Source organism: Mustelus asterias, chromosome 7 (assembly GCF_964213995.1).
Source record: "Mustelus asterias chromosome 7, sMusAst1.hap1.1, whole genome shotgun sequence".
Classification (NCBI taxonomy): domain Eukaryota; kingdom Metazoa; phylum Chordata; class Chondrichthyes; order Carcharhiniformes; family Triakidae; genus Mustelus; species Mustelus asterias.
In genome coordinates this window covers 73,894,147-74,038,325 of record NC_135807.1, presented here as the reverse complement: position 1 = coordinate 74,038,325, position 144,179 = coordinate 73,894,147, and the positions used below count along the sequence as shown (strand labels likewise).

The window sequence follows — 144,179 nt, the reverse complement described above, 5'->3', positions numbered from 1 at the left end:
TTTGAACGTTCACTCTATCTATCCCCTTCATCATTTTATAAACCTCTATTAAGTCTCCCCTCAGCCTCCTCCGCTCCAGAGAGAACAGCCCTAGCTCCCTCAACCTTTCCTCATAAGACCTACCCTCCAAACCAGGCAGCATCCTGGTAAATCTCCTCTGCACTCTTTCCAGCGCTTCCACATCCTTCCTATAGTGAGGTGACCAGAACTGCACACAATACTCCAAATGTGGTCTCATCAAGGTCCTGTACAGTTGCAGCATAACCCCACGGCTCTTAAACTCCAACCCCCTGTTAATAAAAGCTAACACACTATAGGCCTTCTTCACAGCTCTATCCACTTGAGTGGCAACCTTTAGAGATCTGTGGATATGAACCCCAAGATCTCTCTGTTCCTCCACAGTCTTCAGAACCCTACCTTTGACCCTGTAATCCACATTTAAATTAGTCCTACCAAAATGAATCACCTCACATTTATCAAGGTTAAACTCCATTTGCCATTTTTCAGCCCAGCTTTGCATCCTATCTATGTCTCTTTGCAGCCTACAACAGCCCTCCACCTCATCCACTACTCCACCAATCTTGGTGTCATCAGCAAATTTACTGATCCACCCTTCAGCCCCCTCCTCTAAGTCATTAATAAAAATCACAAAGAGCAGAGGACCAAGCACTGATCCCTGTGGCACTCCGCTAGCAACCTGCCTCCAATCCGAAAATTTTCCATCCACCACCACCCTATGTCTTCGATCAGACAGCCAGTTACCTATCCAATCGGCCAACTTTCCCTCTATCCCACACCTCCTCACTTTCATCATAAGCCGACCATGGGGGACCTTATCAAACGCCTTACTAAAATCCATGTATATGACATCAACTGCCCTACCTTCATCAACACACTTAGTTACCTCCTCAAAAAATTCTATCAAATTTGTGAGGCACGACTTGCCCTTCACGAATCCATGCTGACTATCCCGGATTAATCCGCATCTTTCTAAATGGTCGTAAATCCCATCTCTAAGGACCTTTTCCATCAATTTACCAACCACCGAAGTAAGACTAACCGGTCTATAATTACCAGGGTCATTTCTATTCCCTTTCTTAAACAGAGGAACAACATTCGCCATTCTCCAGTCCTCTGGCACCATCCCCGTGGACAGCGAGGACCCAAAGATCAAAGCCAAAGGCTCTGCAATCTCATCCCTTTGCCTCCCAAAGAATCCTAGGATACATTTCATCAGGCCCAGGGGACTTATTGACCTTCAGTTTATTCAAAACTGCCAGGACATCCTCCCTCCGAACATCTATTTCCTCCAGCCTATTAGCCTGTAACACCTTCTCTTCCTCAAAAACATGGCCCCTCTCCTTGGTGAACACTGAAGAAAAGTATTCATTCATCACCTCGCCTATCTCTACTGACTCCATACACAAGTTCCCACTACTGTCCTTGACCGGCCCTAACCTCACCCTGGTCATTCTTTTATTCCTCACATAAGAGTAAAAAGCTTTGGGGTTTTCCTTGATCCGACCCGCCAAGGACTTCTCGTGTCCCCTCCTAGCTCTCCTAAGCCCCTTTTTCAGCTCATTCCTTGCTAACTTGTAACCCTCAATCGAGCCATCTGAACCTTGTTTCCTCATCCCTACATAAGCTTCCCTCTTCCTTTTCACAAGACATTCCACCTCTTTCGTGAACCATGGTTCCCTCACTCGGCCATTTCCTCCCTGCCTGACAGGGACATACCTATCAAGGACACCCAGTATTTGTTCCTTGAAAAAGTTCCACTTTTCATTAGTGCCTTTCCCTGACAGTTTCTGTTCCCATCTTATGCCCCCTAATTCTTGCCTAATCGCATCATAATTACCTCTCCCCCAATTGTAAACCTTGCCCTGCCGTACGGCCCTATCCCTCTCCATTGCAATAACGAAAGACACCGAATTGTGGTCACTATCTCCAAAGTGCTCTCCCACAACCAAATCTAACACTTGGCCCGGTTCATTTCCCAGTACCAAATCCAATGTGGCCTCACCTCTTGTCGGCCTAGCCACATATTGTGTCAGGAAACCCTCCTGTACACACTGCACAAAAACTGCCCCATCCGAACTATTTGACCTACAAAGGTTCCAATCAATATTTGGAAAGTGTTCTTTGAAGTTTGAGTTTTGGAACAATGTCGGACGAAAGTAGGAGAATCTCTTCCTTGAATTTATCCATTGATTTGTATGTAGCTGTTTTCATTATTTCATTATTATCATTTATATTGGTTAAAGATACGCCAAAATATAGCCAAGCCCAGTGGTTGTTCATTTTCAAACATAACTACTTGGGGAGGCACAGTGGCACAGTGATTAGCATTGCTGCCTCACAGCACCATGGACCTGGATTCAATTCCCGGCTTGGGTCACTGTCTGTGCGAAGTCTGCACGTTCTCCCTGTATCTACATGGGTTTCCTCCGGGTGCTCCGGTTTCCTCCCACAGTCCGAAAGTCGTGCTGGTTAGGTGCATTCGCCATACTAAATTCTCCCTCAGTGTACCCGAACAGGCTTCGGAGTGTGGCGACTAGGGGATTTTCACAGTAACTTCATTGCAATGTTAATGTAAGCCTACTTGTGACACTAATAAATAAATTTGTATTTCTCTTCAGTTTTTTTTGTTTAAAGATAATGCATGGTATTAACTTCTCGTTTATAGATTTTTCAAAGTTATTTAATGAAGCTATGTTGCTTATTTGCCGCACTTATGTTTTTAATATTGTCACCACTCACAGGGTGAGTTGATGAAGGAAGCTATCTCCTTTTTGCAGTAGTGCCCCATTATGGATTAATAGAACAGTTGTTTTTATCACCATTGACAAGCGGCTTTCAGTATCACTGAAGCCTCCCTCAGACTCTTCACTCCTAATTATTTTGTTGGTGCTGATTTTTCTTCAGGAAGGAAAATTTCTCTGCACTCAACTTCAGTATAAGTCAAACTAGCCTAAAGAAATTAGTCATTACCAAGTATTCTGTCACACTGATAACACAGGTTTGATTTCACTTCTCAGAACACTGCCCTGCATTGCATCCAATGACATTTACATTCATCATGAATTCCACCGAGCCCTTTAATAACCTAATTAATTGTGACATGAGTTATGTGTTCATAGATGCAGCATGATGCTGATGAGCCCGAAACCACTAAAATTAATTTCTGTTGTCATCCTTTCCACATGAAAGTTCCATATCCTGTTAACCTAACTAGGATATCAGCCCAGCATCACTCTTCCTTACTGAATAGTGACCAGGTGGCATGGCGGCTCAGTGGTTAGCACTGCTGCCTCACAGCACCAGGGACCTGGGTTCAATTCCCGGCTTGGGTAACTGTCTGTGTGGAGTTTGCACATTCTCCCCGTGTCTGCGTGGGTTTCCTCTGGGTGCTCTGGTTTCCTTCCACAGTCCAAAAGATGTGCTGGTTAGGGGCATTGGCCATGCTAAATTCTCCTTCAGTGTACCCCAACGTGTGGCGACTACAGGATTTTCACAGTAACTTCATTGCAGTGTTAACGTAAGCCTACTTGTGACACTAATTAAACTAAACATTTTTTAATCTTTGCAGCACTGTGTGATTGGCCTGTTGTATGTATGTCGAATTACAAGCTGCTTTCTTTGTATCGTGTAATTGATCTTTTATACATTGGGACTAGCTAATGAATTTTTTCTACATTTAAGAATTGAATCAACACAGGCGAACGAATAATATTAATCACTATTAGAGTCTGGCAAATAGGTTATGCAGCTGGCAAATTAATTCTGCAAAATTCTGTCTCATTCATTCAGAAAACTAAAGACCATTTTGAAATTCAATACCAAATCTGTTAGTTGTTCAATGGGACAGAACTTGAGTATTGCTGAAAAAAGAGGCATGCCGTCGAAATTTTTCATCTTGTACTCATCAGGACGGATTCGCAAGAATACCAAATGGAATCGGAACAATAATTTATCTTGCACGAGAAGAGTGTGCAGATTGGTTGGTAATTGGCTCTGATTGGCGGAGGCATTTGCAGACAGCAGGAGCATGTCCTACAATTGCACTTTTTTTCAATTAAACAAAAGCTTGGGCGACAGCCTTTCCCTGGTTCATTCCCCATGGCAAAGCCTTGACTCGTCAGAGTTGACCCGCCTGGTTTGATTTTAACCAAAACCTTGGCAGTGGACTGTTCCCTAGTGCATTCTCCATGACAATGCCTCTAGCAATCAGAGCCTACATGCTAACTAATCAGCACTCTCTCTTCATGCAGTGTACATTGTTGTTCCCTTTACAATTGGTATTTTTGTGAATATGTTCTGAAGAGTGCAAGACAAAAAGCTTCATCGGCATGTCCCTTTTTCAGTAATACAAACTCTGAGTCTTCTAGGGGCAAAATGATAGATCACTCAGTCTATCTGGGAGTCATTTGCATAGAAAATACATGAGCCTGTGGAAAGAAGGACAGAAGAATATGGCATCACTTTCTTGAAGGATTGGAATCCTCCTCAAACTGGACTTCTATTAAATAAAGCTTCCCTATTGCTTCTTGTGATGGGGTAAAATCGGATCTCAAACTATGACGAGACAGAGTACAGGAATGAGATAGAGAATCTGGTGAACTGGTGTGGCAACAATAATCTCTCCCTCAATGTCAACAAAACGAAGGAGATTGTCATCAACTTCAGGAAGCGTAAAGGAGAATATGCCCCTGTCTACATCAATGGGGATGAAGTAGAAAGGATCGAGAGCTTCAAGTTTTTAGGTGTCCAGATCACCAACAACCTGCCCTGGTCCCCCCATGCCGACACTATAGTTAAGCCCACCAATGCCTCTACTTTCTCAGAAGACTAAGGAAATTTGGCATGTCCGCCAACAACTCTCACCAATTTTTACAGATGCACCATAGAAAGCATTCTTTCTGGTTGTATCACAGCTTGGTATGACTCCTGCTCTGCCCAATACCGCAAGGAACTACAAAAGGTCGTAGCCCAATCCATCACACAAACCAGCCTCCCATCCATTGACTCTGTCTACAGTTCCCGCTGCCTCGGCAAAGCAGCCAGCATAATTAAGGACCCCATGCACCCCGACAGTCTCTCTTCCACCTTCTTCCTTCGAGAAAAAGATACAAAAGTCTGAGGTCATGTACCAACTGATTCAAGAACAGCTTCTTCCCTGCTGCTGTCAGACTTTTGAATGGACTTACCTTGCATTAAGTTGATCTTTCTCTACACCCTAGCTACATTTTCCACTCTCTCGTTTCCTTCTCTATAAATGGTATGTTTTGTCTGTATAGAAATACATGTGACAATAATAAATCAAATCAAATCAAATCAAATCTTGTCAGATACCTTCTCAAACACTGTCTCACCCACCTTTCATCCACTCTGTGCTGCTCCCCTTCCATTATAATTGCACATCAGAGAATGTCCTTCGGGAATCCCAAAGGTGGCACTCAGAACCTCATATTGTGAGTGGGGGGCAAATATTTCCTGGTGATTTCAGCACCCTCAGGCTTTTAGCAGCAAGTCCTGTTCAAATTAGTGGAAGGCAAAGCAAAATGATGTCTTAAAATCTCTTCAGTAACTTCAGCAATGTTGAAAGTTTCTCCAGGCTTTTGAATCCAAAGTAAAATACTTCCAACTATACCAGCCGATGCTGGCAACAAGCATATCGCAATATCCAAAGGGAGAGCAGGTCCTGGGATTTCAGAACTCCAGTGCTATTGATGTTCATTTTAATATATTCTAATGATATCATCATAGCTTTGGTGAGGGTAGGCATGGAAAGTCTCAGAGCAGGTTGAGAACTGTCACATAGCCATAACAGAATAGAAACAAATTCTGCTCAAGAATCCTCCCACAAAATTCCTGTTTATTCCAGAAACCATCCACAAACACAGAGTCTCCTGCTGCTTGTTAAATTGCTAAATTCAGGGACTGCATCTGCAGGATATACTGAAAACCTGTGCCTATGCAACTTCATATTGTTTACAAAATGTATGGCATAGGTGACTTGTAAAGTACTTTATGATCTGTAAAGATCAAATGAAAATAAAATGAATTTTGGAATTGGATAGAAATGCTCATTCAGAATTGAAGGAACCAGGTAAATCACGAGGTAAACCGCTATTCACTGCCCTAACCGTTTGAAGTAACATTACTGATCTGAATGGAATATAATTATTCCATTAATACACATTAATACACATTAATAAGAAGGACGGCCTGTAATTTAATAGGTGTTTTTGTCTGACACTTTAGATAGAGTACTATTCTAATCCTGACTGTAATTAAAGCATTTAACTTGAATCACAATTTACTTAGACTTTGATACATTTGGTTAACTTTGCTCTGTCACACTTAATCACATGCTATTAACCACAAATGTCATGATACCTCAGTAAACAATTCCTGTAGAAAATCATTCGAGAGAATTGGATAAAATAATGTGATAATATATCTGTTTTTTCAGAATCTTATCAACTTACCAACCATAGCATCTTTCCTACTTAGAAAAGATAATCTGAGAATGTATGAGCAGAATATACTAAAGAAGCAAAGAAGACAATGTCGGTGAGGCACTTTGTATATATATTGTTAACCCATACCCTTTACGAACATACAAACTAGGAGCAGAATTAGGACATTCGGCCCCTCAAACCTGCTTCACCACTCAATAAGAACATGGCTGATTTGCTGGAATTTCAAGTTCTACCATAAGATCATAAGACCATAAGACATAGGAGCAGAATTAGGCCACTCGGCCCATCGAGTCTGCTCCACCATTCAATCATGACTGGTATTTTTCTCATCCCCATTCTCCTGCCTTTTCCCCATAACCCCTGATCCCCTAATTAATCAAGGACATATCTACCTCTGTCTTAAAGACACTTAATGACCTGGCCTCCACAGCCTTTGCGGCAAAGAGGGAAAGAAGGACAAAAGAATATGTATTTTAAACTACCCCCAGTAACCTTTGATTCCCCTGCCTAACAAGAAACTATCTACTTCTGCCTTGAAAAAATTCAGTCACCCAGCCTCCACTGCCTGCTGAGGCAGAGAGTTCTAAAGTTGTATAACATCCTGAAAGAAAGAAAATCCTCCTCATCTCTGTCCTAAAAGGGCAACCCCTAATTTTAAAACAGTGCCCCCTAGTTCTGGACTCACCCACAAGAGGAAACATCCTTTCCACGTCCACTTTGTGAAGACCATTCAGGATCTTACATACTTCAATCAAGTCATCCCTTACTCTTCTAAACAAGCCCACTCTGCATAACCTTTCCTCAGGAGACAACCCGTTCATTCCAGGCATCAATCTATGCAAAGTGTGAGAAAAGAAAGTTAGCGAAAAGATTTAGAGAATATGCTATGGATTTACAATCGGGAATTAAAAATTAGGAAGATTTTGACATTCAAAAGAAAAGAATGCAGGGTTAAGAAAATTAGAATCATTAATTAAGCTTTATTTATGAATATTGAACATTACATTGGATTTGGATGTACTTGTCTGTTACTTTGATAAACACACTGACTTTGAGGATGACCATTTATCTAAATCTTAGGTTAATTTTCCTGTTGACATGTATCTGCCATCTGTAGTGACAGCAAAAAGACAGAGGTTTCCACACTTATTTGTTTTCTGTGTAGAAATGAGGGAACTTCCTCCCTAACGGAACTGTGGGTGTATTTACTCCACGTGGACTGCAGCGGTTCAAGAAGGCAGCTCACCACCACCTTCTCAACGGCAATTAGGGAAGGGTTTAAATGTTGCCCTAGTCAGTGAATCCCACATCCCTTGAATGAATAAAAGTCAGTCAGCTTAGTCAGAGCAGCTGAGTTTAGGTGGTTTAATTGGAGGAATTGCGTCAGAGCCCCTATAATTCAGTTGAGAAGGTACGGGTCTTTATTCCTGGAGAATTGCACATCAGCGCAGAGTGAAAAGAGAATGACAGAACATTTATGAAGGAGGCAGCTACGCAAAAAACTGGAAAGTGCCTCAAAGTTGGAAATAAGTTAAGCAGAATAAAAGGAAAGTGAAAAAGTAAATCAATGATCACTGAGGAAAATCAGAAGAGATTCTGTGGCTATAGAAGAATTGGGTTGCAATAACTGGCAACAAGGGACTGATGTTTATTAACAGACACTGAGCAACTTACATGCTATGTGTCTGCCCATGCTCCGGGAGAACTCCCACACTCTCTACATGTAACCCCTTTTGTACTTGCACCATCCAAACATCCATGTGACCACCCAGTCTACATCTTCCCCGATTAAGTTGGTGCAACCAATAGTATTGAGGTGTAACAATGTAGGAGAACAGTCACAAAATATAAACTATTTACAATATATATAATTAAACAAGGCTAACAACACATAACCATTTACAATGTGCAAAATACTGATTGAGGTACTGCAGCTGGCATGTTGCTCATGTGGCTCTTTCCCCCTCACTCCACCTTTTAAAACAAAGTCCATTCATAGACTAGTTCGTCACATAGTTCTTGAACCTTGTATGTGAATGTGGGATTGTACCAGTTGGCTGTGCTTGAGATACCCTTGGGTTGGTGTCTTTGGTATGAATGGCATCAGGTGTCCTTGTGGTGCACCCCGAGGCTGCAGAGTTTGCTGAATTGCTCTCTGGAGGGGCCTCCTATCTCCTTTAGTGTGGGGTGCCTGGATTACAGGCTGCATGCATGGGGTTTGGTGGTGGTTGATAGTGCTGGTTCAAATACCTTCAGTAGGTGACACCAGTTTTGTATATATTGAGCACAGTCTGAGGTACCCACATAGCTGTTTGGCTCCTTTGAGGATTTAATCTTCTGTTCTGAGATTGATGGCATCACAGGGCAAGCTCTGGACCATGAACACCTATGTTTCCCGCCTTAACTCTTTGCTGCTTCTGTCTGATGGCTCATTCAGCAAAATGATGCTGATGGCAGATTCCAAGGTTAAACCTTTCGTGAAGAAGCTGCTTGTGGACAGCATCACTATGGATCCCACACAGAACACAATCTCTCACCCACTCGTCTGTGAACGTGCCAAACATGCATTTCTCTGATAGAACTTTTTAAAGTCGCAGTGACTGAATAGACTCATCAAACTTTCGGTTGGCTGTATTGAACGCGAGTCCATCCAGCATGATTTTTTTTTTCAGGCGTGCATATGCGCTCAAATCTTTTCAGCAATATTTCAGGATCCTCCTTCTCTTCCTCCGCTTGTAAAACAAAGGACTCGAATTTCTCAACCAACTTAGGGCCGGCTGAATGTAAGAGAGTGAACGCCTGTACCTTCTTTGATTTGTCTGATAGGCTGGCACTGCAGTAGATACACCGCTCTTTTTCAAATTTTGTCAGGTTGTCTGTGACATTTTCATCAAACATAGGCAGGTCGATGTGGCATAGTGCCTGTACCACTCTGCAAATTCCTGAAGCTATATAGAAGTATTAGGTTGCAGTAACTGGCAACTAGAGATGTTTATTAACAGGATCTGAGCAGTTATTACATTCCATGTATCTGCCTGCACTCTGGGAGAACTCCTGCGCTCTCAACATGTGATCGCTTTTGTATATGCGTCATCCCAATGTCCACGAGACCACCGGTCTACGATGGTATCTTCACGAAGTAGAAATGGTTGAGAGCTTCACATTTTTAGGTGTCCAGATCACCAACAACCTGTCCTGGTCCCCCCATGCCGACGCTATAGCTAAGAAAGCGCATCAACGCCTCTACTTTCTCAGATGACTAAGGAAATTTGGCACGTCCGCTACAACTCTCACCAACTTTTGCAGATGCACAATAGAAAGCATTCTTTCTGGTTGTATCACATCTTGGTATGGCTCCTGCTCTGTCCAAGACTGCAAGAAACTACAAAGGGTCATGACTGAAGCCCAGTACATCACTCAAACCAGCCTCCCATCCATTGATACTGTCTACATTTCCCGCTGCCTTGGAAAAGCAGCCAGCATAATTAAGGACACCACACACCCCAGACATACTCTCTTCCACCTTCATCAATTGGGAAAAAGATACAAAAGTCTGAGGACATGTATCAACCGACTCAAGAACAGCTTCTTCCCTGCTGCCATCAGACTTTTGAATGGACCTACCTCACATTAAGTTGATCTTTCTCTACACCCTAGCTATGACTGTGGCACTATATTCTGCACTCTCTCCTTTCCTTCTCTATGAACTAGAGGGAGCATTATAGAACTTGGGGAGAGACATTGTGAGGCTCTAGAGAAAATTATCATAGGGAGTGACAAGGTATTGGAGGTATTGGTGGGCTTAAAAGTGGACAAGTCTCCAGGTCTGGATGAATTGTGTCCCAGGCTGTTGTGGGAGGCAAGGGAGGAAATTGCAGGGGCTCTGACCCAAATATTTAATTGCTCCCTGGCCACTGGGGAGGTGCCAGAGGCCTGGAGAACAGCTAATGTGGTCCCACTATTTTAGAAAGGTTGTAGAGACATACCAGGGAACTATAGACCAGTGAGTCTCATGTCTGTGGTTGGGAAACTACTGGAGAAGCTTCTGAAAGAGAGAATCTCTCTCCATTTGGAGAGGCAAGGTTTGATCAGGGATAGTCAGCATGGTTTTGTCAGAGGGAGGTCATGCCTAACAAATTTGATTGAATTTTTTGAACGTGTAACCAAGTGTGTGGATGAGGATAGTGCATTTGATGTAATTTACATGGATTTCACCAAAGCCTTTGACAAAGTCCCACATGGGAGACTTATTAAGAAGGCTAATGCACATGGGATGACAAGGTGGCTTAGTGGTAGGAGACAGAGGTTGGTGACAGACAGCTGCTTTAGTGACTGGAGGCCAATGACCAGTGGCATATCACAGGGATCCGTGCTGGGCCCCCTGTTGTTCATCATTTATATAAATGACATAGATGACAATGTGGGGGGTAGGATCAGTAAGTTTGCCGTTGACATAAAGATTGGCTGGGTGGTTAACAGTGAGGTTGAGTGTCTTGGGTTACAGGAAGATATAAACGAGATGGTGAAATGGGCGGATAAGTGGCAGATGGAATCTAACCCTGAAAAGTGTGAAGTGATGCACTTTGGAAGGAGTAATTTAACAAGGAAGTATACTATGAAAGGTCTGACACTGGGAAGTTCCAAAGAACAAAGGGACCTTGGCATGTTTGTCCATAGATCTCTAAAGACGGAAAGGCAGGTAAATAAGTTGGTGAAAAAGGCATATGACACACTCGCCTTTATCAATCGGGGTATAGATTACAAAAGCAGAGAGGTCATGATGGAGTTGTATAGAACTTTGGTGAGACCACACCTGGAGTTCTGTGTGCAGTTCTGGTCACCACATTATAGGAAGGACGTGAATGCACTGTAGGGTGGGTGCAGAGGACATTTACCAGGTTGCTGCCTGGGATGGAACATTTAAGTTATGAAGCGAGGATGGATAGGCTTGGGTTGTTTTCGTTGGAGCAGAGAAGACTGAGGAGTGACCTTATTGAGGTGTTCAAGATTATGAGGGGCATGGACAGGGTGGATAGGGAGCAGCTGTTTCCCTTAGTTGAAGGGTCAGTCACGAGGGGACACAAGTTAAAAGTGAGGGGTGGGAGATTTTGGGGGGATTTAAGGAAAAACTTTTTTATTCAGAGGGTGGTGATGGTCTAGAATGTACTGCCTGGGAGGGTGGTGGAGGCGGAATGCCTCACATCCTTTACAAAGTACCTGGATGAGTACTTGGCACGCCATAACATTCAAGACTATGGGCCAAGTGTTGGCAAATGGGATTAAGGGGCAGGTCAGGGCATTTCATGCGTCGGTGCAGACTTGATGGGCAAAAGGGCCTCTCTTGCATTGTAGTAATCTGTGATTTTGTGGTTCTGTGATTCTGAATGGTATGCTTTGTCCGTATAGTGTGCAAGAAACAATACTTTTCACTGTATACTAATACATGTGAAAATAATAAATTAAATCAAATCAAATCACTTGATAGCAAATACTAAAAAAGAATGTAACAATGAAAGGCATCTCTCCAGTGTTCATTTTGGGTTTGTATGCCTCATTGCTGCCAGGGACCTGGGTTCGAATCCCAGCTTGGGTCACTGTCTGTGTGGAGTTTGCACGTTCTCCCCATATCTGCGTGGGTTTCCTCCGGGTGCTCTGGTTTCCTCCCACAGTCTGAAAGATGTGCTGGCTAAGTGCATTGGCCATGCTAAATTGCCCCTCGGTGTTGGGGGACCAGCAGGGTAAATAGGGGGATAGGCCCGTGGTGGGACTATTGTCTGTGCAGGCTGGATGGGCTGAATGGCCTCCTTCTGCACTGTAGGGATTCTATGATTTTGGCTGCATGCTGAGCTTCAATCCACCCACACAGCATTGATGTTCTTTATTGAAACCCTCTTCCATGAAGCAACCAGCTTCAGGTGTGAATGTTCTAGCAGCCTCCTTGATAGTCTTCCAAGATACACTCTGCACAAACTCACCCACAGCTCCGTCTTTGTATCCAATATTGTATCAGTTTTTATCACCTCTGTTGTCACTTTTCAGAGACCATCCTCCCCACATTACTGCACAGATTTCAAAATTCTGAGGGGTAATTTTAATCAAAACAATCTGGTAGGAACTGACAATATCACGCCACCACCACTCCACCCCCTCCCCCCCGCCCCCCCCCCCCCCCCCCCCCCCACCCCAATTAACACACCAAACAATGTTACTATGCATGGTTTTAATGCAAAGTAAAAACTGGTTGGGGTATGAAGCCTGCCAATCAGGCAGGTAAGGTTAAAATTACCCTTTCAACTTCATCTACGTATATGCTCAGCTCCCTTTGCAACTTCTGATGAAGAGTCACCAACCTGAAATTTTATTTCTGCTTCTCTCGACAGAAGCGGCCTGACATTCTTAAAAGTGTATGCATTCATGGGATGTGGGCGTCACTGACTGGGCCAGAATGTCACTGACTGGGTCAGTATGTCACTGACTGGGTCATTATGTCACTGGTTGGGCCAGAATGTCACTGGCTGGGTCAGTATGTCACTGGCTGGGCCAATAGGTCACTGGTTGGGCTCGTATGTTGCTGACTGGGCCAGCATTTATTGTCCATCTCTGAGAGCATTTAAGAGCTGAGCACATTGCTGTAGATCTGGAGTCATGTGTAGGCCAGACCAGGTAAAGACGGCAGATTTCCTTCCCTAAAGGACATGAGTGAACTAGATGGGTTTTTACAACAATGGGTTCATGGTCATCATTAGGCTTTTAATTCCAGATTTGTTTTACTAAATTCAAATTTCATCATCTACCATGGTGGGATTTGAACCCAGGTTCAGAGTATTTTCCATTTTTACTTCAGATTTTCAACACTTGCAACATTTTGCCTTAGTATCATTTAAATGGATGTGACCATGGCAGATTTCGCTTTCTGGCCTTTCTGGCCACTTCTGCAATATTTCTTCACCTGGGACTGTCAAACAGTCAGAAAGCTGGCTGGGCCAAACTATCCCTGTATCTGTGGAGATCTTACAGCCTGCAGCCAGACCACCTGAGGTTCATGCTCGATGAAGTTACAGTAAACTAAGATGCATTTGGAGTGCATGTGCATAAATGCCTGGAATTTGGTAAATAATGTTGAAGGCACAATTATCCAAATAGGATTAAGATACTGGGATAACAGGAGATCTGACTCAAACAACTAGGGGAATGGGCATTTATTGTCAGAATCTTATCAGCCATTTGGAGACGAGTTTGGAGACGGGAGGGCAGGGAATTTTTGAAGTGTGTGCATTGGGTCTTCTACCCAATGGGTTCCTTCCTCTGAGTCACCATGCGGGAGGTGGATCAGACTATCTGTGTGGTCACTGTGCAGGTTAAGTGGATTGGCCATGCTAAATTGCCCCTTAGTGTTCCAAGATGTGTAGGTTAGGGGGATAAGCGGGGTAAATATGTGGGGTTACTGGGATAGGGCAGGGGGATGGGCCTGGGTAAGATGCTCTGTTGGAGAGTTGGTGCAGACTCAATGGGCCGAATGGCCTCTTTCTGCCTAGTAGGGATTCTATAATCTCTCTGCCTGGCAACAGTGGGTAGTTAATTAATGGCAATTAAGGGTATACCTAGGCAAAACTTGGCAATGATGCCAAGATCTTACCAGCCTGTAGGCACCTGAAGGTAGCCTCCAGGTGGCCTCCTTTAATTCCTGTACATCCCCCGAGCCTCAGATGCTAGATAGCCTCTGGTGCAGCTCTGTAGGCCAACATTTTGAGACATTATCCCTCTACACAGATGGTGTGACAGCTGTAGTCACGTGTATTTTTAACATTTTCAGAGCATGAGGCAGCTGTTTGAAGTTGTTGTTTGAAGTTGCACAGGAACCTGTCAGATTGTGTGTAACATTGCTTATGGTAGGGTCTGCCATTTGCTTTGACCATTGATATCATAAGAGCAGTATCCAAAGCAGTGGATCTGGAAAAAATAAATGTTCAGTTGCACCGCATACATAGAATCATAGAATCCCTACAGTGCAGAAGGAGGCCATTCGGTCCATCAAGTCTACACCGACCATAATCCCACGCAGGCCCTATCCCCCCCAGACTCACGTATTTACCCTGCTATTCCCCCCACTGTGCCACCGTGAAAAAGCTTTTTCTCATATCAATCCAGTCAGTCCCATTCCCCGCCTCTGATGAGGTAAACAACTGCCTCCAACTTTTGTATCTTGTTTTGTTTTATTTTCTTCCAAAATCAGGTTGCTGGATTGTGAGGCCATGTTCCACATTGTCAGAGCTAATACAATTATTTTTTAATCATTACTCTGGATTAAATAAGGGAGTCCCTACTCTATGAAAGAGATGCTGCTTGCAATCCTCTATTTCACATCAGGAGCATTTTTTAATGCTCTGCCTAAGTATCATGACACGTGCAGTCTCGGACATAATTTAAAGAGGATTAAGGAAAATTCTAATATATATATATATATTTGTGTTGTAACTGGACTTTGAAAATGGATAGTTGGCTTGCCATGTCATTGGATAAATGGTAATAGGTGACCTAATAGAGGTGTATAAGATGTTGAGGGGTATTGATAGAGTGGATTCTCAGAGGCTTTTACTCAGGGCTGAAATAGTTGCCACAAGAGGTCACAGGTATAGGGTGCTGGGGAGTAGGTACAGAGGAGATGTTAGGGGTAAGCTTTTCACTCAGAGGTTGGTGGGTGCATGGAATCGGCTGCCGGTAGTGGTGGTGGAGGCGGATTCGATAGGGTCTTTTAAGAGACTTTTGGATAAGTTCATGGAAGTTAGTAAGATAGAGGGTTATAGGTAAGCCTGGTAGGTAGGGACATGTTCGGCGCAACTTGTGGGCCGAAGGGCCTGTTTGTGCTGTAGCTTTTCTATGTTCTATGTTCTATCCCCAGTCAGAATTAAGTAAAGTTTTCTGTAATTCATGTTTTAATAGGCTTGAATTAAATAATCAAACTATTGCATAATGAAATTCTAGCTATTCTAAAGATTAATGATTCAAAACTCCACATACTTTGAAATAACATTCCTATTGGCACTGCTATTTTTCACTTAAAAAGCAGAGTTTTCTTGATGTTTGGGGCTCAAATGATTAATACATAGAAAAACAACATAATAGTGCATTTAGAAATTAAATAGCCAACACATTTCCTCGAACTCCTGACCTCAAAATGTGGCACTACACCACTGGGTGGATTGGAATCAAAGGGCGCGAAGTTACCAGCCATTCACACCACGCTGCTGCTGTAGTGAAGTCAGAGAATTTGGCACCCAGCCAAATCTCTGTTCACTGTTGCGCGATGGGAAAATCCCACCGGCATGAATAGCCATAACATTCCGGCAAAACAGTAATTTTTTTTTATTCATTTGTGGGACATGGGCGTCGCAGGCTGGCCAGCATTTATTGCCCATCCCTAGTTGCCCGAGGGCAGTTGAGAGTCAACCACACTGCTGTGGCTCTGGAGTCACATGTAGGCCAGATTGGGTAAGGACGGCAGATTTCCTTCCCTAAAGGACATTAGTGAACCAGATGGGTTTTTCCTACAATCGACAATGGTTTCATGGTCATCAGTAGATTTTAATTCCAGATATTTTTATTCAATTCAAATTCAAATTCCACCATCTACCATGGCGGGATTTGAACCCGGGTCTCCAGAACATTCGTTGAGTTTCTGGATTAATAGTCGAGCGATAATACCACTAGGCCTCCCCCTGAACAATGGGAAGTGTTCAAAAAGGAGATAGTTCAGGTAAAGACTAGTGTTATGGGTACAAGGGGACTAATTTAAACAGAACTGATTTTCCTCTCACCACTTGTGCATAAACAGAAAGGTGCATTGATTTGTTTCCCTCTTTATCAGCTGTGGCGTATTTCCCAACCCCTCCGATTTGGTGTGATCCAATTTTCTATTAATAACTTCACAGCAAGCTGGAGATAGGATGAACTCAAAGAGTTGCTTTATTGCACACATTCAAACCATGAAAGGAGGGTCGCAACATCACACCCACACTCCAGACAATAATAGACCTGTGAACAACATTGAAGTTCACAAGATTAAAGGGACAGTGACTGTGTGGATAACAATTTTGCTAGGGAGCAGAAAGCAGAGTGATGGTGAAAAGTTGTTTTTTCACACTGGAGGGAGGTATGCAGTATTAGGACCATGTTTTATATATAGCTGCCATGAACATGGATGTGCACAAGACATAATTTCAAAGTCTGTTGATGACATGAAACTCAGAAATATCTCAAACAGTGAAGAGGCTAGTAACAGACTTCAAATAGACAGAGACAGTGGTGAAATGGGAAGACACAAAGCAGATGACATTTAACACAGAGAAGTGTGAAGTGACTCATTGTGATCGGAAGAATGTGGAGAGGCATTATAAACTAAATGGTAATACTTTAAAGGGAACACAGACTTGTGGATATATGTAGACAAATCTTCAAATATGGCAGGACACTGAGAAGGCTATTAAAACCTCTTAAAGGATCCTTGGTTTTAGTAATAAAACATTAGAGTGCAAAAGCAAAGAAGGTTATGCTAAACCTCTATAAAACATTAGTTCAGTCCCACTTCTGGTCAGCACACTTAAAAGAGGATGCTCAGGCCTTAGAGGGAATACAGAACAGACTTATTAGAATGGTAATAGGAATATAGGACTTCAGTTACAAAGACTAGAGGAATGAGGGTTGTTCCATGTAAAGCAGAGACAGTTAAGGGAAAATTTGATGGAGTAATTCAAAATTACTCAAGAATTCAAAACCATGAGAGTTTTGATACGGTAAATAAGGCGAAACAGTTTCCTGTGAAAGAAAGATTGGTATCTAGAGAATAATGATTTAAGGCAATTGACAAAAACAAAACAGACACGACAGCAAGGTACTATTATCTGGAATGAATCACCTGAGAGGGTAATGGAAGCAGATTCAATAACACTTTTTAGATAAGAATTATACAATGATTTAAAGTGGAATAATTTTCAGAATAATGTGTAAAGGGTAGAGATATTGTCAAGTTTGACAAATCAAAGATACAAGAAAGGAACAATGGACTGAATGGCTCCCCTTCTGTATTGTACCATTCTTTGATTCTGAGGATGGAATTTCCCCAGGTCTGGGGCATGAGGAAATTTGGACAGGTGTTCATCAGGTTACAATTGCGTCTCTATGTGTTTTTCCTGGAGATGGACTTGCAGGTTTAATGGCAACATACTGGACAGTGGCAGGAAACAAATTACGGGAGGTAATGGCCCACTTAATGACAATTTTCCACGCTGCAAGAGAGTTTCCTGATTTCGTACAGGCCCACACTGTCAGGAGACTGACAATAGAATGGAGCTTCATGGTGGGAAGTCAAAACTTCGCATCAACTGAGGGTTTAAATTCATTTGCCAACAGCAATTCACAAAAGGCATCAATTTCCAAGCAGCAGGCTTGCTCTTGCAGCCACTTCATGGAGACTGATGTCTCCTCTGATGTTTATCCTGTTTCAATGACAGCTGCCTCCATCTGTCTGAAGGTGCCTCCACTGCTGCTGCTGCTGCTGCTGATGGCCAGGCTTTGTCCGCACTGTGAGAGTGGCTGGTGGCTATCGACCTTAATTCAATGAGATTGGTCCTTTTTTAGCCATCTGCAGGAAGGATAATATCCATCGGTGATTGCAAAGAGTTACAGCATTCTGAGCAATCCTCCGACCCTGAAACCCATTTTAATTCAAAGGGTCAAAAATCAGAAAGTTTATTTGCAATGCCAGCCTGCCCCATCACACACAAAGCACTGAAACTCCAGGTCTGGAAGATGCAGCATCAATACATTCAGCAGAACTGTTTGTTTCAATATTGCACCCTATGGAATATCTAAGGGCACAATGTTTATATTGGTATTCTCGCTTCAGGAACTGTCAAATGAAATCACCTGATAAAACATGCAGAAAAACACAGAGACAATGCTGTTCAGATGGCCAATAGGGAAAAACAGTTGAGGGCCCATTTTTGCTGTGCAGACTACCCCTTTTTCAAGCACTATTTAGGTACTAAATCCAGAAAAATCACCCACCACTTGCCTCCACTTCACGGTGACAAAGCTTCAGCCACTTGACTTTCAAACTCCAGAATTTTTGCTATAAACCTTTCACATTTCTACATCTCTCCACAACACGTTTAAGGCTCATTCCTTTGACCAACTCATTAGTTACAACCACCTTGTTCTTCCCTCATTGCTCGAATTCCTCTTGTGAAATGCCTTGGGTTCTTTTAATTTGTGTTTTTGTGACGTTCTGGCACACTATCAGCCTAACTCTATTTTAAATTAAAAAGACTGTCAGCAATTTACACCATGGTCCTCAGGAAGGAAAAGGAACAGTCCACCCACATCCAGTATTCCCAAATAGGTAATTTAACTGATGATACCTTTGAAATCAAGGTGAAAATAGTTATCAACAGCGGACCAGTTATTAAGAAACTGGAGTCCATGATGCCCCAGCTGGAGATTGAATACACAAGAGAACACTGAAAGCAAAACTAATTGTGAATAAAAATGAATAAAAAATGACAAAGTGTGGAAAGGCAAAGCAAGTTCTTCAAATCTGCAAAAAGGTAATTTGACCCAACAGTTCTTGAAAAAAGATGTGCTGCGCTGGGAAATGGGTACTAATCTTTCGGGGGAACCCTTAACCAGAACTGAAAACAACACCAGCACTGATGTACTGATGTAGAATCTTTAACGTTATTAAAACATCCCAAAATGCCTCAATGGAGCAATATGAAGCAAGAGTTGACACTGAGGTCACATACAGAGTTATCAGGACAGATGAACAGGAGCTTGATCAAAATGGTAGATTTTAAGAAGCATCTTGAAAGAGTGAAATGAATTAGAGGCAGAGATGTTAAGGGGAGGGAAACCAGGTGTAATTTGACCAGAGCCAGTGCAGGTCAGAGAGCACAGGGAGATGATGAATGGGACTTGGTACGAGTTAGGATACAGATAGCAAAGTTTTGGAAGATCTTAATTTTATGGAGAAGAGAATGTCAGAGGCCAGTCAAGAATGTCATAGAATCATCATGTCTAGAGATAACAAATGAGGTTTTCAGGAGCAGGTAAGCTGAGGCAGGGGCAGGGTCAGGCAATAATACAAAGGTGGTAATAGGTCATCTTAACAATTGTTGGAATTTTACCTCAGGATAAAACAGTCTAGTTCACCCTCAGAGAGTTTCTAGGGTAAAGAATAGAATCGATAACTAGGCAACAGAGTAGTCATGGGAACTGAAGACAGTGGGCCGAACTTTACGTGGGACATTACATGGCCCTCTGCTAGGGCCAAGAGTGAGAGGCAACCATGCTACAGCAAGCATTGGGGTTTTGGGGCAGCAACTGGCTGGTAGTAGCCAATTAAGAGGCTGCTGCCAGTGTCATTGTCCAATTGAAGATGGTGGGCCACACCCCGAAAAGCTGCTGTCCCAATCAGTGGACTGGCATCTCGACAGCCTTGCTAGCAGTTGCCATTTTTTGGTGAGATTCCACCCTTAGTTACTGCCAAACAAACTCCCTCGCACTGTGTGGAGTCCAATCCTCAATTTTGAATTGTTGACGGAATTCTAAATCAAATCTTTTTTTAAAAACTTTTCCTTTTACCCCTTGCTCTCTCTTAATACATTCTTTGACCCCTTTATTTTATTTCTGATACCTAATTAGCATTGAACTTGCTATTCCAAATTACACTTCCTGGGTCAGACATTCCACTGCTCAGTAACAATTCTTCAACCTGATTTGTTCGGAGATACTCAGTTGTTCGGGTTGTTCACATGGATGTCCTGGGGACAGTGCTGTACTGTTTGGATGTTAGGCTGGCAGTAACTCACCATGCAATAGAATGGGCAAGTGCAAAGCAATCATTCTTCCAGCATTCACAGCAACACATGACCCAAAGCTGATGTAAAGCTTCCATTTCTTTCAGGAAGAAACTTGATGCCGACTGAAAATGAATCTTGCCCTGCCACAGAACACCAGTGGAATATGTAGACATCAACACAGCATTAATGAAGCAGCCCTGTCACTTGATCTGACGTTCACCAGCCACCGGCCCCGATATCGATACTGCACATAACTTGGAAGCTGATTTGGAGTTGGGTTCGACACACGGTAAGTCATCTGGATATGAGCGAGCTGCAAGGGGTAAAGGACGATTCATTTTCTAACTCAGCAAAGGGCAAGATCACGGGGCTACAGGGGGTCTGAAGTTGGAGCCTAAAATCAGCTGCATACAAGACAGTGCTTGATGGGCATGTACACTAGTTGCATTGGCTGGCCTGCCAGACAGACTCCTGTCACCGTGAAGGAGTACGGATGAGATCAGCTCCAACTTGGCAGAGAAGGCACTACGGAACTTGCTCTCTCTGCACCCTCAGCTTCATCTCCCTGTTGCCACTGCTGCCCCCTACCTGTAGCAGCCTCCATGTGGACATGTCAACTAAGCCTCTGCCACCCCATTCTCCTGAAGAGTCAGCAACAGTCTCTAGGCAATTCAGGAACTTACCAAATCTCCACGGACAATCCAAACCACTTTACAATAGGAAGTGTTTCAAAGAGTTACCTTACCTGCAAGTCTCTTTGAAATGCCAATACAGGCCTCATCTTGCAGCTTCATGCTTGTTGTTTGCAGATTAAACAACAAAGTGGCTGCCTGCACATTTGTTGGCCAAATTTGGAACCCTGGCATTGCACCAGTTGGTTGGTCTGTGTAATATCAAGGTGGCTTCCATCCAAGCTCTTCTGATACACTCAGACGATGCCCCTGCAAGTGCCTTTCTCATTCAACACAGGCCATGCAGGAAACAGCCCGCAGTGAGGGTCAGGCAGGTAGAGTGGTGCATGGTATCTGACGCACCGTTACAAGCAGTGCTATTGCGAGGCAATTTCCCACTTGATATTTACTGTTCATCTCTCCATCAGCCCATTCAAGAGTATATCCTTCAGAAAAAATAGCATCAGTTTGTAGTCAAATTAATCAGCCGTGCTCTGTGTAAACCATGCGAGACATAATTAAGGTATCTGTTCATTTAATATGTTATTTATAATAGTGTACAATGTTTGCTTTGTGGAGCTAGAATATCAAGTTCTCAAATTACTTTCTCAGTGTCTGTACATATTAGTTAACAGTATTATAATTCCAGTTCTGCATTAAAACATTCAAAACTGTCCCCTGATAGCATTACTAAATCACTGATATGTTAACAAGCTTTACTTTGCTTGGCAGTTTGTCCTTCAGGAGATAACTTTCCCTCTTTGATTATTGCTCTCTTAAATGCATTAACACAAAAGTATTACGTCACTGCATTTCCCAGACTTTAAGATTCAGCTCAAAGGGAGAAGTAGAATTTGCATAATTTAAAGAAGAACAAATTGAAATATTCTTAAAAAGACCCAAAGCAAAGAAAAGCGCAACTTAAAAGATTTTAATTTAAGTGTGTTCAGCAGATTGACAATAGCAATGATGTATTTTCAAATGAACTGATGGTGAACAGTCACTGAAGCAGCTCATGTGTCCCTCTGCACAATAAACAAAGGGAATATATTCGAAAGTCCCCAGTACTAAATGCTTAAACTATTTTTGATGTGAATTTCAATCAGGTGCACATTTTAACCTGTGCCACCAAGGTAAAGATATCAGGATTAAATTAATTCTTGAAAATGCAGATGAAACAGTGTAAAGAATCATCGAATCATAGAATCCCTACAGAGCAGAAGGAGGCCATTCGGCCCTTTGAGTCTGCACTGACTCTCCGATGGAACATGCTACCCAGGCCCACCTTATCCCCGAAACCCCAATCATTTACCCCTAATCTACACACCTTGGGACAGTAAGGGGGCAATTTAGCATGGCCAATCCACCGACCCTGCACATTAATCTGAAAGAAACAGATAAACTTCTCTGTGATCCAAAATGGCAAAACGCATTATATTTCCAAAAAATAAATATATTGTAGAAATGAATCTCTGCTGACAAGAAAAACAAATACAAAATTCTGAAGAAGTGTTGTATTCAATTTGAAACATCTATTTCTCTCTCCACAGATGCTGCCAGACTTGCTGAGCCTTTTCCAGCATTTTCTGTTTTTATTTCAAATTTCCAGCATTTTGCTTTTTTTATTCATTCGTGGGACATTGGCATCGCTGGCTGACCAGCATTTATTGCCCATCCCTAGTTGGTCCTTGTTTAGAGGGCTGTTGCGAGTCAGCCACATTGCTGTGGTTCTGGAGTCACATGTAGGCCAGGCCAGGTAAGGACAGCAGATTTCCTTCCATAAATGACATCAGTGAACCAGATGGGGTTTTTCCAACAATCGACAGTGGTTTCATGGTCATCAGTAGAGTCTTAATTCCAGATTTTCTTTTATTGAATTCAGATTCCACCACCTGCTGTGGCAGGATTTGAACCCAAATGCCCAGAACATTAGCTGAGTTTCTGGCTTAAAAGTCTAGTGATAATACTATTAAGCCGTCGCCTTCCCCTTATTATGTGCAAAGTTTATTTTGCCACACCTCATTTACTTATCAATAAATATTAAGTTGTTGTATTCAACAGTGCAAGAAAAACATTGAAAATATTGGAAGTCTGTAACAACAACTGGAAGTACAGGTGATGCAGTATCTGCAGAGTATAAAGATAGTGTAAATATTTTAGTGTACAGTTATTCATTCTTTCCAGATACCAAGCAATCAGCTATATATATCTTTCATCATTTTCTATCATATTTAATAACTAAAATTAAATAACGTTACTAAAATGTCTTTAAAAAATAATCCCAGAAGAAGATTGACATCTATTAATTCAACTATATTTTAACTTGCTGCCCAAACTAACTCTGTCAAAGAAAGAGCAGCTTTTAAATATTGCAAGGTTCCAATAAATTGCACAAATTCTGTGACTCATTATAATTTAATTCTCGAACAGCTTCTTCGGTATAAGTCCCAATGTGCACAGCGAGTATTCTAAAAGTTAATTACCCCTTTCGAATGTATTTAGATCTAAATCATTTAAATTGTGTTATTAAAATGTATAAATATCAGGTAATTTTTAAACCTGCCAAACAAAATTACATTACTTACCCCATCGTTGCAATCATAATAAGGAACCTTTAGGAACTGTCTCTTAACTTTCTATGTGAAACTCAGACAATGTTGTAACAATAGTAGTGACTGTACCTATTGCTGTTAAGAATCCATTAAAAAGCATAAATTCTTATAATAATTTTTCCATTACTTTATGTATAATGCATTATGAACTATTTATATGGTCCCTTTGCATTTGCTTTATTTGTTTGTTTTATTTAGTACAATCTTGTGGCAGTCCAGAGATAATCAATGCGTCCAAACCTCTTGCCTTTATAAACCTTTGAGCAATTAGCAGCTTTTGAAACATTACAAGTATTTTGAAATGAGAGAAAAGCAATGGAATTGTCATCCATGAAAAAGAAAACAAAAGCCAGGCAACACAGTACCAAAGAGTAAATCAGTGAAAATTTACTTTTAAAGGCATGGAAGGAAAAAAGGAGCCTCTACTAAAGTTTAAAATAAAATTGGAGGTCCAATTTTCTGAGAAATCTTCACTGTTTATTTCTGAGTTCCCTCTCAAATCTTTCCATCATTATGATGGTGAACTTTGGGAAAAATAGCAGGAAAGGACAGACCAAGGGCAAAATTTAATGTCCCCTCTATCTCACCTTTGGAGGGAGGGGCGCATTTAATTGGACGGGTGGTTATGGAGTGGAAACCCCAACACCTCCCTGCCTCCACATGACTATGTCTGGGTGGGAAAACTTGTGGATGGCTTTCCCACCCAGATGCTAACTGAGACCCTTAAGTAGGTAGTTAAGGACCTCATCCCACCACTACTGGTGGTCAAACGGTGGTAGGTAGTGGAGTTGCCACACAGAGCCTGAAAAGCCTCTTGGCAGCAAGCTCCTCTCTGCGATCCCATCCCGCCCTCACTCACTCGTGGCTCAGATGCTAGGCCTCTGGTGGGTGCATTACCAGAAGTGACCACCACTCCTGGTGGCGCTGGTGGGCAATCGAGACTTGTCAGCCTCTGGTTGATTGGTAGCTCTGGTTAAATTCTGAAAAGGTCTGATGATATGACCCAATGGAGGTGGTGTGGTTCCCGCTGGTTCTCCAGCTGGTGGGCAGGACCCCTGTCACCAACATTAAATTCTGCCTCAAATGGGCACAGGTATTTCTGAGAGCATGTCTTTGTGTCCGTGCATGGATGTATGTGCATGTGCAAACATGTTCATGTGCATATTTGAATGTGAGTTAAGGAGAAAAGGTGATGGAAAGAAAAATAGCCAAACACCTTGCTGCACATGGCCTTTCTCTCACCATCTCCATCCTGCTCTCTCTCACTCTATCAATGTTACTGATGACCATGTCACTTTGTGGTCTTGGAGTTTGCAATGTTCCTTGAGCTGCTCATGTTCACTGCAGCTTTCCACTTCCCGTGCTGTAAGCACTGGAAGATCACCTTGTACAAATACTAAAGTGAGGAAGAGACTGCTAAAGAAAGGTATTACAGGCTCAAACCATGTGTGGTCATTCACATGCCAGAAATTGAGTGATCCAGAAAAATGATAAACCACTTTGAAATCTTGTCCTAAGATAAATACAAATTACTGTGCATGCTGGAAACTTAAACAAAAACGGAAAATGCTGTAAAATCTCAGCAGGTCTGACAGCATCTGTAGAGAGAGAATAGAGCCAACATTTCAAGTCAGGATGACCCTTCATCAGAACTTATCCTGCCAGTTTATCCAGCAAGAAAAGAAAGACTTACATTTTTATGGTACTTTTCAAATCATCTGACATCTCAAAGCACTTTGTAGTTTATGAAGTTGTTTCAATATGTTATAAATACTGTCTCAGTACTGCACTGGAGTGTCAGCCTAGATTTTTGTGCTCAAGCCATGGAGTGGGATTTGAACCTGGAACCTTTAGAAGAAGTGAGACTGTCACCAACTGAATCACAACTGACATGGTAAAGCCGTGTGGGCCTGGGCTTTATGTACCCTGTTGAAAATGTACAAGTGAAGAAACAGCATGCATGACCAAGGGGGACAATCATTGTAAAAGCAATGGAAGCAAAAGCGATGAACATATGAGTATAAGCAGAAGGAGGTGCGGTGTAGTAACCTCTGATTGGAGGACAGGTTTGGGAAGTGTAGAAGGAAAGAATTGCTGGTGTTGTGGCTAAAGTTTGGTGTTTGAGGGTTGTTTATAGAGTAAGAGAGATTTGCAGATGATTGGCAGTCCCGATGAGGTTGTTAAGTTACTTCCTGCATTTCAGCAAGATCTTTGGAAATATGCTGCTAGCATTGACCCCCTCAATCACCTTCCTCCATTCAAGCTGAATAATACAACAGGGATATCTATCCCTCATCAGAGGGAAAGAGGCTGCCTTCACATTCTCCCTTTTTCCACAAGAACATCCATGGCTATATCAGAAATTCTGTTGTCCCCCACATGCTACCTGCTGTCTCAGTGGTGCACCCTCAATTGATCACCTTTGAAAAGGAAACCTCCTTACCCAGTGTTGTAGGTTACCTTTAAATGATGGCGGAATCATTGAATTTGTAACCGCCAGATGTGACAATACCAAAGACCTGTATAACTGCAGCAAAACATCCCTACTTCTCTATTTCATCCTTTTAATAAACAATAATATTCGTGCATTAGTCACTGAAATTAAGCATGCAACTACAGCAGGCAGTAAAGAAGGCAAATGGTATGTTGGCCTTCATAGTAAGAGGATTTGAGTATAGGGATAGGGATGTTTTGTTGCAATTGTATGGGGCATTGGTGAGGCCTCACCTGGAGTATTGTGTTCAGTTTTGGTGTTCTTATCTGAGGAAGGATGTCCTTGCTATAGAGGGAGTACAGCGAAGGTTTACCAGGCTGATTCCTGGGATAGCAGGTCTGTCATATGAGAAAAGTCAGTTAGGATTATATTAATTGGAGTTTAGAAGAGGGGCTCTCATAGAAACTTACAAAATTCTAACAGGGTTAGACAGGGTATATTCAGAAAGAAAGTTCCCACTGGTGGGGGAGCCCAGACCTAGGGGTCATAGTTTGAGGATAAGGAGTAAACCTTTTAGAACTGAGGTGAGGAGAAATTTCTTCACCCAGAGGGTGGTGAATGTGTGGACTTCACTACCACAGAATGTAGTTGAGGCCAAAACATTGTCTGATTTCAAGAAGAAATTAGATATAGCTCTTGGGGCTAAAGGAATCAAGGGATATGGGAGGAAGGGGGGATCTGGATTTTGAATTTGATGATCAGCCATGATCAAGATGGCGGAGCAAGCTCAAAGGGCCAAATAGCCTACTCCTGCTTCTAGTTTCTATGGGGGCGATTCTCCCAAAAGTGCTGAATTGGAGAGAAAAACTGGTCGATCATAACTGTTTTTTCAGTGCCGCTTCAGACCTGAACCTCCCCACTCTGTGCAATGCAGAGGTCCCAATCATGAATATCATTAAAAGCTTGGGGGGCGGGCCTATTCACGCCAGAGTTTGACAGTTCTGGAACTCTGCGCATGTGCAGCGGCCCCAATCTGTCAGTCTCCCCGTTTGCTGGCCAGTTCGATCGCTGGCCAGCCCGGGACCCCCACAGTGCTGCCCCTTCAACCACCCTACAGCCTGATCGCAGCCCCCACGACAATTCCCGGGCCAGCCCCGACCCCCTCCTCCGTCCCGGAGTGCACTGATGTCCAGCCCACCACCCCCAGCAGTGGCGATCCCCCCATCCCCTCACCCTGGCAGACCCCCCCCCCCACTGACCCCTCCCGGGGTCAGACCCCCCCAGAAGCAGGCCCCCCAGGCAGACCACCCCCCTCCCCAGGCCACCTCGATTGCTGGCTTCCCTCCAGCCCAGACCAATCCCCATGCAGAGTGGTAGCGGGACCCCCCACCCCCACCAATGACCACTAGGCCCCACCCACAATAGGCGCCACCCCTTGGCACTGCCTGATGCCTTGGGCATGGGCAATTTGCCCCTTGGGCAGTGCCGGGGCACAGGCTGGCACTGCCAGGGTGCCCATGCCCAGGGGGCACCATCCCCCCCACCGTCCGACCCCCTGGGGGCCCTGATTGCTCTCCCTTCACTCTGGCGGGGTCTCCTACTAGTTCCCCGAATGTGGGGAGCTGCTCTAAACCCCGCTGGAGTGAAGTACTCCTGGCGGGATAGGAGATGCTATCGGGCCCGGCACATGCAAAATAGATTTAAAATACATTAAAAGAAGATTTAAATCACTTACCTCTCTTGCCGCTGGTTTCCAGCGCGGTCCCAACTGCACCTATTCCTTGGCTCAGGGAGGCGCGCATGTGTCGGGAACGCATGTGTGAATCCTGCAAAATGGCCGACACGCGATTCTCCGGACCAGACCCGCCAGAAAATGTGTGGGTCATGTCGTAATTGGAGAATCGATCCCTATGTTTCTACTTCATTTGCCTTCCTGATCACTTGCTCTACCTGCATAGTAGCTTTCTGTGATTATATGTGCCAAGATACCCAGGTCCCTCTGTATCTCAGAGTTCTGCAATCACTCTCCATTCAAATAATTGCTGTTTTTCTATTTTCAAAGTGAATAAGTTCACATTTTCCCACATTATACTCCGTCTGCCAGATTTTTGCCCACTCACTTAACCTATCTATATCCCTTTGCAGGTTCCTTATGTCCACTTCACAATTTACATTCCTACCTATTTTCGTGTCTTCAACAAACGTGGCAAATATACATGTGGCCCCTTCATCCAAATCATTGATGTAGATTGTAAATTCATGAGACCACCTCACTGATTCCTGTGGCACTGCCCTCCACACATCGTGCCAATCTAAAAATTTATTTATTATTTCTTGGGATGTGACCGTCACTGACAAGGCCAGAATTTTTTGCCCATCCCTAATTGCCCTTGAACTGAATGATTTGCTCAGCCATTTGAGAGGACATTAAGAGTCTGGAGTCTCATGTAGTCCAGATCAGGTAAGGATGGTAGATTTCCTTCCCTAAAGGACCTTAGTAAACCAAATGGGTCTTTATGACAATTGATGATAGTCTCACAGTCACCATTACTGAGGCTAGCTTTTTCAATGTTCTAGACTGATTAATTGAAGTTAAATTCCACCAGCAGCCATGGTGGGATTTGAACATATGTTCCCACAGTATTAGCTTGGACCTCTGGATTACCAGTCTAATGACTCCACCATCTCCCCATATGTAAAAGTTTAAAGTTAAAGTTTATTTATTAGTCACAAGTAAGGCTTACATTAACACTGCAATGAAGTTACTGTGAAATTCCCCATGTCGCCACTCTCCGGCGCCTGTTTGGGTCAATGCACCTAACCAGCACGTCTTTCAGACTGTGGGAGGAAACCAGAGCACCCAGAGGAAACCCATGCAGACATGGGGAGAACGTGCAAACTCCACACAGACAGTGACCCAAGCCGGGAATCGAACTCGGGTCCCTGGCGCTGTGAGGCAGCAGTGCTAACCATTGCCACCATGCCACCCATAGATGTGACCTATTTATGCCTATTCTCTGTTTGCTGTTAGCTAATCAACCCTGTATCAACATTAATATGTTACCCCCTACACCATGAGTTCTTATTTTCTGTGGAAACTTTTGATGTGGCACCTTGCCAAATGCCTTCTGGAAAATAAGTGCACCACATCCACAGGTTCCCTTTTATCCACATTGCTTGTTACTTTCTCAAAGAACTCTAGTAACTTTGTCCAACACAATTTCCATTGCACAAAACAATGTTGATCTGCCTGATAGCATTGAGATTTTCTAAGTGCCCTGCTATGACCTCCTTAATAATAGATTCCAGCATTTCCCTATGAAAAATGCTAAGCCAACTGGTCTGTAATTTCCTCAATGGTATCTCCCCACCCCCTTTCTTAAATAGAGGAGTTAATTTGCTATTTTCTGATCTGATGGGACCTTACTAGAATTTAAGGAATTTTGGAAAATTAAAACTGATGTATCTACTATCTCAACTGCTAGACTCTAGGGTGAAGTCCATTAGGACCTGAGGACTTGTCAGCTTTTAGTTCTAATATTTTCTCAGTACCTTTCCCAGGTGATTGTTTTAAGATTCCCCTCTTCCTTTCACCTCTTGTTATTTATATCTTCACCTGTGGAGACAGGCAGAAAATACTTGTTCAATTCACCCGCCATTTCCTTATTTCCCATTGTTAACACCCCAGACTCACTCTCGAGAGGACCAACACTCACTTTACTCCTTCCCGTTTTAAATACCTGGAGAAACTATCTGTTTATATTTCGAATGATCTTTCTCTCCTGCTTGAATTTCTCCCTCCTTATTATTCTTTTAGTCATTCTTTGCTGCTTCTTATATTCTGTCCAACCTTCTGACCGGCCACTAATCTTCACTTATAGTTACATTAAAATTTAGCTCTAATCAAACCAAAGGCTTCAAACCAGTCATGTCAAAATGTGTAATTACCACTCAAATTTCAGGCTGATTATTACTGTTATTTAGCCCAGAGACAAATATATCTCACTATTATTAGTATACCAATTGTGAAGTTATTGCTGGGAGATATCTCTCCCGCACATTTAGGTCACACCTAGTTTCAAATGGAATGGAAACATCATTGTTTCTTTCAGACAAACCTAAAGGTCAGCTGGCTTGCTGCTGACAGAGTGCCAAGTGTAGAGACACGTCTTCAGATACATTAATAACAAACTTGTGTACATTTTGGCTATTTCCTTCCTTAAATCAGTTTTAACACTTCGGGTCTGTCACATTTACATTTAGGAAAGATTTTACTAAATTAATCACGTTATGTTGAATACATGGAACTACATTGATTTTGTAGCCAACACTAAGGCAGTCATGAAACAGTGAAAGTCTAATCAGGCTATTTTATGCTTCAGGATCTATTTTAATAATTTGAAGCTTTTTGATCAACAATATATGATGGATTATGCTTAATCATAGAATCCCTACATAGCATCCCAGTGCAGAAGGAGGCCATTTGGCCCATCGAGTTTGCATTGACCACAGTCGCACCCAGGCCCTATTCTCGTAACCCCACATATTTTCCCTGCTAATTCTCCTGACACTCGAGTCAATTTAGCCTGGCCAATCAACCCAACCCGCACATCTTTGGACTGTGGGAGGAAACCCATGCAGACACGGGGAGAATGTGCAAACTCCACACAGACAGTGACCCGAGGCCGGAATTGAACTGTGAACTGTCCCTGGTGCTGTGAGGCAGCAGTGCTAACCACTGTGCCACCGTGCCGCCCCTGTGCCACTGTGAGGGAGAGCATCATTATGTCACCGTGTAGGATAGCATCAATGAATGCTACCATTGTTTTGCAGAGAAAACATAGCAAATTATACCCACATGCTTTTGAGATATGGGCCGCAATTTTCCCAAAAAGTGACAATGGCGAGAAATCCGGAGCGATCCGTGCCGATCTGTCTGGCGCTCTCTGGACTGCAATCGTCCCATACGTAGTGCACTGAATGAACCCCCACATGAAACACGCCATTATAGAGTCCCCGGGGGTGTGACTCATCCAAACTGGCTCACAGCTGTGCACTGTTTACAAGGGGGAGCTGCATTTAAACACTCCCCTGCCTCAAACCCAGTCACACCAGGAGGATGGCAGCACGGAGAGCGGTGCCATGCTTCATGGAGGTAGAACTCAGAAGGCTTTTGGACGCAGTGGAGGTGAGTCGGGCCATCACGTAGCCCCGGACGGGCAGACAACACAGGAGCAGGGAGTCACTTGCAGCCTGGGATGTGGTGACTGCGACAGTCAGTGCCCACGGCATGAAACTGAAGACTGGTACCTAATGCTGCAAGAAAATGAACAACCACATTTGAGCTGCAAGGGCGAGTGTGTGTCTGTCTTGGTCCAGGCATCAGTTCCCTCTCCTACACCTGGAATGTCCACAGCACCCATTTCCTGACAATCTGGGGCCTTCCAGCACCTGACACCCCCAGCATGGCCCTCAGACCCCTCCGGCACCTCCGGCCGCACACCCGACGTGCCGAGGCACGGTGCTACCATACGCCACTTGTTCCCGCCCCCTTCCATCTCCGACCCGCCAGCCATCAGGCTTTCAATCATCCCCCTTTTCTCTCCGCAGGAGAAGATGGCCCATAACAGAAGAGAGTGGGAGAAGTCAGGCGGGGGAGTTGTGTCTCCTAACCCTGTATGAGGCACACATGATGGAGCTCTCAGGGGAGGCACCCCGAGCTGGGAGTGACTGTGAGGCAGTGAGGATCCACAAAACCTCCATCCATAGGACCTTTCCCAAGTATGTTCCAAGCTGCCCTGATACTTGTCCCTCCCTTTCACTGAACCTTGTCTTGAAGGAGTGATACCTGATGAGGCTGGGTCCTCAGGAGTCAGCGACCCCTGCCCCCAGCCAGCACCTCGGTGGAAAGCTCCGTGGAGAGCTCCAACCAGGTGTCACCCGCACCACCCACCAGCGCAGGGACACACACCTCGGTGGGTGGCATTAGCAGGCAGGCTTCGGGGTCACTTTTTGGTGAGCACCACACAGCTGCTGATGCACATCTGGTGGAGACAGGAAGGTCCAAGGGATCGGGTAGACGGAAGTCTGCTGGGTCCAAGGAAACAGCTGGCCCCCAGCCAGATGCAGAGCCACTAGAAAAAGTTCTCCCAGAGCTGCTGGAGATGCAGAGGCAGAGCCGGGGATTGCATGAGGGGATGTCAGCGACATTCTGGCAACTGCAAAGCCGCTTGGAGGAGTCCCACAGCCTTCAAGCACAGGAGATGGTGCCGGCATTGCGTGGCACCCAGGCCAACACTGCAAGGGTGGAGACTGCAGTGGAAAGCCTGGGGCAGGAAATGGTAGCTATTGGTAACAGGGTCCAAGGCATGGCCCAGTTGCTGAGGACCATGACTGAGGGCCCTGGGAGCAGGCTCGAGACAAAGCGGGCAATTGCAGAGGGGCTCCAAAGCTTGGTCCAGATTCAGAGAGCTATTGCTGAGGGCTCACACACCGTGGTGCAGACAATGATGGGCCTCCAGGACTGGCAAGGCCAGGTGATGCATAAGCTACTGGAACTCACTCCAGCTGCACCTCCATCCCATGGAGTGTCCCTTCATGGCCACCGGGGGCAGGTATCCTCCTCCCCCACAAGGTGCCAGGTCTGTGAGGATGTGGCTCAGATGCCGCACTGTCTCCTGCTCATGCAGAGTCTCTGCAAGCACACAGTGTCTGGCAGCTCATTGTAGGATAGAAAAGCCTTGTATAGCCGAGATCTCCATCTCCACCATCTTCTGACCCCCGCCTTGAGGTGATGGATGGCCAGGTCCTGACCTGACAAGTGGCCGCTGTTGTTCTGGTGCAGCCCCAGACTGGGTTGGTCTTGCAGCAGGTGGCAACTTCAGTCAGATGCCACAGCAGTAATAACGATTATTGCCAGCTCTGCTGGCTCAATACCAATATTCATGCTTCTGCTGTGGGTGACAGTCCTTAAGGTTATCCATCACGGGCCTCTAATCCCTCCCAACACCTCGTGTCCCCATGAGTCTGGCTGTTGACAACCCGACATCATTCCTGGTGTCATGCGCTGCTGACCATTACCATATTATTGCCTCAGCAGCCACGGGTACTGCCCATGCCCCTGCATAGCCACTAATGGCATCCCACATGGCTGTACCCTCCCTTCACATGATGCAGCATGATGTCTTCTGCACCCCCTGAATGACATGTGATGGGTGCCCATTGTAGGGAGCACTGTAGTGTTCATGCAGTGTGCAGAGCTGTGTTAACACCTGCCAAGTTCCCCTGACTGGGTCAACAGCTGCCAGACCTGGTGCTTGTAACTATTAGCGGAACCTGGGATGGAATATCCACAATAAACCGCAGAGCCTTTCCAGCAGATGTGGCAAGGGCGGCATTAGTGGGATTTGAACATGACCTCATATGGAACCGCTCGGGCACGGAGAATGAGCGCCACACAAGCCCCAATGCAGAAGCGACCCCAGACCTGAGGACCCCTGGCCCAGCCCGAGCCTCCGCAAGCCCCTGCAACCTTGATGGCCCCCCGCCCCACCCCCCACCATAGCAGCGGCTGACCCGCCTGCTTGCACCCTGGAGGTTGGTGCTAAGCGGTACTCACCCCCTTGCGCACCCTCACATATGTTGCACCTGAAACACACTTCAAGGGACCAGTAGTGATTTGTGTCCATGTGACATCCTGCCGGAGTGGTGGGAACATTCCAGGAGGGGGGATGATTGTGTGCTGAACTCACTATTGATATTGAGCTTCAGTCAATCTCATGCTAATCAGGTGCGATCCAGTTTGTGCCATTAGAAAGGGACCAGGACGATTGAAAATCAGTTGGCGCCCGGCATGAAGCCCGTTTTTAAGCCGGCATGCAATTTTCCGGGATCAGTGCGATCTGTACCAGGTGCGGTGAGGCCGGTAAACCACCTCCAAGAAATTTTAAAGTCAGTTTTCAAGGCAAGTGCACATTGCTGCTCCACAGCGAGTGCAGTAAAAGTTGAACCATTGTAGTTATTACTGGGATGTGCTCCGATGACTGTCTTCTCCTAACATTGTGCAAATTGTAATGATTAATGCTCCTCACATTTCAAACATTTGCATGCTATTCAGAATCACTCTCTTTGAGGGAGATGATGGCCATTCTTTCAAGGATATATTTTCAAAATGTAATTTCATGTTTAAAGACATAAAAATTCTTTCAATGTCCATTGAACAATTTAAAGTATATGGTTTAAGTGGCCGAGAAGTACTTATGATAGACTGGGTGTGACTCATCTAACTGACTCCCATTAGAAAGCCTTTTAAATTGCACACCTTTCACATCACGACATCACCAACCCCACACACCTTTCCATTTTCTCAAGTTCCACAGTACTGTGATTAGCATTCCTAGAAAACAATTTATGTTCCATCTGCAGTTGCACGATTAGATTGCTGCTTTTGTGGTACTGTAGACACCATGGTGCCCTTTATCAACCCATTAAATTTACAGCTATTCTCCAGAAACATTTCTCCTGATTTATCTATTAAATGTACACTCACCTGTATCACTGCTGTCACATCTGTTGTTTTCTTAAATCAGATTGTTTAACTGTTTTAAAAGCAGAAAATGTTGGCAGCATCTGTGGAGGGAAACAGAAGTTACCTGTTGGATCAAAACGATCCTTCTACAGAACTGAAGAAAGGTAGAAATGTACAGAATTAAATAGTTGGAAAGTAGGTGGGTCAGAATAGAAGACCAGCGATAGGTCGGGGAAAAGGAGATATTGACAAATTTGTCATGGACATAAGACAAAGGGGAGCGTTAATGGTGCCATGAAGGAATGAAGAGTGTTAATAGCGGCAAAAGGCGAGCAGCAGAATGTGTTAATGGGAGCAACTGAACAGCCAGGGACAAGTGGCCAAGTGGTGGGGTGGGTAGGTGGGGTTGTGTTGGGGCAGGCCAGGGAGCTGAGAAACAACTGACAACCATCTAGAGGGGGAAGGAGTTAAGATCATAGGGCAGCACAGTGGCACAGTGGTTAGCACAGCTGCCTCGCAGCGCCAGAGACCCGGGTTCAATTCCGGCCTCAGGGTCACTGTCTGCGTGGAGTTTGCACTTTCTCCCCGTGTCTGCGTGGGTTTCCTCCGGGTGCCCAGTTTCCTCTCACACTCCAAAGATGTGCAGTTTAGATTGATTGGCCATGCTAAATTGCCCCTTAATGCAAGGGGGACTAGCTGGGGTAAACGTGTGGGGTTGCAAGTATAAGGTTTGAGTGGGATTGTGGTCAGTACAGACTCGATAGGCCAAAAGGCCTCCTTCTGTACTGTAGGGATTCTATGGAGGAGGAAGTTTACTGTCTAATGTAGTTGAACTCGGTGTTGAGTTCAGAAGGCTGTAACTTGTCTAACTGGAAGATGAGGTGTTGTTCTTCCAGTTTGCATTGGGCTTCACTGTATGATTGCAGCTGACCATAGAAGCCCTACAGTGCAGAAGGAGGCCATTCGGCTCATTGAGCCTGCACCAACTCTCCAAAAGAGCTTCTTACCCAGGCCCTCTCTCTGCCCTATCCCCATAACCCACACATTTACCGTGGCTAATCCACAAAACCTGCACATCTTTGAACTTTGGGAGGAAACCGCAGCACCGGAAGAAACCCAGGCAGACATGGGGAGAACATGCAAACTCCACCCAAGACAGTCACCCAAGGCTGGAATCAAACCTGGTCTCTGGTGCTGTGAGGCAGCAGTGTTAACCACTAGGACACTGTGCCACCCAGACTTCATGAGTAAGTGCGTAGAGGACTGTGTACCAAAGTAGTAGATCCATGTATTTCCCAATCTGAAACCATGGATGAACAGGGACATCCACTGCTTACTGAAGTCCAGGCATTCAAGTCGAGTGACCTTGACCTATACAAGAAATCCAGATATGATCTAAAGAGAACCGTCAAAGATGCCAATAGACAGTACTGGGCCAAGCTAGAGTCGCAGGCTAGCCACACGGACCCCCACTAATTATGGCAACATCAACACAACATAACAGGCTACAAAATGAAAATGAGTAGAAATGCTGGCAACAATGCACCCCTCCCCACTGAGCTCAATGCAGTCAATGCTCGTTTTGAGCAAGAGGTCAGCGAGAGGACGTCATCCGCCCCAGAAGTCTCGGATGAACCTGTATCTGCGGTCACCATCGCAGACGTCAGATCAGCCTTCTTGAAAGTTAACCCACAGAAAGAGACTGGCCTGGATGGAGCACTCAGACCTTGTGCGGACCAGCTGGTGGGGGTTTTCACAGATATCGTTAACCTCTTCTTACACCGATCAGAGTTCCCTACCTGCTTTAAGAAGATGACCGTCATCTCTGTACCAAAGAAAACCCAGGCAGAGTGCCTTAATGACTACCATTGGTGGCTCTGATATCCATCATTATGAAGTGCTTCAAAAGGTTAGTCACAGCACACATCAACTCCAGTCTTCCAGTTTGCCTGGATCCACTACAATGGGTCCATAACAGGTCCACAGCAAATGCTATCTCCCTGGCCCTGCACTCAACCCTGGAACACCTGGATAACAAGGACACTTATGTCAGACTCCTATTTATTGACTACAGCTCAGCCTTCAACACTATTTTTCCCACGAAACTCATCTCCAAACTCCGTGGCCTGGGCCTTGACTCCTCCCTCTGCAATTGGATCCTAGACTTCCTAATCCACAGACCACAATCAATAAGGATAGATAACAACACCTCCTCCACATTTATCTTCAATACTGGTGCTCCACAAGGATGTGTCCTCAGCCCCTTACTATACTCCCTATACACCAATGACTCCTGGACAATTTCTCCTCCAACTCCGTTTTCAAGTTTGCCGATGACATCACCGTAGTGGGTCTGATCTCAAACAATGACAAGATGGACTACAGGAAATAGACAAAGAATTTGGTGAACTGGTGTGATGACAATAATCTCTCCCTCAATGTCAGAAAATGAAGGAGGTAGTCATCGACTTCAGGAAGCATAAGGGAGTTTGTGCCCCTGTCTACATCAATGATGATGAATTGGAAATGGTTGAGAACTTCAAGTTTCTAGATATCCAGATCACCAACAACCTGTCCTGGTCCCTCCATGCTGATACTATAGTTAAGAAAGCCCACCACGCTTTTACTTTCTCAGGAGGTTAAGGAAATTCGGCATGTCTGCAACGACTCTCACCAATTTTTACAAATGCACCATAAAAAGCATCCTTTCCGGATGTATCACAGCTTGATATGGCTCCTGCTCCGACCAAGACCGCAAGAAACTACAAAGGGTTGTGAACGTTGCTCAGTTCATCACGCAAACCAGCCTCCCATCCATTGACTCTGTCTACACTTCCCGCTGCCTTGGGGAAAAGTCTGAAGTCACGTACCAACCAACTCAAGAACAGCTTCTTCCATGCTGCCATCAGACTTTTGAATGGACCTACCTTATATTAAGTTGATCTTTCTTTACACCCTAACTATGACTGTAACACTACATTCTGCACCCTCTCCTTTCCTTCTCTATGAACGGTATGTTTTATCTGTATAACGTGCAAGAAACAATATTTTTCACTGTATACTAATACATGTGACATTAATAAATCAAATCAAATCAAGGCTTGGGACAGACATGTGGGCATGAGAGCAAGTTTAACTGTTTTGGTGGCTTTTTCATTTTTCTTCATCATTGATCTTTTGAATGATTAGTATTCTACATGACAATATTGATTATGATTGAAAATGACTGTTATTGACCATACTGACCTAAATGATTTAATTTCATGCCCTTCCTTTCACCTTCTGCACTGAATAAATTCTAAAACTCTTTCTTAATGCTGACATAAAGTTTATCAATAATGACCCTCACGATAGAACTTACAATTTATGTTAAGTAAGCACATGGCATCAGGCCTCCACATGAGGCAGCGTGGTCTTGCTAAGCAAAGTTCAACCTACTATTTCGGAGGCTCTTCATTAATAATATAACTGAATAATTGAAAGAAATTTCCTTGCAGAATATTACTGAGCTTTATGAGTTTTATTTCAGTTACTGATTGTTCCCCAAAGCAACTATTATACATGAGAGGCATTACAATGTTTCTCAAGAGGGAAAATAAGGTGTTTCCGTGACAAAACTTAATTTCTTTTGTGTACAGACTGCTATCCCAATTGATATCAGTATAATTTAAACAGAATATTCTATAATTAAGAAATAAATCAAGGTTTTTCTTTCTCTTTTGCACTGGAAATCAGTTTGTGTATTTGCTGAATTGCAGGTAGAGAATGTTAAGACTAATATCGTATTGTTAGGGTAAGAATTGGCAAATATCTTGAGGCTTTGGGTTCAACTTTGTGCTCCTAAATATCAAATAGTCACAAAGTCAAATGCAATCTCTACCTGAGGCTGTTGCGCGACAACTCAACATTTATGATAGTATAATGTAAAGATGATAGAATACATTTCACTGTTATGTATTTCTAAACTATGGGGGTAAACCTTTTTCATGATAATTTATTGCTTACTAATATGAGAAATACACCTGGTAACACAACAGCATTCAAAATTACTTCAAATATACACTAAAAATTAGCCTGAAAGGTAACAGAGGGGAGCCAGAGAAATACAATATTAGTCGTCAGAGATATTCATAGAGTATGCGGTGGAATTGGAGGCGGGCAGGAATGGAGAATCTGGCAGGAGCCAAAAAGTTGGAAACCCATTGGCATAAAAACACACTGCAATTCTCCCAATGGTGGGTTAATGACAGATTGGTCTTCCCACTGGTAGGTATTTTGAACACCATTTGCATTCATTTGCATTTCATGAATGTCATTAGAACAGCTGTCCTCCGGCATCTCGTCAGGCCTTCCCATCTTGCATCACACCAGCAGGAAAACACATCAGTGTCAAGCCTGATTGCTAAAGAGTGGCGTGTACAAGATGTTGGCAGGAGACTTTGAGGTGAGCGCAACACTGCCATGGGCTGCACTGCTCCTCACTGCCAGGGACAGACTGGCTTTTGCCTTCCATCTCCATGCGGAGCTTGTTTTCATGGACAACATTGTGCTGCTGGACCCTCCTCTGCCACCAAGTTGGATCAGTACTGACCCTGGGGATGGGGAGTACTGGAGTCCAGTCCCCTGAAGCCACACACTAGTGTCTATCTGGACAGCACTGTGCTGCGGGACTCATGCAGCCACCGCAGCAAATGTCTGAAGTTCGGCTGCGGCGGAATGTGAGGTGAGGCAGGGGGAGCGAGGTGGGGATGCTGATCTGACAAAGACAATGAGGCAACAATGTGCAAGGAGAGCTGTGAAAGGAAGGGGGGAAGGGCAATAGCTTACAATGTCAGGCAGAGGGGCAAGGAGATGGGTGAAGAAGACGAACAATGGATGACAAAGGGAAGACTGAGAGGAGGGGAGCTGGACACCAACAAGGCTGCATGAAAAGCTCACAAACAAGGGAGGTCAAAGGGATACCACATCGTTTACCGGAACAGGATGGATGAAGATTCCAGATGGAGTGGATCGATGTCCAAGGGGAGCATGGGCACCTTGTAAGTGCTGGTAGCACAGTGGTTAGCACTGCTGCCTCACAGCATCAGGGACCAGGGTTTGATTCTCGGCTTGGGTCACTGTCTGTGTGGAGTCTGCATGTTCTCCCCGTGTCTGCGTGGGTTTCCTCCGGCGTTCCGGTTTCCTCCCACAGTGCAAAAGATGTGCTGGTTAGTTGCATTAGCCAAGATAAATTCCCCCACAGAGGGGGAGTGTGGCGACGAGGGGATTTTCACAGTAACTTCGTTACAGTGTTAATGTAAGCCTTCTTGTGACATGAATAAATAAACTTAAACTTAAGTGATGGACTTGGGGGGGGGGGGAGGGTACTTGAATCAAGGAAGACGCTTCATCTTGAGGCTGCCAGCCTTTTCCCTCTGGGTTGCTGACATCCTGCACAGTCTTGTGTTGACAGAAGAGAGTGATCTGAGTGTGCTGCACTGGCATTTAAACATGCTGCCAGGAACATCAAAACTGTCAGCTGAGGGTGGGCAGACGAATCAACTGCTAACCCACCGGAGAGGTGGAGGGGAACTCGCCTGTGCATAATTAATGAGCTACTAAGTGCAGAATCTGGTGCTGGATCCTTCCACTCTGGCCGGTGGGAAAGATGCTGCTGGAACCACTCATCCCTGCACTTGGTCTCAAAATGGGAAAATTCCTAGCATTGTATTCCCCATAGTTTAGGTGGCTAAGAGATGACTTGATCAAAGTTTAAGGAGAATGGATAGGGATAGAATTGAAAAGCAGAGAAGTTATTCTAAACTTGTGTAGAATTTTAGTTAGAAAGCGCTTGGAGTGCTATGAACATTTCTGTCCTCCATGTTACAAAAAGGATACAAAGGCATGATGCACAAAGATTAACTACAATGATACCAGAATTAAAAAGCTGTACCCTATCAGGAAAGGTTGAACCAGCTGGGTTCTTTTCTCCAGAAGACTGAGTGGTGACCTGATGAAAGTGTTTCATCTTTTAAAAGGGAGTTTGTCAGTGAAATGCAGACAGATGAATCCACTTGCTGGTGAAACTAGAACTTGGAGCCATTAAGATAAAATAGTCACAAGTGAATCCAGTCTGGAATTTGGCAGAAGCTTATTTACCTCCAGAAATTGTTCTTAGTGTCTCCGCAGTGGGGATTATGAAAATTAGGCAGAGTTTTTACTCACTGCTACTATCCAAAGGAGTGTAGATGTTAGATGAAGGCATTGTTAGGCTGGTCTGTGATGTCCCTGTACTGATTGTCAATAACCATTTGGACATGAAACCACAGCCTGCCCATTACTATTTGGATTTAGTATTGTGCAATGTGAAAGGGTTGATTAATAATTTGTCTACCCCACTAAGGGGGCAATATCCTCTGAAAAAGTGGGAGGAGAAAATAGTTAAAGAACAATAGTTTTCAAGTTTATTTATTAATGTCACAAGTAGGTTTACATTAACACTGCAATGAAGTTACTGTGAAAATCCCCAATGTGAAACTTACTATAACTAGGAGCAGCTGAGATGAACGGCACGGATACATTTAATGAGAAGTTAGATAAGGACATGAGGGAGAAAGGCTTAGAGTATTTTGATGGCGTTAAGTGAAGAATAGTGGGACAGCATGTGGACTGTAAACACTGTCAAGCCAACTGGCCTGTTTCTGTGCTGTTGACACTTTTTAATTATGATCAAATCATAAGGAAGGACTTGCACTTTTCGCAACCACTGAATGTCTCAATGTGCTTTACAGTCAATTACATACTTTTAAAAAAGTGTAATCACTGTTGTAATATAGGAAACTCCACAGCCAAATTGAACATAAAAAACTCCTACTAAGAGCAATGTGATATTGACCTGATAGTATATTTTTTAATGATGTTAATTGAGGGATAAGTATTGGTTAGGACACCAGAGATGACTCCCTTGCTCTTCTGCCGAATTACATCTACCCAAGCAGGCAGACGGGGCTTTAATTTTAATATCTCGTCTGAAATACTGAACCTCTGACAGTGCAGCATTCCGTCGTTACTGCTTGGAGTGTCTGTAGATTCTTGTGTTCAAGTCACTGGGGCAAAATTTTATGCCGGTGGGATTTTGCAGTCACACCAAAGATGATGGGGTTGTAAAATTCTGCCTTATAGAGTGGGAATTGAATCTCTCTGAGGCCTGAGTGTTACCAACTGAGCCACAGGTGACATTTAAGGGACATTCTCAACACTGGAATTTACTAGTGATGCAGATTATAAACATAACTTACACTGAGGCCCACAGATACATTTGGAATGGGCTGGGGGAGACAATCAGGATAGAAACAAGGTTAAGTCAATAGTTGTCTGCAATAATTTGTGGAGCCAAGTGGAGAATTCCTGCTCTTCTCAATTCCACATGTAGCTGCTCTCCTATAAATTTAAGGTTCTGGGTTTTTATTTAAACCTCCAGGGACTCATGGTTAACACCTAGAAATATTGGTTAGAGTTTGTGCAGTGTAAGCTCTTACTCGAATTTGACCATTCTGCTCTGAGATGGTCTCAGGAATGTTACAATGAGAATTACGTTCATTTCAGACAGCTGTCAAAGGATGCCAAAATATAAAGTTGCCAGCTAATTTAGCAGTGGTCAAAATGTCTACGCAGATTAGGTGCAAGCTTTGTCCTGTTAAATTGATTGTTGGTTATCATATTTTGGTGCATAAAATTGACGTGATAAAGTTAAATTTAGTCCCGTGTCACTCTTTTTCAGAGAGGTGCAAGAAAATATTTTGTACAGGGCCATCGCCCTCAAGGCCCATCTCAAATTAGCCACAGAAGCTCTAATCGTATTTGATTTCAACAGAGAGCAATTCGAGCATCCATGCTAAATATACTGCTGCTGCGGATGGAGTTCAAAAAGCCACAATACTCATTAAATTTATCCAGTGAGCAGCTGATCTAAACCATAGAAACCACCAAGGTCATTGGTCTGATCCACAGCTGCATTTGCTGATCTGAACTGAGGTGGAAGTTGGAATGCTGAAATTGTTCTTAGTGTCTCCGCAGTGGGGATTATGAAAATTAGGCAGAGTTTTTACTCACTGCTACTATCAAAAGGAGTGTAGATGTTAGATGAAGGCATTGTTAGGCTGGTCTGTGATGTCCCTGTACTGATTGTCAATAACCATTTGGACATGAAACCACAGCCTGCCCATTACTATTTGGATTTAGTATTGTGCAATGTGAAAGGGTTGATTAATAATTTGTCTACCCCACTAAGGGGGCAATATCCTCTGAAAAGGTGGGAGGAGAAAATAGTTAAGGAACAATAGTTTTCAAGTTTATTTATTAATGTCACAAGTAGGTTTACATTAACACTGCAATGAAGTTACTGTGAAAATCCCCTAGTTGCCACACTCTGGCGCCAGTTCGGGTACTCTGAGGGAGAATTTAACATGGCCAATGCACCTAAGCAGCACGTCTTCCGGACTGTGGGAGGAAACTGGAGTGCCCGGAAGAAACCCACGCAGACACGGGGAAAACATGCAGACTCCAAACAGACAGTGACCCAAGCCAGGAATTGAACCAGGGTCTCTAGTGCTGTGAGGCAGCAGTACTAACTACTGTGCCACCGTGCCACCCTAATAACCAAAGATTGCGTCTATGTTAGTCTGTGAACTAGTGCAAATTGGTTCCAAACTAAACTAAAGTAATGCTTTGAACTGGAAATAAAGTAGCATTAAGATAGCAGAAATGCAGAGATGTTAAATAAGGAGTATCATTACACCTGTAATACTGTATCCTCAATCATTTTTAAAAGCACATGATAAAGCAATATGAACGTTCTGTTTCTTATGGATGTGTAGATTATTGTCTTGTGCTTGCCTACATGTACTTTCATAAATAAATTTGGCCACATTTGACCAAAACAGGTCAGTTTCCTTCTTTATATAATTAACATCTTTGCTACAACTATAAATAAGATCTCCATTTTTATCAATTCAGTTAAAATGCCCACAATCACTGCTAAAAGAGCTGAAATGTACGTAAAACAATCTATAGAAAGAAAGTCATGATGACAGTCTGAAATAGCCACTGGGCTGGATTTTTAGTAGCTGTCACTTTGATTTGCCAACCACTTCCTTAATCTGTGTAGAAAGTGGCTCTGAGGTCAGTGCCAAAATCAAACATTTTACAAAAATACATTTTTTAATGTTTTTTGCAGGAAACTCATGAAGTAAATATTCTATGACTCATAATACAATTGTAGGGAAAATGTTTTCAATGAAAAATGTTTAACCCCATTCAGAGGTGTAAACATATATCTATCTATATATATACCAATCTTTATATAATGCATGTCCTGTGTGCATCTGTCCTGTATATCTCGGGTGTCACCTTACAGCATCTCCACTTGTAACACCTTTTTATAGATAAATGCTTGAACCCTACTTACACCTGATTGAATTAAATATTATATTCATAAAACAGAAATGAACACAAAAAGAACCATATACATTAGCAGGACTGAAACCACCAAAAGACAAGTTCATGTAATGTGTACAAGATAGTTTTCGAGACCAGTATGTCAAGGAACTAATGAGAGAACATGTGTTATTTTGGATTTAGCATTGTGTAATGAGAAAGGGTTAATTAAGAACTTGTGTAAATGAGTCTCTGGGGAAGAGTGACTTTAATATGATAACATTTTATATTGTGTTTGAAAGTAATTTTGTGAAGCCTGAGACTTCTGCCTTAAATCTAAATGAAGGAAACTACGTGGCTATGAGGGGTGAGTTGGCTAAAGGTAAATTGGGAAATTACATTAAAAGATATGACAGTAAACAAGCAATGGTTAACATTTAAAGATTTAATACATAATTCGCAACAATTAGACATTCTTTAAAGAATAAGACATCCACTGTGGCTAACAAGAGGAGTTAAAGATAAAACGAGATCAAAGGAAATGACTTATAATGTTGTCAAAAAGCTGAATAAACTTGATGATTGGAGGATTTTAGAATTCAGCATAAGAGGACCAAGAAATTGATGAGGAAAGAGAGTGAGAGTTATCTGGCAAGAGACATGAAAACAGACAGTAATGATTTCTACATTTAGTAAATAGGAAGAAATTACTGAAAGTAAATGTGGGTCCATAAGCGGCAGAGATAAATGATGTTATAATGGAGCATAACAAAATAGCAGAGACATTATTGTATCTATCTTCACGGTGAAAGACATACAAACATTTTGTAACTTAAAGAAATCAATATAAATAAATACTGCAGGAAGTAATATGACTAGGTGACAACAGAACCCCTTGATCTGATGGTCTGGGTCCTACGATTTTAAAAGAGGTAATAAAAAGAGAAAATGCTGGAAATGCCCAGCTGGTCTGGCAGCATCTATGGTGAGGGAATCAGAGTTAACAGAATCACACAATTGTTACAGTGCAGAAGGATGCCAATAGGCCCATTGTATCTGCATCGGCTCTCAAAATGAGCATTATGATTTAGAGCCATTCCCTGCCTTCTCCCCGCACCCTTGCACATTGTTTCTGTTTAATGAATCATATAATGTCCTCTTGAACGCCTCAACTGAATCTGCCACCACCACACTTCCAGGCAGTGTATTCCAGACCACTTGCTGTGTGAATTTCTTTTCTCTCACATCACATTTGTTTTTTTCACAAATTACTTTAAATCTGTGCCCTGTCATTCTTCATCATTTTACGAGTGGGAAAAATTTCTCCTTATCTATGCCCCCATCCCCCATGCCAGATTAATGCCCCTATATCCACCCCCATTGCCTCTGCCTGCTCCGGGTGGGAAACTGATCAAGGTGGGCCAGGGAAATGGGAGACACCTTGACGCCTGGTGAAAATCCCCTTTTGGCCCCAACACCCTATTCAGTGGGCCATCGGGATTCCCACTCATGGCGAACGGGGCCAGTGATTTTCCCCCCCTCCGACCACCCCATTTTATCAACAGTTCAGAGAGCAGCTCTTTGCATAATAAAGAGTTGAAGAAATCAATAAAAATCCGATGTGACTTGCTTGAACTTCTCTGGCACATATAAAGAACTTCTGTAATTATTATTATGTGATTATTTATCATAAGAGATTCTGGAAAGTAGAGAAATCCTCAAGTTCTAGAGCATTTACAATTTGTTTTAAAGGGCATTGCACAAACACGTTGGGTAGAATTTTCCACCAGTGGGATTTTCCGCTCCCGCTGAAGTCAATGGACTTTTGAATGGCTGGCTGCATTTTCCAGCCCCAACCTCTTCGTGACAGAGCCATAAAATTCAGCCCATTAATACTTTCCACTGTTCTTCAGTGTTTGTGTTGCAGGACTGGAATATTCCAAAAGCACCAAGTGCTGCTTCTGTTTCTATCAGTGAATGCAAAGTGGTAGGACTCAGTTTCTTAGGCATTATTCCACATGACGAGCTCCTTATCCCAGAAATTGGGGGGGGGGGGGGTAAACATTCTCACAGAAAGGGAGAGCAGACGACAGGTGAGCCTATACAGACTGCTCTCATGCACCTCCCAGTGGTCACACTGGGAATTAATAGATTTTGGCAGCATACAGAGCAGTCCACTTCCCTCCTCATATAAGGAATGGAAAACTGAGAGTGACAAAACTTAGAAATTAAATCTGTTCTTATTTGTGTTTGCAGAATTTATAAGTTCAAACAACTTTATATTATACAGTTTTGGAACTCAAGATAAATTTATAATTTAAGTTATTACAAAACAAAGCAGCAAACTGGAAAGACAAGAAAACACAAAAGAAAATTGTGTTTGTTCATTTCTATTGTTCGCTGCCATTCTGCCAATTTCAGCAGTTAGGAAACACCACTCAGGAGAGCTTACAACTGTTGAAAATTCATGGCCTGGACATATTTCATTGAATCATAGAATCCCTACTCTGCAGTAGAGGCCATTTGGCCCATTGAGTCTGTACCAACTCTCTGACAGAGCATTTTACCCAGGCCCTCTTCCCCGTCCTATCCCCGTAACCCCACACATTTACCAAGGCTAATCCACTGAACCTAAACATCTTGGGACACTACGGGACAATTTTGCATGGTTAATTCACCTCATATATTGGATTAGTTACTATTTTTGTCTAGTTAAAGTTATTGACCAGAATCCCCCGATCTCGCATGCCCTGCGACCGCTGCCAGTGAGAACGGAGAACTTGGCGCTTAACCAAACCTCCATTCACAGCAGATAATCCCAGCCGTGGACGAAATCAGAAAATTCAGACCATTATTTCTTTACTGGCGTATGGCAATAGTCATTTTTTCATACGGCACGTATCTCCAAAACCGTGTGCGGGGTTGGGTGGAGTTTTGCGGGGGGGGGGGGGGGGGGGGGGGGTGCGGGTGTTGGTGGTTTGTGATTACTGATTAGCAGTATGCAGCCATCTGTGTCAATTGAGATCACAGCATGGTACTTGTACATGACAGAGGCTTTAACTCCGTCAGCATCCCAGGACGTTGCTGCGCGAGTTTCACAGGCAGTGTCTTAGGATGAACCATCTTCAGTGGCTTCATCTCTTTCCGTGCATCATAATGTCAGAAATGGGGAAGTTGGTTGGTAACTGCACGTGTTCAGTTCCATTCACAATTCCTCAGATAATGAGGCAGTCCATGTCCACACGCAGCAAGACCTGGGCAACATCCAGGCTTGGAGTGTCCGGTAACATTAGTGCCACACAAGAGTCAGCTGAAGGCTATCTCCAACAAGAGACAATCTAAATATCCCCCCTTCACAGCTAATGCCATTACCATTGTTGAATCTCCCATCATCAAAATTCTGGGGATGGTCATTGACTCGCAGCCAGACCAGGGTGAGGGAAAGTGAGATTGACTGCCCTTGACATCAAGGCAGCATTTGACCGAGTTTGGCATTCCCAACAAGATTGAAGTCAATGGGAAACAGGGAGAAATCTCTCCACTGGTTGGAGTCACACCTAGCACAAAGGAAGGTTCTTGTGATTGATCATCTTAGCCCCTGGACATCACTGCAGAAGTTCCTTAGGTTGGTGATCCAAGCATCTTCAGCTGCTTCATCAATGACATTCCTTCCATCATAAAGTCAGAACAAGGGATGATTTCACAATGTCCAGCACCATTCGCAACTCCTCAGATACTGAAGCAGTCCATATCAATATTCAGTAAGACCTGGACAATGTCCAGGCTTGGGTTGATAAACAGCAAGCAGCATTTGTGCCACACAAGTGCCAGGCAATGACCACCTGCAACAAGAGAGAATCCAAACATCTCCTCTTGACATTCAATGGCACTACATAGAAACATAGAAAGAAACATAGAAAAACTACAGCACAAAACAGGCCCTTCGGCCCCACAAGTTGTGCCGAACATATCCCTACCTTTTTAGGCCTACCTATAACCCTCCATCCTATTAAGTCCCATGTACTCATCCAGGAGTCTCTTAAAAGACTCTATTGAGTTTGCCTCCACCACCACTGACGGCAGTCGATTCCACTCGCCCACCACCCTCTGTCTGAAAAACTTCCCCCTAACATTTCCCTTGTACCTACCCCCCAGCACCTTAAACCTGTGTCCTCTCGTAGCAGCCATTTCCACCCTGGGAAAAAGCCTCTGAGAGTCCACCCGATCTATGCCTCTCAGCATCTTGTATACCTCTATTAGGTCTCCTCTCATCCTACTTCTCTCCAAGGAGAAAAGACCGAGCTCTCTCAGCCTATCCTCATAAGGCATGCCACTCAATCCAGGCAACATCCTTGTAAATCTCCTCTGCACCCTTTCAATCTTTTCCACATCCTTCCTGTAATGAGGCGACCAGAACTGAGCACAGTACTCCAAGCGGGGTCTGACGAGGGTCTTATATAGCTGCATCATTATCCCCGGACTCCTAAACTCAATCCCTCGATTGATAAAGGCCAGCACACCATACGCCTTCTTAACCACCTTCTCCACCTGCGGGGCCGATTTTAGAGTCCTATGGACCCGGACCCCAAGGTCCTTCTGATCCTCTACAGTACTAAGAGTCTTTCCCTTTATATTGTACTCCTTCATCCCATTTGACCTGCCAAAATGGACCACTACGCATTTATCTGGGTTGAAGTCCATCTGCCACTTCTCCGCCCAGTCTTGCATCCTATCTATGTCCCTCTGTAACTACTGACATCCCTCCAGACTATCCACAACCCCACCAACCTTTGTGTCATCGGCAAACTTACCAACCCATCCCTCCACTTCGTCATCCAGGTCATTTATGAAAATGACAAACAGCAAGGGTCCCAGAACAGATCCCTGGGGCATACCACTGGTGACCGACCTCCATTTAGAAAAAGACCCATCTATACCCACTCTCTGCCTCCTTTGGGCAAGCCAGTTCTGGATCCACAGGGCAGCAGCCCCTTCGATCCCATGCCCTCTCACTTTTTCGAGAAGCCTTGCATGGGGGACCTTACCGAACGCCTTGCTAAAATCCATATAAACCACATCTACCGCTTTCCCTTCGTCAATGTGTTTAGTCACATTTTCGAAGAACTCCACCAGGCTCGTAAGGCACGATCTGCCTTTGACAAAGCCATGCTGAGTAGTCTTGAGCATACTAAACCTCTCCAAATGCTCATAAATCCTGTCCCTCAGGATCTTCTCCATCAGCTTTCCAACCACTGAGGTTAGACTCACCGGTCGGTAATTTCCTGGGCTATCCCTATTCCCCTTCTTGAAAATAGGAACCACACCCGCAATCCTCCGGCACCTCCCCCGTGTCCATCGACGACGCAAAGATCATCGCCATTGCTGAATCCTCCATTATCAACATCCTGGGGGTTAGCATTGACCAGAAACCGAACTGGACGGGCCATATAAATACTATGGCTACAAGACTAGGTCAGAGGCTAGGAATCTTGAAGCAAGTGGCTCACCTCCTGACTGTCCAAATCTTGTCCACTATCTACAAGGCACAAGTCAGGAGTGTGATAGAATACTCCCCACTTGCCTGGATGACTGTATTTCCAACAACACTCAAGAAACTTGACACCATCTCGGATAAAGCAGCCTATTTGATCAGCACCTCATTCACAACCTTCAACATTCACTCCCTCCATCACCAACACAGTGGCAGCAATGTGTACCACCTACAAAATGGTCCTATTAACCCGCGTAACCACATTTAGTGGCTTGTGTATCTTTGGGTCGGCTGATGAGGGGGATTAAAATAGTAAAACTCAGATTCTGACCCAAACTGCTCCAACCAAACCACTTCCAGCTTTAACCCAGGCAGCACACTGGGTGAGCAACCCATGTGCTCCAAGAAGGCGGGTTGGTTCTGAAAATGCAATAATGAGGTTGAGAGCTTCATTATTAACTCGCTTTCATAGAACATAGAGAACATAGAACATTACAGCGCAGAACAGGCCCTTCGGCCCACGATGTTGCACCGACCAGTTAAAAAAAAAAAAAAAAACTGTGACCCTCCAACCTAAACCAATTTCTTTTCGTCCATGAACCTATCTACGGATCTCTTAAACGCCCCCAAACTAGGCGCATTTACTACTGATGCTGGCAGGGCATTCCAATCCCTCACCACCCTCTGGGTAAAGAACCTACCCCTGACATCGGTTCTATAACTACCCCCCCTCAATTTAAAGCCATGCCCCCTCGTGCTGGATTTCTCCATCAGAGGAAAAAGGCTATCACTATCCACCCTATCTAAACCTCTAATCATCTTATATGTTTCAATAAGATCCCCTCTTAGCCGCCGCCTTTCCAGCGAAAACAATCCCAAATCCCTCAGCCTCTCCTCATAGGATCTCCCCTCCATACCAGGCAACATCCTGGTAAACCTCCTCTGCACCCTCTCCAAAGCCTCCACATCCTTCCTGTAATGTGGGGACCAGAACTGCACACAGTACTCCAAGTGCGGCCGCACCAGAGTTGTGTACAGTTGCAACATAACGCTACGACTCCTAAATTCAATCCCCCTACCAATAAACGCCAAGACACCATATGCCTTCTTAACAACCTTATCTACTTGATTCCCAACTTTCAGGGATCTATGCACACATACACCTAGATCCCTCTGCTCCTCCACACTATTCAAAGTCCTCCCGTTAGCCCTATACTCAACACATCTGTTATTCCTACCAAAGTGAATTACCTCACACTTCTCCGCATTAAACTCCATCCGCCACCTCTCGGCCCAACTTTGCAACCTGTCTAAGTCTTCCTGCAAACTACGACACCCTTCCTCACTGTCTACCACACCACCGACTTTGGTGTCATCAGCAAATTTGCTAATCCACCCAACTATACCCTCATCCAGATCATTAATAAATATTACAAACAGCAGTGGCCCCAAAACAGATCCCTGAGGTACACCACTTGTAACCGCACTCCATGATGAATATTTACTATCAACCACCACCCTCTGTTTCCTATCCGCTAGCCAATTCCTGATCCAATTTCCTAGATCACCCCCAATCCCATACATCTGCATTTTCTGCAGAAGCCTACCATGGTGAACCTTATCAAACGCCTTACTAAAATCCATATATACCACGTCCACTGCCTTGCCCCCATCCACCTCCTTGGTCACTTTCTCAAAAAACTCAATAAGGTTAGTAAGGCACGACCTACCTGCCACAAAACCATGCTGACTATCACCTATCAATTCATTACTCTCCAAATAACTATAAATCCTATCCCTTATAATTTTTTCCAACATCTTGCCGACAACAGAAGTGAGACTCACCGGTCTATAATTCCCGGGGAAGTCTCTGTTCCCCTTCTTAAACAATGGGACAACATTCGCTAACCTCCAATCTTCTGGTACTATACAATTTTATCTATAGACAGCTAGGTTTCCTAATGTTTGGGAAACCTGACAGCTACATCCAGGCAACAGCTTGGCTGATCCAGCAAGACCTATTCCTGGATGTAGACTGTTTGGCAGGGGAAACTTCCCCTCCAAACACATACACCCTGCCCATGATCACGCACCTCTCCTCCCCCCCACCCACCCCAGTCTATGACCTTCAGTAAGAGGCCTCTGATCGCACTCATTCCTCAAGATTTCTGATTTCCACGCAAGCCTCCAACTTCCCCTCTTCCACTGAGAACTTTGTCCAATGCGCCCCCCGCTCCTCACCACCCTGACAACGGCCTCTGACTTCCCAGCTCAGACGTCGCTTGTTGTCGCTAGGCCTCTTATTCCTTGCCCCAAGATCTCTAATCCTTTACCACGACTCCAACCTCCTTCTCAGATCACCAGGCCTCACGCTCCCAGCACCCCATGCACAAGGCAACCATTCCCCTTCCCTCAACCTTCACCCATCAAAGCCACCAACTTCTCCATTAGACCCTGCGGTCAGGAATGCACTGCCAACCCCTCTCATTGACCCTCCCCCCCCCACCCCCAGCATTTCTCTACACCATTGATTATCTTTGCCTCCTCCAATCAACTACCACCCTGATCAAATGAACAACAGAGGTCCCAGCATTGATCTCTGAAACACCCCAGTCTAAGAAGCTGCCCTTAAGAAAAATCATTTAGCTATTTTTCTATGACTGGCTGTGTATCTGCAGGGGGTGCTCCCTCTGAAAGGTTGTCCCTGCTGAAAGCACCAGATTGTGAAATCATCCCTTTAATGGCTGTGACATGGTCAACCTGCTTCACATTTCCTTCACTATTCAGTTTTCACTTACGAAAAACATTGGTGAAATTGTAAAACATCCCATTAAATACTTTTGTGCATCATTTAAATGCCCCCTGAGATGTGAATTAGTCTCTGTATGGGATTATTACTTCCACTTGCTGTGACTTAGTTAAACATTTTATGCAGTTATGCGGCTTGTTATGGTGAAGATGGTGAAAGGGGTAAAAAGTCTAATTATACAGAATTACGTCAAACCTACAGCACAGAAAAGTCCATTTGGCCCAACCTCAACAATTCACACTGTAAACGAGCCTTTGTCCAGCCCATTTAATCTAATCCTATCAACAAGATGATTAACCTGGCTGAATAACTGAAGCTAGATCAGCTAACATTCTGTACAACATTTGTGTCATTGGTTACCCAACATGGAAAAGTGATCTAATTGTCCAGTCAGCGATAATGTCGGTCTTTCGTTCAGTAAGAGATGTAGAATATGCAATTTATTGGCGCTTGTTTTGTGAATGGATCCTTCATGGGGACGTAGGAAAATGACAGACAGGAAAAGATCTATTGATCCATGTAGCCTTCTTCACAATTCACTTGACAGGAGTCCAATTATTTTGATTCAGAGAATAGGAGAGAATCCAAAGGGTTTAGACAGAACGTGACATGGGTTTTCAGCAGAAATATTTATCTATTTTGAAAATAATCTTATGTTAATATCGAATGTAGGTAGCAGAAAGACAATAAAGACTTACTTCTCCTCCAATGGGGGCAACAACACTGGTAATTCTTCAGGTGTGAGCCAAGACAGTGACTGTCAGAGTAAGATACAAGATGGAGTGGGGCAAGATACATAAACCACATTCTACCTTGCCCCTGTGTTCCCTACATCCCAGCACAGAATACTGAAGTGCAATCAGGAGGTGGAATTCCGATACTGACTCTGTTTCTTGCACAGGGTTGAAACCAACTGCTATTCCTGTTACTATCACCTAACTCAGCACAGGCTGGGCTGGCTATTATGCTTAGGAGCACAGGAATAGGCCAATAGGCCTCTTATACGCCTGAATGGGGAGAAAATCTCTAAGTAAATAACATCTGCGATTTGCGGCCAGAATGGGAGGCTGGTGAACTGAGGAAGTGCGTCACTTTACATTGCTTCTCTTGCCAAGATTCTCCATGTCCCAGTCCAGAAAGGAGGAGGGGATGGCAGCCCAATCTTAGCCCAGAATGTTGTCCACATGGTGTGGACATTGCACACATCGGCCTGGGGGGTGGTGGGGAGCGGGGTGGGTATTGTCATTCATTCTCATCGGCTGCAGATGGCATATTCAATCTGGGGAGGCAACTTCAGCCCATAGATGGGGAAAAGGGAATGTGGGGGCGCTGGAAGCACTCATGGCTGAAGTGAAGGGTGTGCGAGGTTTTCTAAGTCACACTGTGCCAGAGGCCTCAAGATACAGATGGGAAGGGTGCACAGGCAAATCCGTGATTACAGTGGGGTTGAGAATTAGAATGGAAGGATTGAACAGTCATGGAGTGAGGGAAACCTCAACATCCTGCTCCACCAGGCCACTGGGAGGGATTTGCACACTTGCACAGGGAGGGAGCAGGCAGGTCTCTCACTGAGGTCTCAGCATCATCATCCACAATATGAAGTGATTGATCAGCAATCAATGTGAATGAGGATGAGGGCCTCTTGAACCATCGATGCATTGCACTGGAGGATGGAGTAAATGGCCAACTAGCAGATGAGGAGAGATAGGACATGATGGGCTATTGCGTTGGATGATCAGCCATGATCGTAATGAATGATGGAACAGGCTCGAAGGGCCAAATGGCCTCCTCCTGCTCATATCTTCTATGTACTATGTTTCTATGTTTCTATGATTAGGACACCTGGCATGTGTGTGTGGCCTGTGGTGAATGGAACCATGGATGGGATGAAGACATGGGTTTGAGAGGATATAAGTCTGATGGAGATATGAAGGTGTGTGAAAGTGAGTTGTGATGTCCCTTGAACTGTCTGTGTGTGAGATCAATGTGAATGTGTGATGGGCTTCAACTTTACCCGAGAATGTCTTAGGCAGGACTTTATCAAATCCCTTCTGGAAGTCTATATAAATAACATCAACAGGCATTCCCCTGTCCACTACTTTAGTCACTGCTTAAAAAATTCAATCAGGTTTGTCAGGTATGACCAATCCTTTACAAAGCCATGCTGACTCCCTCTGGCTCTCTCTGACAGCTAAAAGTTTCAAGGTGTTCAGTCCTTAATCATAGACTCCTGTTGATTCTCTCTGTATGACTCAGTTCCATATTGATCAGTGCATTTACAAAAGGGACAGCGAAAACATCTATTCTATTCATTTCCTTACATCATTTAAGAAGCCATACCAGCTTCCCAGGGGATTGATACATCACATAAATGCACAGTTAAATTCATGAATCATGTAGTAGTTCTTCATTGTGCATGATGCTCCTAAATGAATTTTAAAGATGTGTTAAAATTCAAAGGGATCAGTCACACACATTGGATTAAGAATGAATCCTATAAACTTAATACTGAAATAGCACTTCAACTGGAGGATATGTTCCTTCAAATTTCCTGTTCAAAGTCAGTAAGGGGAAAAGCTAGCCTGTAATTGATGTGACTAATGGATAAATAAATGGAATTGTTTAGAGCCCAGGCAGCTGAAGACATGGGGCCCTAAGTGCCGATTCTAAGTGCCGGGTGGACTTGAAACTGGGAATGTTTCAGATCCGTTCTCAGGTGCCCCCAAACGCACTCTGCCTGAAAAGATAGCAACGATTCTGAATCGCACTGCACAAGTCTGTGGGAGTGGGTTAACGCGACTGAAATCCTGCAGCTCTGATCGGCGCCTCCAACTGCGCATGTGCAGAAAAAAAATGATAGAATACCTGCCACATCGCTCCCGGGCCAGATAATGCCTCCCCCTGGCCCCCACAGACATTGCCCCACCCCCCCAACATTACTGACTGCCCTATCCCCGCCACCCAGACCGAGCACGGGCCCCTCTCCCCTTCCCCCCCATCGATCTCAGGCAGAGAGATCCACTCTCCCCCCTCCACCCTACAGATATCAGGCAAGGTGATCCCCCTCACCCCCACCCAGGACCCTCCCGCACAAGGCCCCCATCTCCTCCGGACTCCGATGGCTGTGTGACACCTCCCTCTCTCTCCTCTGTCCCCAGTCATTGAGTCACTGATCCACCATTCCCCCACTCCCCATCAGCACACCCGCAAGTGCTCACTTGCCTTCCCCTCGATGCTAACAAGCAAACTGCATGGAACTTACTGGAATGTTCTGCCAAACTGCCCCTAATGAGGGGCAGCTCCATTAAAAACTCAAGAATGGACAGGCAGGCATTCCTGCACAAAATGTGCGCACAACCAGTGCCCTGATTTACTGAGGGTGATCTGGGCAGGCTACTGGGTGCAGCAGAGGCAAGGCAGAGCACCCTTTTCCTCCCAGGAGGATGCAGACCCAGGGGTTCTTATGACAATGCGGCCTGGGAGGTAGTAGCCGCCTCGGTCAATGCCAGGGCACTGGCCCCCCGAACCGGGAAGCAGTGCCGGAAAAAGGTCAATAACCTCATCCGGGCAGCAAAGGTGAATGTTGAACCCCATCTTCCATCTTCCCCCAAATCTCCCCCAGATCCTCCCATCCCCAGCACCCTGCATGTTTCCAGCACCTGACCCCCAAGCAGCTCCTTCCTATCACCCCCCCAAGAGCCCCATTGCGCTTGCCCTCTAAGGGTCACCACCTGATACTCTGCAGGAGTCACGCCACCATTTCTTTCATGGCTCCTTCTGTCTCCACAGGGGAAGACCAACCATAACACCCGTGAGAGGACGAAGACAGGGGATGGTGAGCCAGACCTCCGGGTCCTCACCCCCTTTGAGGAGTGGGCGCTGGAGCTGTCAAGGGGAGGGGAGATGCGGGCTGTCAGCGACAGCATGGCCGGGCTGCCGTCAAGACGTGAGCACCTGTCATTCCTCCACTCACTTTGAGGCAACTTCTCGGGGACGCAAGTTTCGGGTGTGAGGGGCAAGGTTTAAAGGAGATGTATGAGGCATGTTTATTTCACAAAGAGCATCGTGGGTACCTGGAACTCGCTGCGGGGAAGGTCGCGGAGGCAGATACGATAGTGACCTTTAAGGGTCGTCTTTACAGCTACTTGAATGGGATGGGAATAGAGTCATATGGTTCCCAGAAGGATAGGGGGTTACAAATCAGGTGGTCACTACAGGTTTGGAGGGCCGAAGGGCCTATTCCTGTGATGTAATTTTCTTTGTGCTTTATTCCATGTTCAATGGAGAAATGTGAATCGTGTGTTTTGCATCCCGGATTCCTCTCCCTCCCTTGCACTTCACCTTGTGTCCTGTGTTGCAGGGACAGAACCGAATGCTCCGTGGCCTTCTGGACTCCAGGCCCTGCTGCAGCTTCCACCCATCCTGTTCAGGACAGCTCGGACGAGTCCTCGGAGGAAATGGCTGAAGGGATCTCCGAGGGTGGCACCGTTTTTGTGTCAGCTTCCACCTCACCACTCACCATCCCACATACTGACACGTCGGTGGGTCCAGTTAGTGGTGAGGCTTCTGGGTCACTCTCTGGTGAGCACGACACATCTGATAATGTACATTGAGTGGAGGAGGGAATGTCTGAGGCCTCTGGCACCCGGGGGCCTGCCGGAGGCGAGGACTCAGCTGGCCTCAGGCCACATGCTGGGCCTCTGAGATCACTTCTCCCTCAGCTGCTGGAGATGCAGCAACAGAGCCAAGGAATGCAGGAGGGGCTGATGGCCACACTGGACCATCTGCAAGGCTGTTGGGAGGAGTCCCAAAGCTTTCAGGCAGACCAGCCTGTCTTGAGTGCTTTACAGGCCAACACTGCAAGGATGGCATCTGCAGGGGAAAGCCTGGGGCAGGGGATCCTCACCATGAGTGGCAGGCTCCAAGCGATGGCCGAGTCACAGCAGGCCACAGCTAAGGGACTGCACAGGCTTCTTCGAGATTCTGCGGCCTATGGCCGAGAGGCACGAGAGCTTGCAGGAGACCCAGCGGGACAGCGCTGAGACACAGTGGGCTATGGCTGCAGCCCTTGTGAATGTGGCCCAGTCGCAGAGGGTCATGGCTGAGGGGCTGCAGAGCGTGGCCCAGTCTCAGAGGGCACTTGCTGCAGCCATTGACAGATGACCCCTGACTCAGGTGGCCATCGCAGAGGGCTCGACCACCATGGGTAGTACGTAGGTGGTCCTCCGGGACTGGCAGTGCTTCTGGAGCTCACTCCAGAAGCACCGCCATCCCATGGAGTGACCCAGGGGCCCTCAGGAATCCCAAGGGAGGAGGAGGGGCTCGAGCCCATGCTGGGGCCTTCCAGCCAGGAGACTGTGGCTGTGGCTATACCTTCTGACTCCCCCCTTCCTGACACCGGGGCATCTCAGGGGCAGCGGAATGAAGAGGGTGTCATGGAAACATCCCAGACACCTGGAAGCAGGCCCGGGCCCTCAAGGTCCAGGGCCTTCAGAAGACGACCACCACATGCGTCATGGGACATGGTAGGCAGCTGGCCCCCTCCACCTCCGATGTACATTCTGGGGAGTCACTGAGATGTAGTGGTAGGCCACGTAAGGTTAGGAAGTTGTAGTTGCACTGAGATGGCACGGGTGAAGGGCTGCACTAGTTAGAAAGATATTTAAGCACCTTAACGTTTTCTGTTCACAAATGTTAGAGCCTATTAAAAGCCTTTATTGCAATTATTAAATGTTTTTTCACCATCCACCTGTGACTAATCTGTCACAAATCGGAATCCTCTTCCATTGATGATCGCCGGAGGGATGCTTCATGTTGATGTCAGTTGGAGAGGCCCCTCAATGCTGTGTCACTGAGAAAAGGAAGTAATTGGTTCCCCAGAATCCACAAGCGATTCCTTCCCGTCCCCCACCCCACCCGCCCCAGGGCCCTGTATGGGGGTTTCAGATCCCTTACCCGCTACACAGACGTGGGCCCAGGTGCCAGCGTGCATGCGGAGCTCAAGTAGGAGTCAGACAAGTTTGCACCAGAGCATCATCATAATGATGCTTAGTGAGTCATCATCACCCTCTTGCCTGCCAAAAAACCCACTAACCCAGAGTACCCAGGCCCACCACATTGGCGTGACAATGTCGCAGGATATAGAAGGAATTTTCGGGGGGGTGGGGTTGGAACCGACAGACACAAGGCCCTAGTGACTGAACCACCTGGTGATCAGGGCCTCCCTTGCCACCCTCACCTGCCTGATTTGAGCTGCGAGCCCTCCAGCGCCTGGGTGGTGTTCCTCAGCATGCTCCTCTTCTTCTTCCTCCTCCTCTTGCTGGTTATCCTCCCCAGCGACACCCGGCTGGTCAGCCTCCACGTCCTCCTCGCCCTCCTCCTCCTCCAATATGTCACCTCTCTGCAGAGCCAGGTTGTCCAAGGCACAGCACACAACCACTATGCGGGAAGAGATCACAGGGCTGTGTTGGAGGCCCCGCCAGATCGGTCCAGGCACCGGAATCGCATTTTGAGAAGCCCAATGCACCTCTCCATTATCGCGTGGGTGGCTACACGGGCCTCATTATAGCGGGTCTCCACCTCAGCCACAGGCCTCCACACAGGCGTCATCAGCCATGTCCGAAGTGGGTAACCGATATCACCCACGAGCCACCACCGCAGCCTGGGCTCCTCCTCAAATGCCTCTAGGATTTCCAAGCTCCTGGCATTGAAGCTGTCATGCACACTCCCTAGTGTCTTGCGCAGACATGCATAATGTTCATATTATGGTCACACACTAGTTGAACATTCAGGGAGTGGAACCCCTTTCTGTTGATGAATCTCCATGGATTCTGTAGGGGGCCCTTGAGGACGACATGAGTGCAGTCAATGGCCCCCAGTACGTTAGGCATCCCTGCAATGGCTGCGAACCCTGCAGCCCGGGCTTCCTGATGGGCCTGGTCCAGGTTAAATTTTACAAGAGGAATTACAGGCTGGATCAAATTTGGACAGATAAATTGCAGTAAAGTTGGATCCTGACTGCAATAGTCAAAATGAGGAATTTATAAAAACATGACACTTCAGTTTGTTTTGATGTGATGTCATTTTGGAAAGAAGCTGATTTTGTGCTGGTTTTCTGATGAAATCGGAATGTAGAATAATACTCAGAGACATAAAAATCCATATTATTGAACTTTTCTGTAAAGTGCACTTTCCATCATAACAAATAGATGGAAACAATGGGCATGATTCTGCTGTTGGAATAATGAGGAGACTGATGGGGATTCTGCAATGTAACTATTAATGGTACAGCAGCTTCAGGTAAGGAGCAGATAGCTTGTTCAATGCCATTTCCAAAAGCTACTGCCTGAGTTGTGAAGCTCCCACCGTTAGCTTTGTATCTAACCTGCTGGCACCACTGATGTTGAGAAGCCTCAAAACAGCAAGCTGCACAGGGATGTCCATTTGGTGCCTACCCTGTGGCTCCCTAACCAAATGCTAAAAGAGGCCAGAACTTGCTTTTCAAAGCAGGTGCAGTCCTATTCTATCAGTCAATCAATTCGAAGTACTCTATTCAGGGGTACAGCTTTGAGCCTTTCTGTCATTTCTGCAGACATTGGCGCAATTTCTATCTAATTCTAATTCACACACAATTCGAGCACATGCAACCCGTTGAGAGAGCTACCTGAGAATGACTGAGGAGACTGAGTCTAAGATGAGAGGCTGTGAAGAAACTGTCATTTGCTGAAGTGAGATCTGTCTGAATTGATTATCGAAATGACAGTGAATGGCAGTGAAAGTAGTCATCTTCTCAGAATCATTTTGACAAGCGTTTGTTTGCTATGAACAAATCTATTGTGAAGAAAACATATGCCTTCTTTTACTGGGATAAAGTTTTCATTTTGAATGGACCAACGCGATGAGCATAAAATGGAAAACTTTTCTAATGAAATAGAAGCAGGTTGGCAGCCGTCTGCTATTGGAGTAGTTACAAGGTCAGCATGCAAAGTGGCTGCCTACTCCTAAATCAGTAATATCCAGCACTCTTCCAGCTATATGGTCCTGTGTGCTTTCTGCTACATCTACAATTATTTGTCCAAATGTATTCTAGAAACTAGAAATGTGGGGTTGAAGAAGGTACAGGTCAGGGTGGTAGCATTGGAAATCAGTGCCATTCCCAATACAGCGTTAAGCTGCCGACTACACACATTCCCATGGACGCTATCCAATTAATGAATGTAAGATGTGTAGGTCGTCAAATCTGGGGCAGGAGGTGGGAATGGAGGTCAGCATCAACTGATGTCACAACATGTGCTGGTATCATGTCTCCAGGGCAGACAAACCTTCATTTATTGCTGTCGAAGCAAAGGACTCTTTCCTGTTCCTGCTGCCTTGTGTTGTGCTGCCCCTGATGCTTTCAGGCACTCTGTTACTGCTGCTTTCCACAATTGTGCTGCGGCTGATGGTCTTCCACTCCCTGAGGACCAATAGTACTCAAGGAACTCAATAGAAGACAACACACATGCGGTAGAGGGAAGACCCTGGTGACCCCACAGTTCAGCAATCACTCTCCGCTGGTTCTTCTCTAGGTGGGAAGGGCAAGATGAGGAGTCCTCTTCCTCCGGGATGGGAGGAGGTAACCAGCTTACCTGACAAGCAAACCTGGATGGAGATTGCAGAGCAAGTCAACTATTGTGGATCACCCCCTGAACCTGGATCTAGTGTCACAGGCATGGCAATTCCCTTAGTCAGTCTGCCATTCCTCTTTACTCTTTGCAGTGTGTAAGAGGATTGGTTTAGTGCTGAGGGAGTGACTATCCAGTCACTGGGAATGGGATCATGCAGCAACATGTTTACTGAGAGGCATGGCTGCATCTTTAAGCTGCTATTCCCTTGCAAAGTTCAAACTGTGATTAAGCCCCATCAGAATTTCACACAGTGAATGATGAAGTTAGCTTTTTCTCCTCTTACACTCCGGGTCTACTAATTATCATTTACTTTGCATACCTTCTTTCAGCGAGCCACGAAGTGCATACACAATTGTTACAACCGGGTGAACTGGCTCCTCTTTATTCAGCCTCCTTGGTTGGTCACAATAAAGTCTTTTGAAATCTATTTTTCCTATAGATGCCTTTTCCAACCCAAATGCAGCCAATCAAACCAGGTTTTCTTCATTTTGCACTTTTCTTTAATAAGTTTATTCATTTCTAAACCTGAGAAAAAAATAATAAAAGATGCAGCAATACACACACAGATCTTAGAAGTAAGAAAAGTTAGAGTTCAAATAAAAGTTGGAAGGATATATGATTAAATCATTTGTTTTTTCTTGAGGCACAGATTGTTGAACATTGTGGTCATTGAGGTTAACTGGTTTCCATTAAAATCCTGGAGTTGAATTGAAGTTCAGATAACTGCACTTTGTTGGAGACAATCTTAGCTTCAGAGAAAGAGAGAGAGACTCCTGACTGCTCTTTCAGCAGTTTCTCCAGATGACATGGATAACTAATCCGTGTTTGGCTTGACAAAACCAGTTCTTAACTTCCTGTCTGTATATTCCACAAAAAGAATTAAATGAACATGTCTTTCAGTCATTGTTGTAGAACAAGTAATCACATGTTTGATCCTTCATCTCAGAAACCTTTGGCACATTTTAAGATAGGAGAAACCAACAGGAGGTGGAGTTATTTTATCCCCCACAGGGGTTTTGAATGTCTGTTGGATGTATCTGGCTAGTGAGCAGGTCCCATTGTCTTGACAGAATTACAGTGAATTAAAATTCAGCACTTTGCACTTTAATGCTTTCCTTTCAAGAGTTCCTTTTTGAAGTGGACCTTGACACCCACTCCCCCCTCACCCCATGTATGAAGTTCGATGCAACATGTCAGGGCAGTATCATAGAATCATAGAAACCCTACAGTGCAGAAGGAGGCCATTCGGCCCATCGAGTCTGCACCGACCACAATCCCACCCAGGCCCTACCCCCACATATTTTACCCGCTAATCCCGCTAACCTACGCATCTCAGGACTCCAAGGGGCAATTTTTAACCTGGCCAATCAACCTAACCCGCACATTTTTGGACTGTGGGAGGAAACCGGAGCACCCGGAGGAAACCCATGCAGACACGAGGAGAATGTGCAACCTCCACACAGACAGTGACCCGAGCTGGGAATCGAACCCGGGACCCTGGAGCTGTGAAGCAGCAGTGCTAACCACTGTGCTACCGTGCCGCAGTTCTGAATGTAATCCATATAGGAACTTTCCAGATAGGTGGCCAAGTTAAAACATCACAAATAGTGACTGACGATAGCCATCTTTTGTCTGTTTCTTTTCTTGTTTTTAAAAAATATGTCCGCTTTAAACAGGTCAGTGTCGGTGGAATTTTACGAGATTGATTCTAAGTGTCCAGTTGAGTGAAAATTGGAGAGTTCCTGATCCATTTTTCCGATGAGTTTTCACGCCCAATCTTATGCACTGAGTCATTGAAAATATGGGCTAGACCGTTTCTAACTGCAGCAGGCAGTGGGCTGAGCTTAATTCACTAGCCAGCCTGTAGAGGGAGCTATTGCGCATGTGTAGACCTCTGACGCTGCAGATGCGCAATTTTAGCAGCCGGGGTCTGACAGGCTGAAAGAGAAATGTCAGGCCCATGCTGCTGGAACCAGCCCCAACAAACCTCCCCCGCCCTGCAATCACCAGGCCCACGGCCGATCGCGAGCCCCATAAGCCCCCCAGAACAATTGCGCTGCCATCCTCCTCCCCCTTGATCCAATCCCATTGCAGAGCGGCAGCGGACTCCCTCCCCATACCCAGTCCTAATCCATTGCAGAGTGGCAGAGTGGCAGCAACCCCCTTCTTCCCTCTGATCTGATCCTATTGCAGAGTGGCAGCAGCCTCGCCTCCCACCAGATCGGATTGCATTGCAGAGTGGCAGCAGGGTCCCCCTCACCCCATCAGGCTTCCCTTTCAGGCCCCACCCCTATAGGCCATACCCCTTCAGGCCCCATCCCATTTATGCCCTTTCCCTTCAAGCCCCCCCCTCCTTCAGGCCTCGCCACCATAGGCCCTGCTCCCTTCAGGCCCTGTCCCCATAGGCCCCACACAGTGGGCATTGACCAGGTGCCAGGCTGGCAGTGCCAAGGTGCCAGGGTGGCACTGCCAGGCTTGCACTATCCAAAGGGCACCCCTCTCTTGTCCTTGGCCTCCCTAGGAGGCCTGAATGGCCCCTGGTTCCAGCGGCGAGGCCAACACGACTGTTCTCTCTGGCGAGGAAAACACCTGCTCCCATGGGGAGCAGGTGTTTTCCTCGCCGGAGAGAACCTCACCCAGCAAGGCCATAAAGGCAAGTGAGCCTGGATGATTGAGTGCCAGGCTCACTAAACACATGTAAATGAAGATTAGAATGAATTTACATAATGTATTCAGCCTCTCACCCATTTCCAGTGCCCTCGCCGGAAATCCAGCTCTCATAAAATTGTGAGAGATGAGAAATTGGGCGTGATCCTGATTTCTTGGCTGTTGCACAATTTTACCAGCTCGCTGTGCCCATCGATGGGCAGGGAGAACTGGTAAAATTCCGCCCTATGTTTCTGGTTAGCTGGTGAAGTGCTGGGAAGATCTTACTCAGACACAATTGCCTGTTGTGATACAAGTCCCAAACTGCATCTAACTCTCTTAGCAAACACCCAGATAAACTGAAGCATGTATGTGAATGCAGAGATTGTTGGAGATAAAGTTGGTGAGCTACAAGTCTTGTGGGAATGGGATGCTTTGGCGATCTGGAGACTTGGCTCAAAAAAGGCCAGAACTGGGTACGAAATATTTGTAGATGCAAAGTGTTCAGGGATGATAGGGAAGGAAAGAAAGGAGAAGGGTGGCAGCACTGATTAACGATAATAATATGATGCTGGACAGTGAGGATGTCCAGAGGGATCAAGAACAGACTTTGGTTAGAGTTAAGAACTATTAGATTAGAGTTAAGAAATATTTGATGTACCATTACACTTATGATATTATTCTATAGGCCAGCAGCTAATGTGAAAGGTACAGTTGAACCAATTTTCAAGGAAATTACAGAAAGGTACAAAAACTACAGGATAGTTATAATGGGGGACTTTATCTTAATATAGATTGGAATAGTAACAGCATAAATGGTAGAATGGGGGGGGGGGGGGGGGGGGTAGAGTTTCTTTAGTGTGTTCAGCAGAGCTTTTTATATCAGTATGTAATCTGAACAAAAATAATGCCAGCCATAGGACAAGCTGAATTGCACTGGCCGGCAGGGACATGATGGGCGAATGGCCTACTTTTGTTCTGTAACCATTATACGACTCTAGTTTTGTGTACCGCTGACACTGTTACAGCTTCTGTTGAACTCTGTTGTATCTGGCTTGTCTGATGGGATTGTGTTATTATGACAGTGGGACCCCCTCCGTGCCCTTTGCAGTTGTAACATTATCGGCCTCAATGCTGAAGAAAGTGAAATATTAGTCTTTTCCAGATAGCATTACAAGGTGTATCAGATATATACAACACGGAAGATTCGGCAACAACCTGCCAATCATTACTGGGAAATATGTGAAATGTTCTGTATAAATTATTCATTGGAAACCGAAAATCATACATAGGAAAAAGTTATTGAAAAATAACGCACAACTATCTCACGTGCTATGCACCCGGGTGTTTCAAAGTTACGGAAACAGAATTTTAAGACCAATTTTCGTCTCCACAATTAAGCTCTTTTTTTTGTATGTAGCTGGCTTGAATCCTCCACAGTGAATGTTTGGGTAGATTCACTTTCTGAACTGCAATGTGAACCTGACTCACGCCCGATCAAAAAGGATCGTGCTGGAACTTGCTCGGAGCTAACGGGGAAATTCCACCATTTGAAATAGAGGGTAATATTTGACATTATTGTCGAGCCAGGCTCAAGTAAACATCCTCCAACATCTTTCCAAAACGTCTCGGCTAAAACAAGCTCAAGCTGGCATGGGAAAACCACTTGGTGCCAGTGGTTTCCTCGTCTTTAATCAATACAGCAGCAATGGTATTGTACAAAACATGACACCAAATCCCTTAGCGATGGACAAAACCCTCAGCTCACCCCCGTCTCGAGAGAGGTAATTGTCTCATTACAATTTTTTTTTTAAACAAGACGACATATTTGGAACCGAGTGGCTTCATGTTCAATCGAACTGAGGGAAACAATAACCCGCCGCTTCTATTCACAGGGCGAGGTGGCTGATCGACATTGTTCAGCACTGCGGACAGCTCCTACACTTCATTCCAATTCCACTCCGCTCCCAAACAACTTCCAACTTCTCACCCATCCCATACTAACACTGGCCCAGTAATGCGTCGGTGCAGTTATAAACAGACTAAAAACTCCAGTCCTAACTCTGTCCTCATTCCCAATTCCGTAACAAACTCTAATCTCCAATTTCAATAACTCATGGTCCCAACCACATGCTTTAAGTTAAACCCCAAACGCTTTTAAACAGAGGAGATTCTCTATAACACACTTCACGTTAGCCTTAATCCCTGCTCACTGAAATTATAACCATGAAGTTTCAGCTTGTCTTCCAGTGCTGCTGTCACTCTGAGATATTTCTTTGGAGACAAAATAAAAGGCTCAGGAAGAAGCTCACTCCGCCAGCCTGGTGAGTGTGACCGGGACAGCTGTTTAGAAGGAAGCAGCGTTCAGCTTCACACACACCGGCTGCTCTGGAGCGGACTAACTTGCCGCTGTGAGTGTGAGCACGTTGTGTGTGTGTATGTTTGTGTGCTGGGGGTGCTGTCTGTGGCTTCCTCCCCCTCACTCATTCATGAATGCGCCCACACCATGCTCCAATGTTCTGCGTCACTAACCAGGCTGCCGACGTGATACCCAAAGCTCGGAAGGAAGTATAAAAAGGGCAAGAGCCAGTCTGTACCCCAAATAACTTCCTCCCACTTTGCAATCTCATCTGGAGGGAACAAGGCTGCAGGACTGACTCGAACCGCCAGTTGTCGTTCAAGTATGTGTTTTTTATCCACTCCCCCTTTCCCTTCCGTAGCGGCTAACGAGTTGTTACTTTTTAAAAAACATGTCCAGTCATTTGAAGTTTAATCTTATTCTGCCTTCATGTTACAGGACAGAGTCGATTGCCAGAGTCGATTAGGGGATTGGTTAAAAAAAGCTGGTTTTACGTGGAGGAAATTGTTGAGATAATTTAAATGACATTTTCTATTAGAAACGCTCAGCGTGTTTCCAACCTTTTCAGTTATTACACTTTCAGCATTCTGAGTATTTTGTGTTGTCTAAATTCGATTCATTTTGTGTCACCAATATTGATGATGCCGTCAGTAATTTATTGCAATGTCCATTGGGTTACAGAGTTAATTGTGATTTTGAATGTATATATTACAGTCGCACATTCAACTGGTTCAGATCATTTATTTAAACTTGAAGTTTTGAATGTAAAGTAACAAAGCTTTGACCATGCGTATGTGTCACTCTTTGTATATGTGTGTATTTGTGTGCGTGTGTTTGTGTCTCTGCGTCTTTATGTGTCTGTATGTTTGTGCCTGTGTGTTTGTGTATCACTTTGTATCTGTGTGTATTTGTGTCTTTGTGTCCCCGTGTCTCTGTGTGTTGTCTTTGTGTGTGTGTGTGTATGTGTCACTCTGTATCTGTGTATTTGCGTCTGTATGTCTGTGTGTGTCTTTGTGTCTCGGTGTGTGTTTCTATGTGTGTGTCACTCTGTATCTGTGTGTATGTCTGTCTGTCTCTGTGTGTCTGTGTGCCTGTGTATGTATCTTTGTGTCTCTCTGCATGTCTGTTTATGTTTGTGTGTCTGTCTATGTGCGTGCTTTTGTGTGCGTGTCTGTGTGTCTTTGTGTATCTGTGTGTGTATGTGTGTGTCTCTGTTTGTGCCTTTGTGTGCTTGTGTGTCCTGCCCTGTTCATCTTGCAATGCACATAACATCAAACAGAAATGAGTTCTCACTGGGAATTAATCCTGTTTCATTTATTAATGATGCAATCTCCCAATAGGGTGGTCAAAGCAAATACGGTTCAAGATCAGATGAGAATTAAGAAGTCAAAGATTGTCCTTTTTTGAAACTATTTCACGCTGGATGGTGAAAACTCAGGGAATTAATTTAATTTGTTCCAATGCTTACGCCATGTGGTAATTGCGTCCCTCAACGATCAGTTGCTAAATAACTAAAGGAACTAAATGTTCTCTTAGCCGCTCTTCCTAATATTGGCACAATTGATATGGAATTTAGTGCAATTTTAATATTGTTTTGTCTTCCAGATTTCCCCCTATCTGCCATGAGGACCCCCATGTTGCTTTGTACTGCTATCTTTCTGGTTGCCTTCCTGCCCAGTGATGAGTGTCGAGCCTTTGAGAGCCCCGCATCCACTAAACACGGCCCGGGTCCACAATCAGGACTCCAACAGTCAATTTTACCACTTTGGATTCGCATTGGAGAGGAATACCTCCTGCACCTGGGCAAAACATCCAAGAATGGTTCTCCCGTCGCTGCCAGCCGGCGGGGAATGACCCTTTCCGACCGAGCATTCTCGGTGCACCTCAACGCGCTCAAAGACCAGGCTGGAGACTGGGGCGAAGTTGACAGTGGATTCCAGGATGAAGCGGATCAGATGCTAGATCGAGGGAAGAGGCTGGACGACCCTCCCATTTCCCTGGATCTCACATTCCACCTTCTCAGAGAAGTGCTGGAGATGGCCAGAGCTGAGCAACTAGCGCGCCAAGCACTCAGCAACAGGAAAATCATGGAGCTAATCGGCAAGTAGAGAGGAGCCACCACATTAAAGCAATTCAAAAACACATCCCTCATCGCGCTGCTTGGGCACTCGCCGTTTATTTTTATAGCGCTGAATTATTAAGGTGTGCATTTCAACCGAGTTAACGCTGTATTGAACGGATCAAATTTACATTGTAGAATTCTAGATAATAAACACATCGGTGCCAATCATTGTTCCTGTGTAAGAGAATGTCTAATATTTATATTTTTTAATAAAAGCTGCAAAGTGACGCTCGCTTTATGCTTTATTGTGAGAGGCAGTAATAGTGTTCATTTATTCTAATATCAGAGAGAATCATTGTGTGCGGGACACACAAGGCGCCCCTGGATAAGCATCGCGTGTGGCTGAGTAACCCGTTTGGTAGAGTGTGTGTGTGTGTGGGAGATGGAACCATTTTTATCAATGAACTGAGGAGCCCTGGGGCTGCCTGCAGCTTACATCACAAAGGAGAGGCTGCCGGGCGATTCATTCATAAAATCCTAAAGCACCCACAAGACTGCGCACTGGGAATACAAAACATCACCCACCCAGGCATGGCCATCTCACGGGGTTAAGATTAAAAAGAGTTCAGATTTGCGGACGCCACTGTGCACTGGAACTGCAAGTGATCCGAAAGTAGGTGAGAAATTGCCATCTCAAATCTCTTTTTAATCGCGTGTAGTTCCTCCACCTCTGCAATGAAATGAAACCCACTTTCCAGTGAAATAACTCATCCTCAAATCCAAAAATCAACAGCTCCACCATTGGAGTAGAAATCCAGATTGTTTTAATACAATGATTGATGTTATTTATGGAAGGGTTAAGATGCTTCTCTTTGATTTTTATCGGGTGCCTGGGCTTCTCCCCCTCTCTATTTGGCCAGTGAGTTTAACCAGGAGAAGGAGAAGACGTGGCGGGCTGCCTCGCCGCTCTTTGCTCCGCCGCCGCTTTCATCTTCACTTTGGGCGGGAGCAGAGTTTTCAGAATCCGCCTGCAAGAGAGAGAGACACAGAGGCTCAAGTTATTTCCAAACGTGACACGACAAACTCTCCCGGAGCCGGGCAATTTCCCATCTCCAAGTACACCACTCACAATCCCTTCAGACATGGTGAACACTAATGTAGCTTCATTCAGAGTTTGTAACCGGAATAAAGATTCTGTGGGCAAATTCGCTCTCGGTACAAGAGCTTTTGGGCATGTTTGACTCGCACTTAGATTCATGAACCTGTTTGAGCAAAGAATAGCGGCTTGTTTCTCTCACAACTACTCAGAACTTGTGTCTATAGCCAACTATATGTGTCATAAAATGGACTGATCCTCATTAAAATTATACATTCGGCTTAATTCAAAAATCTCACAGTTAATTCCCTGCCACGCTTCTCAGAAAAATACAATAGACTTAAAACATGACCCTCCTCCCCATCCTTGCTCCAATTTCTGTACAATTTTGCCCACCTTTCAAATACTTTAATTCTCTGTCACTGTAGACACCGCACAAGTTAAGGAAACTAAGTTTTCCAGAAGGCGAGAGATCATTTTTTCCTGGACCGTTCTCACTTCGCAAAAACTCCAGTAACCCTACCCTTCCACCTCCCCCCCCCCCCCTTCCGGATGTTCCAGACAAGAAACAACCACTGGCTGGAATCCTGGAAGTCATGATGTGGAGATGCCGGCGTTGGACTGGGGTGAACACAGTAAGAGTGGACTCTTACTGGAATCCTGTACTCTTACTGGAATCCTGGAACACCGGGAGAGACTGCTACTTGAGGTTTATCACTGGGTGCACTGCTCTTCATAGAATCATTCAACAGTATAAAGCAGAAAGGGGCCATTCGTCCCATCATGTGTACTCCATCTCCTTCATAGGGCATTCGGGTCTGGAATGCATTGCCTGGAAGTGCGCTGGAGGCAGGTTCAATCGAGTTTGTTTTTTTGTATTAGTGCCACAAGTAGGCTTACATTAACACTGCAATGAAGTTACTGTGAAAATCCACTAATCGCCACACTCTGGTGCCTGTTCGCGTACACTGAGGGAGAATTTAGCACAACCAATGCACCTAACTAGCACGTTTTTCACACTATGGGAGAAAACCGGAGCACCCGGAGGAAACCCACGCAGACACGGGGAGAACGTGCAGACTCCACACTGACAGTGACCCAAGCCGGGAATCGAATCCGGGTCCCTGGCGCTGTGAGGTAGCAGTGCTAACCACTGTGTCACCGTGCCACCCAAAGCCTTTGAAGGGCATTAGATGGTCATTTGAATAGAAACAATATGCAAGGATACAGGAAAAAAGTAGGGGATATGACACGAAGTCAGAATGCTCATTTGGGGAGTCAGTGCTGACACAGTGGGCTGAATGGCCTCCTTCTGCACTGTATCAATTCTGTGATATAATCCGTTAGCCCCATTCCTCCTCTTTCCCCAGGGCCCTGCACTTTAATTGCTCTTTCAATGATAGTATTGAATCTATATTGAATCTATATATTGCACTCTATCAGACAGTGGATTCTAAATACGAACCACCATCGCTTAACAATGCTTTATCAGCCACCATAAATCTGTGTGCTGTCATTCAGCCATATAGGTTATGTTTATTATTTTTTCTAATCCCTTCATGATTTCAAATACCTCTATCAAATCTTCTCTTAATCTTCTCCACTTTGATGTGAATATCCCCAGCCTCACCAGTCTATCCCTCATCCCCAGAACCATTCCGATGAATCTCTAAAGCCTTGATATCCTCCCTGAAGTGCAATGTCCAGAACTGGACACATTTCTCCAGCTGGGTCTAAATAGGTTGATATCAACTTCCGGTCTTCTTCTATTCAATGGGGTTAAAATTCGATAGCATCTAAAAACAGGCGTGGGGATCACAAAGCACAAATAACCCACACTTGCTGATTATGGTTCACACTACCTTCGTGCTGCCTGCTCACTTCATTGCTCTTAGCAGTACTAACAATGCCATTGATTGGCCAAACTCATCATCAGGAAACCAATACTGTGAGTGGCCAATTAAAGTGAACATGCACCTCTTAAAGGGGAGGTATTGTATTAGGGTACAGACTGGCAATCATACAGGAAATGAAGCTGACCCTGGAAAGATTGAAGAGTGGTTCAACAGTAGAGAGAGTAGACGCTAAACTTTTTGTGTGCTGTACTGAGGGCCTTCTTGCAGAAGATAGAAAAGAGGTAAAGTGTCCAAGTGGACTTCCAGATATGCTCAGAAGGCAGTGGGGATTGATAGCTAAAGAGACTAATTTCAGGATTCAGACTCCGAGGATCTGCACACGGTCAAGTTGAGAGAATTCATCTTAATATGTCATACCCCACCAGCTTCAGACACTGCCTAATTCACCCCAATCACTCATCTGTCAACCATCTCTATCAATCAGGCTCATATTTAACGAGTAATTGAGGATGCAATGGAACAAGTTTCACATCAACAGCTCAGCTTTTCACTGTTCAAACATGGCACCAGCCAAACAGATTGCATCACATTCACTGACACACATCTCTATCTCTTCCAAGGCAAGGTGGAATACAACCAAAGACAACAGGAGCTAACTGGTGGAATATAGGTGCACCTGCACATTCTAAATACCATGGAGCTGACAGTTCTGGTCATTAGTTAGGTTATGTGGATTGGCCATGGTAAAAGTCCCCTTAGTGTCCCAAGATATGTAGGTTGGGTGGATTAGCCATTGTAAATGCATAGGGTTACAGGGATAAGGTGGGGTGGTGGGCCTGGGTAAGATGTTCTTTCAGAGAGTTGGTGCAGACTCGATGGACTGAATGGCCTCCTTCTGTACTGGAGGGATTCTATAATTCTATGATTAATGGAACATCTTTTGCTGAGGCTAGGGCCCACAGTGGGGCTGAAACCAACAAAGATGATGGTATCCTTATACCTAATCCTACTTCTCACAATCCATCTCCCCCATCCCTCATCATACACTCTGTCCTGATTTACTAGCTACAGATTTGTGAAAGTGTGCAATTCTTACTTTCTCCCCCACATTAGCACAACCGTACCCTTGTTTCAAGTATTCAAGAAGTGAAACTTGGACAGGCAGTGAAGGGACACCAAGAAGACAGTGATGATGATTCTGTGATATGAAGATTCAGCATCACTAGACTTCACATTCACAGCCAGAAACTCTGAGAGTAACTTTCTTAGAAGATTGCTGGGTTCCACATGTGGTGAAACACCGGCAAAAATGACTTGCAGGCAGGGCAAGTGGCAAGGATCGGACAGGTGCCAGCTCATTGGACAGTGAGGCGACACAGGATCTCTGCTGCTGCGAGCTGAAATGAAAGCTTCAATGGGGAATCCTACAGCAGAATGCTGATGGCGTGACAATGAAATGTTTGATTCATGGCGTGTGCAATGAAATGTTTGATTCATGTCGTGTGCAATGAAATGTTTGATTCATTAGGAAATATACTCGTAATCCCAAGGTCAACATCAAGCAGCACAAAAGTGGTCAGCACTAAGCTGGCACAGGGCTTTGCTGAGAACTTGCAGCCCATCCTTTCCAGTTTTTTGCATTGTGGCCAGTTGGACACCGTAATGGTCAGTGACAGAGAGAAGGTGAGATGTGGAGTTGGGATTGTGGTTTGTGGTATTACACATGCATGAGTTCTTCTCTTCTTCCTCCTTCCTCCTTCTCCTGCTTCTCAGCTGTTGTCACATAGCTGGTGACAAGAGCCATTCCTTTATGATGGTGAGGGTGTGGAGACTGTAGCAGACATCCATGACTTCTGACACCTGCTCTATTGAGTATGCAGGTCTGCTCCAGCATGATCCAGGCACTGGAAAACTTGTTTCAACAGCTGGATGCTCTGATCCATTGAATTTCTTTTGGCAGCATGGCCTTCATTATGTGATTGCAACATACAAGTACGAGTTATGTACCAGGGTCATGATCCATGTCATCAATGAATTGCACATGTCACCCAACAGCCACCATTGGTTTGCAACAATGGCTCAAATACAGAGGGCACAATGGACTACTGCAGTATGAAGGCAATATGACTGCTGCCAGGACAGTCTACTACCTATGGCGATGGACCAGCTAGACAGTGAGGGTGTGGAATCCATTTTACATCTAATGCATGGCAGAGGTGACATGCAGCAACCACAAAGTGATGTGTGCAGTCAATGACATCCTGTTTTATTGGGAAAGTTGCAATCCTAGTAACACCACATACTCACTCCTTCTGCTGCTCTCTGACAAAAGAGAATGAGATGTAATCGGCTCTCTTTGAATATAGAGCCTGAGTGACCTCCCATATGCAACACTGCATGACCAACTGCTAGATGTAGCAAATATAGCAAGCTCTAACCTGGAAGACCTGAGATTAATCGCCATGGACACCTTCGCAGCCACTAGTAATGTGGTCCTTACCCTGCTCTGAGGTTGCAGTTGTGGCTGCAGTAGGTGGCAGATTTCAGTGAAGGTGTCCTTACAGTAGCCCAGACATTTCACGTATAGTTCCAGAATGAGATTCAGGGAGGAGAATTACACCATGAACATCCAAGGCAGACGTGGCCTGTGGCTGAGAGTTCTGGTCCCAATTCTCCTTCTCCCTCTTCCAGTAGTTTGTCCTGCTCTTTGTGCACTCTGTTCATGCTGTGTTCTAAAGAGAATGCCGACTACTGCTCACATGTCTGGGAGTAACTGGTTTGTGCAGAGATCCTGAAATTGACAAGAACTCCTTCAGCACTAGCCACACTGATCAGAATAGGTTTTTGCAATTTTAAACAACAGTAGAAAGCAACAGAAACTTGTAGAATTGAGGCAAGTGATGGGAAAAAAACCCAACTAGCAATGAACCTCTCAGTAGTTTATGATTTATTTAAAAAATGCTGGTGAAGGATACCCTTCCTGCTGCTGAGTCTGTGTTCAGCCATGGAAGGTTCAGAGAGGGTGTTTGCTGGAACATTGAGCTCTCAAATGGCACTGCTGTTGTCATGTCTGCAATTGCATGATCTACCTGCTATGCATGTTTTCCATGGTTGTTCATCATACGTGTTAACACCCTCATCAATACAGCATCCGAAATGATTTGTTCCAAAGTGTTTACGTGTGTCACAGAAACCATTTTGGAACTCTAAGGACACTTGTCGTGCCCAGAAGACATGTGCAAATGATCCAGATTTATCACAAAAAACCTTTACTTTCAAAGTCCTGTATCAGAATGCTGTAGTAAGTAATTTGTTAACCTGTCCTGCCATTTTCAAAGAATCATGTCTGAGCACCTCCAGGTCTTTCTCTTTCTGCACCTCTTTTAAAATTGTACCATTCAACACATATTGTGCCTGTCTTCCAGAGCGGCAATGGTTCCACATCCTGGTGCTGCTCCACATTTCCTCCAAGGTCTTCCGAGTTCAGCTTCACCAGAAATATGGAGCAGTGTCCCTTGCAGAATTCCATTGCAGCACTGTGGTGTTGTGGGAAGACTAGAGATGCACCTTTTCATAGTACTGACTGCTCGATGATAAATTTCAAGACTCAGTGTGGACATTAGTGAATGGATGAATGGACAAATCAGAGAATGGGTAAGGTTCGAGTGTAGGTAATTGAATGAGATAAGTATTAGGTGCGTTAGGTGGGAGGGTGGGCTAATGGGTATATGGTTCGGGGGCAGTTGCGATGGGTTGGGGGTTAGTTGAGTGGTCTGGGGATATACAGATTTGGTTGTGGGGGGTAGTCGGAATGTAGGGGATAGTCAGATGGGAGGGGTAGTCAGGTCTGCTGAATGCAGTATTGGGGGGGTGTTCAGGATGTTGTCAGGGTGGGTCAGGGGATCAGGAGGGGCAGGATGTTGTCAGGGTGGGTCAGGGGATCAGGAGGGGTAGTTGGAGTGTTGAGGAGGGGTAGTTGGAGTGTTGAGTCAGACAGTGATTGGAGATGTCAGTTGTGGAGTTACCCAGGAGTTAGATTAAGATTTCTCTGTTTAATATTTCCTGGGTAACTATTCAGGTAAGTACATTGGAACTGTCAGAAGTCTTAGGCTGGATTGTTACCACCTTTCAGACTGGTGGGCTTTTCCCATCCTGATGCAGTGAATGGAGATTTGGCTGGGTGCCAAATTCTCCGACCTCGCTGCAGCAGGAGCAGGGTGTGAACAGCCAGTAAGATCGTGCCCTTTGACTTTAACTCAGAGTTAGACTTTCGCAGAGGATCCTGAGGAGCAGGGAATTTACCCATCAGAAGTTCAAACTTCCCAGGCAATTCCCACAGAGATCAGTACTTTGGCAGGGTTCTGACATGCATCTTGGGTGGTATGTCCAGTTTTCAACAATCCAGAGACCTGAGGATCTTGGCCTATATCTCTCTTAATTATTCCTACCAAAATGTATCACCTCATACTCTTCTGCATTGAACTTCAGTTGCCATGTGTCCATCCATTCCACTAAGCTGTCTATGTCCTCTTGAATCTTCTCACTGTTCACCACAGTTCCAAGTTTCATGTTATTCACAAATTTTGATATTGTACCCTGTAACCCCAAACGCAGATCCTTATTGTATATCAAAAACAGCAGTAGTCCTAGTTCTGACCCCTGGGGATCCCAAATGTATATCCCCTCAAGTTTGAAAAACATTATTGAGCACAACTCTCTGCTTTTTATCCCTTAACCAAAGATTGTAACCACGTTGCTATTGTCCCCTGGGTTGCAATTTTATTAACAAATCTATAATGAGATACTTTACCAAACACCCTTTGAAATTCTGGATACAGAACATGAACTGCACTGCTCTCATCAACACTCTCTGTTACTTTATCAAAAAACCCAATCAAGTTAGTCAAACACAAATTTTTCTTAACAAATCTGGGCTGTCTCTCCTTTATTACTTCATATGTGTCCAAGTGACTGCCAATTTTCTCCTGACCTTTTGTTTCTGTAAGCTTATCCACTACTACTGTTAACCTGAATGGCCAAAGGGGTAATACTTCAACAGCTACAGATTGGGAATTGCTTTGACATGATGGGCTTATGATATAATTCATATTTTGATACAATAATTTAAATGGAGGAACTTTTCCACCTCTTTTAACAAGCACACAATATTTTAGAGTGAAATCACACTGTGCGAGACAAACACATTGTTCCTATGAAATTACTTTGCCCAATAGTTTTACAAAAGTCTTAACTCATGTAAAGATCAAATAGAAAGATTTAATGTAAATAAATCAAAAAGGGGGTCCTCATACAATTCCATCCATTGCATTTTGTGACTTCATCAGCAATTCTTTGTTGCTCTCCCTGTGGTTCTTTGAGCAGCTGCATCACACAGACCAGGGGATTTAATGTTTAACTCCACTTCTGTGCTGCACTAGCTGCTCTAAGGGAGAGGAGCTATCAGTGCGGCATGGAAAATTGACCTCAGAGCCTTTGGGTTAGGGACAAAACATATAATTTGAGATAAAGTAAGTGTACATTAGGAAGTGCATTGGTTAATCAAAGACAGCCAGGCAGTGATGTTTGACAACGTTAATAGGACTTTAAAGAACTCACAGATTGTACAGATAAAGGGGATGGAGTAGATGTAGTATATATAAATCTTCAGAAAATTGCTCAATATAGTATCTCATAAAAGGGTCGTTAGAAAAATTCAGGTGTGTCGTACAAGAGGAAATTGATAAAATGGATAAAATGTTGTCAGGTGGATAGGACTAAGATAAATAGGTGTCACTTGTTCAGACTAGTAAAGGGTTGAAGGGGTCCAGGTGTCAGTGTTGGGTTCAGTTTTGTTCTTGGTTTTTATAGATTATTTGGATTTGAACACAATCTTAAAATCTGCTGAATATATAACTGTAGGAAACTTGACAAACATTGAGAACTGTAAAGGACCCCGGGAAAATATAAACATATCAATGGAGTGGACAGACAAGCAGCAAATGCAAGTTTATGGGAGAAAAACCACAGGAGTGAGAGTATACGTTTAATGGAAATATGCACAAGGACATGAATGCCACAGAAAGAACATATTATAGATTGAGCAGGATGATGCCAAAGACAGAAAAATACAACTAGAAGCAGAGACATGAGAAACTGGAACTATTTTCATTGGTGCAGCAATTGCTAAGAACACGTTTAATAAAGGGTTTTAAAATTATGAAGAATGTTAATAGTGAGGTGCTAAAGTAACCCAAACTGCCATGGCGAAATAAAAAAATCATCTTCAGGAGAGGGAAGGAGTAAAGAAAACAATCAGAAAATCCAAGGGATAAAATTAAACAAGGTGAAATGAAACATTTGGAGAACGTTGACAATCTGTGTTGAGGCCAGTGACAGACATTATCATAATGCACCCCTAGAGGAAAAGGATAATTACAGATATTCCACTCAATGATTGCTTCTCAGACAATACAATGGGACGTTTTAAGGTAGCATATAATATAAACTAAGTTATGTTCAACATTTTGAACTTGAATCTGCACCTGGCATTTTTCAGGTCTGTCCTAGTAATAGACCTTAACATCAGATGTTGAAATGTTTACAAGATGTAATGAAATAGGTCACTTTACTGTTGGAATTTCGTTGCCCTTGGACTGGTTAGCTCACAGTTCTCAAATCAATTGATCATGTTTTCACTTATTTGTACTTGGATTTTCTGAGGCACATTTTTCTGAGTCATCTCCCCAGCTGTATGTCACTATGTTAATTATCTATTGCTTTTAATCTAACATATCCTCATGACTCAGTCTTGGTAATGGAATCTGTCTGTGGAACAGTCAATTTTCATTCTCAACCTGCGATTATTTGTTAGCACAGTGCCTGTGTCGCTGAACAGTTCTATCGTTTTCAATGTAGCAAATCTTTTGGCAGTAATAACAAAAAGCACTGCAGAGATACAGTGATGGAACAGTCGGTTAAATCAACCAGACTGGATCCAAAAGCATAAAGCTCAGAATAGGGAATGGAGCTCCTAATAATATTTACTGAAGATGGATCGGGATTTGCAATTGCGAGCAGATTTGTCAAAGGGTAACCAAATTCCAGCAGTGAAGTGACTCCTTTCATTGCATATTGTAAACATTTCAAAATCTGAAGTTTAGGTCTATTACTTAGACAGACCTGTAAACTGTCAGCTGCAGGTTCAACTTCAACAAGTTGAACATAACTTAGTTTATATCATATGTTACCTTAACACCCTACATTGTATTGTCTGAAAAGCAGCCATGGAGTTGAACATATCTGTTTTTATTGAGCAGGATATGGCAGCATTAAATGGGATAGAAAAATCAAACTTGTCATGAAGTCAAAGAATATTAGACATCCATGTTAAAGACATGTTTTATTGAGCTATTATTCAACTTTGAATCACAGTAATATTTCATTGATGCAAACATGCTATAATCAGGCAATTTTCAGTCTTGCTATAACTAAGATTGCCTCTGTCAAAGTATAATCGCAGACAAGCATTGTCACATAATTGTTGGATAATTGATTATTATGGTATTTTCCACAAATATGCTAAAGAGATCAGCATTTTAACTGTTCGATTATTTTTGCTGTGAATTCATTTAGTCAGCATCAAAGTGAAATTTTCAATATCAACATATGTTTGATTTTTTTTACGTTCCTGCTGTTTGAGAATTTACAAAGAATAAATTAATGATTGCCAACATACTTTGACAGAAAACTTTGTCATAAGAAACAAGAAAAAAATGCAACTTCTAGTAATTATCCTGAATGTCTTATTAAAATTATGCAGATAATGTTATAATTGAGGACAAGAAGCACAACAACTTTTTAAGCAAACAACCAATCTCTGAAACATTTAACTGCTATTATATCAGTGCATCCAAAAATACAAAAGTCCTAAAGCCTTGATGAAAGCCTTTTCTTTACTGATAATGTTCCCTACTGAAAGTAGCAACTAGGGGTGAAAAACTAGCATTTCATCTTTTGTACGATTCCATTTCTCCAGATAAAACATTTCCAGTAAATTATCCATAGAAAGGAAGGTAGCATGCTGATGCAGCATTTTGGAATTCTAACCTATGACCAACAGAGGTGGGTTGTATCAATGATTTTCACATGCTTTATCTATCCCTTTATGAGAATGAAGAGTCAAATTAAGGACAGGCAGCTCTCAACAGAAAAGGAAGACCAATCTGAGGGTATGTTTACATGAGAACAGCAGTGTGGTTACAAAAGTGCTCCACTTTTTCATGTCACTACAATTATAGTGTAAATGCAGTGGGACTCAAAAGTCAGAATTCAGGTTCCGAGCAAAGCACAGTGAGAATCCCTGTCTAAATGAATCTCACTTTATTTTGCTTTGGAGTCAATTTGGACATTAACACATGATGTACACTGTACTGGCTTAGCATTGGCATTACAAAGTTACATTGAGTCCATAGGAGAGAAACAAGTCATTCAACTGGTTCATACGGTGTTTATGCTCCACAAAAACGTCTTGCCACTCCTCTTCATCAAACCCTATCAGCATCTTCTTCTACTCCGTTTTCCCTCACATACTGATCTAACTTCCCATTATGTGCATCTGCGCTGGTCACCTCACTACTCCTTGTGGTAGGAATTCCATTTTCATACTATACGGTTAAAAAAACTTTTGAATTACCTACTGGTATAATACCTCTAGCTTTGGATTCCCCCCAAGTGGAGATATTTTCTTGATGGCTAGACTTTCATGTCCTTTCATAATTTAAAAGACCTTTATCAGATCATCCCTCAGTGTTTTATCTTTCAAAGAAAAGACCTCCAGCCTGTTCAGACTTTCACGATAAAAATATCATCTTAGTTCTGTATCATCCTTTTGCACCTTTTCCAGTCCCTCTATATTATTGTTATAATATGGAAACCAGAGCTCTGCACAGTAATGTGTGCTATAATCAATGTTCTATACAAGTTTAACATAACTTCTCTGTTGTTTAATTCTATCCATCTAAAAATGAACTGCATTGCTTTTTTATGACCTTATAAACCTACATTATAACTTTTAGTGATTTGTGTATCTGCACACCTAGACTTCTTATCTCCTCTTCCCCATTTAGACTCTTATTATCCAAGCAGTAAGTGACCTTCTTGTTCTTCCAACAAAATATATCACCTCACATATATCTATAATCAAAATTCATTTGTCATTCATGTTACCAATCTACACGTTTATTAGTGTCTTCTTGTATTGTGGCACATTAATCCTCAGTATTAACTATTTCCCTAATTTTGTATCATCTGAAAAATGTCAAACTGTACTTATGATTCCTGAGTCCAAACTGATAAAGTAAATGGAGAACACTAATGTTCCCAGCACTGATCTTTGTGGAATATCACTTCCCTCCTTTTGCTTGCCTGAGCAGCCACCCTTACCCCATAGACTTTGATTTCTGTTTTGTAGCCAGCTTACTATAAATTGTATTTGCTTCTTAACTCTACATGTTCTGGCATTAGTCCGGTGTTTACTCAGCAGTACCTTATCAAAGACCTTTTTGGAAATCTAAATACACGACTTCATTACATTACCCTACTGCATTTACTACAATGCTTTCTATCACTTCTGAAAAGAATTCAATAAGGTTGGTCAAGCATGATCTCTTTTGAAATTTTTGCTGACCTCTCTTATATTTCCAGTCTAGGGGTGGAGCTTTCACAAATAGGTAGAGAGTAGACAAATAAAAAAAGAGTTATCTAAGGAAAGAACAAAACCTGGAATTAGCTGTCACTCTAAACTGCACTATCAGTGTGTTTTCCCAGTAACCAGTTTTTGTAGGATTGATAGGCTTGGTTTTTCGGATATGTTCTATATTTATAAAAATTAATGAACACATTAGTGACTCATATCCATGTGAGATATTTTCCAAATTATCTGAATCTCATGAGCAACACTGATTATAAAATGCTGCATTTTTGTCCAAGAAAACACTTTTTCATCCAGAGAAGATCTTTAGGACTTTATTCCACCACTCACTCATTAAATTTTGGGATTGCCTTATATACCACATTAAAATAGTTTCTCACCCTCGCAAGTGCAAATTGAAATGAAAAGTGGTCATCAGGGTTTAAGCTCACCAATAGAATCTGAGTAATGCAGTTAAGTTATGAAGAAAATTAAATCAGTGAAACTTCAGCAGTTAGATCATTCATCAACATGCCACTTGCAAATTTTCCAAGTTACTCTATAATGCTTTAGCAAATGTGGAAAGAAAAGTATTTGGCAAGAATTTTAAAGACAGCAGTTATTAGCTAATGGATACTTAAACCCTGAATCTTTGCAATGAAATAAATATTCTGCACTGGGCTGTTAAATGACCAGGCAGCCTTGGTGATGAAGAAATAGGTTTCCAATCCAGAGATGTAGAAATACATTCACATCTCGTCTAATTGTTTCAAGGTTGTGAACAAAAATCTGATAGTACCAATCAAAACATATGATATAGAGTTTCAGTTAGTCAATTGTAGGGCAACATTGAAATCAGTAATAATAAAAGGGACAGCCCAGAAGAGTCTTGGGTGGATAACAGTGGAGGAACTTTATTTACTCCAAGTTTGATGTAAAAATGATGCAGTAATATTAGAATGTACTGGTTATAATTATTTAAACCAGCCGAGAGTACGAGAAACTACTTTGTGTCTTTAAGATACCGTATTTGAAAAATATTCCTCCTACCCAGTAAAGAAAAAATCATGTACTGAATCAGATTCCAAAGATGGCGAAGTACGATCATCAAACCCAAAACTGAAATGAAGAGCGCTAGACCCTGTGAGAAAATAAGATACACTGGGTCTGCACTTTTGTTCATAACTTATCCTTTAAATACTTTAGTTAATGCACAACTGTGCAGAGTGGTGAGAAGGCAAGTACACGGAATAATGCAAAAACTGTTATCCTTAGTAAAGCATTTTGTGTAAGTACATGAAGATAGCACAAAGTAGTAGGCTGCAACTATTCATTCAAGGGCAGAATATCTTTTCTCTTTATTGATGTGTTTCAGTTGACATCCTTGGAGTGACAATAAGGGCAGAGTAACAGTGAGTTTCCCCGCCCTCCCCTGGTGCCCAGCGTTCCTAAAGGCAGTGATTCATGAAGATTGGAGAACAACTGCAGCCCTCCACTTCCCTGCCCACATGTTCTTTTACCCTTTGTGAGCAAAGACAACAAAGTCTAGATCTACTGCTCAGCACTATTTAAACATTAGTGTGGATCCATTTACTTTTGTTTGACAATTAGAAAACTTAGACTTAAATAGAGATTAATAAATTTCTGATTAACAATAACATAAGGAGTTATGGGGATAGTGTAGGTAAAAGGCATTGAAATGTCCATTCAGCCATGATTGTACTGAATAATGGAACAGGCTCAACGGGCTGAATGGCCTTCTCCTGTCCAATGTTCCTATAATTTATCAGTAGCCTATTTAACCATGTGGCTCATCACAGCCCAAACTGATCTTACCCTCACACAAGAAATGTCTATGTGTCCTTTTCAACTGGAGCCAGTAGCTAGTTATAAGAACATAAGAAATCGAAGGAGAGACTACATGGTCCATTAAGCCAGCTCTACCATTCAGTACAATCATGGCTGATCTTGGGCTTTGACCCCATTGTTCTGCCCACTCCCATTATCCGTTAATTCACTGAGAGACCAAAAGTCTGTCTATCCTAGCCTTTAATGTTTTCAACGATGGAGCATCCACAATGCACAGTAATAGAGAATTCCAAAGATTCGCAACTCTTTGAGAGAAGAAATTTCTCTTTATCCCAGTCCTATATGATCAGCCCCTTATCCTGAGACTGTACCCCGTGTTTTACACTTCCTGACCAGCTAAAACATTTTCTCAGCTTCTACCCCATCAAACCCCTTCAAAAAGTTGTAGGTTGCAATGAGATCGCCTCTCATTCTTCTGAACTCCAGAGAATATAAACCTAATTGACTTAACTCTCATCATAGGACAACTCTTTCATCTCAGAGGCAAATTTAGTGAATCTTCGCTCTACTGAAATGCAGTAAATGTGGAGGCCAAAACTGCACACTGTATTCCAAATGTGTTTCACTTTGAACAACTGCAGCAAGCCTCTTTACTCTTGTACTCCAACCTCCTTGCAATAAAAGATGACATGCCATTTTCCTTCCAAATTGCTTGCTACACCTGCATGCTAACTTTCTGTGTTCTTTGTACAAGTACAACCAAATTTCTGTGAACGTCAACACTTATAACTTTCACACCTTGTAAAAAATAATTGTTTTTTCTATTCTTACAATCAAAGTGAATAACCTCACACCTACCTACATTATACTTCACCTGCCATCTTGTTGCCACTTACCTAACCTGTCCATATCTCTTTGCAGTCTCTCTGTATCCTCCCCCAAGCTTACCTTTCTACCTAGCTTGGTATTATCAGCTAACTTAAAGACATTATTACCTGAATCCACATTTAAGTCATTAATATAGACTGTAAAATTTGTTGTTAAAATTTAAGATTTATCAAAAGCAGAACACCAGTTGATTTGTACCCTTCCCGGTCCTGCTGTCCTAAGTTAAATCAACTAATTTAGAACAAACCATGGAATAAATTTGTGGCCTTCATAATTTGCTTGGCTCAGTTCCGCACCATATGATCCTCTGAGCCATCAGGAAACACATCCAACTGCCAATAAATTCCTAATTAGTAACAAGCAGAAAATGCAGCCTACTGTCACCATGCACAAAACTCATTTAGATGCATGATTGAGCATGACAATGAGGTGCATGACATTATGGTCAAGCTGGTCTATCGTAAGCATAGAATTCTTTTGCAAACATTTAAATCTCCACTGACCTGTGACAAAGGTGCAGCTGAACCAGCTTCATTACCATCCACTTCCAATGCAGTGGAACTGTAGCCTGCTGCTAGTTTCTTCACATCTTTGTCCACGGAAACCGCTGATCCAATCTGACTGTTACTATTGCCTGAACTGTTGCTCATTAGGTTCAAATTGGGGTTGCTCTTGTCCAATGTTTGAGCTTTGTGACAAGCTGGGTGAGACAGGGCATCTGCAGCTGTTGCTGTTGATAGCAACTGAGTCTCTGTCTTCAGAGCATCATGAGCCTCACTCAACTCAGCCGCAGCCTTTATAAGGATATGCAGAACAAAATAGAGAATAGACAATATTCTTTATCTGCGTGTGGCAATGATTTGTAAATAAGATTTAATATTTAATTTATAATGAATGGATTATTTAGCATTGTATTATTTTTGAAGGGATAAATACTTACTCCTTGCTTAGTCCCGTTTTACCAAAAAAATCTTTTTGGAAAATATTTGAGTCTTACGTTTATACATCAAATCATGAGTTGCCTTTTTTCTCAGTTTCTACTATGTACCAACTAAATCTGTAAATTCCCAATGAGCAAAAATGTCTAAGATCTTCAAAATGAGATCCATCAGAATAGTGAACATATCATGGTCAAGATCACAACTATACCACTGTGTCATTGCTGACATTGAAATCACACAAAGAAGTCTGGAAATGCAATATTAACAACTGAATTGTTAAAAAAAAGTACTTAGGATACAATTAATTAATTACTATTTATTTATTAAATTGTGCCTCAAGGAAATATATTTTGAAAATAACTGGGAGTAAAAGGTCTATCCTGGTAGAAGAGCAGGTCAGAGATTGGGAATTCTGCAGCAAGTAACTCACTTCCTGACTCCCAAAAGCCTATCCACCATTTATAAGGCAGGAATGTGATAGAATATTCCCCACTAGCATGGTTCGGTGCAATTCCAACATACTAGAAGTTTGACACCATCCAGGACGAAACAGCTCACTTGACTGGCACTCCATCTACCACCTTCAACATCCATTCTCTCCCTGGCACCGATGTACCATCTACAAGATGCACGACAGGAACTCATCAAGGCTCCTTAGACGGCACCTTCCAAATGCATGACCATTACGAATTAGATGGACAAGACGTATGGGAACAGACGTATGGGAACACCACCACCTAGAAGTTCCTCTTCAAGCCACACACCATCCTGACTTGGAAGTATATTGCCATTCTCTCACTGTCGTTGGGTCAAAATCCTGGAACTCCCACCCTAACAACACTGTGGGTATCCCTGCCCCTCAGGGGCTACAGCAGTTCAAGAAGCATTTCACCACACCTTTTCAAGGGCAATTAGGGATGGGCAATCAATGTTGGCCTAGCAAACGATGCCCACATCCTGTGAAAGAACTTTTAAAAAGCCTACCTTCTCCATCATGGAGAATCATTCTTCAACCATCCTAGCTCTTCCTGAGACTTTTCTCCTTCAATTCATTGCAAACTGGCACTCTGTTCCTTTTATAATCAAGACCAAACTGACAACTTTAGCATCCCCCAACATCCCAGTTCTTAAGTGACTGCCCCCATGCGGCCTGCCAGCCACAGTTGATGCTGACACTCCTTCTCCTTTCTATCTCCTTCCTACACCAGCCCTATTCTGCTACCCCAGCTTCTTTCATTTCCTTCTCTATGATCTCCTTTTACCCTCCGCTCTGTTTTCAGAGCTGCTCCAACACAGATGTGGTTATGAATGCACCCGGACTGAGCACTGCTCCCCTTCATGCACCTCCCTCCCCGAATGTTGCAGTTAATAGACTAGAAGCCTTTATTTTCAGACATCAATCTCCGTCTTTTTGTGTTGCCAAACTCCATGATTTCCATTAGAGATTGGCTCTGACTGCAGGTGGGCTTACTCAATGTTTGCCAATTAAAAGCTGGCAGATGAAGCATGTTCCAATATTCTCAGTGGCTGAGAGGTAAACAAGCATTTCTTCCATGAAATTAAAAGTTGATGTACAACTTGACTTTCAGGGCAGGCGAGGGTGAAAAATGAGGCAGGTACTCATTGGTGGTGGCAAAACATCTATAACATTAAGCAATTGGTTGTGTGCAGGTTTATAAAGAAGGTGACAGATGTATTGGTTGCCGGTTTTCTATAGGTAACCTGAGGCAGTGAGCCCAGTTTTAACCCTGTCTAATTGAGTGTCTTTTAAATGAGTTCATATTTTGCCCAGGGTGACCGGGCGCTGCAATTTCAGACTGGCAGAATTCTCGGGAGTCCAAGGAGTTTGATGAAAGGTCCCAGCCCTTAATAAGGGGGCAGGAATAGCAAATGGGGGCTGTGTGGGTTTCCTCTGGGTGCTCCAGTTTTCTCCCACTGTCCAAAGATGTGCAGATTAGATGGATTGGCCATGCCAAATTGTCCCTTAGTGTCCCAGGATGTGTAGGTTAGGGGGGATTAGCCACAGTAAATGCGTAGGGTTATGGGGATGGGGATGGGGCAGGAGGCTGGGTAAGATACTCTTTTGGAGAGTCAGTGCAGACTTGATGGACTGAATGGCCTCCTTTTGCACTATAGGGAGTCTATGATTCTATGGAACATTAGTCTTAATTAACTCCCCACTTTAAGCTGGCAGTGGTCATCCAACCACAAGCTAATCTGTTTTGGAAAAGCTTGATGTCAGGAAGGATTGTGGTGGGAATCAGTCAGGTAAGGGACCGCACTCCCCACCCCCAACACCCATGCCCTCCAGCCCCCCTGTTCTGATCTGGACCCTGACCTGTTTCCCTCTCCACAGATACTGGAGGGCTTGCTGAATATTTCCAACATTTCCTGTTTCTATCCATGGAGTCTTAGATTGTGGCCATATGGCCACTTGTGGCATTTTAGTCAAATCTATCACCTAAATCGCCTAAAGATAAAGCTCTCTTACTTTCAAAGTCTTCTCAATTGTGACCAACAGCACTCAATCACAAGTGTGAATGTTAATTCTTCTGGAAGTTAACACAACTTTTTCATTTTAAGGCAGCCAACTGTATTCATTCTCATTGGTCCAGCAAGACAAATGTTTGCAATGATCAGGCGAACATTAGAAATAGGAGCAGGAGCAGGCCTTTCAGCACCTCAGGCCTGTTCCAGCATTCAATACTATGGAATACGATCATGGCTGATCTAATTGTGGCTTTAATCCACTTTCCTGCTTTCTGATTCTTCCTGCCGAAGTGTTCAACGCCATATTTTCACACATTATTCTTTTTAAAATTTGTTCTTGCATAGGATGTGGGCATTGCTGACAAAGCCAGCATTTATTGCCTAATTGCCCTTGAATGGAGTGACTTTCTATACCATTTCAGAGGACAGTTATGAGTCAACCAGATTGCTGCGAGTCTGGAGTCACATGTAGGCCAAACCAGGTGAGGATGGCATGTTTCCTTTCGTAAGGGACATTAGCAAAGGTGCACCCCTTAGATGGGGCGGCACGGTAGCACAGTGGTTAGCACTGCTGCTTCACAGCGCCAGGGACCTGGGTTCGATTCCCGGCTTGGGTCACTGTCTGTGTGGAGTTTGCACATTCTCCTTGTGTCTGCGTGGGTTTCCTCCGGGTGCTCCGGTTTCCTCCCACAGTCCAAAGATGTGCGGGTTAGGTTGATTGGCCATGCTAAAATTGCCCTTAGTATCCTGGGATGCGTAGATTAGAGGGATTAGTGGGTAAAATATGTAGGGATATGGGGGTAGGGCCTGGGTGGGATTGTGGTCGGTGCAGACTCGATGGGCCGAATGGCCTTCAAACCAGGTGAGTTTTTACAATGCTCAATGATAGTTTCATGGCCATTATGACTGAGATCAGTGTGCAATTACAGGTTTTATTAACTGAATTTAAATTCCATCAGTTGCCGTGGTGGGACTTGAACCAATACCTCAGAGCATTAGCCTGGCCTCTGGAATACTAGTCCAGTGAAATTATCACTACATATCATCGCCCCAGGAACTGCATTTACATCTGCCAAGTTTTTGCCGACTTTCTCTATCTATATCTCTTTGTTTCCTCCTCTCAACCTGCTTCCCAACTATCTTTATATCGGGGACAATTTGTTCCTTCATCCGAATCATGAATATAGAACTTAAATGGTTGAGGCCCCTGCTCTGGTCCCTGTGACATTCCACCAGTTCCAATTTGCCAAGCTGAAAGTGGCCAATGTATCCTGTCTCTCTGTTTCCTATTCATTAACCAATTTTCTATCCAAGCAAACACAACACTCCCCCCTCCTCAACGCATGCCCCCCCCTCCCCGCCCCCAGCTGTTAGGTTGTGCAGGAAGCTTTCATGTTGCACTTTATCAAATGTCCTTTAAAAATCAAAATATACTGAGGCCGCGATTCTCCTGAATTGGGACTAAGTGCGTTACCAGCGTCTATGAGATGGGATTCTCCCAACCTGAAACATGCTAATGAACTCATTTCGAGATCGGGCTGATCTTTTTAAACAGCGGCCCGATCTTTCCATGGACTCGGAGGCAAGCTTCACTCCTCACAAAAAAATGTAATGGTGCCCCCCTCCCCCACTGACCAGGGGAGCACTCACACAAGAGTGGCATCCTCCCCCATGCACAAATGAGGTGCAACCCCCACACCATGCAGGCATGAGGGTGACCCAGCCACCCCCCACTCAGGACACCTCCCTTAGCTCCCCTCCCCCCTCAGACCCGCCACTCAGGCCCCCTTCCCCTCAGACCCCACTTCGCCCCCCCCACCCCTTAGACCTACCTATTCAGCCCCTCCCAGAACACACTCAACCCCATCCCAGAACATCACTTCAGGCCCCTTCCTCCCCTCAGAACCCCCACTCAGCTCCCTTTCAGATCAAGCACCTTGGTAGTGCCCACAGTGCATTATCCCCTGGCATTCTGGCACTGACAGCTGGCCTGGTGTCTTGGTCCCCAAGGAGGGTCAAGGAGGTAGGTCCAGTGGTCATTTGCCCCTCTGCTGCTGCCAGGCCGCAGAGGAAGGGTCCCTCAGGGGTCCTGGGTATTGGGTGGGCTCCGGCTGGGGACGAGGGGTTAATCTCACCACTCCCCCAGGGTGGGGGTGTCATGGTGTCATGCACTGCCCTGTCTAGCCCTGTCAGACCTGAAGATCATCCGAGCATGGTGATTTCAGGCAGCCCTTTGCTCAACATCTACATTCCTGTCTGTTGTCTGTACAAATTATGAAGTGGCCGAGTAGCTTTAACTTTACCACTGCCCCCTCCCCCCCACAGTCACCTGGCAGGATTTTAAATTTTTAAATCATTGTAGCACTTCATCCTGCAGCAGAGAATTCCCTTTCTCCCAGACAGATGCTGCAGGTGTAAGCAGACCCCTTTGAAGTCATGTGCCAGAGAAGAGATGCCAATTGCACTTGGGGGTGGATGAGGGTGGAAGAGGGGAGGTGAGGCATTCCAGTCTGCACAGCTGTCCACTCAGCCCCAGTGTATGAACACAACTTTGAGTTGAAGCAAGTTGAATTCTTTGAAACCCTCTCCATTCTAATAGGACCCTTTGATCTCTAACAAATTCAAGTGCAGTGCCTCAAAAAGACTTCCTTTGGCAGCTCAGTGGATTTCTATCATTCTCCAGCCACCCATGTTTATTTTAATTTCCCTTTACGCTTGAATGAATCTCAAGTACTCTATTGATCCTGACTGCAATGTTGACAGAGTCTAAGCCTGATTGACAGCCTGTGATATCTTCAAAACGATTGTGGTTTGTAAAAGAGGAAGTGAAACCATAGGCTGTCAATCAGGCTTGGAGGGCTTCAAAGGGGTCTGCTCACACTTGCAGCTTCTGACAGGGAGAAAGGAAATTTGTGCTGCAGAATGGAATGCTGCAGTCTAGCCATGACACCCCATTCCAGCGGAGAGTGGTGAGGTCAACCCCTTGTCCCCAGTCCAGAGCCTACCCAATCCCCAGGACCTTTGAGAATCCTTCCCTCTGGAGCGTGGCAACAGCAGTGGGCAAATGGCCACTGGACCTATTTCTGCAAGCCCTCTTGAGGCCCAAGGTGCCTGGCCAGGGTGTCAGTGCCAGAGCGCCGGGGGCAGTGCACTGTTGGCACTGCCAATGTGCGTGACCTGAAGGGAGATTGAATGGGAGAGTCTGGGGGAGAAGGGGGACTGAGTGGGGGGGGTGGGTCGGATAAATCTCAGGGATGCATGGTGTGGGGCAGAGGGTGCCTCTCATTGCTGAGGGATTGACGGTGTTTCCTCAACTCTCAACGTCCAACATGCCAGGACCTCTGCCAAAGCATACCCGCTACGGATCCCGCTGGGAGGCAGGTGAATAGCGGGATCTATTTGAATCAGGCTTCAAGCCTGCTAATTATATTTAAAGCTGTGAATTTGAATATATATCAGGTTCCTGCCTGCTCTGGTTCATCCGAGGGATGAAAACAAACAAAGTTTGCCTACTGCCGCAACAGGTCCACAGCAGACGCCATCTCCCCGGCCCTGCACTCAACACTGGAACACCTAGATAACAAAGACACCTATGCCAGATTCCTTTTTATTGACTACAGCTCAGCCTTCAACACCATTATTCCTACGAAATTCATCTCCAAACTCTGTGGCCTGGGCCTCGGCTCCTCCCTCTGCGACTGGATCCTGAACTTCCTAACTCACAGACCACGATCAGTAAGGATAGGCAACAACACCTCCTCCACAATCATCCTCAACACCGGTGCCCCACAAGGCTGTGTTCTCAGCCCCCTACTATACTCCTTATACACCTAAGACTGTGTGGCCACACTCCCCTCCAAATCGATTTTCAAGTTTGCTGACAACACCATCATAATGGGTCGGATTTCCAACAATGACGAGACAGAGTACAGGAATGAGATAAAGAATCTGGTGAACTGGTGCAACAACAATAATCTCTCCCTAAATGTCAACAAAATGAAAAACGAAGGAGATTGTCATTGACTTCAGGAAGCGTAGTAGAGAACAGGGGACAAAGTAGAAAGGGTCGAGAGCTTCAAGTTTACAGGTGTTCAGATCACCAACAACCTGTCCTGGTCCCCCCCATGCCGACACTATAGTTACGAAAGCCCACCAACGCCTCTACCTTCTCAGAAGAATAAAGAAATTTGGCATGTCAGCTACGACTCTCAGCAATCTTTACAGATGCTCCATAGAAAGCATTCTTTCTGGTTGTATCACAGCTTGGTATGGCTCCTGCTCTGTCCAAGACTGCAAGAAACTACAAAAGGTCATGAATGTAGCCCAATCCATCACGCAAACCAGCCTCCCATCCATTGACTCTGTCTACACTTTCCACTGCCTCAGCAAAGCAGCCAGCATAATTAAAGACCCCACGCACCCCGGACATTTTCTCTTCCACCTTTTTCTGTCGGGAAAAAGATACAAAAGTCTGAGGTCAAGTACCAACTGACTCAAGAACAGCTTCTTCCCTGTTGCCATCAGACTTTTGAATGGACCTACCTTGCACTAAATTGATCTTCCTCTACACCCTAGCTATAACTGTAACACTACATTCTATGCTTTGTATAGCGCTCAAGAACCAATATTTTTCACTGTATAGTAATACATGTGACAATAATAAATCAAATCAAAACATTCAGAGGCATTACCCATATCACAAAGACTTAATGGGCAGCATGTGTTGAAAATTGTGATTGGTCTCTCAGTATCTATCCCCTAACTACTACAACTACATTTCTCCTCTTGAATGGTCCCCTGCACCACAATGCCAGTAGTCAGTTTGTTCATTCCCCCTGAAGTCCCTGCTCTCCTCAACACAATCTGCAAGTACATCAAACCTGTTTGACAATACAGGACAATACTATAAAGGAGCTGAGGCTCCTTTATAGCGACCTTTTGGTTCCCCAGATCTTCCCATCAAACTCTCCTGTCCATGACCACATACCAAATCTGAAGAACCTAAAGGTTGTGACTGCCTCCTGGAACAAAGTTTCCAGCTAACTCTTTTCCATCTCAGTGTCTGAAGCTTGGACTCCAGATTGTGGAAGATCAAGACTCAGCTATTATAAAGACATGAATTATAGACCCTTATATTAGCATGATAGCCCTTCATATCACCTCACCAAACGTTTGCCAAATCTAACTCTCATGCAACCATAACTTTAACCAAAACCAATACTGTTTTCCCCTTTGTGGTATTTTATGACATATTACCTTTTAAACTTAGCTTAGTGCTTTGGTTGTTTACTACCCAAGCATCTGATGTGAATGGCTGCTGAATTTCACAAGGGGTTTCCTGGGATTGAGGTTGAACTTGCTGGATGATAACAGATTTTAGTGATGGGTGCCAAGCTGAATCTCTTGTGTTGCTCTGAGGGCAGATGGCATCTGACTTCCCCTTTTTCAACTCTTTTGCCTGTCTACCTTTGGAAGATGTAAAGTACCCATGATACCTCTGGAATGTTAATGGTGAGCTCTTCAACACAGTAAGTGGAAGGTGGTCTTGGGGTAGATGGTACATTTTGAAAAGTGTTGCTGACTTGCCTTGCCTGACCTGTTAAAGTTAGTAAATTCCATGTTGCATGGTGTAACATACATGGGATAATGAAGTTGGTACTTACTGTCCTGGGTATCTCCTTCCACTTTACACAGATTTCTCCTTTCAATCCCAAATTGGGTCTCTTTCCCCAGGTTTATTGGTCCCAAAAGCATTTTCCCACTGATGAGTCTGAAATGTTGGGAGCTCAGTGTCCTGCACCAACCCTCTGAAACATCAATCCTTCTTACTCAAAAATGTACATCTTTAAGCTGCTGTTGGCATTTAAATCCCATAGCAACTCACTAACTCCCATCCCATAGTCGTGAGCTTCAACCTATAATATTTAAATGAAACTTGGAAAATTTGGTTGGGTCAGCATTGCGAGAATCAGATGATCAGAAATACCATTCCATCATTGTGATCCCATCAGGGGATCACTGTAGGAGGTTAGTCTATTTTGCAGAGAGAAGCTACAATGGCTGAGCCCAAATCTCATCCAACACTAATTCCTGTGTGTTTTCCACCGAGATCACTGCAGTTAGGAAGGTAGATTCTACCCAACTTTCCCCTCCTTGGCCGAGGGACACTGAGGGCCAACTGTATTCCCCAAAGTCTGTCCCATTCGAGATCAGCCAGCGCAACACAGATATGGGATCACCCTCGGGTCATTCTGGTTCATATTTGGGGGGCATGGTAGCGGCATGGGGCGGCATGGTAGCACGGTGGTTAGCACTGTTGCTTCACAGCTCCGGGGACCTGGGTTCGAATCCCGGCTCGGGTCACTGTTTGTGTGGAGTTTGCACATTCTCCCTGTGTCTGCGTGGGTTTCCTCCGGGTGCTCCGGTTTCCTCCCACAGTCCAAAGATGTGCGGGTTAGGTTGATTGGCCATTCTAAATTGCCCCTTAGTGTCCCGGGATGCATAGGTTAGAGGGGTTAGTGGGTAAATATGTAGGGATATGTGGATAGGGCCTGGGTGGGATTGTGGTTGGTGCAGACTCGATGGGCCGAATGGCCTCTTTCTGCACTGTAGGATTCTATGATATTTAGTGGGTTTACCACTAAAATCATAGGATTTCTTTCTTTGCTAGAATAATAATGGTGAAAATAGCAGGTAGAAACTAATCATCACTTGCTCTGAATTATCTTACAGTTACTTTGTAAAAGCAAGATTAAAACTAAGTTTTACATTTATATTACAAAATTTAACTAATTATTAGCAGACCAGTTAAAGAACCAAGGCAAGTAATTGAAATACAAGCGTATAACCTGAGCTTATATTAAATTATACTGAGTTCCACACTCCTGATCAAATGGCACGCAGGGAATGGAAATTGGGAGCAAGATCTCGGGCTCTATAAGTGTACTGTTTATCCAACCAGTGATGGTGGAGCAGAGGCTTGAGCTGCTCCAGGACAGTGAACTCTTTAAAAGGAATAAATTGACAGAATTTGAGTTCGAACTTTCAAGTACCACGTTTCCCACCAGCTGTCGCTAGTTGTATGACATCAGTGCTGTCCACCTGTATATAGAATAAAGCCTTAAATTTTACATCTGTTTTTGACTTGTGCATTCATTCTGAATTTTCAGCTTTTACCACACTGGACTTGCTCTATGACCGAGGCTAAATCTACATTTGCAGCTATGAACAGTTATTCAAATGAAGTTAGGAAACTAAAGAAACATCTTCCACTGGCTGGCTATGCTTCAGCATGGCAGCAGAACACCTTGATTGTACCATTAGCAGAATTTTAGGCCGTATATGCCAAGTTCATACAAGGTTTTTCCCAGAAACGTCAGCCTTTTACTTGGCATCCCATTAGGTTGAAATTGTTAAGGTTGCTATTGAAGTCGCAGTATCACTGAGCTTTGTAAATCCCTATAGGAAGGAGAAACTTACAGTCAAGTGTTTCCATTTTATGAGGTTATCATATCTCTGAAATGCCTACCAAAATACAAAACACTGGGGCGGCATGGTGGCACGGTGATTAGCACTGCTGCCTCACAGCGCCAAGGACCCAGGTTTGATTCCGGCTTGGGAGTCTGCACGTTCTCCCCGTATCTGCGTGGGTTTTCTCCGGGTGCTCTGGTTTCCTCCCACAGTTCGAAAGACGTTCTGGTTAGCTGCATTGGTTATGCTAGATTTTCCCTCAGTGTACCCGAACTGGCGCCAGAGTGTGGCGACTAGGGGATTTTCACAGTAACCTCATTACACTGTTAATGTAAGCCTACTTGTGACACTATTAAATAAACTCAAACTTAAAGAATTAGGGATCAACAGGGTTTAGGTGACTGCATTTTGTCTTTGGTTATAGCCTATTCCTTTTTCCTCTGAGTAAAGGAAAACTCATTTCACTGAAAACATTAAAACATTTATCAGTTAAAGTATACATCCATCTGCTCTAAGAAAATATTCCACTAAAAGTACACTGCAGTTTCTGGAAAGTTTTGATGTTTGTCACTAGTTGTTAACATCAATACTTGAATAAGTATTACCTGCTGGATAGTCTCAGTTGGCAATGGAGCATTTCCCTCTTCTGCTGCCAATGCAGCTGTGTTTGTGGGCATTGGACCTGCTGGGTTTATGGATGGGGATGTAGCTCTGGCAGTATCTTCCTGTTGTTGAGACTGTTCCACTTCAGTGTGAATCTCTTCAGTTGTTTCTGCTTCCACTTCTTCCTCTTCTTCTTCCAGTTCAGTTGTCTCCTCTTCAACTGTGGGTTTAAAGAGTACAAGTTCTCATGTAGACCTGTTTGATACTGCTGTGCCAGTGTATGAATATCAATCAGCTGGCAGCAACATCAATACAAAATTGCTGGCTCTTCCTGGCAGTGGCCGCAGCGAATCCTGTAATAGTGTTGCCGCCATCTGCACAAAACCTCGATGCCAGGAGCAGGTGGCACTAACATAACACTCAGCATAATATAGAAGCAGCTTGGAGCCTGAGTAAATAATCAGCAATTTTGAGATTATGGTGGATGATTTTCATTCTGTGCTATGCCCGGCAAAATCACAAACATGTTCTTTATAAGGGATTTATAATTTTGTTACCCACATCAAGAACAGAGGAATTTTTTTCCCTCCAAGGGCCCAAATTTCCAGGGGCTGGTAAGGACAGATTATCAGTGTAACTCTGAGGTGCCAGCAATGGATTGCGATCTGAATTGGAACACAGATACCGGGTTTCCATCCCTCACACCTTCCCTCCCAGAAACGCATTTCGGCCATAAGTTGGGGCAGAGAGGGTGCATCCATTAAGTCGATGGAGGATTTTGGGAGCATGTTTGAGGGAGTTTCCAGGGTGCTCTGGGAATTCAGCCCAGTTCACCATCTGCTTGGGTTCAGTGAGACCTATAACTGCTGAGAGCAAGAGAACATCAGGCTCATTGTCCTCTCCTTAAATGTTTTTCCATTCTTGCATCAGTCCAGTGATCCATCTTAAAGAGAATGCTAAAATTACTGGTGGAAGGGTTCCCCAGAATTTTAAACAAACATTCGGTTTCAGGTGATGATTGACATCTGATGCATTTGAAGCATTTCCGGTTTTTATTTCTATTTTCCAGATTTGCCTTTATTGTTTTCATTTCTTGTGCTTTATCTTGACCTATATCGGGCAGCACGGTGGCACAGTGGTTAGCACTGCTGTCTTAAAGCACCAGGGACCCAGGTTCAATTCCGGCTTCTGTCTGTGTGGAGTTTACACGTTCTCCCTGTGTCTGCGTGGGTTTCCTCCGGGTGCTCCGGTTTCATCCCCCACTCCAAAGATGTGCGGGTTAGGTTGATTGGCCATGCTAAATTGACCCTAGTGTCAGGGGATTAGCAGGGTAAATATGGTTGCAGGGTTAGGGCCTGGGTGGAACTGTGGTCAGTGCAGACTTGATGGGCTGAATGGCCTCCTTCTGCACTATAGAGATTCTATTTCTGAACTTGACTCACTCTGCTCAATGTTCTTTCCTTATAGTTTACAGAAAAACTCAACATTTTCATTTTCTTGTCAGCCAGAGGAATTTAGCTGTCCTCATACGTGAAACACAAAAAAATTAACATTTAGGTACAGCAAATAATTAGGAAGTCAAATGGAATGTTGAGCTTTATTGCAAATGGGATAGAATATAGAAGTAGGGAAGTCTTGCTACAATTGCACAAGGTATTGGCTAGACCACATCTGGAGTGATGCATGCAGTTTTGGTCTCCTTATCTAAGGAGGAATCTACTTGCATTTGACGCAGTTCAGAGAAGGTTCAGTAGGCTGACTCCTGTGATGAAGGGGCTGAATTAGGAGGCCTTATAATCATTGGAGTTTAAAACAATGAGAGGTAATCTTATTGAAAAATGTAAGGCTCTGAGGGGGTTTGATAAGTAGATGCTGAGATGTTTTCTCTTGAGTTGGAATCTAGAACTAGGGTGGCACGGTTTCAGAATAAAGGATCATCCATTTAAGATGGAAGTGGAGAAGTATTTCTTCTCTCAGGAGGCCATGAATCTTTGGAATTCCTTATCGCAAAGAGCAGGGGAGCTGGATCATTGAATATATTCAAAGCTGAAATAGGCAGGTTTTTGAACTAATTAGAGTCAGGACTATAGAGAACAGGTAGGAAAATAGATTTGAAGCCAAGATCAGATCAGCCATGATCTTATTGAATGGTGGAGCAGGCTTGAGGGGGCAAATGGCCTACACCTGCTCCTATTTCTTAATGTTCTTATCAATAACCTATAAGGTGCCCATCCCTTCTTGTGAAGATCAGATAATCAAACAAGGAAGAGTTGGTCAGTGCAGTTGTAATGAGTATTTTAAGCGAGAATTTTATTCTTGGGATTATTGGATCTTCATTTCTGTAATGCATTGCATGTTCTAAGGCAAATCAAATGGATTGTTTCAATAAAAATCTATTAACCTAACTGGAAAATATTCAATAACATGGCAGCATGGGGGCACAGTGGTTAGCAGTGCTGCCTCACGGCTCCAGAGACCTGGATTCAATTCCTGGCTTGGGTCACTGTCTGTGTGGAGTTTGCACATTCTCCCCGTGTCTGCGTGGGTTCCTCCGGGTGCTCCGGTTTCCTCGCACACTCCAAAGATGTGCGGATTAGGTGCATTGGCCATGCTAAATTGCCACTTACTGTCAGGGGATGCGTAGGATAGAGGGATTTGCGGGGTAAATATGTGGGGTTACGGGGATAGGGCCGAGGTGGGATTGTTGTCGGTGCAGATTCGATGGGCCAAATGGCCTCCTTCTGCACTGCAGCAATTCTATTCTATTCTATTCTAACAATAGAGATAATGATCAACTTTTTATAGATGCAATGTGAGAAACAATAATTTTCTTCATCCACTATTTCAGCACCAAGATCTGGGCTGCAATTGAGCATTACCCGACAAGATCTTGATGGTTGCAAGAGCCAAATGTGAAATATTTTTAAATTTCTGCAACACAAAATTACTATTCATTAACTTGCACTGAATTTGCAGCCTCACTTAGAAAGTCTACAAAGATGTTCAGGGAAATGGAAAATCAAATGGAGTAATGATGTCTTGTTGGGCTAGTGCCAAAGGAACTTTCACCTGCCCTACACTTGACTTGAAACTGTTTAGTATTACCATTGCTTAAAAATAATTTAAATATTTTCTTCCCTAACACTGACACCCCCTAGAAAATTCACCACAGCCAAAAAGAAACCCCAATGAAAAAAGCCATGACATAAAAGGAGGCAAATGCACATAATTGTAAATTTTGCACTTCAATCACTCCGAGCAGAGAATTCAACATGAAGGGAATGCAAGTTGGAGAAAATATGTTGCAGTGTTGAAGCACTATTACCAACTCACTTTCCCTTCAAGTTTTGCTCACCTGTATTGGAAATTGATAATGGAAACATTGGTGAGAGTTTTATGCTCACCGGCAACCTTTTAGGCTGGGGGGCGGGGGGGGGGGGGGGGGGGGGGGGGGGGGGGGCGAGGGGGGAGAGAGATGGGGGGGTAGATTGAAATTGGAGGAAACAAATACCCTCCGGGTCCTTACCCACCCCAACCACAATGCAGCTTTATGCCACCCTGTCCCCATTTGAAGCTCTTAACTGGCCAATTATTGGTTTCTTATGAGCCTGCTTCCACCCAGTCTCAATTTTTAGGCTGGTTAGAGAATTGAATTTGTGTGGGGGAAGGCCCAAAATCAACAGTTAGATCTCGGGTAGGAAGGAGGCTCATCAGAAACTCCCTCTCTGAAGTCAGGTGCCCCACCTGGCCTCAGGACCTCTTTCCCACCCCTCACAGGCCTTTCCTCCAATCCTCCAAGACCCCGATTGCTCTGTTTGCACCATTTGAAGCAATCCCATCCTGGGACCCCTTGAACTTCTTGGGCCTCTGGTGCCCATCCATGATCACCTCCTGCATGTCTTCTTCTGTCCACTGGAGTGCTGTCGCTGTAGGGACTGCAGAGCTGCCAGCCAAATGGCCAGCAACTCTCTAAGGCCGGATGTCCCCCCAAGTCGGGGATGGAAATGTTGCCTGCAGCCACTTAACACTCTTTCAAGCATGAAATGGATGCGGGTCACTCAGAGTCAGCGGAGATGTGCTCCCCACCAACTCTTCGGATGGCAGGAAGAAAGAACCCGCCATCTGAAAAATTCAGGTCATAAACTGTACTAGTTAATCACCATCTGAAAGAACAAAATAATTTTTATTTTCCCCTCCAGGCCTGTAACCTGGTGGAGCAGATTACCCCGTCTTTACAGAACCCACCTGCTATCATTCCACTCTTTTCAATGGATTGAAATGGAAGGGGTGGGATGGCAGGGGGCCATTGTTGGTGTGGATTCTACAACAGAGGATCTACTCTGCCAGAATGCTAGCCATGTGGTGAAGATGAAATGTACCCCACAGAGTTTCGCTGAAGGACTAGATGCTGATGAATAAGCTGTGGCCTGACCCGAACAGTATTTTCTAGTTTCATGTCAGAGCAGTTACATTGATTAACCAACTTAAATTAACTAACATAAACCAACCAAAAAATCAATATTGCCATCAACATCTTAAGGAGCACACAGGAGCTTATCATTCAGCATGAAAAGTACATGATCTAACTTTGTTATGGAACATGTTCTCACGTTTCTGGAAATCAATCTCCCTGAGAAGCTTTTCCTCCTTCTTAAATTCAGCCGAAAAGTGATCCATATCCTCAAAGCCATGTTCTATTTTCTCCATGTGTGATATTTTCGACGCTTCAGAAATCCTAAAAAAAGTCATTTGTTTAATGCATATCTGCATTGAAAGTAGGTTTAAAGGTAATTGTCCTTATTTTATAAGAAAAATGTTTTATAAAAAAACGTGCCTGTGTCACTGGGTACTTACTTTTTGATCAGAGGTTTTGTGTTCTGTAAAATAAAACACATTTTTTATTAAATATTCAAAATATTCTTCAAAACAAACATTTAATTCATCAGGTAGGTTGGAATTGCAACAATTCCGTGGAATACTAGAGGGAGATTGGGTAACATTTATCAGAAATTCCTTCCCTGCTATTCTGACGGTGGCATTAAACCTCTGCCAAAATAATGAAATCTAAATGAATCCAGCTTTTGGCTTCTGGTACTCTGTATCTCACAAGTAGCAGATTCACCATGCTAGCCCCACACCACAATGGCTGGAGCATCAGGAGGCATCTCCCAGAGTCATGTCAACTTAATGGAGAATTATTGCAAACAAGATGGAGGAGAGCAGAACTGAAGAAAAGAGAATTTATATTACTCTACAATATTTTTCGAGCAAAGCATCAAACATAATTGGCCGAAAAGTCATCATCAATTGGGAAAGTTTTCAACAGGCAACTCACTGCCCCTTGTGTTCTCTACTGCCAACAAGGGCAAGAGCAGCAGAACCATGGCAACACCAACATATTTAAGTTCTCTACATTCCACACTAACTTGGATATATGCCTTTCCCTTCACTTCCACAGAATCAAAATCTTGGCCTTCACTACAAAACATCATCATGGGACCACACTCAGCATTGGGGGCCCACCATTTTCTTAGGTAATGAGGGCTGGGCAGCAAGTGTGAGTCATGCAATCCCTACAGTACAGAAGGAGGCCATTCGGCCCATTGTGTGTGCATTGACCACAATCCCACCCAGGCCCTATTCCCATAACCCCACCAATTTACCTTGCTGATCCCCCTGACACTGGGGTGGCCAATCAACCCAAGCCACACATCTTTGGACTGTAGAAGGAAACCGGAGCACCTGGAGGAAACCCACGCAGAAACGGGGAGAACATGTAAACTCAACACAGACAGTGACCCAAGACTGGAATCAAGCCTGGTCCCTGGCACTGTGAGGCAGCAGTGTTAACCACTGTGCCACTGTGCCACTGTGCCACCCCAAACCCAAGGACAAAGAAAAAAAAAGTAAAATCAGCAGACGAGAGGAAAGATTATTAATGTTAAGATTATGTATTTCTTTGTTGGGCATTACCATAGAATATGGAGTGACCTTTGGCTTGGTGGTGGGACTGCCATCTGTGAGGCTACTGTGTCTTTAAGAAATGTATTTTAATCATGTTTCTGCACAGTTTTTTCAAGCAGGCCTGGCCTTTCTGGTTTTGATGCCATGCTGTCTGTATCGGGGTCTTTTATTGTTGCTGAAGCCACTTTTTGTTTTTATTTCAGATCTCCAGCATCAGAAGTCTTTCGCTTTTATTATTATGAAGCTTGTGACCTGCCTGCATCAGCATCAATGGGCTTGGCTTAATCGATCTCCACACCCATTTGCATGCCTTATTAAATTTTATGGCCACAATATTATTTTCAGCGTATATAGTAGTTTCCGTGAGGAAATGTTATAGAAGGTGTATGGGGTAAACTTTGTTTTTATTGGAATGTAATTAGTCATTTTTATGAAATGATGTGGCAGCGACAGTTGCTGACATTGGTCTTGGCAACTGCATTGATTGAAGTTCTGGAATACTAATGGGTGGCAGAAAAGGGTAATTTGATGCTGCAGTCAAATTGATTGTTGACTCTTACAATACTACACAGGTAACATTGACATTTCATAATCGGCTTTTCATTTTATAAAGTTAAAACTAAGATATCCCTTTTTTCAGGTTCAACTGTTCACATCTAATAAGATTTGAGTACTATTGAGTGTAAACATAGAAGGATAGAGCAGATGGGTGTGTGGCTGAAGGGATGGTGGAGGAGGGACGGCTTTAGATTCCTGGGATATTGGGAGCTGTTTTTGGGGAAGAGGGATCTGTACAGGCCAAATGGTTTGCCCCTCAACAGGACCAGAACCGATGCCCCTGCAGGGCGATTTGCTCTTGCTATTGAATAGGGTTTAAGCTAGGCAGGGGTTGGGAACCAGGGTGTAACATTAGCAGGGTGCATGAAGGATTGGGAGAGATAGATAACACTTGACTAAGAAGTAATAAGATATCAGATGGGGTCAAAGTAAGAAGAAATGCATTAAGATGTAAATAAGGTTTAAAGTGTGTGTATATGAACACAGTGTTAGATAAGGTTGGTGAGCTTAAGACAGATAGTCACATATGAATATGATATTCTGGCAACAAAGGAGACCTAACTCAAGAAAGGGTAGGACTGGGTACGAAACATTTTTAGATGCAAGGTGCTCAAGAAAGATAGGGGAGGGGAGAAAGGAGAATGGGTAGCAGTCTTGATTAAAGAGAATATTACAGGGTTTTAGTGCTTTAAAGAGAATGGACTGGATTTTACGGTCACACCCATCCCGAAACCATAAAATCCCGCCCAAGGTCAACGGCCCATGGTCCGCCCTCACCGATTCCTGTGGCAGGCGGGACAGTACAATTTGCCCCAAGATGTCTTGGAGCAGTCAAGGAGATAATCTATTTGGTTAAAGTTAAGAAATATTAGAGGTATCTTGACACTACCGGGTGTATTCCACAAGCCACCAGCTATCCAGAAAAACCTAGAGTAACAAATTTATAGAGAAATTCCTGAAAGATGCAAAAGCTACAGAGTAATGATATTAGGGAACTTTAATTATCCTGGGATAGTAATAGAGTAAAGAGCAAAGAGGAGGAAGAGTTTCTGAAGTCCATTCAGGAGATTTCATGATTAACATGTTCCTAGGTCAATGACAAAGAGACATGCTGGATGTGGTTCTGCAGAATGAGGTGCATTAACTGGAGTATCAGTAGTGGAACATTTAGAGAATAGTGATCACAGTATCATAATTTTAGGTTAACTATGATAAAGAAGAAGGAGCAATCTTGAACAAAAATACTCAATTTAAAAAGTCCAATTTCAGTGGGTTGCCAATTGATCCAGCCCAGGTGAATTGGAATCAAAGATTGGTAAGTAAAACTGAAATGTAACAATGTCTACCTTTAAAGTTCAGATATAGCTTTATTTTCACAAAGGGGAAAGGTAAAAAAAACAAAGCCAGAGCTCCCTAGATGATGAAAGAGATTGAGAATAAGATGAAGCAGAGAAAAGGAACAAATGGTAGATATTAGGTTGATGATTCAAGTGAGAAGCAGGGTGAAAATAAAAGGTTCAGAGGGGGAGTGGGAAAGGGAATAAGAAGGACAAATAGAGAGTATGAGAAGAGGCGAGCAGCTAACATAAAATGGAATCTATAAGACTTCCATCAGCATATAAATAGTAAAAGGAAAGTAAGACAAGGGGTGGACTGATTAAGGAGCTATTAAATGAATACATTGGGGGCGATCTTACCAAAAAAATTCAAAGTGCCAAATGAGCATGAAAACAGGTGAGAATTGCGCTGGTTTTTTGGGTGAGTTAAAAATGGAATTTTACTTCACCTTGTCAAAAAAATGAAGCCAAATCTGTTTTCCACCAGCAGGAGGAGGGGGCAGGGCCTAAACTCACCAAAAACCAGCATATAGCAGCAGAGGGTGCCATTGTGCATGCTCAGATCACTGTGTACTGGGAACACAGAGATCTGTCAGTGACTGCCTCCCCCAGCTATCGCCTGCCTTCGTGGCTGATTCCCTGCCCCACACCAATCCCCCCCCCCCCCCCCCCCCACTATTGTGGGCCTCTGCGGCCAATCCCGTCTTCTGGACTGATTGCCTCCCCACCCTGCATGGGCCATCTGAACCCTCACCCCCGCATGCCCCCTCCCGCTATCGCAGGACTCCGCAGCTGATATCCCGCCCCGCACCAATCCAACCCCCACTATTAAAGGCCTCTTCAGCTGATCCTTCTCCGGACTGATCACTCTCCACCCCACACAGCCATCCGATCCCCCACCCCCACAAGCACCCCCCCTCACTATCGTGGGACTCCATGGCCAAGCCCCTCCCCCACACACTGACTGACCGATCACGGATTGCAGAGTTTGCAGCATATCGCCCCCGGATCAGTCCCGTCCTCTCAGGACCCACCCCTTTGGCACTGCCTGGTACCCAGTGGGCAGTGCCAGGGTGCCTGTGCAAGGCTGACACTGCCCCCCACCTCCCAGGAGGCCTCAATGGTCTCCAGTCCTACTGGCGGGGCCATCACTCCTGGTTCCCGTTGATGGGAACCATACATGATTCTTGCCAATGAGAACCTTCATCAGTGAGGCCACAGAGGCAAGTGAGGCCAGATGATGGCATCCCAGGCTCACTTGTAATATTTAAATTCTATTTTGAATTAAATTTAAATATTACAATTTCAAAATTTACAAATGATCTGTGAGGAGGATAGTGATAGATTTCAGGAGGACAGAGGCTGATAGATGAGAGGAGATTTGATAGAGACATTCAAAATCATGAGAAGTCTAGACAGGGGAGATAGGGAGAAACTGCTTCTGTTGAGGTGGAGGACAAAAGGCTATTTCAGGTGATTGACAAAAGAAGCGAAAACGACATGAGGAAAAACATTTATGCACAGCATGTGGTTAGGATCCAGAATGATTTACCTGAGAATGTGATGGAGGCAGATCAAATTGCGGCTTTCAAAAAAATAGGATGAGCACTCGAAGGGAAAACATTTGTAGGATTGTGAGGAAAGGACAGGAGTGTGGGACTAGCTGAATTACTCTTGCAGAGAGTCAGCATGGGCACATCAGGCTGAATGGTCTCGACTATGTTGTAACCGTTCTATGTTGTGTGATTGTAACTCCACAGAAATGTTAAGGTCAACATTTATATTCAGCTATATTTGAAATTCCATGTGCACCAATGCGTGCTTGGCTCTGCATGAACAATATGTGCCCTTGCCGATCTTTCTTAGATCAGAACTTACCTTTTACATTTCTTAACATTATTGTGCATTTCCAAGGTTGCCTTCAAGACTAGTGGACAAACACTTAAAATGGCAAATTGCTTTATGTAACAACCTCAAATCTGACAAAATATTATACCAGAATATTTTAACTAATAATAACTAGAGGGACAGTACTAAGCACGTTGTACCCAAAACAACGTTTGGTGATCTCACACCTGAGATATGCCTACATTCTGTTGCCTAAGTCAAATTGATGAAGTCAGTACCTGTAAGAAGACTGCTATTTCAGGCTCCTCCATGCACTGCAATCCAGACTCGATGGTCTTGGATACCCCCTCAAGATGTTCCCCATATTTCCTAATCAATGAGCGAATATGCTGAGTCTTTTCTTCCTGTTCGGCGGTGATAAGTTGCAACATGTCCTTTTTCTTTTGCTCTAACATTGAGTAGAGACCATCAAACTTTTCACACATCAGTTCCTTTTGCCGGCGACTGTTATCCTGGAACATTGAGATACCAGTTACTTTTCGCAAGGTTCATTTCTCCAAATTCTAACTGGCTTCATCCACAAACAAAAATCTAATGTGTAAAAGACTTGCGGCTTTTGGCACCTTGGAATTATGTTGTGTTAACATTTTTTTCATTGCAAACTAATTTGTTTGCCCACTTAACAAATTTTACACAGAGGCTTAAGAAGAGCTTGCTTGCTAATATTTGCAAGGAATAGCTTCATTTTCCAGCCCTTCCCACTGGTGGGATCTTCCGATCCCGTTGAAGTCAAACCCCTCCATAGGCTCCCCAGCAGCCGGGCTGATGAGGCATGCAAATTGCGGGAACGGAAGATCCTGCTAAGGACCAACGGTGAGCCATCTCTCCTGCAGGAAAACTCGCGGTGGGGAGGAGGCTGTACTGGAAAATTCTGGCCTAAATCTTCTATTTTCCTATTGTATCAATGTATTACATCTATCACTATGAAAATATTCAGGAATAGAAAATTATTCTTTATGGCCCACGCAGAAAATCTGGGGAGGTAGTACATTGGGGAACCAGCACACATGTCATAGTGCGATGGGTGCAGGTTTGATTGGTCACACATTGAGCTCTTCACTTCATGTTGTTGGGAGATATTGAGCAGAGATAGAATTGTTCTTCCCCCCAAGATGGGAAGAGGGTTAAAGAGCTATTCATATTGACATAACTTCTGCATGTTCTAATAGTTCAGTGCAGCATTTCAGGGGGCTTGGTAATAGGTCTCTAATGAATAGCTGAACTGTGCCCCAAAAGAACTGGGCAAAATACAAGTTTCACTTCTCAATCTATTTGGTGAGAATGTGAATAATGTTTCTTTGAAATACCTCTGGCATATTTGCATTTTATTTGTTTGTATTTGTGATGCAGCTTTACAAAAATCAGAAATACCTCAATATTTTTACATGTCTCTTCCATCTGAGCGATTACTGTCTGAATCTGGTCATTGCTTGCTACTAGCATTGCGATTCCATCACTGAACTCGGACTGAACCAAAAAAAACAGAAAATGCTTATTAGCTAAGCAAGAATTAAAAGACCCGTGGTATGGATTTCATCTTTCCCAACAATATTTTCATTCCAGTATCAACTATATGGGATTTCTGGTATCCATTAACAATGTTCTCATCAAGAAGGCTAAGTAAGCAATCATGTTGAAGAATTCTCACAGACAGCAAACCAGAAAGTAAAAAGCACTGATTATTTTTCAGTTTGTAATCATTTTATAGAGAGTTACATCAAGGTTGGGGCATACACATGGGATTATCATAGAATCATATCATAGAATCCCTACAGTGCCGAAGGATGCCATTTAGCCCATCGAGCCTGCACCAATAACAATCCCACGCAGACCCTATCCCCGTCATCCCGTATATTTAACCTACTAATCATCCTGACACTAAGGGGCAATTTAGCATGGCCGATCCACCTAACCTGCACATCTTTGGACAGTGAGAGGAAACTGGAGCACGGGGACGAAACCCACGCAGACAAGGGGATAACGTGCAAACTCTACACAAATAGTGACCTGAGGCCAGAATTGAACCTGGGTCCCTGGTGCTATGAGGCAGCAATGCTAACCACTGCACCACCGTGCTACCCATTAGGGTAGGATTAGTGTAGAAGATAAATTATCATAGAAAAGCTTTTAAAATGAATAAAATATCTTTAAAAATTTTAATAATCTGCAAATTTTTAAAATCATAATGGAGAAATTTAACATTGCACAAATTAAAATTAGGGTTTCAGGGCCAGAGAGGTTTTTCAACAGTAATTGTAACTTTTTCAAGGATTTTTACAGCGAGACTAATGGCACAAAAAGTGGAACTTCAAGTCAAATCAAGTGATTTCTAAGACATAACTTTATCAGCGCACCCTATAAAGACATAGGAAATCATTGAAACCAACTCCTGGATCTGTGTTTAACTGCACGAATGGACGCCAGAAGTCGCTGTCACTTTCACAGTTGTATCAATATTGAGATAGGTAGCTTTTCCAACATTACAACTGCAAAAATCTTCTTGGTGGATCAGGGAGTGCAGCAGTAATTAATTGATTATTTTTAAAAATGCAATAATTGCATTATAATCAATGTAAGGAATTGTGAGCCATGTATGCTCATGTCTATCTCAGGGAACCAGTTATGTTAATATATCAGCAATACCTTGAAACTTTGCAGCTACAGTGGGTCTAATTATAAGCTATTAATTACTTGTAGATAAAAAGTTTCCTTCCTGTGACTGAACGTAAGTTGGTTTAACTCTGACCAATGACTCTGTGATGACCAGTGCAAAAACAAAATCAGAAAACTCTTGTGAGATTGTTGTTAGTTACTTTGAGCAAACAATCACTCAGCTGAGGCATTAGCAAAATAATTTCAGGGTTGACTCATAACTCATAACCAAGGCTTTGGACATTTGTTGTCTCCAGTATTAGGTAATATAATGTAATGGATCTGTAATTCATCAACAAATTGGCAGTACTGTGGAAATGGACAATCACAATCCCACAATTATGTACAGGCCTGAAACATCTTTGTGAAGGGAGGGACGAGGTAATATCTGATACTTCACTTAGAAACTGTAGCTCCAAACAGAATCTGTTCAAACATTTGTGTTCATGTTGCTTATTCCTTTAAAAATAACCAGCAACCAACAAATGAAAGCATTGCATCATTATTGTCTTAAGAAGGACAAGCATTAAGGTGAAAATTAAGTAAAGATGAGTGACAAAAATTGTACTGAAATAATCCTGGGAACTGGTTATTTTTCCATCCCTCTATTCAAAATCACAAGGAAGACGAAAGCTTTCTAAAAAGGAAAATCCGTGGAGAAGAGAAAATAAGGCCTACCTTTTGTCTTTTATAAACATTATTGAGTGGAGCCACCTCACAGTCTTTATGAGCACCAAACACTTTACACATGGAGCATGTTGGGACTTCACATGTCAGACAATAAATGTTGATTCGTTCATCGTCGTGTTCTTCGCACATGGGTTGTTCAGTCTTCTTCTCAGGTCTGCAAGCAAAACTGAATGAATTTGTGCTCCTTGATTTGTCACAATAAATAGAACTCACAATGCTGACCGGTCATTTTATTGACCTATCTTTTCCCAGTTGCTAGAGGGGTGTCCCAACATGACGCAACCTGTCATGAAGCCTCATTTCCTCCTGGGAACCATTTGGACTCTCCATGACACATTACCTGATGGAGCTAGGGGAATTGCTACACTTTTCCAATGTGCAGACGGATAGGGAAAACTTGGACAGATAATGTTGTAAAAAAATTATGGATAAATTACTTCAAATCACTTCTGTGTTACTCTTTCTGACTCGATCAAGAGTAGCACAGGGTGAGTCCAGGATGAAAAAAATAGATTATATTCCAGGATGAAAAAAATAGATTATATTCCACATCTGGGAACACTACATATGAGTCCAGGATGAAATATATCGATTATATTTCATACCTGGGAACACTACATAACACATGGAGAATGGATGGGGCAGAAATTTAAAAATGCAACGGGAAACTTTTATCAATGGACGATTTTCAAAATCCACACTCATTGCCAGGAGTCTCTGGTTATATGTTAAAATCAACTAATTGAATAATGACCACAGTCCACCTGTGACTTGACAATGTAAATTCAGTGGAGGCTCCATTCAGAAAATCGACTTAATACAGTGTGTCGCCCTTTTAACAAACAATGTGAATCCATTGTTAAGTGTATACAAATGTTAAGTATGTTTAAAGGTACAAATTTTACACATTAATTCTTATTCCATATAAAATGTTTGACAAGGGTATTTTTCCACTGTAAAAGCAAAGTATTGCAGATGCTGGACATCTGAAATAAAACAGAAAATGCTGGAAGTACTCAGCAGGTCAAGTAGAATGAAGTGGGTTATAAACTTGACTGATTATCTTAAATTGGTAATTAGTGGAGCTATTAGCATACCCAGTGTTTGCAAAACCAAAAACACAACGCCTCATATGAGATGTGATTCCATGATTGGGCAACACTTGCTGAACAACCTTGAATTATTCAAGCCTCCTCTCACCTTACGCCATCTAGTCTTATCAACATACCTTTAAGTTCATTTCTCTCATATACCTATCTAGTTACCCCTTAAGTGAATCTGTGCTACTCGCCTTAACCATTCCATGTGATAGTGAGTTCCACATTCTCACTCTTCTTTACTAAAAAATCATTACTTTCTGTTGCTGTTTCTTAGCTTTCCTTTGTTGTTAAAAGTGAAATTTAAGAACATTATGCCCCCATATCTATTGACACCTCCTGTGATATGACTAAATATGTCTAACCTCATGGCAAAATATGTCATGGATTTGGGTTAAGAAAGTACAATAACTTACCTCACATATGCTCACACGAACTGATGATTTAATCTGCTTTGTGTTTGAAGATGCTGATCTTCAAACATAAACTTTCAATTTGCTGAAACATTGACCTAACCTTTCTTGTTGTAATTGTGGTGCCCTTGCAGCTTTTTCTGTTTTGATTGCAAATTTCTAGTATTCGGAGTCTTTGTTTCTTATTCTTCAGAAAAGATCCAATTCTGTTTGCCCCAGTTTTGTCACGAGTGGAGAAAAAGGCTTTGACGCCCCACTGTGAAACATTCTGGAAATCTAGATGATGAGGGGGATGGAAGTGATAGCAAGAAACAAACGTCATGGGGGAGATAAGCTGTGAGAATGAAACTTGAGAAGGTTTGAGCTGTTAGAACCACAGATGAGTTAGAACATAGAACATAGAACATTACAGCGCAGTACAGGCCCTTCGGCCCTCGATGTTGCGCCCACCAGTGAAACCAATCTAAAGCCCATCTAACCTACACTATTCCAATATCATCCATATGTTTATCCAATAACCATTTGAATGCTCTTAATGTTGACGAGTCAAGTTGACTTGCATTGGAGTTACTCCCACACACCCCTCTTTTAAAACACTTCGACAAATCTACACAGAATAACAACTGCTGACCAGGCAATCAAAGGAATAGAACTTCCTTCAAATAAAGTTTATTTGTCACAAGTAGGCTTACATTCACACTGCAATGAAGTTACTGTGAAAATCCCCTGTTCGCCACAGTCCGACGCCTGTTCAGGTACACTGAGGGAGAATTTTAGCATGGCTAATTCACCTAAGTTGCACATCTTTTGGACTGTGGAAGGAAACCGGTGCACCCGGAGGAAACCCACACAGACACTGGGAGAAGATGCAAACTCCACACAGACAGTGACCCAAGCCAGGAATTGAACCCGGGTCCCTGGCGCTGTGAGGCAGCAGTGCTAACCACTGTGCCCACTGTGCTGCCCTGATCAGAGATACCTTGGGATATGAATTGACTTTTGGCCAGTTACTAAGGTGAACAGATAATCATTGAGAGAAAAAAAACAGTGCAGTGTATCTACCCCAATGTGAAACGTTTGTGTTTGGAATGCAGCAAATGTGATCCTAGATCTGGAATCCGAGCAAAGGATGAAGTGGACCGCACAAGATAATTGATCAGAAAAAACCCACTGATGTAAAAGCGTTTATGAGACTCCCATGCGATTCTCCACTCCCTCCGCCATTCTCACCCCTCCCCCCCCCGAAAGAAAGATCCCCCCCAAAGAGTAGGTCAGCCTCCTTCCAATTTAAGCCTGGGAATTGTCCAAGCCTTTTGTCTTCTCTGCTATTTAATGACTATTCCTGCTGTTTTACTGATAAGGATTTGAATACAGTGAACACTTCACTTTAATGTGTCAGTTGTTTGTAGTTCCTCTACTCAGCACAGCACAATTCTCTAGTGTTGCAACATTCATGATGAGTGGTGCTGCTGCCGGTTATGCATCCATTTCTGAAACTCTGCCCATGAAGCTAAGTTATAGTGGGAATGCACCACAATAGTCCACAAAACGAATAATAGTGCCAAAGACTTTTCCAGCTTTGATCAACTCTCAATTTTGCCTGTTGTTTTTGCAACATTTTCTGGTCTGGTTTCTGCGGTGATTATTGGCTCATAAAGTCATAGAGGGTTACATTATGGAAACAGGCCCTTCAGCCCAAGTTGTTCATGCGTCCCAGTTTTTACCACTAAGCTAGTCGCAATTGCCCAGATTTGGCCCATATCCCTCTATACCCATCTTACCCATGTAACTGCCTAAATGTTTTTAAAAGACAAAATTGTACCCGCCTCTACTACTGCCTCTGGCAGCTCGCTCCAGACACTCACCACCCTCTGAGTGAAAAAATTGCCCCTCTGGACCCTTTTGTGTCTCTCCCCTTAAACCTATGCCCTCTAGTTATAGATGCTCCTACTTTTGGGTACCCTTTGCCCACAGTTGGCCCACATCTCAGCTACTCACTTTTCCCAACTGAGCCCTGTCCAATGCTGAGCCTCTCGATGTCCCTGCCTCTTTCACTGACAGACTGTGCATTGCGACCTTTGGTTTGACATTATACACTTTGCATTGACTGAGGGGTTTTAAACTTCAGACTTATATGCTTATCAATTTCCCTCATTAGTACTGGACAGGCACCATTTTGTGCTTGAAAATGAAAAGTCCGATGCAATGTTGTGCTTTACTTCTCCATGTGCTTTTTTGTCTTCATTCGTGCGACATGGGCATCGCTGGCTGGCCAGCATTTATTGCCCATCCCTAGTTGCCCGAGGGCAGTTGAGAGTCAACCACATTGCTGTGGCTCTGGAGTCACATGTAGGTCAGACCAGGTGAGGACAACAGATTTCCTTCCCTGTAGGACATTAATGAACCAGATGGTTTTTCCGACAATCGGCAATGGCTTTATGATCATCAGTAGATTCTTAATTCCAGATATTTTTTATTGAATTGAACTTGGGTCCCCAGAACATGAGCTGAGTTTCTGGATCAATAGTATGGCAATAATGCCATTGGTAGTTAAACATTATGGGAGATGATTGTTTAGTGAGAATGTCACTGGACCAGTAATCCAGAACTGCAGACTCACGCTCTTGAGATATGGGCCGGAATTTTACCATCCCGCCTACCACGGGAATTGGAGCAGGCAAGGGGCAGACAACGGAAAGGTCAGTTGACCTTGGGTGGGATTTTACGGTTTCAGGATGAGCAAGGCCGTAAAATCCCGTCCATGGATTCAAATCCCACCATGGCAGCTGGTAGATTAATAAATCTGGAACTATAAGATCAGTAATGTTAACCATGAAACTATCATTTATTGTTGTAAAAACCCATCTGACTCACGAATGTCCTTTCGGGGAGAAATTTACCATCTTTACCTGGTCTGGCTTATGTGTGACTCCAGACTCACACCAATGTGATTGATTCTCAACTGCCCTCTGAAATGGCCTGACTAGCCACTCAGTTCAAGGGCAATTAGCGATGGACAACAAATGCTGGCTTTGCTATTCCATGAAAGGATTTTTACAAAGCACTAACCACACATACGGTTAACACAAAAGGAGACGTGAGAGGCAAGCTCTTTACACTGAGGGTGGTAAGTGCCTGGAATGCGCTGCCAGAGGAGGTGGTGGAAGCAAATACAATAGCAACATTTCAGAGGCACCTTGACAGATACATGAATAGACAGGGAATAGAGGGATACAGACTGCATAGATGCAAAAGATCTTTGTTTAGAAAGGTGTCATGTGCCAGTGCAGGCTTGGTGGGCCGAAGGGCCTGTTCCTGTGCTGTACTGTTCTTTGTTCATATAGGTTCATTTATTAAGGATTGAGAAGTGGGTAGCAGTATTACAAAGATGAAGGACCTGTACACATGTCTGAGCTAGTAGTTTCCTCAGAACAAACTGAGACCAAAAGCGGAATTTTCCTTTCCCGCTTGTCACGGGAATCGTAGCGGGTGGGACGCGGACCACGCAAAGATCCGTTGACCTCGGGTGGGATTTTCCGGGGCAAACGTGGCCGGAAAATCCTGCCCTAAATCTGAATCACATTGCATCATTTCCCCTCTATTAATGCATATAAAATACATAACATACTCTTATAAAGGTGTACCACAACAGCCTAATTCCCTTTTAAATGCCATGCAGTAAAAAACTGGCTGCGTACAACAACATTTTACAAGACATTGATGAGATCTCTGCATCAAGCTGGGTCAAGCTCCAATTGTAAGTAATTAGAGAGGGTAGACTGCTTCTATTAACTGTGTCCGAGGAGTAGTTGTGAGTTGAAGCAGCAGAGGTTATGCTGGAATTATATAAAACAGCTAGAGTATTGTGTGCAGCTCTGGAAATCACATTATAGGAGGGATATGATAGCACTGGAAAGTGTGCAGAGATGTTTTACCAGGTTGCCTGGGCTAGAGAGTTTTGGTTATGAAGAGAGATTGAAGAGGTTGTTTTCCTTGGAGCAGAGGAGACTGAGGGAGGGGGGGGGGGCATGATCGAAATGTATAAAATTATGAGGGACATAGATAGAATAGACACAAGAAACCATTCCCCTTGGTGGAGGGATCAATGACCGGGGGCACAGATTTAAGGTAAGGGGCAGAGATTTAGAGGGAATGTGAGGATAAACTTTTTCATCCAAAAGGTGGTGGGAGTCTGGAAGTCACTGCCTGAAAGGATGGTGGAGGCAGAGACCCTCATAACATTTTAAGAATTATTTAGATGTGTACTTGTGATGCCAAGGCATACAAGGCTATGGACCACGTGCTGAAAAATAGGATTAGAATAGTTAGGTGGTTGTTTTTGACTGGTGCAGATGCAATGGGACAAAGGGCCTTTGCTGTGCCTTGGACCTCAATGACTCTATGGGTGAGATTTTATGGCCTCACTTGAGCGAGACCGGGAATTCCTGCCCCAATTTAACGGACATTTCCGCTCCGATTCCGTGGCCGGCGGGGTGGTAGAATTCCAGCGTATGGCTCTAAATATTTTGATTGATGATTTGAAAATCCGAACGTCACTTTGTTTTTTGATAAGAACAAAGAAATGAACATGTCAAACTGATCCACATGCCTGCCTCACCATTAAAACATTTACCAATAGAAAGTTGGCTGATCTTGGATTTCAACTGCACTTTCCTGTCTGATCCCGATATCCAATTCTTTTAGAGTTGGAAAATTTATTGATCTCAGCCTTGCTTTTCCATAGCTTCAATATTTGAAAGTGCTTAAAATGAACGATAATACGTTATTTCAAATGTAAATAATACATTCAGGGCTGGCGGGAGGGAGGGCATTGCCAAAATTTTGAAATGCACCACCAACTTTGTGCCTTCAACTTTTGGGTTTCCCCCTTAGACTTTCACTCACTTATTTTTTTAATCACCAATAGAAAGTGAAATTGTTTTCCTTTTTCAAGGATATTTGGCTTTGGGACTATGTCAGCTCTTTTGAAGTTGTCGATCAGCTTTCATTAGTTGTCTAGGTTGGTTTACATAGGTCACCAGCCAGACGTCTGGTGATATCCTTGTTCCCTTGAAGCCCCCCTCCTTCAAATTATGGAGCAATGTAAATCATAGTGGCTGGCTGCAGATGATGACACACTCTCTAGGATAATGCAGTTATGGTGACCTGAGATCACCATTATGTTACTGAAGTCTTTCTTATTCATGTTGCTGGACAGGGTGACCATGTCTGTGCTATTGATAACACAGTAAGAATCTCACAACACCAGGTTAAAGTCCAACAGGTTTATTTGGTAGCAAAAGCCACTAGCTACCAAATAAACCTGTTGGACTTCAACCTGGTGTTGTGAGACTTCTTACTGGGTTTACCCCAGTGCAACACCGGCATCGCCACACTATTGATAACACCCAGCGTTTATGGAAAGCTGCCATCTGGAAGAAATATTCTGCCGATCTCTTGCTGCCGCCTCCTTTCCCACCTGGGAGAAACAGTGAACCTCTTGATTGATACCTTGTGCACAGAAGACTGACAGATTTGACAAATATTATTGGTGGTGGGTTGGGGAAAAAAATCATCAGAGAACCTCAGAGTTGAGGTGACCTTTACAGCTGGAGCTATGATGGAAGCAGTCAGGAAGTTAGTCGAGAAGAAAGGATAACTTGATGACTGCCTCCTTCAAAAAACACCAACAAAGAACATTGACATGCCCAGAGTAGGTGTACCTAGGTTTGAATATGTGAGTGCTGGGTCAAGGATGAAAAGGACAAAATTGCCTCATGCGCAGTCGCACCTACACTTCTTCCTCCATAGGAAGCTCTTTTAGCTCTCCAAGTCCAGCAGTGCCCATATAGGCACTGTCCAAATGAATCCACACTGAGCGATTTGCTTGCTGCATGCACTAGCAGCTGTCAGAAACATTCGAGCGGAATTCTCTGCACTCCCAGCCATGTGTTTCTTGGTGGCCGGAGGCAGCATGCCATTCGCTGGTGGCAGGATTCTCTGATCCCGCTGCTGTCAATGGGATTTCCCATTGAAGCCACCCCACATCGCCAGGAAATCCGTGGGCGGGGGTGTGCTGCTGGTGGAACCTGAGAATCTCACTGGCATGAACAGCCAGAGAACTCAGGCCTGTGGGGTGGATCCCCCACTTGTGACATGTTTTCCAGTGGCAGAGTTGGCTCACCATTGGCTGGCAATGGGATTGGAAGATCCCACCGATGTCCAAGGCATGGCTATCCCGTCCCACCAACGGGGAACCTGCTGGGGGTAGGGGGAAGGGGAGGGGTCGTCTTCAGCAGGCCGAAACATCCTGCTGGTGGGAAGAGCCTGAAAATCCAGCCCAATAATTGTTGTGAGAATAGAATTGAGGAAAAGTAGTTTCACAATCGAAAGCATGGTGTGAAAGCAGCAGGAAGTAATTGAATAAGGATCAAATATCCAAAAAGCAAAAAGACCTTTTAGAACCAGTATAGTGAAGCAACACCAGCACATATTTGAGATGCAAATTCTCAAAGTCAAGAGCAGTGAGTCAGGAATGATCAGCACACCCTCTGCAAGCCCTTCAAAAATTTAGGAAGGCTTTGGCCTATTTCAATGAACAGCTCACACTTCTGCACTTAGGACTGCTCACTGACTTCAGCAAGACATGTTCTTAGAGCCAGTGGCTGCCCTCAGACCTCACTGATGTTGCATCAACCCTAAATTGCCGCCAGGAATTTGGGACTGTTACACATACTGAGGCTTGAAGGTATGTTATAACAAGCTTAAGAGCTCACTATTTGCACTCAGGTAATATTCTGCGGGCACTATTGGTAAGAGCATACAACTGCAGTTAGTACATTTATATGACAACTGCAGCAGGGAAATCTGAATACTAGGGCAGCTTGGGAACACAAAGCTGGCTGTCACTAAGTGAGAAGGCATCATTATCCTGAGAATCCAACAGACTGCTTTTGACCAATTTGCCACTTAGAAAACAGTGATTCTGAAATAATTGTGAACTGGTTCAGAAAAGGAAATGCAAGAGAGCTTGAGCAACATGACAGATGCCCAAATTAGCACCTTGTCTGGTTTACTTTAGCACGTCATACACATTGTGCTGACGAGGGATGCTAACAGCAACATATAAAAATAGATCCTCAATAAAACTGGTAGCAAACTGGTTATTTTTAGTAAATTTATCACACATTTGAAATGTCAGTAACATAAGCTGAGCTCATGCCAACCTGTGGGCACACGTTTCTGAAGTAAGCTGGTCTGAAATAAACTGCCCCTGTTTGGGGCTGTGGTACCCACTACAACAGGGGATTTGCTCAGGTTGGACTGGGCTGGGCTGCTTGGTGTCAGTGGGAAGGGGAACATGCGGCTGATTTTACAGCTCCTCAAGCCATTCGGCACAAAAATTTCAAATAAGTGGATCACCTACATGAATGTACCCTTTGCAGGATAATATTAAAATCAATTGAAAAGACTTTTATTAATCCAGTACCATCATGGAGATTGTCGTCTTCAATGGTTCTATCTGTGTTTGATTATGCTGGCCTGTTAATTGATCATTGCTTGATTCTTTAACTCTCTACCTCCACCCAGGGGCTGAAACAAGACTGAGTATGTTCCAGAAAGGAGACCATGGGCGGAATTTTCCTGTCCCACCTGCCACGGGAATCGTAGCAGACGGGCCATGCAAGGGTCTGTTGATCTCAGGTAGGAATTGTCAGCCTTGAGGTGAGCGCAGCAAGAAAATCCCACCTGATGTGTTTTTGTTGCACAGAATGATTTAATTCAACAATAGGTCTATAGTTAAAAATTAATGGTCAATGGTTTCAATTGTGTTTGATATTAGCCTGGTAACTGATCCATGTAAATTTGCTTGAATGTTTAAAGCTGTGGATGGAGGTTGAACATTAAATATTGATACCAGACTGGGAATGTTCTGGAAAGCATCTAGGATCCAGCAAAGAACACAGCCGGAATTCTCCCATAAAACTTCTAAGTGTCGAATTTGTGTGAAAACGGGAGTAATTCATGCTGTTTTTTTTCAGTGGGAGTTCAGAGAAGAATCTCCCACACTCTGTGCACTGCAGAGGCCACCAGCGTGAATATCATTAAATTTCAGGGGCCGGGGCCTATTCCTGCTGGAGAGGCTGAAATCAGTGCGCTGAGTGGGCCACTGCGCATGTGCCTATTTGTCAGTGCCGAGATCGGTGCATGCACAGTGGCCCCTGAAGGCCCGCCCAATTGCTGACCAGCCCCACGACCTCCGTGACGCCAGCTCTCCGCACCCCCCCCCACCCCCCACCTCCCCCAGGCCTGATCGCTAGCCCCCCAACCATTCCCGGGCCAGCCCCTCCCCTCCCCTTCCGACCCTGATATCCAGCACCCCATTCGATTCCCTACTCCACAGTTCTGATCACCTCCCTCACACCTGATCCCCCCTTCCCCCGCAGTGCTGACCTCCCCAGCAGACTGACCACACCCCCAGCTGACCCACCCCCAGCCCTTCCCGATCGCTGGCCTCCCTCCTTCCCCCACTGATCCTGACTGCAGAGTGGCAGTGGGACCCCCCACACCCACCAATCGCCCCCTAGGCCCTGTCCCCATCAGTCTCTGCCCCCATAGGCCCTGCTCCCCATATGCCCCGCCTCCTTGGCACTGCCCCATGCCGGCTGGAGTGAAATACTCTGGCGGAGTCGGAGAGACTAGCGAGCCCAGGGACTTCAGTCCCGGGCCCACTAATTGCATTTAAATTAAAATTAAAATACTTATCCCGCCGATTTCCGGCATGGAGCAGACACCGCTGGAAATCCGGCACTGGGAGACATTATCGCAGCAGGAACGCCTGTGCGAATCCTGTGCATCGCCCACCACGGGATTCACCCAGCCCGCTGCGCTCTCTTCCCGTTTTCTCACCCGTTCGACACTTAGAATGTTTCTGAGAAAATTCTGCCATGTGTGTCTCACTGCCATTGTACTTACTTTAAAAATCACATTGTTATGAAGAAATATGATGATGGCTAATATTTTTGGGGCTATTTTTGTCATTTAAAAATATTTTTGCTCATCAACAACTTTTAATAACTTTGTTAATGTAAAGAGGGGAATATGACCCAGAAACAATAGCTGTCCAACCTTGAGAAGGGACAGAACCACCATCAACATATTTTGTCATTAACATAAGAATTCTTGTTATCTTTCTCATTCAAACTGTGCATATTAATTAAGTTCCCTTAGCAATCAACAGCAACAGAAACCATTGAACGTAGCTCTTGTGTGTTTCACAGAGAGTTTAGTTGAAACATAACTTCCAAATAGAAATTAAAAATCTATTTTTAAAAATACATGACTTTTTTTATCCAACTTCAAGTATCAGGTTTTGGTGATGATTTATGGGAGGAGTTGGTGTTACTACTGTAACTTTACCTGATTGACTCCTGCTTGTATAAGTCAATGATGTTTTCAACGAGTAGGTTTCTTTGTAGTCCATAGATGCCATGTCTGTCCAGAATCACCTCATGTCGACAGGAAGGACAATGGAAACGACCCCCTGATCCCACCGTGGAACAGCCACGCGTTGGCCAGTATGGGTTAGATGCCTGATTAAAATAGAAAAAAAACAAATATTTCAATAAAATTTCTACTTATACTTTAATGTAGGTTTTTGTATCTGCTGCAATTTGACACTTTGTTGGTGGTGTAGTCCTCAGGTATTTTAGAAAAACAGACTCACAATTCTTTCCAGCACTTTTTTAAAATTTCAATTTATCAATCATTGTGTAGATGTTAACAGAATAGTGTGTTCATTCGGACAGTAGAGTATGATTTGAGAGTTTTCTGTTAAAGCAAAAACTCTGTGCTGGCATTGTAAGAACCGTGACAAAGGAGCAGTGCTCCGAAAGCTTATGGTATTTGCTACCAAATAAACCTGTTGGACTTTAACCTGGTGTTGTGAGACTTCTTACTGTGCTTACCCCAGTCCAACGCCGGCATCTCCACATCATTGTAAGAACCTCCAGTTAAATTCCTTGTTCAAGCAAGTTTAAAAGATTTGTAAATAATTTGATGGAAGTAAGAATGAAGGTATTTCGAGGATTAATTACTCCTATATTTTACACAGATTTTGCTTAGCTGTAGGTTGGAGTAAACAATATCGGACTGAGGAACAATACTGGCTGGAATTTTACCGCCTCGCCCGTCCTGGAATCGGGGCAGGCAAGGCTCGCCCGAGTGAGGTCGCAAAATCCCGCCCACTGTTCCACTAATAATATTGCCTCGAAATTGCCTCAATTAATGTTCATTCAATCTAACCTTACTGCAGTGTCATCGAATCATAGAATCCCTACAGTGCAGAGGAGGCCATTTGGCCCATCGAGTCTGCCCTGGCCCACGACCCCACTCTACCCCCGTAACCCCACACATTTCCCATGGCTAATCCATCCAACCTACTCATCTTTGGACACTAAGGGGCAATTTAGCATGGCCAATCCACCTAACCCACACATTTTTGGAGCGTGGGAGGAAACCAGAGAACTCGGAGGAAACCCACGCAGACACGGGGATAACGTGCAAACTCCACACAGATAGTCACCCAAGGCCAGAATTGAACCCAGGTCCCTGGAGCTGTGAGGCAGCTGTGCTATAACCACTGTGCCACCGTGCCGCCCAAGATGAGGGTAGTGAGTGAAATGGGTTGAGTGTGCCACTACAGGTTATGATGCAACCAATAAAATAACAACAACTTAATTTAATGCTATGATAGAACAGCATTTCTTTTGCATTATGGAAGAATAGGATGAAAAATTGAGTTTGTTAGTGCCCATTATTTTGTGCGTTGAAGCTACCCTTAGCGTTCAGCTATATGAGTGTTACGACACGCAGTGAACATCTGCTGCAAGTATGCAGAGTGGGCAATTTTCTTTCTTTGTTCTTTAATGGGATACAGGCACACTGACAAGGCCAACATTTTTTCCCCATCCCTAACTGTTCTTGAACTGAGTGTCTTGCCACACCATTTCAGAAGGTAGTTAAGAGCCAACCACATTGATGTGTGTCTGGAATCAGGATGGCAGATTTCCTTTCCAAAAGTGAACCAGATGCATTTTTACAACAGTTGGCAATGGTTACATGATTAGCTTTTCAATTCTCGATTATTAGTTTAATTTAAATTACATCAGCTGCCGTGATGAGATTTGAACCCATGTCCCCAGAGCTGTAGCTTGGGCCTCTGTCACTGGTACGGTGACATTACCATCTCCCTACAATCATGACAATAATCAGTTTGCAATGCTGATTTGACACCAGTGGAACTCAATAACTATAGCTAACATGGTCTCTTAACCTTGTGCAGCTGAACATACAGATAGCAACAGGAAGGTCCCCTCACCAGTGCTGCTTAAAGGAAGTACTCAACGACATACAGGTTAGTTGTTGATTGAAATCTTCTGGCTGTTGCTATGATATGACAAGAGCTTGGTACTTTCTATAGTTGTTTCAAGTTGCATAAAATTACTGGGAGTGGTGTGACAGGTGCTGAATGGCTCTTTGCTGACTTCAGGTTTTCTACACAAACTTGTTCTCTAAGATGTGGCACACTTGTAGGCATTTCCTTGGAATATAGCATGACTTGGAGAATGAACAGAGGTCACTCAGTGTAGGAAAAGCTGCTCAAGGAGAGAAGAAGAGGAGGGGAGAGGGCTCTGAGCAGGAGGCCATATCTGCCCAGAATGTTCAGAGAGCAATTCACCTAGTTTGAGTCTGAGCTTGCATTACAGCAGCCTGAGATCCCACTGCAGCATCCATACATTGGGTACTTTCCGCTTGTCCTGTGTTGGAAGCAGCAATATTTGTCATCAGAGGCTGTGTCGTTTTGTGTGAAATGTCTGCAAGGGGAGGCAGTGGAATAGTGGTATTTTCACTGGACTAGTAATCCAGAAACCCAGACGGTGAAACTTGAATTCACTAAAAAAATCTGGAATTAAGAAAGTCTAATTATGACCATGAAACAATTGTGGCAAAAACCCATTTGGTTCATTAATGTCCTTTAGGGATGGAAATCTGTCATCCTTAGCTACATGTGACTCCAGGTCCACAGCAATGTCAGAGAGAAGCAGGTGGAGCAAGTATGTGGCTTCCCTATGGTGCTATTGATTACATGGACATCACTTTGCAGCAACACATGTCAGCTCTGCCCTTTACCAGAACTGAAAGGAATTTCACTCTCTCCACATCCAGCTGGTGAGTGGTTCTAGGCAGTAAATCCTGCGGGTCATTGCTGGTATCAAGCCAACCAAGTTGTGATGGCTTCATTCTGCAGTAGCTGCATCTGAGTGACCACTGCAACCCAAAGGCTGATTACTGGGCAAGAAGGGCTCCCTGCTGACAGTATGGCCTTTGACTCTGGTGCGTGACCTATGCACACGTAGCATGAATATAATGAAGGCCATGTTGGCACACGAATAGAGCAGATTATTAGCATGCTGAAATAATTCTTTCAGCCCTGAGCATTCTGGAGGAGTACACACTGGTATCAAAATTCTTTGTTTGTCAGACAACCGCACTGTGGTGAAAGGACAGCAGCCCTTGCCGCCTGTCAGCCCCTTTTGAAATTGTTATGAAGGCAGCAGTCTAAGCAAGTGCTCCAACAGTCTGGAATTCCACTGCAGCATCCAGCTGCTGAGGGGTTTCTGCTTGTACTCCATTGGAAGCTGCATCACGGGATCCACAACTGTGTGAGTGAATGGCCAATGCTTCCATGCTAGAACAGATGGATCCAGGCTCAGCAAAAAGTTAGCATCCCAGCTTTTTCATGCAACTTGACATTGACTGTTGACTTTCGAACTGGCCTGCCAATGCACCAAGCATTTTGTTGCAAACATCCATCAACGTTTTTATGTAACCCTGCAATCTTTGTACAACGCTGGCAAGTCATCAGTAGTACATTCTCAATGGCTTTGAATTTAAGCTATACGTTGTTTCTAAGTATCCATGGAATATTATTGTTGAATCCAATTACCAATCTATGGTTGCTGTTTCTGAATTTCACATGAAGTTTCACTACATGCAGGTCTAGTTATTTCTATTTGATAACTCGGGGTGCATGTTAATGTTTGAAGATAAACAATCAATTTAACAGATGCATTTGTTGAGAGTGAAATGTATTCATCCACTTGGTGAATGTGCAGCATAAACAATGCAACTCATTAGTTTACTCTTCGCAGGATGTAATTTTGAAATGCTAACATCATAGGATGTGTTTTGCAGTGAATTCACTCAAGTATTTGATGGTGTAGGCAAACTGAATGGTATCAAGTCAAAGCACATACTGGCCCCTCTATTGTTCCTATTGCTCAGTGTCACTGCACAATGTTCTACAGAGGTATTCTACAGTGGAGAGTTGAGGCAAGCTAAAAATGCTGGATGATAGCAGTATGTGGAGTCAGGGGACAAGTGGCAGAATGGATTGCTTGCTGGCTTCAAGACAGAAAGCAGAGAGTGGGAATAAAAAGTAGAATGGAAAAAGATGGGAAGTCTGAGGTTACATTGGATCAGTGCTGGGAAGACTGTTGCTCACAATTTACATTAACAATTTGGAGTGGATGACTTGGGGAGAGCTGCAATAAATTACGATTTACAGAATGGGCAAATAATTGGCAGATGAAGTTCAACGCAGCATGCACGAGCATTTAAGTTATTGTCTGAAACTCCAGTCCCCACTCTGTCACCTCCCCGTTTATATAACATGTCCATGTTAATGTGTAGGCCAAAGTCTTCTAGGTATGGTTATTTACTGCTTCCATTTCATTGCCTTCTCATTTACAATTACAGAGCTTTTGTGAGATCTAACAGCTAACAGTAGCATCTTTAAATGGGAATACAGAGATCATCACACCCAACCCTCAGATCAAGTAATTCTTATCTTATCATAACATGATCTGTAGTGGAGTAAAGCCAAACACTGCAGTTACTGAGGAATTCACAAACCCTTTGCTGTCGAGATAAACCATCCAACTGAGCAGTCTGGCCCGACTACTTAATAGGTTTCGTGGAGCCTCAGAATTTGTTTCTGGCTATTTTGATGTAATTCATCAGTGATGTCACAAGTTGAGAAGCACAGTGTATTAGGTTATCACTTCCAAACACAATGATATGATCATCAATAAGATCAGAATGCAAAGTCACAAATGAAGAAGTTTTTCTTATTTGCTCATGGGGTCTGTTTTATTGCCCATCCTTAATTGCCTTTGAGAAGGAGGTGTTGAACCACCTTCTTAAATCACTGCAGTCCATATGGTGATTTGATTTGATTTGATTTGATTTTATTGTTGTCACATGTATTAACATACAGTGAAAAGTATTGTTTCTTGCGCGCTATACAGACAAAGCATACCGTTCATAGAGAAGGAAATGAGAGAGTGCAGAATGTAGTGTTACAGTCATAGCCAGGGTGTAGAGAAAGATCAACTTAATGCAAGGTAGGACCATTCACAGGTCTGACAGCAGCAGGGAAGAAGCTGTTCTTGAGTCGGTTGGTATGTAACCTCAGACTTTTGTATCTTTTTCCCGATGGAAGAAGGTGGAAGAGAGGGCGGCACGGTAGCACAGTGGTTAGCACTGCTGCTTCACAGCTCCAGGGACCTGGGTTCGATTCCTGGCTTGGGTCACTGTCTGTGTGGAGTTTGCACATTCTCCTCGTGTCTGCGTGAGTTTCCTCCGGGTGCTCCGGTTTCCTCCCACAGTCCAAAGATGTGCGGGTTAGGTTGATTGGCCATTCTAAATTGCCCTTAGTGTCCTGAGATGTGTAGGTTAGAGGGATTAGTGGGTAAATATGTAGGGATACGGGGCTAGGGCCTGGGTGGGATTGTGGTCGGTGCAGACTCGATGGGCCGAATGGCCTCTTTCTGTACTGTAGGGTTTCTATGATTCTATGAGAGAATGTCCAGGGTGCATGGGGTCCTTAATTATGCTGGCTGCTTTGCCGAGGCAGCGGGAAGTGTAGATAAAGTCAATGGATGGGAGGCTGGTTTGCGCGATGGATTAGGCTACATTCACGACCTTTTGTAGTTTCTTGCAGTCTTGTAGGAACATCCACAATGCTGTTAGGAAGGGAGTTCCAGGATTCTGACCCAATGACAGTGACAGAATAGTGATTTGGTTCCAAATCAGGATGGTGTGTACTTGGAGGGGAACATAGAACATAGAACATAGAACATTACAGCGCAGAACAGGCCCTTCGGCCCACGATGTTGCACCGACCAGTTAAAAAAAAACTGTGACCCTCCAACCTAAACCAATTTCTTTTCGTCCATGAACCTATCTACGGATCTCTTAAACGCCCCCAAACTAGGCGCATTTACAACTGATGCTGGCAGGGCATTCCAATCCCTCACCACCCTCTGGGTAAAGAACCTACCCCTGACATCGGTTCTATAACTACCCCCCCTCAATTTAAAGCCATGCCCCCTCGTGCTGGATTTCTCCATCAGAGGAAAAAGGCTATCACTATCCACCCTATCTAAACCTCTAATCATCTTATATGTTTCAATAAGATCCCCTCTTAGCCGCCGCCTTTCCAGCGAAAACAATCCCAAATCCCTCAGCCTCTCCTCATAGGATCTCCCCTCCATACCAGGCAACATCCTGGTAAACCTCCTCTGCACCCTCTCCAAAGCCTCCACATCCTTCCTGTAATGTGGGGACCAGAACTGCACACAGTACTCCAAGTGCGGCCGCACCAGAGTTGTGTACAGTTGCAACATAACGCTACGACTCCTAAATTCAATCCCCCTACCAATAAACGCCAAGACACCATATGCCTTCTTAACAACCTTATCTACTTGATTCCCAACTTTCAGGGATCTATGCACACATACACCTAGATCCCTCTGCTCCTCCACACTATTCAAAGTCCTCCCGTTAGCCCTATACTCAACACATCTGTTATTCCTACCAAAGTGAATTACCTCACACTTCTCCGCATTAAACTCCATCCGCCACCTCTCGGCCCAACTTTGCAACCTGTCTAAGTCTTCCTGCAAACTACGACACCCTTCCTCACTGTCTACCACACCACCGACTTTGGTGTCATCAGCAAATTTGCTAATCCACCCAACTATACCCTCATCCAGATCATTAATAAATATTACAAACAGCAGTGGCCCCAAAACAGATCCCTGAGGTACACCACTTGTAACCGCACTCCATGATGAATATTTACTATCAACCACCACCCTCTGTTTCCTATCCGCTAGCCAATTCCTGATCCAATTTCCTAGATCACCCCCAATCCCATACATCTGCATTTATTTGTATTTGGTGTTTCCATGCTCCAACTGCCCTTCTTCTTCTAGGTGGCAGAGGTCGCAGGTTTGGAAGGTGCATTCAAAGGAACTTTTGTGAGTTGCTGCAGATGGTACACACTGCAGCCATAGTGCACCAATAGTGAAGAGAGTGAAGGTTTAAAGTGGTGGAAGTGTTGTCAAAGGAATGGGCTATTTTGTCCTGGATGGTATCTGGCTAGTTGAGTGCTGTTGGAAGTGAAGCTTATCCCATTACACTGCTGACTTGCGCCTTGTAGATGATGGGTAGGCTTTGGGGAGTCAGATGGTGCAATGCTTGATAACTGATCAACCAGCTCCTGTTTACGAACTTCTTTTGGAGAGCCTAGTTGTTATGTTTTGGAAAGTCTGCTTTATTAGGAATTAATATGCATTCAAGCTAGGGAAGGGAGAGATGTAGTGTATTCATCTGGACACTAGATGGGGAACTGAGAGTTTTGAGCAGAACAAACTGCTGATATTAAGAACCAAGAACTTTTCATATTGGCAGATTCTCTGTCTTTATAAAGGCAAACATGGGCGCATTGGGCAGGATTTTCCAACCGCGTCCCCGCCCCCTGTGGTGTGTTTTCCAGCGGTGGAGATGGCTCAGCATTGGCCGCCGGCGGGTTCTTCTGGTGCTGCCGATATTTATGGCGTTTTGCCTGGCTCATCCATCCCACAACCAGGGAACCCACTGTGGCGGGGGGGGGGGGGGGGGGGGGGGGGGGGAGGGGGGGGGGCGGGAGGGAGGCGGTGGGGGGTCACTGGGTCAGAATCCTGGAACTCCCTCCCTAACAGCATTGTGGATGTTCCTACAAGACTGCAAGAAACTACAAAAGGTCGTGAATGTAGCCTAATCCATCGCGCAAACCAGCCTCCCATCCATTGACTCTATCTACACTTCCCGCTGCCTCCTTCAGCAGGAGCAGAAGATACCTATGGTGGGAAGAACCGGGATAATCCCACCCTTGGTGGACTTCTCCTGTCTTAATTACTATGTCTCTCCATTCGCTCCTCCAGCCAGGGAATAAATATCACTGTGTTCATGCACAGTGCTACTCAGATAGGCCTGACTGCCCAATGGGGTGCATATTGGAATTCTTTAAATAGTTTGCAAGTATTGTGTAATCTATAACACATTCTGACTCAACAAGTGTAAAAACTTTGCACAATTGAAAGAAATGTATTTTGGAATGAACAAATAAAACATACCAGCTGTCATTTTAATCTATAACACATCCTGGCAAAGTGTGACAACTCTGCACAATTCAAAAAAATGTTTTTTTGATTGAACAGATTAACCATGCCATCTGTCACATTTACTACTGAAGTTACTGTACTGGCCTTGGATTTCCTTGAGTGTCCCGCCGCCACACAGCTGTAGCTTTGCTTTATATACAGCGCAGCGGCAACAGTCCACGGATGCTCCAAGTTATTGTGTTAAAAAAAAAGTAACTAACGAAATATGATTTCATGGCATTTTTTTCCTGAATGTTGACGTACACTGTGATTTGAAAAACAAGACGTAATGAAACTAGTATAACCTCCAAGATAGGCGGCGGAAAGACAAGTCAAAATAACTTCAAACGTTCGGAATTTCCTTGGCCTTTTTTGGCACAGCATTGTTGAAAGTGCAGTGGGACTCTTGGTTACTGCTCGCTACACTTCCGGCAAAGTTAAAGGCCTAAGGAAATTCAAGGCAGTGTGTGTCCAATGGGTTTATACCACTACAGCAGGACACTGCACACTGGGAAATGCATCAGCTGAAAGGCACCGTCAAACCTCTCAACTACTGCATTCAAAACTAATGAACTGGTGGTTTATCATTTTTGCTGCTTGAGGAACCTCACTGTCAGGAAATGTTACAGTATTTCCAAACATAAACAACCAGTTGTCCCCAAAATAACAGTGACTACATTTCATAAGTAATTCACTGGTTGTAAAGCATGAGAGGATGGTAAACTGTTCCATATCATTGTGATATTATCTTGCTGCCTTTCAGCATACATTAAATAAAACGTAAAATAAAATCTATCATTAATCTTAATCATCAATTCCAATAAAGCATCGATGTCCTTGAAAATCTCAGGTCTTAATTGGATGATTCACATTGTTACAATCAGGTGAGGAGGGCTAGACTGACTTCCGACTTTCCCATCCTTGTTTGGCCACAACAAGGTTTTTTTTAAAGGATTTTCTTGCCAATTCAGTGAGCATTTAACTGTTTTTATTTATTCGTTCACAGGATGTGCACAATGCTAGTTAGATCAGTATTTCTTGCCCGTACATAACTGACTTTGAGAAGGTGGTGGTGATTACTGAGGCTAGCTTTTAATTCCAGGTTTTAAAAAATTAAATTAATTTAAATTCCAGCAGTTGCCAAGCTATGATTTGAACCTGTTTCTCCAGAACATTAGCCTAGACCACTGGGTTAGTAGTGCGGTAACATTGCCGCTACACGCATGCACACAGACAGCAGCTGCTGAGTTGAATCTTAAAGCACTGCTTATGGTGTATTGATGGTGAAACATCAGGCAGGGCTCAAACCTTCAGGATGGATGGCATGAGAGAAAGCCCCACTCAAGATCTTATTCCTGGAGAAAAGGAGTTTCTCAAACTCAATGGAAGGCTTTTAGTTGGCATGATCCCTTCTCACCAACAAACCAGTTACCCATGGTGCCAGGGTGGAAGAAAGAAAATCCTGGGCCAGTTGCCTACAGATATCCAAAATAAAACACTGACAGGCAGGTTCTCTGAATATGGAAAAGTCAGAAATTACATCGTCAAATCTTTCAAACTGAGCAAGTTGACACAAGCCATGGCCCTTGCTTGACTAACCTCCATAGATAGGGCATTAGGACCAGCCCCCCGCTATGTGCCTGTGGGGGAGAACAAACTGTGCACCACATCACAGGCTCAGTGGAGGCCTATCCATACTCAGTACAGTGGGATCAGAAGAAACTGGTTGGCTTAGGAACTTCACATTCACTAACTAAAATAAATGTATTAACTACAAGAACTATATACTATATACAGTAAAGTGTGCAAAATAGGAGCTGTCCCTGTTCTTGCTTATGCACACAGCTCTGTCCCACACTAGGCCAGGGGTCCCTAGTGGGTCATGCATTGTCTTTCTTTGTGGCCTTTAATATACTCAGGCATATGTTAACCCTATATCTGCTGGATTCTTATACTACAACTTCCAACAAGTCTTTATCCAATGTATTACAAGTTAGTCTAGCTTACTCCAGGCATTGACATCATTATTACTACCACATCTGTCCCCTTCGAGTCTCCGAGTTCGTATGTTCAGGCAGTCGGGAGGCCTCATAACTCTTCTATCATCAGAATTTAACACTCCCCCACCGGTGAGTTTTCAGACAGCGAGTATGAAATTGAAGGGAGAGGACTCTCTCCAGATTCCCATTTGCACTGACGATGCATTGATTTACTCTGGGGTGGCCAAGGCCTCAGATGGGAAGCCTGAAACGAACAGTTGTTGGCCACTTAAGGCCTATTTCCCACCCAGCCCCAATTCTTAGGCTTGTGGGAGAATTGACTTTGCATGGAGAAGGCCGAAAACCATTGGAGTTAACTCTCAGTTTGAAAATAGGGGACTGCCTCCATCAGAAGCCCCCTTCTGAAGTTGCACCCTAGTGGCTTTGGGACCTTCATCCCCAGTCTGTCCTCTCCCCCAAGACCCCAGTCAACCCCTTCTGCTCCCCAGGCCTCCCCTACTCTCCTTGCCCTAGAACCCATTCAACTTTCTTGGTCCTCGGTGTCTGGACATAGCCTTAGGCATCCTCCTGCATTTCCTCTTCTGTCCACTGCAGCGCTGTCACTGCGCGGACTGGAGAGCTGCCAGCTTATCTGATTGGTCAGCAGCTCTCTAAGGCTGACTTCCTCCAAAATGAGGGACAGAAATTCCACCTACAATTTTCAAACCTCATTCGAGCGTGAAATATCCAAGTTTGGGCTGACAAGTGGCAAATGACATTCACGCCACATAAGTGCCAGGCAATGACCATCTCCAACAAGAGAATATCCAACCATCTCCCCTTGACATTCAATGGCATCATCGTCACTGATTCCTTCCACAAACATTCACTCCCTCCACCACCAAGGCACAGTGACAGCCATGTGTACCATCTTCAGGATGCACTGCAGGAACTCACCAAAGCTCCTTAGATAGCACCTTCCAAACCCATGGCTATTACCATCTAGAAGGACAAGGGCAGGAGACACATGTGGACACCACCACTATCATTCATTCACTGTCACTGGATCAGGGGCGGCACAGTAGCACAGTGGTTAGCACTGCTGCTTCACAGCTCCAGGGTCCTGGGTTCGATTCCCGGCTCGGGTCACTGTCTGTGTGGAGTTTGCACATTCTCCTCGTGTCTGCATGGGTTTCCTCCGGGTGCTCCGGTTTCCTCCCACAGTCCAAAGATGTGCGGGTTAGGTTGATTGGCCAGGTTAAAAAAAAAAAAATTGCCCCTTAGAGTCCTGAGATGTGTAGGTTAGAGGGATTAGTGGGTAAATATGTGGGGGTAGGGCCTGGGTGGGATTGTGGTCGGTGCAGACTCGATGGGCCGAATGGCCTCCTTCTGCACTGTAGGGTTTCTATGATTTCTATGATTTCTAAGATCCTGGAATTCCCTTCCTGTTCGTGTACCTACACTGCCCTCTTGAACTACTGCAGTCCTTGAAGTGTACCTACACTTCAAGGACTGCAGTAGTTCAAGAGGGCAGCTCACCACCACCTTCCCAAGGGCAATAGAGATGGGCAACAAAAATGCTGGTCTAGCCATTGATGCCCACATCCCATAAATGAATTTTATAAAAATGGCTGCAGGGCACTCAGATAGTGGGAAGGGATATGTTCCCTTCAGATAGTGGGAAGCGAATCCCTGCATCCAAATAAATTCAGGCCCATGTCTTATTCGCACCTCTGACAGAAGATTGGTGGGCTCTGTCATTGTTGATGTGGAGGTTGTTCTGGAACATTGGCAACTTCTGGTCTTCTTTTTCCATTCCTGAGGTATTGAACCTCTCTGTGTCAAATTGGCCACTGTGGTGATCAATGGCTGTTGTTCAGTCCCATTTCTTGAGTGGGGGATGAACTTTGTGTATACTTCCATATTGATTTTTCTCGTGTGGCTCACCACAATGTGACCTGAGGCAGATGTTGACCATTCCTGTAATGAGGATGTGGTTGTTTAGTCAGCTCGCTTTTGTGTTTGGCTGCATGGTGTGCTGTTGGCAATGGATGTCCAGATGTCAGGCTGGCTGGGAGCTGCAGCATTGGCTCTGTGCTTGCAGTGTGGTTAACAGACGTCGGAGCCAGAGGTTGAGGCTCTTCTGATTGTTGGCTATTCTCTTGTCAAGTCCCCACTGGAGGAATCCTGGTAACCATTTGTGTGGTTGGCTGATCTGACCAATAAGGGCTTTCTGGCACCTATAACAAAAATAGATAAACCTGCTCTGCAAAGAGAGAAGACAATTCAGAGCTGCAGTCCCAGTCAGGATATTCTTTCTTGTTTGACCTCTGGGAACTTGCAGTTCTGTATAATTTACGACAGTGGTTGTTTTGACATCTTCTGCCATTTTGAGGAGCTTCAGGGCTACACAGGCATCTCTGCTCAAGGATGATGGTTATGGATGAAGTACATCAGCTCGAAGATTTGTTTGCTGCCATGCCTTAAATAGTTCCAGAAACATGTCTTTGACCAGAAATCAGGTTCCTCCATGTCCATAGAATGATGTATATGTCATTTGAAGCCAAAGGTGTCTCAGCCAGAGTTCTTTGTCCAATTGGATTGTAACACTGGCTCCCGTGTCCAATGTAAGCTTTGTTAGATGGCTGTTAACTGAAATGTCTTTATTCCAATGCGAACATCCAGGATCTTTCACCTCACCCAAGAAACATAACTGTATATCCTTCTGGTGTGTAGTCGCAGCCTCATGAATCTTCTTTGGGTCTTCTGTGCGTTTAGATGTTTTGGCCTTGCACCGTTTGCCAAAATGTCCAATCCTGTTACATTGAAAGCTTGCAGGAGATTGCTTTTGCCTTTAGTGGTGCTCTGCCCCACAGCACTAGCATGGTCACTCTATTGGTCAGTCAGGGCATTGCCTCCCTTGGTCTGGAGGGTTCCTGTTTTTGTGCTGTTTAATTAACTGGAGTGGGGTTTCCTTTGTACCACGGTTTACTTTCCCCTCTTAAAATGGACTTATGTTGCATATGGAGTTCAGATTGCCAACAATCTGGATAGCTTCCTTGAGGGTTAGATCTTCCTTTACTTGCTGCATGTCTGAGAATGCATCATCTGCTACTCCAATTATTCAATCCCTGATAAACTCAGATTTTAGCTCTCTGCATTCACAGCCTTCAGCCAACCTGTGCAGATCATTAATGAATGAGTCAACAGGTTCTTCTCGCTGCTGGACTTGCTTATTAAATTTTGCCCTTTCCATGATTTTGTTGTTTCTTGGGTTAAAATAAACAACGAATGATTTTAATCCATCGTCAAATTTAGCAGATGATCAGTTGTTTCCTTGTCTACTAATAATGTCATCCGCTATCAGGCCGGATAAAGCAGTGTGTTAATTTCTTCAGTTTCTGTCTTTTTATTCAGACCTGAAGCAATGTTGTATCTTAGGAATCTTCTATTTCAAAATCCCCAATCATGTGATTGATCTGGGCCTTGGATAAGTCCAGATTGATATGGAAGAATGGATTTCTGATCTATGGTTAAAAATTGTTGAAATGTAAGTTCAGCTTTAAGAAGTTGCTGACATTCAAGATGGTGCTGCATTTTGTTTGAAGCCAAAGGGTTTACCCACACTCACTGCCTTTGATGGGGGTTTGCTGCAATGGTGCTCACGCTCAGCCTTGAAATAATTTAAACAATGGCTGCTACTCTATTTTAGGTTGTAGGACTACATTTTAAAAATGTTTTACTCTAACGAGTACTCATGGCATGTAAATGTAATGCAATTGGGAACCCACCAAAGGCCAGTGCCTCAAACACACTGCTGTCTTATTCCCTGCATCTCAACTCACCATCGGAAAATCTGAATCTCAGCTCCCACCTCATTCAATCCATCTGCACAGTACGTTTCCCACTCCAGGATGCTCCAGAAAATGCCCCTCTTAAAGTGCAATCCTTCTGCCCAATCCTTAGGCAGGGGTTAGAAAATTGATCAGCATGCTCTTCAACTTCAAATGTAGGTGGTAGGTTGGAGAGAAAGATAGTGGGCAGGATTTTACACCCCTCCGTGGCATGTTTTCTAGTGCTGGAGGCAGCTTGCCATTGCCCATTGGCAGGATCTTCCGGTCCCGCCGGTCTACAGCACTTTGTATGGCTTTCCTGTCCTGCCGCTGGGGAACCTGTCATGGGGCGGGAGGGGGGTGGTGGGGGGCTGACGGGACCAGAAGACCCCACCAGTGGGAAGGACTGAAAAATCCCACTCTCTGAGTTTGATAGGCATGTTATCACATGGACGGCATGGTGGCACAGTGGTTAGCACTGCTGCCCAATTCCGGCCTTAGGTCACTGTCTGCCTGGGTTTCCTCTGGGTGCTCCGGTTTCATAAGAACATAAAAAATAGGAGCAGGAGTAGGCCATCTAGCCCCTCGAGCCTGCCTTGCCATTCAATAAGATCATGGCTGATCTGATAGTGGTTTAGTTCCACTTACCCGCCCGCTCCCCATAACCCTTAATTCCCTTATTGATCAGAAATCTATCTACCTGTTTCCTCCCACAGTCCAAAGATGTGTGGGTTAGGTTGATTGGCCGTGCTGAATTGACTCTAGTATCAAGGGGACAAGCAGGGTAAATACGTGGGGTTGCGGGAATAGGACCTGGGTGGGATTGTGGTCAGTGCAGACTCGATGGGCTGAATGACCTCCTTCTGTACTGTAGGGATTCTATTCTATGATTCATTCCAAACTGGAATAAATCCCCAAGTATTACTTTCAAAGTATAGCCACTTGCAGGCAACCTCAACAGCCCAGTTGTACACAGCAAGATCCCACAATGAGCAGTTGATTAATTTTGGTGATGTTGTTTGAGGGAGGAATGTTGACCAGCAGAACTATCTCTCTTCAAATAGCAGCCTGCAACCTCCTACAGCCACCTGAACAGAAAGGCAGCTGCTGGCTTTACTGTCTGCTGTTAAAGATGACCTATCTGATAATGCAGCACTCTGTCAATTGTGAGCTGCATGTCAGGTCATTTAGGTTATACACTCAAGCCATGGAGTGAGGATTCAACCCATGGACTTCCAGCTCAGTAATAAGGGTGAAAATGGGATAATATAGATAGGAAAACCATTGCGGTCCATTTACCTAAAAGCTACACTATCTGGTCTTTCGAATGTCAGATTATTTTTTTCAAGCATATGGGGAGATTGTGCAATTTGTGACATACCTACTAAAAATTGTTAATTTATACTGGAATTAAGTTGAGTAAACTAACTAATAAATCATTGCTATGGTTTCAGATAAAGATTAGCATAGCAGTAAAGTACGTTACTTTTCAGAAAGATACAAAGTCATTTCTCTCGGAGACACTCCAGAAAACATAGTTTGCTCAGCATCCACCCATTTCTGCTGATGTTGCTGTTCTCTACAGCAGTCAGACATGGTGATACACATGCTGGTGGAGCTTTGGCAATTCTCCCGACACTATGAACCGTCGGGGAAATTCAGGTCAGTGAGTAGAAGTGTAGCTGCGGTTACCTGAATTGGCTCACATTAAAGGTCTTGTGCAGGTTTTGAAAAACTTAAGCATTTTCAAGATCCTCTTTTAATTTTGAATATTTTTGTTTATATAGAAAGAAAATAAGTAATCATGAAACTGTAAATACTAAAAGGAGGCTGGATATATTTCTGTCACTACTGCTAATAACTCCCTCTCGGTCGTTTAGCTCATATGAATGTTATATGGAACAATTAAAAAGCTATTATGCACATTTAACATAAAGGCATTATGAATAAAACTAACTGTTGGCAAGGCAATTGTACGAGAACTGACTGCTTGTTTTCCAGTTAATTTGATGATGTTAAAGCCATTTATTTGAAATATTTTAATACCTCCAGTAAAATAGTGGAGACAGAAATCTGATGCGAGCATTTGAAACATTCATTTGCTAACACTGCCAACATTAATAATATGATAAGCAGGAGATCAATGTATTAATCCTACAAACATCATAGACAGGTTTACAAAGAACAAAGAACAATACAGCACAGGAACAGGCCCTTCGGCCCTCCAAGCCCGCGCCGCTCCCCGGTCCAGGATTGAATCCTGAATCCAGGATCCCCGCCCAATTTTCCAGCCTATCTACATCCTAATATCCTATCCACCGAGCTGTCCCTCACAGCTACGATGCTTTGTTCATCACAACCTATTAACTCACCCCCACCCCCCCCATTCCAGACCATGTGATCTCCAGGGAGAGGCGAAAACCCAGAGTGAAAACCCCAGGGCCAATATGGGGAAAAAAAATCTGGGAAATTCCTCTCCGACCCCCTGAGGCGATCGAAACGAGTCCAGGAGATCACACTGGCCCTGATCAGAAACTGCTTCCCAACCCTATTCATTTCCACTTCTGCTTTACGAACACCATCTGAATTCCCTACCCCCGAGACAGGTTCCCAACTATCCGCAGTCTCGCTCTGTACTGGCACCAGCAAGATGATCATAGAATGAAGCCTTGAAACGAGAAACAAAGAACAATTAGCCCGCGCCGCTCCCTGGTCCAAACTAGACCACTCTTTTGTATCCCTCCATTCCCACTCCGTTCATATAGCTGTCTAGATAAGTCTTAAACGTTCCCAGTGTGTCCGCCTCCACCACCTTGCCCGGCAACACATTCCAGGCCCCCACGACCCTCTGTGTAAAATATGTCCTTCTGATATCTGTGTTAAACCTCCCCCCCTTCACCTTGAACCTATGACCCCTCGTGAACGTCACCACCGACCCGGGGAAAAGCTTCCCACCGTTCACCCTATCTATGCCTTTCATAATTTTATACACCTCTATTAAGTCTCCCCTCATCCTCCGTCTTTCCAAGGAGAACAACCCCAGTTTCCCCAATCTCTCCTCATAACCAAGCCCCTCCATACCAGGCAACATCCTGGTAAACCTCCTCTGTACTCTCTCCAAAGCCTCCACGTCCTTCTGGTAGTGTGGCGACCAGAACTGGACGCAGTATTCCAAATGTGGCCGAACCAACGTTCTATACATCTGCAACATCAGACCCCAACTTTTATACTCTATGCCCCGTCCTATAAAGGCAAGCATGCCATATGCCTTCTTCACCACCTTCTCCACCTGTGACGTCACCTTCAAAGATCTGTGGACTTGCACACCCAGGTCCCTCTGCGTCTCTACACCCTTTATGGTTCTTCCATTTATCGTGTAGCTCCTCCCTACATTATTCCCACCAAAATGCATCACTTCGCATTTATCAGGATTGAACTCCATCTGCCATTTCTTTGCCCAAATTTCCAGCCTATCTATATCCTTCTGTAGCCTCTGACAATGTTCCTCACTATCTGCAAGTCCTGCCAGCTTTGTGTCGTCCGCAAACTTACTGATCACCCCAGTTACTCCTTCTTCCAGATCATTTATATAAATCACAAACAGCAGAGGTCCCAATACAGAGCCCTGCGGAACACCACTAGTCACAGGCCTCCAGCCGGAAAAAGACCCTTCCACTACCACCCTCTGTCTTCTATGACCAAGCCAGTTCTCCACCCATCTAGCCACCTCCCCCTTTATCCCATGAGATCCAACCTTTTTCACTAGCCTACCATGAGGGACTTTGTCAAACGCTTTACTAAAGTCCATATAGACAACATCCACGGCCCTTCCTTCGTCAACCATTCTGGTCACTTCTTCAAAAAACACCACCAGGTTAGTGAGGCATGACCTCCCTCTCACAAAACCATGCTGACTATCGTTAATGAGTTTATTCCTTTCTAAATGCGCATACATCCTATCTCTAAGAATCTTCTCCAACAACTTCCCCACCACGGACGTCAAGCTCACCGGCCTATAATTACCCGGGATATCCTTCCTACCCTTCTTAAATAACGGGACCACATTAGCTATCCTCCAATCCTCTGGGACCTCACTTGCGTCCAGTGACGAGACAAAGATTTGCGTCAGAGGCCCAACGATTTCACCTCTCGTCTCCCTGAGCAGCCTTGGATAGATTCCATCAGGCCCTGGGGATTTGTCAGTCTTTATATTCTCTAACAAACCTAACACTTCCTCCTTTGTAATGGAGATTTTCTCCAACGGTTCAACACTCCCCTCCGAGACACTCCCAGTCAACACATCCCTCTCCTTTGTGAATACCGACGCAAAGTATTCATTTAGGATCTCCCCTACTTCTTTGGGCTCCAAGCATAAGTCCCCACTTTTGTCCCTGAGAGGTCCGATTTTTTCCCTAACAACCCTTTTGTTCCTAACAAAAAACATGTTTACATGACTGACTATCAAGACTACTTTGTATGAAACTCGATGATGTGACCCTGCCAATTAGTCACTCTTTGACTGGCTGAAGAATGAACCCTTTGTGATGGATTTTGGAAAATGAACCACTCGCAAAGTTACTTTCACTTTCAAAATGGAGAGTTGGAGCAGGAATATTAAAAAAGTAAGTTTAGAATAAGTGTGATAGCATATATTATTTACACAACAGTAAAAATAAAAAAAGGCTGCAACAAAGCTGATATTACCGGGGATATGAGTTATCAATTCATAGAGTCATAGAATCATAGAGGTTTACAGCATAGAAACAGGCCCTTTGGCCCAACTTGTCCATGCCGCCCTTTTTTTTAAAAACCCCTAAGCTAGTCCCAATTGCCCACATTTGGCCCATATCCCTCTATACCCATCATACCCATGTAACTATCTAAATGCTTTTTAAAAGACAAAATTGTACCCGCCTCTACTACTACCTCTGGCAGCTTGTTCCAGATGCTCACCACTCTCGGTGTGAAAAAACTGCCCCGTGGACACTTTTGCATCTCTCCTCTCTCACCTTAAACCTATGCCCTCTAGTTTTAGACTCCCCTACATTTGGGAAAAGATATTGAATATCCAGCTGATCTGTGCCCCTCATTATTTTATAGACCTCTATAAGATCACCCCTCAGCCTCCTACACTCCAGAGAAAAAAGTCCCAGTCTATCCAGCTTCTCCTTATAACTCAATCCATCAAGTCCCGGTAGCATCCTAATAAATCTTTTCTGCACTCTTTCTAGTTTAATAATATTCTTTCTATAATAGGGTGACCAGAATTGCACACAGTATTCCAAGTGTGGCCTTACCAATGTCTTGTACAGCTTCAACAAGACGTTCCAACTCCTGTATTCAGTGTTCTTCTGACTGATGAAACCAAGCATGCCGAATGCCTTCTTCACCACTCTGTCCACCTGTGACTCCACTTTCAAGGAGCTATGAACATGTACCCCTAGATCTCTTTGTTCTGTAACTCTCCCCAACGCCCTACCATTAACTGAGTAAGTCCTGCCCAAGTTCAATCTACCAAAATGCATCATCTTGCATTTGTCTAAATTAAACTCCATCTGCCATTCGTCAGCCCACTGGCCCAATTGATCAAGATCCCGTTGCAATTGGAGATAACTTTCTTCACTGTCCACTATGCCACCAACCTTAGTGTCATCTGCAAACTTACTAACCATGCCTCCTATATTCTCATCCAAATCATTAATATAAATGACAAATAACAGTGGACCCAGCACTGATCCCTGAGGCACACCGCTGGTCACAGGCTTCCAGCTGGAAAAACAACCCTCTACAACCACCTTCTGAGTTGTCAAGGAGCTGGTATTACCAGGGGTGTGAGTTGTAGGGAGCTGGTATAACCGGGAGTATGAGCTGTCAAGGAGCTGGTATTACCGTGGGTGTGAGTTATCAGGGAGCTGGTATTACCGGGGGTGTGACTTGTCAGTGAGCTGGTATTACCGGGGGTGTGAGTTGTCAGGGAGCTGGTATTACCGTGGGTGTGACTTGTCAGTGAGCTGGTATTACCGGGGGTGTGAGTTGTCAGGGAGCTGGTATTACCGGGGGTGTGATTTGTCAGTGAGCTGGTATTACCGGGGGTGTGAGGTGTCAGGGAGCTGGTATTACCGGGGGTGTGAGGTGTCAGTGAGCTGGTATTACCGGGGGTGTGAGCTGTCAGTGAGCTGGTATTACCGGGGGTGTGAGGTGTAACAAAGCTGGTATTACTGGGGGTGTGAGGTGTCAGGGAGCTGGTATTACCGGGGGTGTGTGTTGTCAGTGAGCTGGTATTACCGGGGGTGTGAGGTGTCAGGGAGCTGGTATTACCGGGGGTGTGAGTTGTCAGTGAGCTGGTATTACCGGGGGTGTGAGCTGTCAGTGAGCTGGTATTACCGGGGGTGTGAGCTGTCAGTGAGCTGGTATTACCGGGGGTGTGAGCTGTCAGTGAGCTGGTATTACCGGGGGTGTGAGGTGTAACAAAGCTGGTATTACTGGGGGTGTGAGCTGTCAGTGAGCTGGTATTACCGGGGGTGTGTGTTGTCAGGGAGCTGACATGTCCAGGGTATAACAGATTCTTTAGTCCTGCAGAAATCTAATGGTAGAAACAGGTTTAGTGGAAAAGGAGAACATGGTATGGGCTGCACTGAAAAACTATTTAAGATCTTGTGGTGACAAGATTGCTCAGAGGCCAGAGTTACAGTGGCAGTTAGTTACAGTTAGTTACAGTTAGTTACAGTAGCAGACCAACAGAATCTCCCAGAAAATGGTGGGAAACCAACTGTGCTAGATCTCCACAGTTTGTGAAGGCTTTATAAAGGGTGGAAGATCCATTCATTGCTTGCAAGACAAATATTTAATCATAGATCATAGAATACTGCAGTACAGAAGGAGGCCATTTGGCCCATCGAGTCTGCACCGACCACAATCCCACTAAGGCCCTATCCCCACCCTAGCTAGTCCCCCTGACTCCAAGGGGCAATTTATCATGGCCAAGCCACCTAACCCACACATCTTTGGACTGTGGGAGGAAACCGGAGAACCTGGAGGAAACCCACGCAGACACGGGGAGAACATGCAAACTCCACACAGACAGTGACCCAAGCCGGGAATCAAACCCGTGTCCCTGGCGCTGTGAGGCAGCAGTGCTAACCACTCTGCCACCGTGCCGCCCTTATTATTGGGAAGAAGAGGCAGTGGCAGGGAAGACCCATGCTAAGAGTTCCCATTCCATTGGCTCTTGTGATTTGGCATCTTTAGAGACCAGTAATCATAGTGGGAGGGCCATACTGGCCTAATGGGCTCCAAGTGAAAGAAGTGACTTAGATTACCTCCCCACTCTCCCCTCTACTTCTGCCCAAGGAAATAAAGTTAAACTTTATTTATTATTAGCCACAAGTATGGCTTACATTAACACTGCAATGAAGTTACTGTGAAATTCCCCTAGTTGCCACAGTCCGGCGTCTGTTCAGGTCAATGTACCTAACCAGCATGTCTTTCAGAACATGGGAGGAAACCGGAGCACCTGGAGGAAACCCACGCAGACACGGGGAGAACGTGCAAACTCCACACAAACAGTGATCCAAGCCGAGAATCGAACCCAGGTCTCTGGCGCTGTGAAGCAGCAGAGCTAACCACTGTGCTACCATCCCACCCAGTAATGGAAATGGAACAGGAAATAGATTAGCCCTCTCATACATGGAGTTGGGAACAACAAGACAGAGCCGGATCAAAGCCCGGAGGTTGGCAGTAGCGCTTCCGTTAATATGAGTTGATAGCACCAGAGATTCACTTGTAATACAGTTTGTGCTTTCCACTGACCCTGTAAATCTGGCATGGTGGGCACCAGGATGCATTGAGAGGTACAATCCAATTCTAAATGTTGGGGTCAAGTCCTGAGGCTTTTTTGGATCAGTGTTAGGGATGTGGTGTCCAGCATTATGATCAAGGTGGAATAATGCACATTTTATTAACTGACAAAAAAATTAATGAAGATTTGCAAAAAAATGAATAACAAAACTTGCATTATATAGTGCCTTTAACGTACCAAACATTCTAAGGTGTTTCACAGGTGCATTATAAAATAAAAATTGACACCAAGCCACATTAGGGAACATTGGGTTTTAGGAAGCATCTTAAAGGATGAAAGCAAGGTAGAGTGGCAGAGAGATGGAGAGAGGGTATTCCAGAGCTTGGGCCTAGGTGAGTGGCAGAGAGGTGGAGTGAGGGTATTCTAGAGCTTGGGCCTAGGTGAGTGGCAGAGAGGTGGAGAGATGGTATTCCAGAGCCTGGGCCTGGGTGAGTGGCAGAGAGGTGGAGAGAGGGTATTCCAGAGCTTGGGCCTAGGTGAGTGGCAGAGAGGTGGAGAGATGGTATTCCAGAGCCTGGGCCTGGGTGAGTGGCAGAGAGGTGGAGAGAGGGTATTCCAGAGCTTGGGCCTAGGTGAAGCAAAACCGCCAATGGCAGAGTGATTAAAATCAGGAATGCGTAAGAGTTGTGAAGTGGAGTGGTGCAGATATCTTGGAGAATGGTGGGATATGGGGAGAGGACAGAGACAGGGAGGGACAAGGCTATGGAGGGATTTGAAAACATGGATGACAATTTGAAAATTGAGATATTGCTTAGCCAGATGCTGGTATAGGTCAGAGAGACCAAGGGCGAAGGGTGAATGTGACTTGGCATGAAGTAGAACATAGGCAGCGGGTGTTTGGACCACCTCAAGGTATGAAAGGTGGAAGATGAGTGGCTGACCATAAGCACATTGAATTGTCAAATCAAGGGGTAACTAAAGCATGGATCATTAAGAAAGGCCTGAATCACTCGATTCCATTGCTCTAATTCCATGAAAAGGCTTCCTCAAACTATGTTCCACATGAAAGCTACTTTCCCATTGAATTTGTTTGAAAAAGATAAAGAAAAAGATCTTGCACAGAACATAGGGTAAACATTGTTCCACTCCAGCCTTCGCTGGGATAAATGTTCCCCCAGTCCATTGTTTGATATGGGAGGCCATTCTCTCCCTTATATCAACTATAGAAAACAGCTCTACAAATTAGTGAATTTAGTGCTTTCTCATGCAAGTATATAGATACATAGTCTCGACAGCCCGTTAAGTTAACTTAACTTACCTGGAACATGTCATTCGCACACTTCCGGCACAGGTTATGCTGACATGGGAGAATAACGACGGGCTTGGAAAACATTTCTAAACAGATCGGACAAATCAGCTGCTTTTCCAGGTTGTCCATGGTTTGCCGATCATTAGACAAAAGGTTGTAGTCCATGGAAGTGGTCATTTCAGAAAGTTTCCAAGATTCAGGCTAAGCGCTAAATTTAATTTCAGAAGTTAAACGGTGCCCAGCTTCTCTTTTCCCTTTCTTCCTGGCTTGGACTGAGGTTGTGACCTGATTGACTGGAACACTTACTGTTTCTCCAAGGGTCACAGTGTGTTACATTGGATTGGTGGCTTCGATGTTGTTTTTAGCAACAGTACGTCAGCTGTTGCTGTGTTTGCCGTGCGCTGCTATGTCCTTATATGAAACTGGCACTGGGAATGAGACTGACTGCCAGGGCTGCTGTCTATCTTCTTTATTTCTCCCCAAATTTACACCTGTCAGCACTCGCGTCCAAAACAGCTGCTTCTCTGGACACTGACATTTAGAAAGAAATGTTCTTTCAGCCGAATTGAAACAAACGTCAAATCGAACTACACAGAATAACTTTTGCCAAATTCACAGCCTCCCAAGACAGCACTGCTGTAATATGCAAATAAATTGCATTGTATTAAAATATCTTGGTATCAGGACAATGAGTGCTGACACCTTGACAGTTCTGCACTGGCTCACTCAAACTTACGGCCAAGCTAAAGTTTTAAATAGCAAAGAGATACTGTATGCAGTATGCATTTATCACAAGGATTAAGAGAGTGCACTATCACATTTTGATTAAATATAAAAAGATGGAATGTCTCCTAACAATATTAAAATATTTAATGCATATTGTTTTGTTATAAAAAGCAAAATGAGTAAGTATTTCGATTTTAAAGTGGTTGAAAGGATATTCTAAATGTGAGGATTCATTTTATTCAAATCATTAGTAGGTTTTGTTATGATCTATTTATGAGACATAGCTTTTATGTGCATTATAGAGCATATCAGGAGCTGTACAGGGGGGGGGGGCCTGAGAATGAGGTGTCAACTTGGTGATGCTACAACACAGAACCGACCACCTGCCAAGCAGCATGAATCTTTTTTAATTGTTTCACAGTATGTAGGTATTGCTGACGAGGCTAACATTTATTGCCCATCCGTAACTGCCCTTGAAAAGTTGGTGTTGAGCTTTTCTCTTGAACCTCTGCAGTCCATTCGGCGTAGGTGCACCCACAGTGCTGTTAGGGAGGGAGTTCCAAGATTTTGACCCAGGGACAGTCAAGGAATGGCAATACTTTTCCAAGTCAGGATGGTTTGTGGCTTAGAGGGAAATACAGTTGGCGGTGTTCCCATGTGCCTGTTGCCCTTGTCCTTCTAGGTGGCAGAGATTGTGGCTTTGGAAGGTGTCTTTGTGAATTGCTGTGATGCATCCCGTTGATGGTACATACTGTTGCCACTGTGAATCAGTGCAAGAGTGAGTGATGTTTAAGGTGGTGGATGAGGTGCCAATCAAGTGGGCAGCTTTGTCCCAGATGGTGTCAAATTCTGACTTTTGCCTTGTAAATGGTGAACAAACTTTGGGGATTCAGGGGGTGAGTTACCCACCTAAGCATTCCCAGCCTCTGACCTGCTCTTGGAGCCACAGTATTTATACGGCTGGTCCAATTCAATTTCCGGTCAATGGTAGCCTTCAGGATGTTTAATTTTGGTCTCCTGAGATCCCCAGCATCACAGGTATCAGTCTTCAGCCAATTTGATTGATTCCACACAATATCAAAACGTAGCTGAAGGCACAGGATACACCAAAGGCTATGAGCCCTAACACATCCCAATTGTAGGAATACATGTGCACGAGAACTAGCCATGCCCCTAGCCAAGCTGTTCCAGTGTAACTACAACACTGGCATCTGCCCAACAATGTGGAAAATCGCCCAGGCTTGTCTTGTCACAAAAAGCAGGACAAATCCAATCCTGCCAACATTGCTCCATCTGTCTATTCTCAATCATCAGCAAAATGATGGAAGGTGTCATCGACGGTGCTATCAAGCAACACTTACTCAGAAATTACCTGCTCACTGATGTTCGGTTTGGGTTCCAACAAGCCACTTGGTTTCAGACCTCATGGTCCAAACATGGACAAAAGAGTTATATCTAGCACAAAGGAAGATGGTTGCGATTGTTGGAAG

General features: G+C 44.2%; 2 protein-coding genes across 6 annotated transcripts; one reads left to right on the top strand and one right to left on the bottom strand.

Moving 5' to 3' along the window:
• Positions 1 to 61,455: 61,455 nt before the first annotated feature.
• On the bottom strand, positions 61,456 to 142,723 carry trim55a (tripartite motif containing 55a). Of its 5 annotated transcripts, XM_078216268.1 has the most exons (11): positions 141,973 to 142,278; positions 118,913 to 119,085; positions 107,971 to 108,136; positions 106,012 to 106,107; positions 104,859 to 105,092; positions 99,728 to 99,750; positions 99,484 to 99,608; positions 94,876 to 95,093; positions 83,873 to 84,163; positions 81,723 to 81,813; positions 68,840 to 69,060 (listed from the first exon to the last, which is right to left on the bottom strand). In XM_078216268.1, exons 1-11 carry the CDS (start codon positions 142,138 to 142,140, stop codon positions 69,050 to 69,052), a joined length of 1,596 nt encoding a protein of 531 aa, XP_078072394.1. In that variant the 5' UTR covers positions 142,141 to 142,278; the 3' UTR covers positions 68,840 to 69,049. The 5 variants fall into 5 exon arrangements, with proteins under 5 accessions (XP_078072397.1, XP_078072394.1, XP_078072393.1 ...); XM_078216267.1 differs by lacking the exon at positions 81,723 to 81,813 and having other exon boundaries at positions 141,973 to 142,332; XM_078216270.1 differs by lacking the exon at positions 83,873 to 84,163.
• On the top strand, positions 67,412 to 68,203 carry crha (corticotropin releasing hormone a). The gene has a single exon (XM_078216273.1). It carries the CDS (start codon positions 67,536 to 67,538, stop codon positions 68,076 to 68,078), a length of 543 nt encoding a protein of 180 aa, XP_078072399.1. The 5' UTR covers positions 67,412 to 67,535; the 3' UTR covers positions 68,079 to 68,203.
• Positions 142,724 to 144,179: the final 1,456 nt, after the last annotated feature.

What these genes read in the sequence shown, in the direction of transcription:
- crha (XM_078216273.1), top strand. Translation starts at nt 67,536, where the DNA reads ATGGAATTTAGTGCAATTTTAATATTGTTTTGTCTTCCAGATTTCCCC.
- trim55a (XM_078216267.1), bottom strand. Translation starts at nt 142,140, where the DNA reads ATGACCACTTCCATGGACTACAACCTTTTGTCTAATGATCGGCAAACC. An exon ending in AGACATGTAAAAATATTGAG is followed by an intron (nt 105,093 to 106,011) that starts GTATTTCTGATT and finishes TCAATGTTCCAG; the next exon opens with GATAACAGTCGCCGGCAAAA. An exon ending in ACAAAACCTCTGATCAAAAA is followed by an intron (nt 99,609 to 99,727) that starts GTAAGTACCCAG and finishes GACTTTTTTTAG; the next exon opens with GATTTCTGAAGCGTCGAAAA.